Source organism: Akebia trifoliata, chromosome 10 (genome assembly GCF_017979445.1).
Source record: "Akebia trifoliata isolate Shusen 1 chromosome 10, ASM1797944v1, whole genome shotgun sequence".
NCBI lineage: Eukaryota > Viridiplantae > Streptophyta > Magnoliopsida > Ranunculales > Lardizabalaceae > Akebia > Akebia trifoliata.
In genome coordinates this window covers 4,446,686-4,573,614 of record NC_141384.1, presented here as the reverse complement: position 1 = coordinate 4,573,614, position 126,929 = coordinate 4,446,686, and the positions used below count along the sequence as shown (strand labels likewise).

At 34.1% G+C, this 126,929-nt stretch overlaps 6 protein-coding genes and 2 pseudogenes across 24 annotated transcripts; 4 read left to right on the top strand and 4 right to left on the bottom strand.

Moving 5' to 3' along the window:
• Nucleotides 1-17,293: 17,293 nt before the first annotated feature.
• Nucleotides 17,294-19,352, top strand: LOC147392868 (uncharacterized). The gene is made up of 2 exons (XM_086456377.1): nt 17,294-18,791; nt 19,091-19,352. The coding sequence occupies exons 1-2, from the start codon at nt 18,224-18,226 to the stop codon at nt 19,126-19,128; spliced, it is 606 nt and encodes a 201-aa protein (XP_086312503.1). The 5' UTR covers nt 17,294-18,223; the 3' UTR covers nt 19,129-19,352.
• A 2,831-nt stretch (nt 19,353-22,183) lies between these two features.
• LOC147392867 (glutamate receptor 2.7-like) lies at nt 22,184-32,528 on the bottom strand. Its single transcript, XM_086456376.1, has 5 exons — nt 32,197-32,528; nt 24,393-25,729; nt 23,988-24,300; nt 23,362-23,768; nt 22,184-22,919 (listed from the first exon to the last, which is right to left on the bottom strand). The coding sequence occupies exons 1-5, from the start codon at nt 32,444-32,446 to the stop codon at nt 22,332-22,334; spliced, it is 2,895 nt and encodes a 964-aa protein (XP_086312502.1). The 5' UTR covers nt 32,447-32,528; the 3' UTR covers nt 22,184-22,331.
• Nucleotides 32,529-44,976: 12,448 nt separating this feature from the next.
• Nucleotides 44,977-73,885, bottom strand: LOC147392863 (glutamate receptor 2.7-like; annotated as a pseudogene).
• On the top strand, nt 46,321-51,415 carry LOC147392866 (uncharacterized). Its single transcript, XM_086455541.1, has 3 exons — nt 46,321-46,761; nt 50,298-50,633; nt 50,726-51,415. Exons 2-3 carry the CDS (start codon nt 50,298-50,300, stop codon nt 51,410-51,412), a joined length of 1,023 nt encoding a protein of 340 aa, XP_086311667.1. The 5' UTR covers nt 46,321-46,761; the 3' UTR covers nt 51,413-51,415.
• Nucleotides 53,573-57,874, top strand: LOC147392865 (3-phosphoinositide-dependent protein kinase 2-like). 8 transcript variants are annotated; one of them, XM_086455545.1, is made up of 10 exons: nt 53,573-53,702; nt 53,866-53,918; nt 54,068-54,164; nt 54,237-54,341; nt 55,515-55,583; nt 56,106-56,226; nt 56,331-56,417; nt 56,620-56,811; nt 56,903-57,031; nt 57,560-57,874. In XM_086455545.1, exons 8-10 carry the CDS (start codon nt 56,722-56,724, stop codon nt 57,674-57,676), a joined length of 336 nt encoding a protein of 111 aa, XP_086311671.1. In that variant the 5' UTR covers nt 53,573-53,702; nt 53,866-53,918; nt 54,068-54,164; nt 54,237-54,341; nt 55,515-55,583; nt 56,106-56,226; nt 56,331-56,417; nt 56,620-56,721; the 3' UTR covers nt 57,677-57,874. The 8 variants fall into 8 exon arrangements, 7 of the variants coding, with proteins under 7 accessions (XP_086311671.1, XP_086311674.1, XP_086311668.1 ...); XM_086455548.1 differs by having other exon boundaries at nt 54,233-54,341; nt 56,903-57,025; XM_086455542.1 differs by having other exon boundaries at nt 54,233-54,341.
• On the top strand, nt 64,594-70,652 carry LOC147392864 (uncharacterized). Of its 11 annotated transcripts, none has more exons than XM_086457104.1 (9): nt 64,594-65,060; nt 66,564-66,695; nt 67,488-67,529; nt 67,611-67,769; nt 68,534-68,604; nt 68,935-69,033; nt 69,156-69,236; nt 69,388-69,515; nt 69,720-70,652. In XM_086457104.1, the coding sequence occupies exons 4-8, from the start codon at nt 67,653-67,655 to the stop codon at nt 69,509-69,511; spliced, it is 492 nt and encodes a 163-aa protein (XP_086313230.1). In that variant the 5' UTR covers nt 64,594-65,060; nt 66,564-66,695; nt 67,488-67,529; nt 67,611-67,652; the 3' UTR covers nt 69,512-69,515; nt 69,720-70,652. The 11 variants fall into 11 exon arrangements, 9 of the variants coding, with proteins under 9 accessions (XP_086313230.1, XP_086313231.1, XP_086313227.1 ...); XM_086457105.1 differs by having other exon boundaries at nt 67,466-67,529; XM_086457101.1 differs by having other exon boundaries at nt 67,330-67,529.
• A 15,593-nt stretch (nt 73,886-89,478) lies between the features above and the next one.
• On the bottom strand, nt 89,479-93,776 carry LOC147392862 (glutamate receptor 2.7-like; annotated as a pseudogene). The gene is made up of 6 exons (XR_015182250.1): nt 92,789-93,776; nt 92,387-92,699; nt 92,006-92,166; nt 91,619-91,632; nt 91,229-91,463; nt 89,479-89,859 (listed from the first exon to the last, which is right to left on the bottom strand). The product of XR_015182250.1 is annotated as a glutamate receptor 2.7-like (transcript).
• Nucleotides 93,777-113,750: 19,974 nt separating this feature from the next.
• On the bottom strand, nt 113,751-126,056 carry LOC147392861 (glutamate receptor 2.7-like). Its single transcript, XM_086455540.1, has 5 exons — nt 125,476-126,056; nt 115,744-117,080; nt 115,348-115,663; nt 114,789-115,195; nt 113,751-114,342 (listed from the first exon to the last, which is right to left on the bottom strand). Exons 1-5 carry the CDS (start codon nt 125,723-125,725, stop codon nt 113,827-113,829), a joined length of 2,826 nt encoding a protein of 941 aa, XP_086311666.1. The 5' UTR covers nt 125,726-126,056; the 3' UTR covers nt 113,751-113,826.
• Between the last annotated feature and the right edge of the window lie 873 nt (nt 126,057-126,929).

The following is a 126,929-nucleotide window of genomic DNA, read 5'->3' as shown; positions in this document are numbered from 1 at the left end:
TGCCAATAGAAATTCTTTTTTTTTTCTCTCACTTGGAGTACAATAAGTAAAATTTGGGTGCCAATAGCAATACTTAGATTTTTTTAATTTTTAAATATGTTTTAATAGTATTTTAAAATAATGAATAGTGATTTGAAGGAGGAACATTTGGTGTAGAAAAAAGACTTAGAGCCTTTATTTTGAAGTAGATGTTAATTTGAAGGTATTTTTAAAACTCCCGGTTGGAGTTGCTCTTAGAGCTATAATTGTCCACAATTGCCACTTGTCAATTAAAGTCCATCGTTCATTCTATAGTTTTACCCATACTAGTCAAAAATGAAATTTCTTGATTAGATCACATTGTGGCATGATTCAATACCACATTGTTGTAGAGGAAGAAATTCATAACTGAAAAAAATTACAAAAAAGTTTTTTATCACTGTTGAATTTTAATTTTAAATTTGGGTGCTAAGTAGTTGTTAATATTCGAAACCTTGAATCAAGCTTGAAAAAAATTATTTTGTGACTGAGATTTTTCATGAAATCAAGAAGGCTGCATTGCCAATATGATAATCCATGTGGCCTTATGAATATTTTTAAAATTTGTAATCTTAAAATTAAAATTTGCCAATAGATGGATATAGAGAGAGAGAGGGAGACAGAGAGATAAAGACAAAAAAGAAGGTTCTCGGAAAGAGGAGAAGAAAAATGTTGAGCCAACATAGTACAAGAAATAGCAATACTTACATTTTTTTTATTTTAATTTTTAAATATGTTTAAATAGTATTTGAATAGTATTTTTAATTTGTCGATAGATGGATATTGAGAAAGAGAGAGAGGGAGACAGAGAAAGAAGGTTCTCAAAATTGAAATTTGTCGATAGATGGATATTTTGAGAGAGAGAGGGAGACAGAGAGATAGAGACGGAGAGAAGGTTCTCGGAAAGAGGAAGAGAAGACAAATGTTGAGCCAGCATAGTACAAGAAGGTAGAGAAAGTCAAAAGTCAGTGAAATACCAAAATTAATGTGTTACTCAGACCGATTTTAAATGCGGAGTGGATCCTCTCTAGTCGAGTGATTCGATATATGGATAGAGAGAGAGAGATAGAGAAAGAAGGTTCTCGGAAGGAGGAGGAGAAGAAAAATGTTGAGCCAGCATAATACAAGAAATAGCAATACTTACATTTTTTATAAATTTTAAATATGTATGAATAGTATTTGAAATTAATGAATAGTGATTTGAAGGTGAAGTTGGTGGAGAAAAAAGGTTTGGAGCCTTTATTTTGAAGTAGATGTCAATTTGAAGGCATTTTTAAAACTCTAGGTTAGAATTGCTCTTAGAGGTATAATTGTCCACAATTGCCACTTGTCAATTAAAGTCCATAGTTTATTCTATAGTTTTACCCATACTAGTCAAAGAATGAAATTTCTTGATTAGATCACATTGTGACATGATCCAATACCACATTGTCGTAGAGGAAGAAATTCATAACTGAAAAAAATTACAAAAAAGTTTTTTATCAGCAATAAATTTTAATTTTAATTTTGAGTGCTAAGTAGCTGTTGATGATCAAAACCTTGAATCAAGCTTGAAAATTTGTGATCATGAGTTTTATCATGAAATCAAGAAGGCTGCATTGCCAATATGATAATCCATGTGGTCCCATGAATATTTTTAAAATTTGTAATCTTAAAATTGAAATTTGTCGATAGATGGATATTGAGAGAGACAGAGAGAGGGAGACAGAGAAAGAAGGTTCTCAAAATTGAAATTTGTCGATAGATTGATATTTTGAGAGAGAGAGGGAGACAGAGAGAAGGTTCTCGGAAGGAGGAAGAGAAGACAAATGTTGAGCCAGCATACTCCAAGAAGGTAGAGAAAGTCAAAAGTCAGTGAAATACCAAAATTAACGTGTTACTCAGACGGGTTTTAAATGGGGAGCGGATCTTCTCTAGTCGAGTGATTCGATATATGGATAGAGAGAGAGAGAGAGAGAGAGAGAGAGAGAGAGAAAGAAGGTTCTTGGAAGGAGGAGGAGAAGAAAAATGTTGAGCCAGCATAGTACAAGAAGGTAGAGAAAGTCAAAAGTCAATGAAATACCGAAATTAACGTGTTACTCATACCGATTTTAAATGGGGAGCGGATCCTCTCTCTAGTCGAGTGATTTTTCTTTGTAGTAATATACTTTACAATTGAGGGAGAGCCACGTCACCAATCCACAAATATCTCATTATTTGAAAATTAGAGGTTTTGGACCGTTCATTTTAAAAGCTTTTATTAGACTTCAAAATTTGTCTTTTTTCTCAATTTTATTTTTTTATTTATTTAATCTGATCTAAACCATGATCTATACAAAGCTGATGGATTAGATTTTGTTTTCAAGATATAAAATCTCTGCCACTTAAATGCATTAGGGTGTCAGTGGGTGGACGCCCAATTATCCGATGTATCCTAAACCCATTAGTCAATTTTGAGACCACCATTAGGGACCCATCATTTTAAGGCCTGATTCATTTCTGAGTGGTCATCTTACGGATCTCATAAGAAATGGGTCCGATGAGTACCATATTAGTACATTTAAGTCTTTACTATTATATGAGAGAAGGTAGGGTAAAAGTGATTCCACACCAAAATTTAGATTTCAAAAATTCCCTCACTTTAATATTTTATCCTAATATGCTTCAGATAATTTTAATTAAAAATCAAGAATATTGAAATTGCGCATCCTTACATTCATATCGATTAGTGATGTGTATTTTCACATGCCACCTTCTAGTTATTTATAATAAAATTAATAATTTAATTAAATAATAATCAAGAGGTATCTAAAATTTAACTAAAATTAAAATATAAAGAGAATGTAAAGACTTCATTTTTCATATTCTTATTCAATTTCAACGACAAGTGAATACTACACACCATAATTTTCTATTACTTTCTTTTCAAAAAAATTATTTACATGAAGAATTCATTATTGATCTTTAACTCTCAATTGAAAAATTACAAGTTAAACTTTATCAGATATTCATCTTTTTCTCTCCTTTTAATTGAAAAAAATATATATATCCATCTTAATTGTACCTAATAGACATTAGGTATTTGTAAAATAAGTCCTATTTCCAAGGATCTTATACCCGATATATATAAGAATTGGGACCGAGGTTCTAATTTATTTAGGAACCGGTTCTAAATATAGGTGGATTGGACTCATAATTGATCTGTTGACACCCTTAGATTTAATTTTAAAAGGGTAACTGAGTTTTATCCTCTCGTCAAAATGGGATGATTCGGGGTAATAGATAATATTATATTTTTATTTAATAATATAATAGATTGTGGGCCGTCAATTTTTATTGTAAATTTGTAAATCATTTTTTATGAGGTTAAAAGTTTTAGATTGGGCTGATTTTTGTGAGAGTGATCTCCTCACCATATAAATCATCCTCATAAAAAATCAGCCCAATCCGAAAATTTTAAGCTATTTAGGACAAATTTTGTCAACCAATATTGTCGGCCTAAGATTATCATCCAAATGCCCCACATATATATGTTATTCAATAAAAATAACGTTAGAGTTTTGAGAATCTTTAAGATGATGAATTTGTTAGAGAATAAGATGCACTGTATTAAAACGCATGAGATACATTGTATCATTGTTAGTGTATCTCACACAAATGGAAGGTTGTGATGAAGGATATTCTAGAATATATATTGATATTTAGAATATATCAATTAGGATATTCTAGAATATTTATATTAAGTAGTTTTCATATATCTTGCTTGATGTAATGTCTATAAATACCCTATTGAGGCTTTTGTAATATTCATTTAAGAATTCGCAATAAAATCTTTTCTTCTGCATGGTATCAGAGCTCAAGTTCCACTGAGCACATCGATCTTGGTGTGTCGTTCTTCGGCTATGGCGGTGGCGCCATCGCCAAATCTTAATCATTTTGTTTATGTTATTAGTATTTTTTTTTCAATAAAAATACCATCTTTTTCTATGTTTCGGACGCAGACATCTTTTATTTTCTTCTTTGCTATTATTCTAGGTTTTTTTTTTTTTTTTTTCCAATAAAAATCACAACTCCTTCTATATCTCTACAAATCTCCCAATTTCACACATTCATGTTACTTTATAGACAGACGATGACCACCAGCAAGCATAATTAGCACTTCGACGAGCAATGAACATATCCATTAATGAGATCAAACAATTATTCAACAAAACCAATTTCATATTCCTTTTTCAAAAAACCATACAATTGCGAGAGGATGTTAGAGAATAAGATGCACTGTATTAAAATGCATGAGATGCATTGTATCATTTTTAGTATATCTCACACAAATGGAAGATTGTGATGAAGGATATTCTAGAATATATCAATTAGGATATTCTATAATATTTTTATTAGGTAGTTTTCATATATCTTGGTTGATGTAATGTCTATAAATATCTTATTAGGGCTTTTGTAATATTCATCTAAGAATTATCAATAAAATTCATATTTTCTACAGAATTTATCCAATGAACATACACAAACACTGAAATTGATTAGACTTTCAAAGATCGAAATATGTTTTATGCTTTTAAACCTCTCTAGAAAATCTCTTTTTTCAGTGTTTCCTCTCATTAAATTTAATTGAAAGACATTTAACTCAAACAAATGAACAGCCATGATTCTTAAGTCCAAATCTTCCAATCAAATGAGTTTCCGAATTATTCCCCAGATTAGAAATTCCAGTAAATCCAATATTCACACTATCTTATTTACAAAAATAACATCAGAGTTTTAAAAATCTGATATGAAGACATTTAGTCAATAAACATACACAGAAACATAAGAATTTTGAGTGAGAGAGAGGCGTAGCGATGGAGCGATATTTGTGAGAGAAAGAAAGATAAGTAGACAGAGACACGAGAGAATGAAAAAGAAGTTGATGAGAAAGAAGGAAATTTCCTTTATTTGATAAAAGACTTATAAATAATTTTATAAATTTTACAGGTTTATTTCTAAATAATAAAGTGATTTAGACGTGTTTCTTAAGGCTTATTTGTGTGGTTGTTATTCATTCATCAGCTTAGCACCTAACCTTTAAAACGACAAGTTCCAATTGGGGCAAGAGGGTGATTATTTTAGTTAGACTTGAATAGCAACCATAGGATTAAACTGGAGTTAGTATGACTTGGACAACAACCATAGAATTAAACTGGACCTTATAAAAGGACTATTTGTTTTTTGGAAAAGAAGATCAGAAAAATGGTGATGTGTGAAAAAAAAAACAAAAATTTTTGAAAAAAGACCAAAGTCAAGCAAAAATACAAAAAAGAAAAGAGTCTAATGATGCCAATACAGTGTTTCAATAGAGTGAAAGTTGTCAATGGTAAAAACATGAATAAGCTGGAATTAATAGTTGGATAAATAGATTTCATCTTCCGATCCAATAACATAAGCATTGTTAATTGGGTCGAGATAATAAGTAAACAAATAAATTGATAAGGTGACTTATTTTGGTGGATTTGACTGATCTAATTCTTTACATTCTGATTTACATTCTTTTTTTTATTTATTTATCTTAAAATAGTTTTAATTCAATATCATTTAATATTTTGAACTATACTTGATTTTAAGTTAAAAATTGTTGGATCAACGTTATCTCTATATTTTCGTTCTCTTATTTTTATTGATAATCAACACCGAACAGTCAACACATAATTAGAGGATCAAAGCATCAACAACATGGATATCGAGGTTAGTAGACCTGAAAAATCTCCTATAGCGTGAATTGAGGGCTTCCCTTGCAGGAGTATTTAGTAAATTTAGGATGCTCTCAATATATATGGCATCCTACAATTGATTAATCTGGATTTCTATAAAACCTTGGTTTGACTTTTCTTTGTAATTTTTTTTCATCCAATGACATAAGACCATTGGAAATATAGAGAAAGCAAACATTTTCACATAAAATACCCATGTGAAAATTTCAAAATATATTTTTTTAATTTATTATAATGACCATTAAAGTTTTATAAGAATAATAGATTTTGTAAATGTGTTTTTGAACATGCCACTATGTCCAACCAGTTTTTTTTATAAAGAAAAATATGTAGAAGTATCATTTAGATAGTCCCTTGTAAGATCAGATATGAGGATTGATATTTATTCTATGGTGTAGCCTACCATTTAAGTCAATTTAGATTTCCTTTTAGAGTTACAAAAACAAATAAGGGAAGAGGAAATGTTATTTAGTACATTATCTAAAACAAAGTTTATCACATGGCAAATGTTACATGGATACACAGAAAGATGGATCAATTTGAGAATGTTATAAGATCTAAAATCAATAAAATCTCACCCCCTTTCATCAATTATCCTTGAGGAAGCTGATTTCTCTCTTTATTTACATTGCTAAGTTCAATGGAAGGCATTATCTCTTGGGTGCTTAATATTTCTGGGTTTGAATTCCCAAAATGTAGGGAGGGTGTTCCTTGGTCTTCCATGGGAGTGAAAGGTCCTCTGTTTGGTAGGAAAAGCTTGATGGACTCATTGGAGCGTTAATATTCTGTGAAGCTTGGTTGGAGGTGGAACAGTTGGTGTAGAAAAAAAGGCTTGGAGTCTTTATTTTGAAATAGATGTCAATTTGAAGGCATTTTTAAAACTCTTGGTTGGAGTTGCTCTTAGAATTATAATTGTCCACAATTACCACTTGTCAATTAAAGTCCATCCTTCATTCTATAGTTTTACCCATGCTAGTCAAAAAAACGAAATTTCTTGATTAAATCACATTGTGGAATGATCCAATACCACATTGTTGTAGAGGAAGAAATTCATAACTGAAAAAATATTCATTTGAATAGTATTTTAAAATAATGAATAGTGATTTGAAGGTGGAACAGTTGGTGTAGAAAAAAAAGGCTTGGAGTCTTTATTTTGAAATAGATGTCAATTTGAAGGCATTTTTAGAACTCTCGGTTGGAGTTACTCTTAGAGCTATAACTGTCCACAATTGCCACGTAAAGTCCATTATTCATTCTATAGTTTTACCCATACTAGTCAAAGAACGAAATTTCTTGATTAGATCACATTGTGGCATGATCCAATACCACATTTCTTGATTACAAAAAAGTTTTTTATCACCGTTAAATTTTAATTTTAAATTTGAGTGCTAAGTAGTTGTTAATGTTCAAAACCGTGAATCAAGCTTGAAAAAATTTATTTTGTGACCATGAGTTTTTTCATGAAATCAAGAAATCTGCATTGCCAATATGATAATCCATGTGACCCCACAAATATTTTTAAAATTTGTAATTTTAAAATTAAAATTTGTCGATAGATGGATATAGAGAGAGACAAAGACAGAGAGAAGGTTCTAGGAAAGAGGAGGAGAAGAAAAATGTTGAACCGGCATGGTACAAGAAGATAAAGAAAGTCAAAAGTCAGTGAAATACCGAAATTAACTTGTTACTCAGACCGGTTTTAAATGGGAAACGGATCCTCTCTAATCGAGTGATTTTTCTCTGTACTGATATGCTTTGCGATAGAGGGAGAGCCACATCACCAATTCACAAATATATCTCCATCGTTTAAAAATTAGAGGTTATGGACCGTTCATTTTAAAAGTCTTTATCAGACTTCAAAATTTGTCCTTTTTCTCAATTTTTCTTTTATTTAATCTGACCTAAACCATGATTTATACAAAGGTAATGAATTAGATTTTGTTTTCAAGATGTAAAATCTCTACCACTTAAAACTACAGAGAAATCCACTAAAAGGATCTGCTCCATTTCTTACGGAAATCATAAGGAATGGGTCCGATGAGTACCAGACTAGTACATTTAAGTCTTTACTATTATAATGAGAGAAGGAAGAGTAAAAGTGATTTGACACCCAAATTTGAATTCTAAAAATGCCCTCACTTTGATATTTAATCCTAACATACTAAGAGTCATTTTAATAAATAAAAAAAATCATGAACATTGAAATTCTGCATCCTTACATTCATATTGATGTAACTTCATTATTGGATGCTACACTAACTATTATTTGAGTCGTGATAGTATGACTCACCAGGTGGCATATTATGTAGACAAGTTCGAGAACCATAGATCTATAAGCTTTGGAATACATGATTGCACTTCCGCATAAAAAAGTGTATCCTGAGGCCTACAGATCTATGATTCCTGAACTTGTCCATGTCTTGGAGTGGATTGAGTATGCCACATGGCGAGTCATATTATCAAGACTCTTATTATTTTCTTGAGGTACAAAAGTGTGATTAAACTGTTTAATCTACTTAATTGAATAAAATCAAACTTTGAACGTTAAGTGGATACTAGTCAACAGCATTGGCTTTTAGTCAAGGGAGGGGTACGTAGTCCAAACAATGACTGAGGGCTGAGCTTAGTTGAGCTCTAACTTGGCCGTAACGAGTCCAGGCTGGACTTGAGTTGATTTTCAAATTCTATAAGATATAAATCCATGCACTTAATTAAAATCATTTGGAATCATTTGATAATATTGCTGTCACCAAAATAGAGTTATAATATCTACCATTGTTAAAAAATAAAAGGGGACAATTATATTATGACACCGTTATGTTTTGAATAAACAGCATAAGTAATCTTATTTATTATATGGTGTAATTTCAAGATCAAATCACTTAAAATGTTTATTTATGACATAATGGTGTGGTAATATCATTATTGTAAAAACAAATAGTTAGAGATGAAAGTAAATAATTTATTTATGATGTATTTTAGTTATTTTCGATTATAAAATCATACATTTATCTATACATTATATACACATATAACATATAATAACTGGCTGGATTTGGATATCATTAGGCCCTAACCTGACTGAGAGTTAATTGTCAAAAACATAAAATCCGAGGTCTACCCTATCTTTCAGGTGTACTCAAGGCCCTAACCCTTCTCTTCTGAGGTGGGTCGGATGGGGTTAGCAAGTCAAATGGCTCAGTTGACACCTCTAGCTAGGGGTGTAAAACTAAATTATCCTTTTTTTAAGATAGAAAAAACTAATTTTGATGATGATAATCATATTTTGTTTTTCTCATGGCATGTTATATATAAAAGCAAATTAATTATTAGTTACTGTAAAAAAAATTACCATTTTGAAAATAATTGTTATTTATCAAAATGATATATTCCCAAAAAACTAAAAATGAAGAACTACGGAGACTCATGGAGGAGAGATTATTAGATATTGTCTGGAGTGTTAACCACTTAGTCATCCCAGATTAAATGCAGAAGACCAATAAGAAGCGTGGGAGTCATATTTTTCAATAGTCCTTTCGTCTTATTAAGGAAGGCTGACATAGACTCTTTGGTCTCATTATATTAACTCGTTTTGGCCTCTTCAGAGTTATAATTGTCCACCATTGCCACGTGTCATTTGAGCTCCATCTTGGATTCCATAATTCGACCATGACTAGTCAAATAAAAATCACCCCAAAATTTATCATTTTGAAAAGAATTGTGATTTTCTGACTCCCCATCTAACATACTCCAGTTCTACTTTTCTAATTGGCGAGCAACTGTCATCATTCATAAGTCCAAAGAACTAGCAACCAAGCAAGAGAGTGAACAGACCTGATACTGATTGAAACGTTTATTTAATTGGAAGCCCTCTAGATAGTCCTAATTAATTTAAATTAATTTAGTGAATGTTGAGTTGTTATATCTAACTAACATGATTGGGGTCCGTATCACATGAATACTTATAATTACTACTCACAATATCTAAAAGACTCATTTATGAGTAGAGGGTACTGTATTGGAGATGCTCTAACTAGGGTGATAAAACGAAATTACGCTTTTTATGATTAGAAAATTAATTATGATGATAATCATATTTTATTTTCTCATGGCATGTTATAAAAGCAAATTAATTACTAGTTACTTTAAATAAATAAATAAAAGTTACCATTTTGAAAATAATCGTTATTTACCAAAATAGTATATTTTAAAAACTGTCCCCCCCTTTCAAAAAAATAAATAAAAAATAGTTTTTCTTTTCCAAAAAGAAATGCATGAGTCATATGGATTGAATTCTCGGGTTTGTTCGATTAAATTGGGATTTCTATAATATATATCTGCACTACTCCTCAACATCATCATTAATGGTTATTCAAGATTTATATCCTCATATCTCCCATAAAATCCAATGACAGTGCTCTCGGATAAGTTTTGTAGAATTTTTTTAATTTTTATTTTACTTCAATTATTACCATTTTTTTTCCTTTTGAGATTTTGGAATGTGAAGACAAAGAGCAATGTGGACTGGAAAAATAGCTTATTCTGTATCTATGTACATCATGATACAAAATAACATAATCTAATACTCTCGTAAATATAAGTTAATCCTATTAAACTTATAAAGAGTCCCTCTCTAATCAGTGGTACGACACCCAGGGGCGGATTTACAGTGGGGGCAGTGGGGGCAATTGCCCCCACAAGAATTTCTAAAATCCATAGGGAGGTATTAATAAATTTAAATTTTTTTTTAACATTCTACTGCTTTGCCCCCACAAAAGTTTTGAAAATTTTTTTATTTGTAATTTGCCCCCACAAAATTTTAACATTCTACTACTTTGCCCCCATAGAAAATCAGAAAATTTTTCTATTTGTAATTTGCCCCCACGAATACAAAATCCTGGCTCCGCCCCTGATGACACCTATCAAATAATCTTCGATGCTAAAGTCAAATTCACTACTAAAATTCAACTGAAATCAATTAGTCTCAAATAAACACATTCATCTTCATTTATATTTGTGAGCATTTCTTTTTTTGTAGGCATGTTTCCTCTATGTTTTTTTTATTTGTTTCTTAATTTGATTCAATATTAATGCCTCTTAGAAGATTCTCTATTGTATTTTGTCACGGGAGTATGCACATCCGTAGGAAGATCAATCATAGTCCCTTCGTGTAGAATTATACTCACATAATATAATGTTTTGGTATATCAATTTATGAGTAATACAATACAAAGTTGATTAAACGTCAAAGGTTAAATCCCCAGAAGTCCAAGAAACAGCGCGAGACATAGAGGAAGAGATCATAATATTTGAGTCGTGCTATGGTGACACAGGATTTACTATGATTTTTACAATTCTGACGTGGACATGCATACATAATCGTAGATGTTTTTTACTCGTGTCGTGAGGAAACACATCTATTGTTATGTGCACATCTCACGTTAGATTTGTGAGAATCGCAGTAAATACTTTGTCATTTCAGCATTTTTCCAAAATTTTTAGTGTTGATGACTCAACCATAGAGTAGGTGGTGGCCTTGCACACTTTTCAATATTTCTTTTCGTCTTAATAGAGAGGAAAAAAAATAGTTAGACTAGAGTTTGGTCTAACCCCAAAGGGTTGGTCAGATGGCCAAGGCAAATCCCAGGTCTTGAGTTCTAATCAACCCCTTAAGGGCCACTATCATGGACCCATCCCAAAAGTCACGTGGTGTGGGTAGTGAGCTGCTATTGACAACCCAACTTTTACTCATTCTCAATAATTGATTCTCTTTTTCTTAGATTTTTCTCAAAACGTGTGAAACTTATGTCCAAATTTTGATTTCGATACATTGTTTATTTTAATTCCCAAAACATGTTTTTCCCCTGAATTCGTCACTTTTATAGTCAATGAATTTGTTGATAAATTATTAGTGATATCGTTGGTAAGGCAAAATCACTGGTATTTTATCAATGAATTCGTAGAGTATAAAGTGACAAATTCACGAATTTGTAGATTATAAAAGTGACAAATTCATTGTAAAAGTATGTTTTATGAATTAAAATGAACAGCATACCCAAATCGGAATTTTGTCGTATACAGCACACGAAATAGAGGTTCACCCTTTTTTTTTTATGTTAATTGGGGTGTAATGAATAAAAGTTGGAGTGCCAATAACAACTATCTAAATTTATAAGGATAATTTAGACATACACCTCCACTTCTTGGTGAATATTTGAGATGCCCCCAGCTGCTTTCAAACTATGATGTAACCTTGACCTCAATCTTCATTGAGAGACTTGTAGAAAATGACTTAAATGCCCTCATCTTCATCCCTAGTGGGAATTACCCTTCATTTTTCTCCCCAAAGCCAGTCATCTATCACCTTTAGGTAAAAGTTATGTACCCTCTTCAACTTTAACATCTATCTCTTTTTTAACTCATGTACAAGATAAGTTTTTTTTAGGAAATAGAAATCCATGGATTTTTTTCAAGATGTTGAAGACAAAGTTGAATATAGATTTTAAAAATAAAAGGGCATGAGGATAATGGATTATTTGGAGAAAAATCAAGCATTTTGAAAATCGAATTTATGACAACTTGGCGCCTTTTTTAGTTTACTCACTTCAATTGACCTTGGAATGTTCCACTGAGTTTTGGAACTGAGTCACCTTGAAATCCAATCGAGATGAGTCGACTTGAGAAATTATTAAACTATGATAGAGGAAAGTTGCGGGTAAGCCATGTGTCATTTTTGCACCAAAATAAGATACTTTACAAGAATCTAATGACAAGAATTTTTTGAAAGCAAAAAAGTCAATCCGAGATTTCATAGATTCCCAAATTTAACATCATGTGTGTAGGAACCAAATAAAAAAAAACCCGCACTCCATGGGATTAGTTAAGTTGTGAAATCAAGACATTTGGATCCGGTTCAACCCGATCCAAATCCAATTATCTAAATGGTTCAAATATCCAATGGATTGACCCATCAAAAATTAATACCTCAACCGGTTTGACTACAAAAGGATTTAACCCCTTTGATCGTTAAATAAGATGGTTTGGCCTCCTTTAGGAGCCAACCCCTTCACTCATTGCATAAGGTGGTTCAGTCTCCTTTCGGGGTTAACCATTTCACTCGTTAATAGAAGATGGTTCAACCTCCTTTGAGCCAACCCTTTCACTCATTACCTCATAGGGTGGTACGACCTCCTCAAGGAGCCAACCTCTTAACCACTTTGTTATAACATGGTTCCACTTTCTCAAAGAGCCAAACCCATATTAATTCATCATAAGATACTCTGGTCTCCTCGATGAGTCAACCCCTTAATATAATGCCCACACAAGGATCAATCTCTTTAGGAGAGTCAATCTTTCTATCAAATATTACAACTTACAATTACTTAAGTACTATCAAAGGAAAAAAAAATTATAATTGAGAGTAATGTTGGCAGAACAAACCTTAGGTATATAACATGACTAAGTCAACTCGAGGAATTAAATAGCTACCGAGTTGAAGTTGTCATATTGTAAAAGTTACTCCTCTTGTCAGTTATGAAAGCCAAAAAAAGTGGAGCTTTAAGGCCATTAAGAGCCTAGGAGAGTGGGTCTTTAATTCCATAATAACATCATAGGTTATTAATGCTAGACAACATGTACATGCTCTGAATTAATGGGCCAATTATATATATAGGGGGCTTCTCCCACTCAAACCTCACAGCACTCTACAACTCTCTACTTCTAAACTTGTTCTTTTTGCTCTGTATTTTCTATCTAGAATTAACTTGATCATTGAAGGTCATTTGGCTAACACTACACCAGTGTCTTTTTAGTTGAAATCAATGGAGAAAACTATCAGAAAATAAAATTTAATCGAAGAAGACGACAAGAGAAAGTGAAAAAGTCAATGATCAGGGCCTAGAAAGTTGTTTCTTGGGCCCTATTTACAAAGAATTTAATGGTGAATAATATATAAAATCCTCGAAATAGACATAATGTGTTGATAGTCCATAATTATTATTTTTTTAATAAAATTATGATTTTTCGAACTAAGTATAGTTATTTATGCGTAATAGGTCAAAATCGTGAGATTCAAAATGACGAACTAAGATAATTAAATACATGCATTACAATTCAAGACCCAAAACAAAACAATGGACCGAAAACCAAAGTCAATGGGCTCATAAGTACCACAGTGTGGTGAACACCTTGGACAACGCGGTGATGTAGGTAAATTTTTTCTCGAGATTTGTGCAATGTTGATACGACATGATTTGTAACATAACAAACTAGGGTTCAAAGTCCTTGTAAAATACGAAAGTGTTCCAAATTCTAAAGGAATCCTAATCTAGTCTCCATAAATAAGAAACCAAACCATAACCAAATTTCATCTCATCTCCTCTAAGATCATCTTCTTTAGTTGTCTTCTAATTTTTAGTTTTTAGGTTTTTAGATTTACTTTTTTTTCAAGCGTTGTAAACAAAAAGAGAACTCTGTCAATTTCAAGCCAAGATAAATAAAGGATTATCACTTTTCTTCCCTATTCTCTTCTCTTTTTATTTTTATTATTCTTGCTATGATCTATGGCTAAACCTCTGTTAGAGAGGTCGATGAAACTCAAACAAGATCATCTTAGAAAATTATTTGTTTCAATCATGCTTCAATGTTTTATTGTAATACTAATTTCTTAAGTAGTGGTCATTGGATAGAATGCTATTCTTGTGATTTTGATAGTTTAATCTTAGATAAGTTCAAGTTAAACTATGTTTTGTTAGAGATTCCATATTTTACTTTTGATTTCGTCTTATTAAATATTATCATAAAATTTATGATTAATAGTTAGATTAATAGATTTTATCTTCGGACCTAATAATATTAGCTTTGATAATTGGAGCAAGATAATAGGTAAACAAATAAATTGATAAGATGACTTATTTTTGTGGATTTGACTGATCTAATTCTTTACATTGTGATTTCTATTCTTATTTATCGTAAAATAGTTTTAATTCAATTTCCTTTAGTACTTCGAACCGTGATTATTTTTAAGTCAAAAATTATTGGATCAACGTTGTCTTTGTAGATCGACCCTTGGTTGCCAAGGTTTTTATATATTTTTGTTTCTTATTTTTATTGATAATTTGCATCGAACAAATTGATATTATTGCCAAGGACAACGATTTGAACCAATTTTTAACAAATTTTAATTAGGGTTTCTAACGAATCCTAATTTTTTTTTAATTAATAATTTTATTCTGATTCTCACAAAATTTTACCATGGTGCCTTGGTCTCTTTAGGAGACATGGTGAAACCTCAAGATCCGCAACTTTGTGTTTTTCTGAAAAATTTCCACACTATTTCAAAATTGAATAAAATATTTTCTTTTTAATTTTATGACTTCGGATTTGGCTTATGTTGCCAAGGTGAAGGATTTGAGGAGGAACAATGCGACTAAAGCTTTAATTGGCCATCCAAACCCGATTCTCCAACTAGAACAACATTACTCTTTTGTTTTTTCTTTTCTTTTCTTTTCTTTTCTTTTCAATATCAAACTTGTAGTAGTTTTATTTATTTATTTTAGTTTTAAACTTTTGAACTTATCCAAGAAGACTCGGAGTGTTATAGCTTTAGGGAAGGACGATAGTGGGACATAACTATCTTGACCCTTTAGGTTCATATACTAAGATTGGTGTCGGTAGTTCAAGTCGACACAATTAATACATCTCCCATCTAGAACAAGAGGTAGAACTTGTCCCCCCCGCCCTCCTCCCCCCCCCCCCTCGAAACTCTTACTAGTGGGTTTTATATTGCCTTTATTTGATTATTCATGCACATCTTGATTTGCATTTAGTAAAGAGGGCACCCCTACGAGGATGGAACCAAAAGATAATAATCGGATTTCATCATCGATTTCTTTTCCTTTAGGTTAATTAAATCTACATAACAAGCCATATTTAATTTAAAATTGGATAGACTTGATTCTAGGTCTCATCGAGCTCAATAAGCAAATTTAGTCTTAGTTGCACCAATTGCACTTCTTGATTAAGGTTAATGTCAAAGTAAAATCCTACCCCAATGTACCATGTTGTATGAGGGGAATAGCTTACGCCTATACTAGACAAGAAGGTGATTTAAGAGTGTCATTGCTCAGTATTATGCGCCACCTCTCATCTGGCCATTGAATTGGTTGGTTTTGATTTCATATAATTAGAGAGAACCTAGTCCAGTGAATTTTGACTTCTTTGTCCTTTGGTTAGCTAGTTAGAAGAAAAATAAAACTAGAGTTATTATGACTTGGACAGCAATCAAAGGATCAGACTGGGACCTTAAAAAATAATTACATATTTTTTTTGGAAAGAAGACCAGAAAAATGGTAATGTGTGAAAAAGAAAAAGAAAAAAAAAGTAGAAAATTTTGAAAAAGACCAAAAGCAAAGAAAAAATGTTAAAATTGAAAAATATAAAAAGATAAGAGTCCAATGAGGTCAAACACAGTGTTTTAGTAGGGTGAAAGTCGTCAATCGTAAAAGTGTAAGTAAGTTGGAATTAATAGTTGGATCAACAGATTTTATCTTCTGATCCAATAACATTAACTTTGTTAATTAGATCGAAATAATAAGTAAACTAATAAATTGATAAGGTGACTTATTTTGGTGGATTTGACTGATCTAATTCTTTATATTGTGATTTCCATTATTGTTTATCTTAAAATAGTTTTAATTTATTTTCATTAAATATTTCAAACCGTAATTGTTTTCAAGTCAAAAATTGTTGGATCAATGTTGTCTTTGTGGATCGATCGTTGCTTGTCAAGGTTTTTATATATTTTGTTATCTTATTTTTTATTGATAAACTGCACTGAACAGTCAACACGGAATTCGATGATCAAAACATCAACAGCATGAATATCGAGGTTGGTAGACCCGAAAAATCTCCAACAACGTGTATTGAGGACTTCTCTAATAGGAGTATTTTGTAAATTTAGGATGCTCTCAATACAAATGACATCCTACAATTGGTCAATCCGGATTTTATAAAACCATAGTTTGACTTTTCTGTGTAAATTTTTTTTCATCCAATTACATAAGATCATCGGAAATATAGAGAAAGCAAACATTGTCATATAAAATATCCATGTGAAATTTCCAAAATATTCTTTTTAAATATATTATAATGACAATTAAAGTTTTATAAGAATAATAGATTTTGTAAATGTGTTTTTGAACATGCCAACATGTCCAACCAGTTTTTTTTTTATAAAGAAAAATATTTAGAAGTATCATTTAGATAGTCCATTGTAAGATCAGATATGAGGGTTAATATTTATTCTGTAGTGTATCCTACCATTTAAGGCAATTTAGATTTCCTTTTAGAGTTATAAAAAGAAGTAAGAGAAGAGGAAAGAAAAGAAGAAACTGATCTGTTCCTCTAGTTTTCAAATCCCCCCCACCTTGTTTAACAAAAAATAGTGAACTAAAATATCATCCTTTACATGGATACACAATATTAATTAATTAATAAACATCAAATATGTAAGATCCCTTAATGGGATCCCCTAAATATTGGAGTTTCTAATCATGTATACTAGTTTGTATAGTTACTATTCTTGTATAAGACAAATATGTAAACTATGAAATCTATATAAGAAAGAGGGATCTGTGAACCTGATTAAGGTTTCACATTCACCAAAAGAGTCTAATAGAGTTTAACCTTCAGAGAGCATTGACATGGTATCAGAGCTACTTGTGTAGCCTCCTTCAGATTGAGGGACATTTGATTGTGTGAATCATTCTCAGATTTGGTCATCGTTTTTGGCCGTGAAAGTACCCTGTTTGGGCGATTGTTGCAAGTGCAATATTTTCACCTTCGTGTGAACCTTCACTGCATCTACTAGCTGTGTTTTGGCTGGAGCATACTCTTTTACTGTGAGGTAAGTATTAACCTCTGTTTTTTTGTTACATCTTGGTAGGAGATAAGACAAACTCCTGTTGGAGAGTTGTTGTTGGTTTAGGTGTTGGGTTGAAGACAAACCATTGTTGGTGGTGGGCCATTTGTTTGTTTTTTTTGTGGCAGCATACAATCAAACTATGACAGAACCCATTAATGCCATTCAAATAAAATTGGATGGGAAAATTTTTTCCCTCTGGTCTTACCATATTCGTCATCTCTTTGCTGGAAAGGGATTATGGGGATATGTTGATGGATCTGAACAACCACCTCAAGACCCTAAGGAACTCAATACTTGGTATACAAATAACTCTAGGGTGGTGACATGGATACTGAATAGTGTTGAGGGCCACATTGCTGTTAATCTCACATCATTCCATAAGGCGTCTGAGATATGGAATTATCTCAAAAGATGTTATCAACAAACTAATCATGCTCGACAGTACCAGATTGAGTATGAAATATCTAAGATTGAGCAAGGCACCATGAGTATCCAGGAGTTGTATTCCAAACTCACAGGGTTATGAAATGAATTGCAACTTATGGATCCAAACATCCCAGCTGAGGCAGTTGAAACTCTACAAAATATTCGTCAAAAGAGCCGATTGATGCAATTCCTCTATAAATTGCGTCCGGAGTTTGAACCAACACGTGCAGCTATAATGAATCGACCAGAATTACCATCACTTGAAGTTACCTTGGCTGATCTATTGGCTGAAGAAACCCGACAAAACACTCTGACTTCAATAAAAGATGCCACTTCAATAATTCATACCGATACAGCTCTTTTGGCTACCTCGTATCGTGGGAAACAAAGGGATTTTTCTAAAATCCAATGTTACAATTGCAAGGAGTACGGACATTTTTTCAGCAAATGTCCCAAGAAATCCCCTTTTTGCACCAACTGTCAGATGTTTGGTCACACACTTGCGAATTGTCGACGTCGTTCAAAACAAATACAGCATAATGGGAACCATGCCTTTCTAACCGCAAATGGATCAAATATTGCACCTCCCGCCTCTTCAGCATCTACAAATGTACAAACTTCCCTTTGGACACCTGAGCAATTGCAACAAATTATTCAAGCCATGGCTGCTTCTGGTTTCTCAGGTACCTCCTCCTCTCAATGGTACATTGACTCTGGTGCTAGTAACCATATGACAGGTAATTCTACCTTTCTTGAAAATTGTGTTCCATACAAAGGGGAGGGAACTATCACAACTGCAGATGGGAATCATCTTTCGATTTCCCATGTTGGATCTTTAAAGTTCCACCCTTCTCCTCATCGTGAGTTCACCTTGAGTAATGTCTTTTATGTTCCCAAACTCTCTGCAAATTTGTTATCTGTTGCTCAATTAGTTGAAAATAATTGCATTGTGTTTTTCTCTCCCTTTGGTTGTGTCATCCAGGATCTAGCAACAGGGAAGCTGATTGGGAGGGGCCATAAGAAGGGACGTCTATTCACCCTTGAGTTTGCTCCACAAGTTGTCTCATCTAATTGTTTTTTTGTTCCATCGAGTCATGATATCTCTTTAGCTAATAAGAATTGGAAATTGTGGCATTGTCGTCTAGGCCACCCTAATTCCAAGAATTTAATGTTCTTATTCAATTCTGGTTTATTAGTTGACAAATTTGATGTTCCTATTTTGAATATTGACAAATCTTGTGTTAGTTGCAAAATGTGCAAATCTATCACTTTACCATTTTCATTTAGCACATCACGAGCAACCTCATGTTTTGATCTTGTACATTCTGATGTATGGGGACCCTCCCGGATCACTTCCCCAGGAGGATCCTTGTACTACATCATCTTTGTCGATGATTTCTCTAGATATACTTGGATTTATTTCATGAAGCACAAGTCTGAAGCATTCCAGTGTTATAAGATTTTTAGAGCATTTGTTTACAATCAATTCGGCAAAGAAATTAAAATCCTTCGATCGGACTCTGGAGGGGAATTTATATCAAATGACTTTGAAACATTTCTTCAAGATAAAGGCACTATTCATCAACGCACTTGTCCTCATACCCCCCAACAAAATGGCATAGCTGAAAGGAAGAATAGGCACATCACGGAGATTGCAACTACTATGATGGAAGAATCAAGTGTTCCTCGATTCTTATGGGCAGAAGCAAAGTTGACAGCTGTGTACTTGATTAACAGACTTCCCTCTTCTGTTCTTGGACGCAAGACTCCTTATCTATCTCTCTATGACAAAGACCCTAACTATTCCATAATGCGCACATTTGGGTGTCTAAGTTTCGTTCACTTACATGAAGGAGAACGTGATAAATTGAGTCCACGAGCGGCAAAGTGTGTGTTTCTTGGGTATGGTGACAATCAAAAAGGTTATCGGTGCTATGACCCTCTTGCTAAGAAAATTCGAGTATCTCGCAATGTTACATTTCTTGAACATTTGTTTTATTATACGTCTTCACATACACAAATTGGAATTCATGCTGCCATACCTAGCCCTAATTCTATCATGACCTCATTTACCGATTCTCCCACTCCATGTGTCAATCAATCTTCTAGTTCCCTTTTTGATAATGTGCAGGTCAATAATGATATGATGAATCTGCCTTGTGAGCCCCCTCCACCAGCTCCACCTGTTGAAGATCCTCCAGTAGTTATGCCATCATCCTCTACTGGTACTCAGGTGCGTCGTTCCACTCGCATTCCCATTCCTTCTAGTCGTCTCACTGATTATCATCGTGTCTTCTTCTCCTCTTTGGATACTATGGATGTTCCTTCTTGTTATACTCAGGCTGCAACACAAGCATGTTGGGTGGAGGCAATGAATGAGGAAATCAAAGCATTAGAAGCAAATGACACTTGGACACTAGTTCCTCTTCCCAAAGGAAAACAAGCAATAGGGAGCAAATGGGTCTACACCGTTAAACTAAAATCAGATGGTAGTTTGGATCGATACAAAGCTCGATTAGTTGCACAAGGATTCAAACAGGAATATGGAATTGATTATGAAGAAACGTTTGCTCCAGTTGGAAAAATGAAAACAGTCCGCACCTTGATATCTATGGCCTCCTCTAAAAATTGGGATATTAGTCAACTTGATGTAAAGAATGCGTTTCTCCACGGAGATCTCAAGGAAGAGGTGTATCTTTCCCAACCTCCTGGTTATAAGTCATCAAATCCTTCATTGGTATGTAAATTAGCTAAAGCCTTATATGGACTCAAACAAGCACCGAGGGCTTGGTTTGAGAAATTTCATAGTGTGTTGATTTCTGCTGGATATCAACAAAGTTCTTATGATCCTTCACTATTTTTTCTAAAGACTCCACATGGATTAGTAATCTTATTGGTTTATGTGGATGATATTTTGATCACTAGGAATGATCTTGATGGGATTAGCCAACTTAAGAGACTATTACATGCCTCTTTCCACATGAAGGATCTTGGGCGATTGACTTACTTTCTAGGACTTGAAGTATCCTCATCCCCACAAGGGTACCTCCTAAGTCAAAGAAAGTACACATCTGATTTAATTAAGATGGCAAAATTAACTGATAATAAGGTTTATGAAACTCCTCTTGAGCTTAATGTTAAGTATGGAAAAGATGACGGCGATCCCCTTCCTGATGTGACGATGTACCGTCAACTGGTTGGTAGTCTTGTTTATCTTACGATGACTAGACCAGACATTTCTCATGCAGTTCATATTGTTAGTCAATTTGTGGCAGCTCCACGCACTCTTCATATGACTGCTGTTCATCGAATTATTCGCTATCTTCGAGGTACACTTGATAAAGCCTTATTGTTTCCTTCTTCATCAGATCTACAATTGAGCGCATATTCTGACTCAGATTGGGCTGGTTGTCCCTCCACTCGTCGATCTACGACCAGATATTGTCTATTTTTAGGACAATCATTGATTCATTGGAAGTGTAAGAAACAGACTACTGTATCCAGATCTAGTACCGAAGCCGAATACAGAGCCATGGCAGATGCATGTAGCGAGATTACTTGGATTCGTGGGTTGTTGACTGATTTGGGTTTGCATTCTACTGATCCAACACCATTGTATGCAGATAATAAAAGTGCTATTCAACTAGCTTCCAATCCGGTATTCCATGAACGGACTAAACATATAGAAGTGGATTGCCATTTCATCCGTGAGAAGTATCTTTCTGGTGTTATCACTCTTCCACATGTTTCATCCACTTTACAATATGCAGATTTATTGACGAAATCATTGTCCTCGGCTCGGCATCATTTCCTTTCAGGCAAACTGATGTTGGTTGACCTCCCACATCAGTTTGAGAGGGGGTGTAAGATCCCTTAATGGGATCCCCTAAATATTGGAGTTTCTAATCATGTATACTAGTTTGTATAGTTACTATTCTTGTATAAGACAAATATGTAAACTATGAAATCTATATAAGAAAGAGGGATCTGTGAACCTGATTAAGGTTTCACATTCACCAAAAGAGTCTAATAGAGTTTAACCTTCAGAGAGCATTGACAAAATAGTCTTGATGAGTAATTAAAAGGCTTGAAGAAGTCATTTAGTACATTATCGAGGACAAAGTATATTACATAGCATATGTTGCATGGATACACAGAAAGATGGATCAATTTGACAATGTTATAAGATCTAAAATCAATTTAATCTCATCCCCTTTCATCAATTATCCTTGAGGAAGCTGATCTCTCTCTGTATTTACATTGCTAAGCTCAATGGAAGGCATTATCTCTTGGGTGCTTAATATTTCTGGGTTTGAATTCCCAAAATCTACAGAGGGTGTTCCTTCGTCTTCCCTGGGAGTGAAAGGTCCTTCTGTTTGGTAGGAAATGCTTGATGGACTCGTTGGAGCGTTAATATTCTGTGAAGCTTCAATATTAGAGCTATTCTGTAGTCTGGTATTCCTAAATGTATGAGAAGAGAGGTCTTTTTCATCGAATAGTCTCACCATGATACGAATTTTTTGCCAAATCGATGCATCTGGGTCTATGTGTCTCCATATATGCTTATGATTGTAATAGAAAACAACAATGTATACTAGTAAGGCTAAAATTGAAGAGACCCCAGCAATGACAAAGAGACCCAAGAAGCTATCAAGAGTGAGACTATTTGAAGGGTCCATGTTGTTCGGGTCAGGGCAACTCGCATCATTTCCAAACCACTTTTTTGCAAATTGGTCCATTGTATCTCCCTCTGTCACATTTAAAACTGCTCTTGAAACATAGGGTACTAGAGGGGAACCTCTTGGGAAGACCTACAAAAAGTATAGAAATTGAAAGAAACATAGCTAAGATTTCAATACATCCTTACTTAAATATGGGAATTGCTAATGTCTAATACAAGCATTTGGAGTTAGCAACCTCGCATACATTGTTTTTTCATAAAATTTCTTAAAAAGTTACAAAACCAAAATTAGTCTACTAATGATATAAAAAAAAGTCAATACTTGATTGTTGTTGTGTAATGACATTTCTGTAAATATCACAAAGTCTCGTAAAGTTATTTCTAAAATTTTTATTGCATAATAAAAAATAAAACCCTTATTTTAAAAAATACAAAAGATTAGTTGTTTGAGGATTTTCTTAAAAAAAAATTAAGGAATTGGAGGTTATTAACACCTAATACTTGTATTTGGAGCATTAGCAATTTAGTATTTCCCAGTGATGATGATTCCAAAGAGAGCAGGAAAGACTTACAAAGCCAAATCCATCAGTCTTGTACCTAGGTCCGACCATCATATACTTAGCACAGTATCTCGCAAGGAGGAGCTTTATGTAAGGGGCCTCATCAAAAAGGGCCGAAATGCCATCATTTAGACTCCCTTTTGATAAAGCTTGATCGAACTCGTCTGGAGAATTATAGGACTTAAGCTTGGATTCATCAAACCCCATCTGCTTCAAGAGCCCAAACACAAATGAACCCTGTTGATAACCAACAGATTCGCGTCTCTTTAAGAGCTCTCTGATATCAGTGATGGTTGGTTGGAGTTGTTGAACCGTCAACAACGATGTCAAGCTAGCTGTGTAACTTGATGCAAGTATGAGGACTACGAAAATCCATATGATCAGCACAAACCTAGCCAAGTTGCTCACCACCTTCTCCCCTGCACCATCACAAAGTTGTATTGAAATTATCACAAAATAGATATTGTTAAATCGTACCTCAACCACATCAGCCTAAGTCTTTTAACCAGTGCACACTATACTATGTCAAAGGAAACCTTCACGACTTTGGTTCTTTGAACCGAATGCCCCCAAAAGGTGTCCTTGCACTCTATTGAAACTAATAGTAAGTAAATTTAAAGAGATGTATGAGGAATTACTATGTGCAAAAACAAGTGTGGAGAAGGAGAACCAAAAGATCATGCCAAACTGATAAGCTGCTGGCCCCCTAAATGCTTCGTTGATCCGGTGTTCAAGGACCCAAATCACAAAACCAGTGAAGATAAAGAAGGAACCAATTGTTAACCATAGATTTCTGCTTAAAGGCTTCAAGAAAATCCACGCATTCTTCTTTCCATTGTCTTTAACAGGCACGAGCATTGATACCCCAGACTCTGTATATGGTAATGTAAAGTCTACATATTGGGATCGGTTGGCTCTAATGGTTGTATCTCCAACAACGGCATCATATTTCTATTTAACAAGAAAAAGAATTCCCATTTAAACAAAAAGACTAAAACTCGCTCAAAATATTAATCGAAATATACATATATATTCAAACTTACCTGAAGAAACACTTGATAAATCAAATCGTTGTAATTCCCAGCAGTTTTGCCATCAGCCTTTTGGAAGGGAATGAAATCGTAAGGGATGGTGTAAGGTAATTTCTCCATTACAGCATCGAACACGTCTATGCAATACCCGGTGGACGTCGTCATGTTAGTAGAAGGGTCCCGTGTCACGGTCACAAATTCACTAAAACCATCCTTCACTGGAACTCCAATCCTCAATCTTTTCCCATTTGTGGGAATTACCCAACCCTTCGGCACAATTGTAGACTCTCCTGGCCATATGATCACACTGAGATTGGCCTTAGAAGCCGAGTACAGATTTGTACTAGTCACATTCAATGACCGCGAAATTCCAGATGTTGGAGTCCAAAAGCCAATCTCTCTCCCCCCATCACCAATCACATTAAGTATCTGGAAAGCGAACGATTGTAGTTGCCCATTTACGAGCATGAAATCCCCGCTCAGACCTTTAAATGTAGTGTTTGAAATTGCTTGCAAAAGTTCAGGACCTGTCTGAGAGACTCCCATTGTTGCAAGATCACTCGAATTGTCGATAACGTTTGGTTTCAAGAAACGGAAGTTTGCACCGCCAACCTTCTCTGCTGCCATTGCTAATGCCCAAGCCGTATCATAAGCCCATAGCCCAAAAACACTTAATTCAGCTCTTTCAACATCTGGGTACTCTTGGACGAACTTCTTTTTCCATCTAACATTAAAATTTTCAAGCTCTTTCGATCTTGGAACATAAGGCCTTATACCCAATACACCTTGCATTGAATCAATAACAGAGGAATCCATGGAACTTAACTCAGTACTTAGTCCATCTGTGATGATCCAAGAGTACCCATTGCTCATCATTCCTACCTCTTTTGCCTTTAGGAAAAGACGTGAACCAAGAGACATTGCCATGTGTACAATGAAGACTCTAGTCTGCATTGTCATCAACTTGTAAAGCTCTTCAACGATTTGATCATCTGTGGCCGAAACAGGAATGACACTTCTGTAGGGAACTCGGGTATCAATATCTTTTAAGGCATCAGTTAGATAAGGTATAATTCCATTTCCATATTCCGTGTCTTCATAGATGGGTACGGCTTGCCTCCATCCAAAAGCTTGAACAATAGCAGCAATGGCTTGTACTTGAGTGGAATCATTTTGAGCTGTTCGGACGAAGTAAGGAGTTCGAGTAGAAGACAGAGATGGACTAGTTGCCGTGAAAGAAACAATGGGTACTTGAGTTTTGTTTCCAAGATCAATAATGAAGTCGGCCTGTGATGATGATACTGGTCCTATGATGGCTTGCACCTCCATATTTTTTAAGAGGTCTAGAGCTGTAATTTGAAGAGAATAAAACTTAAATTAAGGAATTTTTCAAAGTATATTTTTCTTGCAAAATTTAGGAAATCAGATCTCTAAACAAGCATGCAAGAAGTATTTCATAGCTTGAAACTAATTCATCACTAAATCAGATGTACCTGTTAGAAAAGGTGAATTTTTCCACTATAAATGTCGTAGAGTTCTTTTGGATAATTCAGAATAGCTACGTCGAAGGTGACGTTTCTAATGTCTTAAAGATAGTTGGAGCCTCTCACAAAAATCCCAGGAGTATAGAACTACTTTCCCTCAAATTCAACAAGCGAGACTCGATCTGAGTCCCCACAAGTTTTGAACATGGTTTTAAGGACAACTTTCGGGATTGGATTAGTACCCACTGAATCCAGTTTAACCTGGCTGGGGCTTGAAGTATTTAAATCCTTCCAAACTGAACCTAACTGATTTCAACATCAAATGAAAATAATGGCCATGTCTTTCAAATATAATATCTTTATGCTATAATGTGGATTAATGGATGCTACAATCACAAAATCTAATTTTATAAACACTCAAATCTTAGAATTTATATACATATACATATTGTGAGCGATAGTCCAACATTGCGTGGATATCATGACCATGGGCTATGTATGAACCTGGGGCAATCCTCACCATACAAGCCGGTTTTGTGATGAAGAGTTGGGCCCATGGGCTTTTACATGATATCAGAGTGGGTATCATAGGGATTTAGGAGACACTGAGAGGGAGTGTGACCGATAGTCCCACATCGCCTGGGTATCACGACCTTGGGCTAGATATAAATCTGGGGCAATCCTCACCTTACAAGCCGGTTTTGTGAGGAAGTGTTGGGCCATAGAGTTGAGTCTAGTTCATAACTAACAAGTCAACTCGAACGAATCAAATAAAATATATTGAGGACATCGACAGCATCAGCCTGACTCGATTGAGTAATTTACGTATAAAAGCTTTAGATAGATGACTGATCATTTGACCAAATCAATCTGTATCATCCAATAATTGAAATGAATAAGTAGTGATCTAATAATATAATAGATTGAAAACCATAGAAACCAACTAATCATATAAAAAATGGAAATCTACAAATGCAGACTTATTAACACTATTGTTTACTAATCAGTGATAAAAAGGTCATTTTCGATAGCGTTGAAGTTCTTCAATTGATGAGATACTAATGAAAAAATTGAAAGACTCTCATACTCAATCTCTTGTCAAAAATCTTGATTTTTCTTTAAAATCACTTGCCTTCAATCTCAAGATTTTATTTATTCCAATCTTTAAATCTCAAAAATGAGAATGAGTGTTCAACGAGATTTCTTTTGACAAGAGATTTTAGTCAATTTTGACAAATAAAAATGTTAACGAAGTTGGAGTTTGGACCATTTAAGCATGGTTTTAAATCCCGATAATTTTTTCTAATCTTGTCCCCGTATACCGAGTTGACTCATATAAGTCATTTTGTTTTGAACAAATCAAACGATTTATTCAATATAAAATAATTATTATTAGGTGGAGTAGATGCTCTCTCACAAAAAAAAATTAATACACATATTAACTCATTATAAATTAATAATTTTATATCAAAAATATAAAATACGATTGACTCCATGACTCCTCCGAATTTTTATCTTGACCGATAGTTTGAATATATTTTTCTAAAATTTCCAATATATTTTTAAAATATTGGACAAATCATCTTGAATTAATCTTGGATGGTCAATGTGTTAACTATTGACATAGACCATCTTGACCGGTTGCTTTCGAGGCCAAGGTGATTTGCTTGAGTCACCTCGATCAATTTCTACACACATAGACCATGGGTTGAAGACAATGGATTTTAGGTGCCAAGACCCTATAGGTGAGGACATTTCGATCATTTTATGTCGACCTCTCGTGGAAGACCACAGTCTAAAGGACGTCAAAATTATAGATCTTCTTTCAAAAAGGTTTATAAAATAAATAAATAAGGCTTTTGTAAACTAAAATATTATTCAACTTTTGATACAATGGGCTGAAATGGTTAGACAAAAAATATTTCTTAGAGATCAGCACACCTCTTAGGATCCATCTAATTTGGGCATCCCTAGGGAACATGAACATTCTCCCATCACTGCCGTTGATTGATGTTTCCTTTATAACTATTCCAATTAATTAAAATATACCACGTGGCACTTTTTTTATAATATATTGACCCATGAACCTAGGCATCAATGATGAGCCTTATTGGTGTGGTGATTTCTGACTTTCAGGACTTTTTTCATCACGTGCTTTATAAACAGGACCCACATTAAAGGATAACCAATTACACTGCTAAAATTACCAATTGTATCCTAAAATTTTATATAAATAGACTTGTTACATGACTAGAATCATATATGATCATATAAAGTGTACCTAAAAAAAAATGCCACTTGGAAAGGAGATTTTTGAGGGTAGTTTGGTCCTACATTTGTAAAAATGCAAAAAACAAAAAAAAAAAAAACAAAAAAAAAAAAAAAAGCCCCTCCAATTGGCATTTTGGGTTCCTCCATGTAAATACCATAAAGTAGTTACTTTTTTATCTAAATATTTATTTCCACAGTTTTTTTAATATAATTTTCACTATATATATCAACAAAAATATATATTGTGAGCTAGCTCAATCTTGACCAAGCAATGATTTCTTTGTTAAATAATCCCAAGAGACATTTGCTATTTTGTTGAATTTTAGAAATGAAGACACATCTGATATGCTGTAATTTTTTATCTCAGCATTCATTTAATTATTATTGTAATTCAGGGACTGTACATTTTCAAAGCCTTTGATCATACTTTAAAAAAAAATTTCAAATTTTCTTTTTTTAATTTGACCTACCCCATTATGCTTACATGGATGATGTAATAATTTTCTTTTAAACATGTGTCTCTCGACATCAGAAACTTCACGATTGGTCCTCTCATTCTTCTACCCTTTCTCGAGAGTCGATAATTATTTATAACTATTACCATGACACCAAAGAAGAATTCGACCCAAGGATTTTGAAAACCATGGAATTGCTACTCCAAGGTATCAAATAGACCCTCAGTAAAATGTATGTTTTATCTGGCCATCTCTCTTACCTTGCACTATATTTTTATTTTTATTGGTAAGCTGGGTTATCTAAGGGATCCCACCCATTTTATTAGAAAACACGACGACATAGTTTAAGTACAAGTTACATCATCCATCGAGATTGCTCTAAGCTCTTACCATACACTATTACATTCATACACTCTCACAATTTCTATAATGGAGAACTGCAAATGACGATTAAACATTATCATTGTTTTTTAATATTCAAGTTATTTATAAGGGAAAATTATGAAAGATAAAAAATAAAAAAAATAAAAAAGAAGCATGTGAAAATAAATATTTAACAAAAAGGTAACTATTTTGTCATCTTTACGGATAGGAATCAAAAACACTAATTCTAGTGGCGTTTTGATCCATTTAGTAAAATACCCCTCAAAAAATGCCACTTCAAGTTGCATTTTAGTTAGATTTGCTAAATTACCGCTATAAAAATGCCACTTGGAATGTATCTCAAAATTTTATATAACTAGAATCATATATGATCTTATTAATTGTATCTCGAAATTTAATAAAATCAAAAACTTAGATCCTGACCAAAATCAAGAACAAGATCAAGATCTTAGATCTTGAATCTTGATCAAGATGTATGGTGTATCTCAAACTTTAATTAAAGAAAAAAAGAAAAAAAAAAACAAATCTAAGGTGTATCTCGAACTTTAATAAAAACAAATCAAGACAAAAATGAGGAAGGAGGAAGAAGAGGTGGCGTGAGATTTGAAAGTGCAGAGAAAACGCTACTTGAAGTGGAATTTTTAGAGGGTACGTAGTTCGTTCCTACATTTTTGAAAAATGCAGAAATTCCTATCGGTAAATACGATAAAATTGTTTTTTTTTTCCTGCTAAATATTTATTTTCACAAGTTTTTTTTTACTATTATTTCCCACTATATATATAATTTTCTAAAAATTTAAATTTCTATATTGTGAGCCAACTCAATCTTGAGCAACGTGTTTTGTCTTACATGGGTTAGAGATTTGGAATGGGCTGAGTTTTGGTGAAGATGATCTCTATTGTGAGGAGATCATCCTCACCAAAACTCAGTCCAATCCAAAACTTCTAATCCCATCAAAAGTAGTTTACAAAAAATAACAGTCTATGATTCTTCTACTTGTAAACATGGAGTTAGAAGTTTCGGAATGGGCCGATTTTATGTGAGAATGATTTTTTTTATCATAAAGATCATCCTCACCAAAAATCAGCTCATTCCAAAACTTTTAACCCATATTGGAAAAAACTCCTAGGCCAAATAGTTGACCATTATACATGGCGCATATATGTAAATTATGAAGAAAAAAAATGCAAAAACATTTACTGGGCAGACCTAAGTGATGCATTTTTATTACAAAAACTCCCTTGGAGTTCTGACAACTCCCAAGGAACCTAACTTTATTAAGTATGTTACCCATGAAACATCACTTTATCAAGTTTGTTACACAGCAAAACTTGTCGTCAGGATCCACATCATAAAATCCAAATTTATGGTATTAATTTGTTACTTAGCACACTTTGGAGTGGATTCTAGCTACATCAATTTGTGGCATCCAAAAACATGATTTGATGGCACAGTGTTATGAAGGACAAAATTTTAAGAACTTTGAAAAAAAAATAGAAGAAAAAGTTAATTTTCAACATCAACAATCAAGCTCAAAAAGGTATATTTTTTATTATTTTATTTTTAATTTGAGTTTTTTCCATGAAATCTATAAGGCTATAGTTTTGGATTGCTAATTCAATAATCCATGTGAGCCCAATTACCCTTAAAAAGATTTGAAATCTTACTGCATTAGTCATGCTAGTTTGATTCATAAAATAAGGTTAGTTCACGTAACAAACTTGATAAAGTTAGGGAATTTTGTAATAAAATTGCAACAAATAGGTTTGCTTGGTAAATCTCTCATGTATATATATACAATAAAGTCCAATAGTGCCTATAACACGTGCATCCTATCTTGAGTTAAGGGGTAAAAGCAGAAAAAAAAAAAAATAATAATAATAATAAGTGCAAGTAGTGGTAATTTTCACACAACCCACGAACACGACATGAGATTAGTGGGTTTGAGTCAAACTCAATTGAAATTGGGAATTATTGTAAAAATTTTAAGATTAAAGGAGTAAAAACTGAAAAACAACAAAATGGGTTAAAAGGGTAAAAAAGAAATATAGTAAAGTTAAAGGAGGTGAAGTGTAAAAGAAATAAAGTTGATCCCCATAAAACTATAGGTAAATAAGAGGGTTAAGGACATAAAAGTGAAGGAAAAAAATAAAATTGAAAGGGTATTATTGCAAAATCTTGAGATTAAATGGATAAAAGATAAAAAATAATAAAATAGGTTAAAGATGCGTAGTGTAAACAAAGTGTTTTGTTCCTATATAGGTTAAAAGTTTCGAAATGAAGAGAGAGAAAGAGTAGAGCAAGGGGTTGGGTAAAGAGACAGGACGGACCACGGGTGAATTGAAGGTCAAAGATGGGTGGGTCAAAGGAAGAAGAAGAAGAAGGAGAGAGAGAGAGAGAATAGCTAACGATGATGTGGCAGTGACGATGGTTGTGGTGGTGGTATGAGAGGAGAAGAGTTAGGAGTTTGAGTTTGGGATGGAATATAAATATGTATTTCATTCTCTTACGGGGCTTGGTGGAAAAATGAAATGCATACTTTGCTAGAATTTTATCAGAGTGAAAACTTAATTTTTATAGACAAAAACAAATAAAGCACATGGAAATATGATTTTCTATGAAAAATGGATTTCCCACCTATTTTTCATGTGAATCAAACACAACCTTAGTTTAAAAACTCATAGCGTACGTCCTCTTAAAATTTGGTCAACTAGGCTCAACTCAATTGGGTATATAGCCCAAGACTTTGAGGAATTGAAGCCGACTTTCCAAGTCAACGTGTGCTATCAACGAGTCTATTCTAGTATAGTTTTTAGAGATTGAAACTTACAGAAATTCTCAAAACACGCATGAACATGAGATAGCGAGATCACAGGTATTTATTCTAATTTCAAATAAAAATTAAAATATGAGGCAGTGAGATCACAGGTATTTATTCTAAAAGTAATGATCTAGATGATAAAAATTAAAACATGCGGTAGCGGTACCGTGACTTAATACAAATCAGATAAATTGTAACTTTTAAAGTCAAATATCGTTTAAAAGTGACGATCTCATTGAAAACTAATTCTCAAAACATGCGGAGCATGGTTTTGGAATGAAAATGAACAGTGTTCAGAAATGGGAATTTTCCCATATTCAGTAAATGAAATGATAATTTAGCTTTTTTTTTTTAAAGTAAATGGTAATTTAGCCTTATGAAAACTATATGGTAATAATACCTGCAGAAGCAGCACCGATGATATCTTTGTTGGAGTCCCTGGTATGAAGAACCAATCTTGTCTTGTAGAAACTGTGAGAAGAATAGAAATCAGAGAGTGCCATGGACATGCAGCTCAACCCTACCTTTCCCATCAATCCTTCCATGTCAAGAACCACACCAACATTGAACTCCAATGAAGTTGTGTGTTGATGGTCAGCCATGACTAAGATGAAGAAGAGAGAAGAAAAAATTTGGGTTGCGTTCTTCATGTGGGCGGAGAAGAAAGAAACCCAGTGGTGTTTGTTAATATAGGAAGGTGAATGGAGAGGAAGAGAGAGAAAGAGATGGGTTAACTGTAGATGCACGAAATGGCTCTACACTTTCCTTCTCTTTAAGCTCGGGGGGACCTGCAAAACAGCCCACTCCGACGATCAAGTTAGCCAAATTGATCAGTGTAATGTGCTCAGAGAAGAAGAATTCGAACCTTTTTTACTTGTAGTTTTCTCCCTTATATAGGCGTTCAACCTGATCGTTTTCTATGCCCCCCCTTGAGGTGACTTGGGGTAGTTAGCCTACTCCCTGACATGTCAGCTGCAGGAGTTGTTGCAACTGCCCTATCGCTTCTGAGAAAGTCAGGTTTGGTCTGACATGACGTGGGTGGTTAGAACTGGCATTGCAGGCTTATCTGTCAGACCTGTCATACCGACCTACGAGCTGATGGCACAGTTCCGAGCTTCGAATACATGCATTCGTCGGGATAAATAGACCGAGCCACGACCTCAAATCATTAATCTTGGCCCCTGATCGAGCCACGTGTCCGTGCTCAAGAATTTCCCCCCACATTAACGGTTAAGGATGGTTTTATCTCCACGAATACGCCTCCTCCAATGCCCTTATATACATCTATAGAGAGAGAGAGAGAGAGAGAGAGCTCTTGGAGTGATTTTTTGCTCACACCCCCCAACACCCATTTGACATATGGTGTCAATGACGTAAGTAATAAGAGAAATTTTTTCTCTATCTCCAACCATCGTCAAAATACGAAATTTCTTGATTAGATGACCTTGTGGCATGATCCAATACCACATTGTTGTAATCTTAAAATTAAAATTTGTCGATAGAGAGACATAGAGACAGAGACAGAGACAGAGAGATATAAACAGAGAAAGAAGGTTCTCCGAAGGAGGAGGAGGAGGAAAAAAAAAAAACTGAGCGATCATCGTACAAGAAGGTAGAGAAAGTCAAAAGTCAGTGATTGTTACTTAATTGGAGTAGCGAATCCTCTCTAGTCGAATGATTTTTCTCTGCAGTGATTTACTTTAGGATTGAGGGATAGCCACGTCACCAATCCACAAATATCTCTATCGTTTAAAAATTAGAGGTTATGGACCGTTTATTTTAAAAACCTTTATCAGACTTCAAAATTTGTGATTTTTCTAATTTATTTTATTTTATTTAATCTGATCTAAACTATGATTTATACAAAGCTGATGAATTAGATTTTGTTGTTAAGATGTAAAATCTCTACCACTTAAATGCATTGCAGGGAACTACAAAGAATTTGCTCCATTATAAATAAGGGTGTCAAGTCAGTGGATGCCCAATCACCCGACATATAAACCCATTAGTGAATTTTGAACATGATTTTTAAACTCGTCCGAGACGGAGACGTATTGTCCAAGTTAACTCGATATCAGAGCTAAATGAGACCAACTCACAAAGTCATTTTTTGACCGAGTTTTACGTTTCACAGCTCAATTTTTTGAGTTATCTCACGAAACGTCTCAAACATATTGAAAAACTCGTCCGAGATGACTCGGTATCAGAACTGAACGAGACGAGACACGATACCGAATTTAAAAACCATGATTTTGAGACCACCATTAGGGACCCATCATTTTAAGGTCCGATTCGATTATCAATGGCCATCTTACGAAACTCATAAGAAATGGGTCCGATGAGTACCAGATTAGCACATTTAGATCTTTATTTTCATAAGGAGAGAAGGTTGAGTAAAAGTGATTTGAAACCAAAATTTGAATTTCAAAAATGCCCTCATTTTAATATTTAATCCTACCATACTAAGGGTTTTAATAATAAAAAACCATAAACATTGAAATTGTGCATCCTTACATTCACATTGATGCAAGGATGCATCGATTGCTATGAGTATTCTTCGTACTCATTCACTTGATTGCATGGAGTTGGGATCAGCTTTATTATTGGACGCTACACTAATTATTATTTGAGACATGATAATATGACTCGCCAAGTGACATACTCAATCAACTCAATAACTATCACTACGTGAAAATTGGTAAATTTGATAGAAAAAATTGACTAAGGCTCACGAATTTTAGAAATTGAATTTTGACAGTTTAGGACCATTGAAATTCTTGATGATCCAAGATTTGACAGCTTAGAGTGTCAAATTTCTCTCATCCTTCATTAATTTGAATCTTTCAGCCCGTTGAAAAAAAAAATTTGAAAATGAAAAATTCGATGCCAATTTGACCTCTTGGTTTGTCGAATTTTATGAAATTTGACAGTCCCAAACCGTCAAATTTGGGCTTTTATCACATTGTGTAGACAAGTTCAGGAACCGTAAATCTATAAGCTTTGGGATACACGATTGCACTTCCCCATAAAAAAGTGTATCCTGGGGCGTACAGATCTATGGTTTTCTAACTTGTCCATGTCATGGAGTGGATGGAGCATGCCACATGACGAGTCATATTATCAGGACTCTTATTATTTTCTTGAGGTACAGAAGTGTGATGAAACTTTTTAATCTACTTAATTGAATAAAATCAAACTTTGAACGTTAAATGGATACTAGTCAACAACATTGGCTTTTAGTCAAGGGAGGGGTACGTAGTCCAGACAATGACTAAGGGCCGAGCTTAGTTGAGCCCTAACTTGGCCGTAACGAGTCCAGGCTGGAATTGAGTTGATTTTCAAATTCTATAAGATATAAATCTATGCACTTAATTAAAATCATTTGGAACCATTTGATAATATTGCTGTCACCAAAATAGAGTTATAATATCTACAATTGTTAAAAAATAAAAAGGGACAGTTATATTATGACACCATTATGTTTTGAATAAACATCATAAGTAATCTTATTATATGGTGTAATTTCAAGATCAAATCACTTAAAATGTTTATTTATAACATAATGGTGTGATAATACCATTATTGTAAAAATAAAAATAAAAAAAGTTAGAGATGAAAGTAAATAATTTATTTATTATGTATTTTAGTTATTTTCGATTATAAAATCATACATTTAGCTATACATTATATACACATATAACATATAATAACTAGCTGGGTTTGAGCATCATTAGGCCCTAACCTGGCTGAGAGTTAATTGTTAAAAAAATAAAATTTGAGGTCGACCCTATCTATCATGTACGTGTGCTCAAGGCCCTAACCCTTCTCTTCTGAGGTGGGTCGGATGGGGTTAGCAAGTCAAATGGCTCAGTTAACACCTCTAGCTAGGGGTGTAAAACTAAGTTACCCTGTTTTAAGATAAAAAAAAACTAATTATGATGATGATAATGATGATAATCATATTTTATTTTCTCATGACATATTACAAAAGCAAATTAATTATTAGTTACTGTAAAAAAAGAATTACCATTTTGAAAATAATTGTTATTTATCAAAATGTTATATTCCCAAAAAACTAAAAATGAAGAACTACGGATAGTAAGAGGAGAGATTATTAGATATTGTCCGGAGTGTTAACCACTTAGTCATCCCAGGTTAAATGCAGAAGACCAATAAGAAGCGTGGGAGTCATATTTTTCAATAGTCCTTTCGTCTTATTAAGGAAGGCTGACATAGACTCCTTGTCTCATTATATTAACTCGTTTTGGCCTCTTTTGAGTTATAATTGTCCACCATTGCCACGTGTCATTTGAGTTCCATCTTTGATTCCATAATTCGACAATGACTAGTCAAATAAAAATCACCCCAAAGTTTATCATTTTGAAAGAATCGGGATTTTCTGACTCCCCCTCTAACATAATCCACCTCTACTTTCTTGATTGGTAAGCAACTGTCATCATTCACAAGTCCAAAGAACTAGCAACCAAGGAGGAGAGTGACCAGCCTGATACTGATTGAAACGTTTATTTAATTGGAAGCCCTTCAGGTAATTCTAATTAATTTGAATTAATTTAATGAATGTTGAGTTGTTATATCTAGCTAACATGATTGGAGTCCGTATCACATGCATACTCATAATTACTACTCACAATATCTAAAAGACTCATTTATGAGTAGAGGATATTGTGTTGGAGATGCTCTAACTAGGGTTATAAAATTAAATTACGCTCTTTATGATTAGAAAATTAATTAGGATGATAATCATATTTTATTTTCTCATGACATGTTATAAAAGCAATTAATTACTAGTTACTTTAAATAAATAAATAAAAAGTTACCATTTTGAAAATAATCATTATTTACCAAAATGATATATTTTAAAAACTGCCCCCCTCCCCGCTCCGGTCAAAAAAATAAATAAATAATAATTTTTCTTTTTCAAAAAGAAATGCATGAGTCATATGGGTTGAGCTTTCGGGTTTGTTCGGTCAAATTGGGGTTTCTATAATACATATCTGCACACTACTCCTCAACATCATCATTAATAGTTCTTCAAGATTTATATCCTCATATCTGCCATAAAATCCAATAATGGTGCTCTCAGATAAGTTTTGTAGAATTTTTTTAATTTTTATTTTATGTCAATTATTGCCATTTTTTTCCTTTTGAGATTTTGGAATGTGAAGACAAAGAGTAATGTGGACCGAAAGAATAGCGTATTCTGTATCTATATACATCATGATACAAAATAACATAATCTAATACTCTCATAAATATAAGTTAATCCTATTAAACTTATAAAGAATCCCTCTCTAATCAGTGGTATGGCACCTATCAAATAATCTTCGATGTTAAAGTCAAATTCACTACTAAAATTCAATTGGAATCAATTAGTCTCAAATAAACACATTCATCTTCGTTTATATTTGTGGGCTTTTCTTTTTTTGTAGGCATGTTTCCTCCATGTGTTTTTTTTTTTTTGTTTTCTTAATTTGATTCAATATTAAGGCCTCTTAGAAGATTCTCTATTGTATTATGTCACGGGAGTATGCACATCTCTAGGAAGATCAATCATGGTTCCTTTGTGTAGAATTATACTCACATAATATAATGTTTAGGTATATCAATGTATGAGCAATACAATACAAAGTTGATTAATCATGAAAGGTTAAATCCCCAGAAGTCCAAGAAGAAGCGCGTGAGTCATAGAGGAAGAGACCATAAATTTTTTAATCGTGCTGGGGTGACACGGGATTTACTGTGATTTTTACAATTCTGACGTGGACATGCATATATAATTGTAGATGATTTTTACTCGTGTCACGAGGAAACACATCTATGGTTATATGCACATCTCACATCAGATTTGTGAGAATCGCAGTAAATACTTTGTGTCATTCCAGCATTTTTCCAAAATTTTTAGAGTGTTGATGACTCAACCATAGAGTAGGTGCACTACTGTAGACACCCCATTTTTGCACTCGCCTGATTAATCAACTCGTCAACCCGATCGTAATGATTCCCAATGATGGATGTTATTTCCATTGTTTTATTTTGTTACCAGATGTGTTTCAGAAATTCGGATGAGGTATCTCGAACTGATAAAACTTTAGAAACCACGTTATGCTAGGAAAATACAATCCCAGAAACATAGAAATCATCATCTTTCAGACAAAAAGAAACTTCACGATAAAAATCACTAAAAATGACCAAATTATCAAAATACCCCTAACCTCAAAATAACCCTAGAGCTTACGTTACGCTTAGGAAAACTCTCTCAAACACATAAAACAACAAATCGAAACCAAATAAATCATTTCACCAATTTTAACAGAATTTGACAAAATTACGAAAATGCCCTCATAAAGTTCATGATCATTTCACACAAAAAATTTCATAAATGACACAAACTAATATTTCCATTGAATTCCTTACGAAAAATCGATTCTAAAACATCCTAGAACATTAAAAACCGACTTGAAACGTGAAAAGTCATCTCTGGGGGCAAAACGGTAATTTCACAATTTTCATAATTAAAAAATTTGAAATTAATAAATAAAACATTAAATAATTAAAGTGAAACATTGATGAAATTAAATTAAAATTTTGAACTAAAAAATCGATCAATCGAGCTTTCGAGTAAAATTGTTGAGGGTTCGTGGGATATTTCTTTAAGGACCCCTCCATTTGGGGGTCCAAAGAATTAAAGAAATAATGGAGGAGGGGTCTCCAAAAATTAAAAGTAAATCAAGCAAGACTGAAGTCAAGGTATTAAAGTCAATCAAGTAGACTAAAGTCAAAATTAAAGTCAATTAAGCAAGACTGAAGTCAAGATATTAAAAAGTCAATCAATTATGACTAAAGTCAAAACATTAAAAGTCAATCAAATAAGACCAAAAGTCATAATAGAATTATAATTAATTAATAACTCTATCTAATAGAGTTCTAACTTAAAAACAATTCTACCTAAAATAATTCTAATTAAAACACAATTCTACCTAAAACAATTTTAACTAAAACACAACTCTAATTAAAAGATCTCTAATTAAACACTAACTCTATCCAAATCAACCCCTAAAAAAATCTATAAATAGAGGTGCTCACACCCTATTTTCGTATCAAATCATAAACCCTAAGAGAAGTAGGTCTAGAAGCTCCCCTAACCCCCCATAAATCCTAGTTTTGGAGTCCCAACTCCTTACCTAACATCCCCCCTTCAATTTTAGTCTAGAAAACCTCTAAAATCCCTCCAAAAACACCCCTAAATCCACAACAAACTTGAAGAGTTCAGATTCAGAAACAAGGAGATACCTTGATCTAGGAGATCCAAAGTCAAATCCGGAGACAGAACGAAGCAAGAGAGTACAGTATAAGGAGCTCTTTTTGTCAGATCTGAGGGAGCAAAATCCTTGCTATCGGAAAGGTATGAAATTTTTTATTTTTATTTTTATCTAGGTTTTTAGCAATGTGATATATTTGGGAAGTTAGTAGAGACCGGCTTTGGCCGGGCGGGATTGGTGCCTAACACCTTCCAACCCCGTAACATGATCCCCGAATTCAGATTTTTTATGGTAGATTAGTTCTTTTTATCCATGTTAGAGTCAGTTTGGTTCCTAGACCACAATAACTAGGTGGCGACTCCCAAACCTCAAGGGTCAAAAGCGGATCCGCGCACCCCGCGGATCGAGGGCGCTTTCAACTACGTCATAATGCGCCAAAAACGACCCATCAAAAATTAATATCTTGACTGATTTAGCTACAAAAGGATTTGACCTCTTTAATCGTTATATAAGATAGTTTGGCCTCATTTAGGAGCCAACCCCTTCACTCATTGCATAAGGTGGTTAAGCCTCCTTTTGGAGTCAACCATTTCACTCGTTAATAAAAGATGGTTCAGTCTCCTTTGGGCCAACCCTTTCACTCGTTACCTCATAGAATGGTACGGCCTCCTCAAGGGGCTAACCTCTTAGCCACTTTGCTATAACATGGTTCCACTTTCTCAAAGAGCCAACCCCATATTAATTCATCATAAGATACTCCGGTCTCCTCAATGAATCAACCCCTTAATATAATGCCCACACAAGGATCAATCCCTTTAGGAGAGTCAATCTTTCTATCAAATATTGTAACTTACAATTACTTAAGTACTATCAAGAAAAAAAATTATAATTTGAGTAATGTTGGCATAACAAACCTTAAGTATATAACATGACTGAGTCAACTCGAGGAATTAAATAACTACCAAGTTGAAGTAGTCATAGTGTGAAAGTCACTCATCTTGTCAATTATGAAAACCAAAATGAGTGGAGTTTTAAGGCCATTAAGAGCCTAGGAGAGTGTGTATTTAATTCTATAATGACATTATGGGTTATTAATGCTAGACAACATGTACATGCCTTGAATTAATGGGCCAACTATATAAATAGGGGGCTTCTCCCACTCAAACCTCACAACACTCTACAACTCTCTATTTCAAAACTTTTTCTCTTTGCTCTATATTTTCTATCAAGAATTAACTTGATCATGGAAGGCCCTTTCACTAATACCACACTGGTGTATTTTTAGTTAAAACCAATGGAAAAGACTATTGGAAAATAAAGTTTAATCAAAGAAGACGATTGGAGAAAGTGAAAAAGTCAATGATCAGGGCCTAGGAAGTTGTTTCTAGGGCCCTATCTATAGATACTTTAATAGGGAATAATACATAAAATCCTTGAAATAGACATAACGTGTTGTTATTCCATAATTATTATTTTTTTAATAAAATTATGATTTTTCAGACTAATTATGGTTATTTATGTGTAATAGGTCAAAGTCGTGAGATTCAAAATGATGAACCAAGATAATTAAAGACATGCATTACAATTCAAGACCCAAGACAAAATCATGGATCAAAAACCAAAGTTAATGGGCTCATAAGTATCGCAGTGCAGTGAATACCTTGGGCGACGTGGTGTTGTAGGTAAACTTTTCTCGAGATTTGTGCAATGTTGATACAGCGTGATTTGTAACGTAGCAAGTTAGGATTCAGAGTTCTTGTAAAATACGAAAGTATTCTAAATTCAAAAGGTACCCTAATCTAGTCTCTATAAATAAGATACTAGACTATAGCCAAATCTCATCTCATCTCCTCTGAGATCATCTTCTCTAGTTATCTTCTAATTTTTAGTTTTTCAATTTTTAGATTTACTTGTTGTTCAAGCTTTGTAAACAAAAGGAGTACTCTGTCAATTTCAAGCCAAGATAAATAAAGGATCATCACTTTTCTTCCCTATTCTCTTCTCTTTTTATTTTTATTATTCTTGCTATGATCTGTGGCTAGACCTCCGTTAGAGAGGTCAATGAAGTCCAAGCAAGATCATCTTAGAGAATTATTTGTTTCAATCATGCTTCAATGTTTTATTGTAATACTAATTTCTTAAGTAATGGTCAGTGGATATAATGTTATTCTTATGATTTTAATAGTTTAATCTTAGATAAGTTCAAGTTAAATTATGTTCTGTTAGAGATTCGATATTTTACTTTTAATTTCATCTTATTAAATATTATCATAAAATTTAGGATTAATAGTTGGATTAACATATTTTATTTTCGGACCCAATAACATTAGCTTTGTTAATTAGAGTAAAATAATAAGTAAACAAATAAATTGATAAGACGACTTATTTTGGTGGATTTGACTGATCTAATTCTTTACATTGTGATTTCCATTCCTATTTATCGTAGAATAATTTTAATTCAATTTCCTTTAATACTTCAAACCGTGATTATTTTTAAGTCAAAAATTATTGGATTAACGTTGTCTTTGTGGATTGACCCTTGCTTGTCAAGGTTTTTATATATTTTTGTTGTCTTATTTTTATTGATAATCTGCATCGAACAAATTGATATTATTGCTAGGGACAACGATTTGATCCAATTTTTGACAAATTTAACTAAGGTTTTGGAAAAATCTGAATTTATTTAAATTTTTTTTTTTATTTTTATTCTGATTCTCACAAAATTTTACCACGATACCTAAGTTTCTTTGAGTGGCGCGGTGAAACCTCAAGATTCACAACTCATGTTTTTCTGAAAATTTTCCACACTATTTCAAAATTGAATAAAATATTTTATTTTTAATTTTCTGACTTCGGATTTGTCTTATGTTGCCAAGGTGAAGGATTTGATGAGGAACAACACGGCTGAAGCTTTAATTGGCCATCCATATCCGATTCTCCAACTAAAACAGCATTACTCTTTTTTTCTTTTTTTTTTATATCAGACTTGTAGTAGTTTATTTATTTATTTTAGTTTAAAACTTTTGAACTTATCCAAGAAGGCTTAGAGTGTTATAATTTTAAGGAAGGACGATAGTTGGATGTAAATGTCTCAACCCCTTGAGTTTATACACCGAGATTGGTGTCGGTGGCTCAAGTCGACTCAATTAATACATCCCCCGTCTAGAACAAGAGGTAAGACTTGTTCCCCCCACGAAATACCTATTAATGTGTTTTTGTATTGCCTTTGGTTGATTATTCCTAAACTCCTTAATTTGCACTTGGTAAAAAGGGCACCCCTACGAGGATAGCACCATAAAATAAGAATCGGATTTCATCACCGATCTCTTGCCCTTTAGTTAATTAAATCTACATAGCAAGCCATAATTAATTTAAAATTGGATAGACTTGACTCTAGGCCTAATCGCGTTCAATAAGCAAAGCTAGTCTAAGTTGCACCAATTGCCCTTCTTGATTAAGGTCAATGCCAAAGCAAAATCCTATCCCAATGTACCATGTTGTATGAGGGAAATATATTACGTCTATAAAAGACAAGAAGGTGATTTAAAGGTGCCCTAACTCATTATTAAGCACCACCTCTCATCTAGCCATTGAATTGGTTGGCTTTGACTTCAGATAATTAGGGAAAATCTAATATAGTGAACTTTGACTTCTTTGTCCTTTGGTTGGTTGGTTAAAAGAAAAATAGAACTGGAGTTATTATGACTTGGACAACAATTAGAGGATTAGACTGGGATATTGAAAAAGGACTACATGTTTTATTGAAAAAAAAGACAAAAAAAATGATAATGTGTGAAAAAGAAAAAAGAAAAAAAAAATGTATAAAATTTTGAAAAAGACCAAAGCAAAGTAAAAAAATGTTAAAACTAAAAATGTGCAAAAAGAAAAGAGTCCAATGAGGTCAAATACAATGTTTCAGTAGGGTGAAAGTCGTCAATCATAAAAATATAAGTAAGTTAGATAAACATATTTTATCTTTCGATTCAATAACATTAACTTTGTTAATTGGATCGAAATAACAAATAAACAAATAAATTGATAAAATGACTTGTTTTCATGGATTTGACTAATCTAATTCTTTATATTGTAATTTTCATTATTTTTTATCTTAAAATAGTTTTAATTCAGTTTTATTTAATATTTCGAACCGTAATTGTTTTTAAGTCAAAAATTATTGGATCAATGTTGTCTTTGTGGATCGATCGTTGTTTTGTCAAGGTTTTTATATATTTTTGTTCACTTATTTTTATTGATAAACTGCACTGAACAATCAACACGGAATTCGATGATCAAAACATCAACAACATGGATATCGAGGTTGGTAAACTTGAAAAATCTCCAACAACGTGTATTGAGGGCTTCCCTAACAGGAGTATTTTGTAAATTTAAGATGCTCTCAATACACATAACATCCTACAATTGGTCAATCCGGATTTTATAAAACCTTAGTTTGACTTTTCTATGTAAATTTTTTTTTCGTCCAATGACATAAGACCATTGGAAATATAGAGAAAGCAAACATTGTCATATAAAATATCCATGTGAAAATTTCAAAATATTCTTTTTAAATATATTATAACGACAATTAAAGTTATATAAGAATAATAGATTTTGTAAATGTGCTTTTGAACATGCCACCATGTCCAACCAGTTTTTTTTATAAAGAAAAATATTTAGAAGTTTCATTTAGGGGAAATGTTCAGCAACAAACATTTTGGCAAAACATTTTTGAAAATATGGGTTACAGGTTTTGGAATGGGCTGATTTTTGGTGAGGATGATCTCTACAGGGAATAGATCATCATCACCAAAAATCAGCCCATTCCAAAACTTCTAACCCATCAAAAATGGTTTACAAAAATGGACGGTTCATAATTTTTCAACCTGTTAACATGGGGCTAGAAGTTTTGGAATGGGCTGATTTTTGATGAGGATGATCTCCTCACCGTAGAGATCATCCTCACCAAAAATCAGCCCATTCCAAAACCTATAACCCATGTTTTGAAAAATGTTTTGCCAAAATGTTTGTCAAAATGTTTTTGCTGAAAGGGACCCTTCATTTAGATAGTCCCTTGTAAGATCAGATATGAGGGTTGATATTTATTCTATAGTGTATCCTACTATTCAAGTCAATTTAGATTTCCTGTTAGAGTTATAAAAGAAATAAGAGAAGTGGAGAAGAATAATTTATCAAACTGGTATAATTTTTTAAATAAATTATCAAAATACTAAACTGTAGCAATTAATTTCGAAAACGGTAATTTTACCATTTTTGGAATTAATATTTTTTACCAAAACGGTAAAAACAGTAAAATGTAAAAATTTTTACCGAAAATACCATTTTTTATTTTACATATGTATTTACCATTTTAACCTTAGAAATAAATTAAAATCCAACTAAATCTTTCTCCTCTTTTTCATCTTCCCAACACTAAATAGAAATATGAAAGAAAAGAGGATTTTTTCGTAATGTTAGTTAAAAAATAAAAAAGGGTATTTTCGGTAAAAAAAATTTACATTTGACTGTTTTTACCGTTTTGGTAAAAAATATTAATTCCAAAAACAGTAAAATTACCATTTTCGGAATTAATTGCTACAGTTTACCATTTTGGTAAATAGTTGAAATGTGGTGCATGTTTTGGTAAATTTGCCAAAGAAGAAACTGATCTGTTCCTCTAGTTCCCCCCCCCCCCCCCCCCCCCCCCCCCCCCCCCCCCCCCCTTGTTTAAGAAAATAGTGAACTAAAAAGACCATCCCTTACATGGATACACAATATTAATTAATTAATAAACATCAAACAGTCTTGATGAGTAATTAAAAGCCTTGAAGAAGTAATTTAGTACATTATCGAGAACAAAGTATATTATATAGCATATGTTACATGGATGCACAGAAAGATGGATCAATTTGACAATGTTATAAGATCTAAAATCAATTTAATCTTATCCCCTGTCATCAATTATCCTTGAGGAAGCTGATCTCTCTCTGTATTTACATTGCCAAGCTCAATGGAAGGCATTATCTCTTGGGTGCTTATTATTTCTGGGTTTGAATTCCCAAAATCTACAGAGGGTGTTCCTTGGTCTTCCGTGGGAATGAAAGGTCCTTCTGTTTGGTAGGGAATGCTTGATGGGGTCATTGGAGCGTTAATATTCTGTGAAGCTTCAATATTAGAGCTATTCTGAAGTCTGGTATTCGTAAATGCATGAGAAGAGAGGTCTTTTTCATTGAATTGTCTCGCCATGATGCGAATTTTTTGCCAAATCGATGTATCGAGGTCAATGTGTTTCCATATATGCTTATGGTTGTAATAGAAAACAACAATGTATACGAGTAAGACTAAAATTGAACAAACGCCAACGATGAGAAAGAGACCCCAGAAACTACTAAGAGAGAGACTATTTGAAGAGACTGTGTTGTTCGGATCTGGGCAACTTGTATCATTTTCAAACCACTCTTTCACAATTAGTTCCATTTCAACTCCCTCTATTACATTTAAAACTGCCCTCGAAACATCAGGTACTAGAGGAGAACCCTTTAGGAACACCTGCAAATTGCAAGGAACAAAACTAAGATTTAAAAAACCATCCATATTTCAATATATATGGGAAATGCAAACGATCAATTCAACCATTAGATGCCATTAACCTAATTTGATTATATGTTCTTCGTAAAAATACCTAAAAAGAAATTCTTTGTTTTCTATTTTTAAAAAGCATGGACTTCAGTTTCCTTGCAACGACACTTCGACGTATATCACAAAATGTCAATGCACAATGAAAATAAAACCAATGAATTTTTTTTACTAGCTAAAAGGAAAAAAGAAAACCTTTTTTAGGGATTTTCTCCAAAAAATAAAAATAAAATGGGAGGTTGCTAACACCCAATGCTTGTATTGGACAACATTAGCATCCCCCAACCCTTATATAAATTATAAACTGGTGGTGGTGATGATGAAGTAGATAGATGCAGGGAAAGACTTACAAAGCCCAATCCATCGGTCTTATGCGTAGATCCGACTATAGTATACTTAGCGCAATATTTTGCAACAAGGGGCTTAATATAAGGGATCTCATCAAAAACAGCAGCAATGCCACCATTTTGACTCCCCATTGATAAAGCTTGGTCGTACTCTTCGGTAGACTTATAGGACTTGAGTTTGGGTTCATCAAACCCCATTTGTTTCAAGAGCCCAGACACAAATGAACCTTCTTGATACCCGACAAGTTCAGGAGTCTCTCTAACGCTGTGTTTGGATTGAGGGAAGGGGAGGGAAGGGAAGAGAAAATATGCTGTTTTCTCTTCTTTTCTCCTGTTTGGATTGTTAAGTGAGGAGGGAAGAGAAGAAAAATGGAGGGAAGGGAAGGGAAAATTGGTAGAATTTTGTTCCCCCCAAAATCGGAGTGACGAGGAGGGAAGGGAAGGAAACAAAATTTCGATTCCAAATTTGTCCTCTAAATTCTCAAAATTTCCAAAAAAATTTGATATTGGCAGGCCAACTATTAGTAGTTACACCCCAAGTTATAAGATATGATGAAACCCTAGAGAATGGACGAAGAAGACGAAGAAGACGAAGAAGAAACCTAGAGAAAACGAAGAAGAAATCCTAGAGAAGGGACGAAGGCGGCGACCTCTACTTGGAGAAGAACTCGACTAGAGACGAGCTCGACTAGGAGACGAACTAAGGTATACTCTCTCTCTTTCTCATTCTCTGATTTTTTTCAAAAAACCAATATTATTAACAAATGTTATGGTTTTTTTCTCTCTCTCCCCATTTTGATGGTCTGGGTTTGCTGCATTTGCTCTTGAAAGTTTTGAAATTTAGTCATTTTATTTAGATTTGTGTGTTTCTGTATCAGTTGATGTGATCTAGGTTTTTCCCAAAATTGTGTTTGGTAATTTAGGTTGTGCTTAAAATGTGTTTGTTGATTTGGGTTAGAATTTCTTTTCTATAGATTTTAGAGGTTTATGAGTGTTTAGTGGTTGAGAATTTGAGTTGAGAGTTTACTGATTTGGTATCAAAGATTGTTGGTTTGGTATCAAAGATTTGAGTTTTGTTTAATAAAATAGATTGTTGGGTATCAAAGATTTGTGTTTTGTTTAATAAAATAGATTGCTGATTTGAGAATTTGTAATTTAGATATTTGGGTTTTACTTTATAAAATAGATTACTGATTTGGTATCGGAGCTTTGGGTTTTGCTTAATAAGTGTCTTCAATAATCTTGGAAACTTAGAAATACCACAAAAAAGGAAAATAAGTTTTTTTAGATGGATTTCTTATTTCTAATTGTCACCATTCTCGTATTTTTTATTTGGGTTTTTTGGGATTAATTGATTTCAATCTTGAATATTTCTGAACATGGTAGTTGGTTGATTATAATAAACGTTTATTGGGATTGAGATTATTGTTCAATTGGTTTATGTGCTCTGGATTCAATCCGGGCTTGCCAACTAAAAAATAAAAACAAGATGGATGTTTTTTTTTTCCTTTATAATTTCAAAACATATACTTATTTTCCATAATTTTTCTTTTTAGATCAGACCATTGATGGAGAAATCAGAAAAAAAAAAACATATAACTATCATGTGTGGTGGTTAAGTAAGAATCGATCCCCACAACCTCATAGTTGGTTTGAAATATATGTCAACCAACTGAATATAGGTCCAAGCCCTAATGATTGTTGAAGTCTGTCAGAGTTACTTAGTAATTCTTAAGTTACATAAGGATGGTGTTAAAAAGATAGGAGAGTTCTCTAAATATTTGGATACGAATAGATGAAGGGTACTAGTAATGGTGATTTTGAAAGATGAGATGTAAAAATAATAAATCTTAAAAAGATTGGAGAGTTCTCTAAATATTTGGATATAAGTACTATGAAAATTTAATACGTATACACACAAATTTTTGAAAGTTTATTAATAAGTACTGGAAAAGTTTTTTAAAATGTATACACATCAACATCTGAACTGTTGTACTTTTATTAGTTTTTTTAATTATAGGAGTTTTTTTTTCCTCTCGTTTTTATGTCAACAATTCTTTATTGTTTGTCAAAAAAAAAAAAAAATTGAAGTTTTTTTTTTTATTGTTTTGATTTCCAGTGAGTTGCAATTGCCAAATCTTCATCCATGTTCCTCTTTTGTACTATTGATTATGAATATTTTGTACTCATGGCATGGTTTAAAGTTTAGCACTATTTCAGATGTTATTGGTAAATATAAAATCTCTTCTCCTTTCAGTTTATCAGTTTTACCATAACAAACTAAATCCATCCAATAGTCTAATGCTTTGCATTATCGAATTTGACGACCTTTGGTGTAAGGGATCTCCTTTGTGAATTTGGTGTAAGGGATCTCCTTTGTGATGGTGTTGTTTTTTTATAGATATTTTTTTCTTTGGGTTCTCTTTGATTGTATATTATGTTTTAATTTTCATTAAAAGAGGGGCATAAATATATAGATTGTACCCGTTCACCTCACCTATATGGATTAAAAAATTCCTCGTGTTATAATGTAAACATATATGTGTACGGTTAATTACTACATAGTTGTTATAATTACTATTGTAATTGTTGTAGTTTGTAGATGGATAGAGATGAAGAATTGTATAAGTCGTTTCGTGAACATTATTTTCGTCGTCTTCGAATTTGGAAAAACATTGTTGTGGAATGGGATCGAAGGCGTCGTATGGCTACACACATTCTTTGTCTTGTGGCTGCCTATTTGGTTAAGCAGTCTGAGTATAGAAATTATGTGGATCGCTCTATAATGCCAAACAATTTAGAAAGAGAGTGTGTGAGACAAGAATTGATGAACGAACTTAGGACTAATGAAAAATGTCGTGATATTATACGAATGGGGCCTGAAGCTTTTGAAAATTTATGCAATCTACTTCAAACTTCGGGTCGACTTACTCACACTCGACGAGCTACAGTTGAAGAGCAAGTTGCCAAGTTTCTTCACATATTGTCACAAAATGTAAGGAACCGCACCATTTCATTTTTTTTCCGTCGTTCTGGTGAGACTATAAGTCGTCATTTTCATCGTGTTCTACGAGCCATAATATCATTAGCTGAATTCTATCTTAAGCAACCTGATGGATCAGAAGTTTCTCCAGAAATATTCAACAATAATAGATTCTACCCATACTTCAAGGTAAACATATTATGTTACTTCTTTTTATATAAAATTCATTTAAATAGTAAAATATTATTTTTGTAATAAAATTTGATATATTACATCAATATCAGGATTGCATAGGTGCACTTGATGGAACACATATCCGTGTGAAAGTTTCTAATACAGATGCACCAAGATATCATGGAAGGAAGGAATATCCAACACAAAATGTATTGGCAGCATGTACTTTTGATTTGAAATTCACATACGTTTTACCTGGATGGGAAGGGACAGCATCGGATTCAAGAATAATTAAAAATGCATTGACAAGAGAAGATAATTTAAAAATTCCTAACGGTAATCTATTTAACTATTAATATATATTTCTTTTATTTAATTAAAAATATCATTATAGTAATGACTTTCAATCTTAATAGGTAAATATTACCTTGTTGATGCTGGATATATGCTTAGGAGTGGACTTATGGCACCTTACAGAGGTGTGCGTTACCACTTGAAAGAATATTCTACACATGCGCCACAAAATCCTCGAGAGTTATTTAATCATCGACATGCATCCTTGCGCAATGCAATTGAAAGATGTTTTGGAGTGTTGAAGAAAAGATTTCCTATTATAAAAAGCACGACAGAGCCCACTTACTCAATTGACACACAATCAGAGATAATTTTAGCATGTTCTATTCTCCACAATTTCTTAATGGGCGTTGATCCTGATGAGCGTCTTATTGCTGAAGTAGATAGAGAGATCATGAATGAGCCTGAATCTCAAGAAGATGTTCATTTTCGAGAGAATGATGATGAAGACTCTAGACTAGGAGCAATTTTAAGGGATAACATAGCAGCTACCATGTGGAGTGATTATGTGCTGAATCATGTGTGACTTTTGATTTTTTTATTTACATGCAAAATTGTAGCTGGATGATTGTATTGTAAGACTATGTTCAATTATTGGTTTAAATTTTCACTGGGAACTTATTTGATATTAGATATACGTTTTAAATTATTATCTTGTTTGCATAATAACTTACTATGTTACAAATTATGGCTTAATTAAGATAATTCTTTATTTTTGTATATATTATAGATGAGTAGGTCTTACAAAACAGAAAAAGAACAAGCTTGGAAATGGAATGAGCAAATGGATACGGTTCTCATTGACGCATTTGTTCACCAGAACGACAATGGAAACAGAGTTAATGAGACTTTCACAACCTCTGCATATGACCAAATTGTGCTTGAATTGAATGAAAGACTTGGGTATGAATTTAATAAACAACTCGTGAAGAACCGCATGAAAACAATTAAAAAGAACTTCACTGAGTGTTACGATATTTTCAAGGGTGGCTTGAGTGGTTTTGCTTGGAATCAAGGGACAAAGATGATGGATGCTGAGCCTGAAGTTTGGAAGGCATTGATTGAGGTTAAATTTTTTTACTAATTTAAATTATGTCACTTTAATTTATTTATTAATATACAATAATGTTTTAATTTGTTTTTTCTTTATTGTTGTAGGCAAAACCCGAAGCAAAGAAGTGGATGAATACGCCTTTACCTCATTATGAAAAATTAACAAAACTCTTTGGAAAGGATAGAGCAACAGGACAAAGTGCTGAAACTGCATTCGAAAAAGTGAAACGGTGGAATAATGAGATGCAGACAGGTGGGGGGATGGAAGCTGGTGGACGTGGTAAAACACTTATTGATGATATTGATCATATGGTGATAAATGATGATATCCATTTGGAGGGCTTTGAAGCTTCGTATGATATGCATGAAGATACTCGACCAACAATTCCTTATGAATCAGTTTCTAACAAGTCTGCAATTTCCTCACAATCCAAGAAGAGAAAGGCATCATCTTCAATAGATAATTCTGGATTTGAGGATTCAATGAGAGAGATTGCATTTGCAATCAAAGAAGGAAATGAAATTCTTAAACAAGGACATGATATTCTTAAAGAAGGAAATGAGATTCTTCGAAGCGGAAATGAGATTCTTCAAAGGACTAGAGCACGCGTTTACTCGGAGGAGGATGTTTTTGATGAGTTGGTACGATTAGGAATTGATTCAGACTTACTTGATCGTGCCTACTCTTTCCTCATCGAAAAACCTGAAAGAATGAGGGCGTTTTTTGGTAACCCGGCTGATAGGCGTTTGCGATACTTGATGACAATGTTGAATAGTGCTGGAGATTCTTGATTCAGCACATTCAACAGGTGAGTTTTGTTTTGCAATGTTCCAAAAGATTCTTTTATATGAACTTAGTTTGGTTGGTTCTTACTTGAATCTTTACTTATTTTTATTGAATTTGCAGATGTGGATCTCAAAGGTTGAGTACGACAAATCAAATCCATCTATCGTCCACAAGAAGTGCTTTTGAGTTTGTTTTTTGTGCGTTTGTGGCAAGTCTTTTTGATTCCGTTTGTTTTTTGTGTCAAGTCTCATGTAAACTTGGTTGGATTGGGGGAGAAAGGAGGGGGTATGTATGGTTATATATATATATATATATTTGCTTCTACTTTAGTTTTTTTATAGGTAAATGCACTTGTTAGTTGAGTATCAGATGCAAATGGAATGTCATTTCCTTTGATGAACCTCAACCTTGGTGGATGGCAAGTGTGTGTATTTATTTTTATTATCTGCTTTCATTCATTGGATCATATTTATTATGTTAAAGAGTCTGTTTTCTAGTATATGTGCAGAATATTCTGAGTTTTTTAATCTTGTTTCCCAAATTAGTACTTAGTGTTCATTGGGTGAAACATGAATCTGTTTCTGTATGTTTTTTGGAGTTCTCAAGTATGTCTGCAGAAAGCTTAATGACTAGGGGCCGATTGTCATTGCTCCAAGGAGGTGTGTAATGCTCAACCTAGATTCCTAAATATTAGTTTCAACTGTACTGTTTGAAGTTTTGGTTTTAATTGATTGTCTACTTGAACGAGTTGCAGTGTGAATGTGATGAGTTTGCCAAGTTCCAAGCAATTTATGAGAAATTTTGCAAGGAGAAATCAACACAATTGCAGGTCTTTATAAAGGTATTCTGTAAAATTAGGTTATCTTTTGTTGAATATCATTTGAGCAAACAGCATGTCTACACGTTTACTACTAATGCAAATGAGATATGCTTTGTTATGCACTTTCCATTACTTCTATATGTGAGTTTTCAGAACAGCCATCTGTCCATGCTGAATTTGGTAATCCTCTTTTTCATATTATCATCTCCTATCCAAGGGTGGAGCTAGTATTTTTCCCATGTATTTGCTTTTATCTTTTATTTTTTTTCCTTTCTAAGGATGGTATAATCCAAATGGATACAAAAGTAGTCCAACAAGGATAGATTAGACGATGTGTGTATCCTTCTTGATAATTAGAGAGTTCTAAGTAACCCCCACATTTGTGAGTTAACAAGTCATTGGGTTTCGTTTGCTAAGGATATGATAAGTACACTGATGACTGATCTAAACATGTAACCCAATTGAATATGGCAAAGAGGTGTGGCCCCTGCTAGTATTAATAGTCTTTTTCAGCAACTTGACGACAATGGTGGAAATATGGTTTATTGTATGGTTATTGACTTAATCATTATCATTATATATAGGGTTGGGTTTAAGAGCCAAATGCTTTCCTAGTGTTGAATTCACAGAACTTCAGTGGAAACCGAATGCTTTCCTACTCCATAAACTACTCTGTTTGTTATTCTGTTCAACTCTAAACAGAACAGAGGTATTTATAATCCTCAATAAGGCCACTAGAATGGATGTAAACATGCCCAATATAAGACCACTACCAGTGAGCCACTAAAGGTTTGCTCGAGGCACTCGTTGGTATCCACTAGCCTTTCAAGTGTTTCATCCTATCTTTTGGTGGACTTATGAATTGAATTTTTTTCTGTTTTTTATTTCTGGCCATTGAATTTATTCATTTTTCATCTTGGTTGTGGAAAATCAATTTTTCTTACTTTTAGAGCCATTAATTTGAGCATTTTTCACCATTGGAGACAAAGGAAGGAGGAACCCATTATGGCCATATGGTTCTGCTCTGTCAAGTCACTCTAGTCTCCTTGGGCTTAAGTCCTGAAGAATCTACGTAGTTACTCTTAGATGGAATTAAGGGAGAGGAAGGTTGGGCCAAGACTGAAAGCAATAATCTAAGAGACTTGAGAAAGACTCAAGGCAACAACATCCAATTCGTCGTAGAAGATTTGGAACCAACTCATATGCTCATGAAGCTAATCTAAGAGGACTTGAGAAAGACTCAGGGAAACAACATCCAATTGTAGAAGATTTGGAACCAACTCATATGCTCATGAAGCTAATCTAAGAGGACTTGAGAAAGACTCAGGGAAACAACATATGTGTTCATGGATAAAAAGTTCATCACCAAAGAAAACAAAACATCATATGTGAAGTTGGAACGCGTTGTACTTGATCAGTTGGATCATCCGGCATTGTTAGGCTATTTTTCACATTTCAAGACACCTTTTCTCTGTGTAGGTATTCTGGTTTTAGTCATCATCATGTATTCTGTTATATTTGTGTATCATTGCCATAGTTTCACATAGAACCCAACATTTTTTTTTACTTTGTTATAGTTGCTAAGTTTACTCAATTGGGTTCATTATCTGACATGGTTCTGTTTATTATTCCCTGAAGACATGGCACTTGAATCTTGTGAAGGTGGAGAACTTTTCGACCAAATAACCAGGGTAAGTTGATTTCAAATTCTCCAAAGTATATGGAAGGCTATGCAAAGATGGTCTGTTATGTTTGTTCTTTTGCTTTTTGGATCCTACGGTCATGCGGTGGCAGCCAAGTCGGTCGTTTTATATTATTCAGCTTGTTTGCATGGGTGCAGAAAGGCCATTTGTTGGAGGATGAAGCTCTATGGAGCAGAAGTTGTTAACGCTCTTGAGTATATACATGGTGTTGGATTAATTCATCGGGATATTAAGGTACATCTAGGTATATGTGATTGTCTTTCAACGGCCTTCAGCTTTCTAACAATTTTTTTCAATGGCAGCCAGAGAACTTGTTACTTACAGCAGAAGGACATATTAAAATTGCTGATTTTGGTAGTGTCAAACCTATGAAGGACAGTCGAATCGCATTCCTTACATCTCTAGCATCAGGTAAGGTTATCATTCTATTATTAGGAAACCATTGACTTGGATGGTTGGGTGAAATCTTATTATTTATTTTGATGCACTATACAGATGACAAATCTTGCACCTTTGTGGGAACAGATGACAAATCTTGCACCTTTAAGAGCTCTAATTACTTCTTATTGTTTTTATGGTAGTTTGGTGTTTAGGCGTTACCCAACTAACTTTAATTAACAAAATGTATGTTGCAGTCTATGGTATCTTCATCCTAATAAGTTCTCTAACAAAATTCTAGGGATGCATCACTAGACTCAAACTGGTTACACCATTTTTTGGGATGGTAAGCTTTAGGCTAGGCAGGACCCCAACCAGCTTTAATTAATAAATATAATGTTAGTGTATGGTATGTACGTTTTGAAGCATCGGCATACTGAATTCTTTCAAGTTCATCATAAAAAGGAGGATGCATTACTACAAAGGAATTCCTTTGTAACTTCCATAAAATTAACCATAATCCTCCAACACCTCTTAAAGAGTAAAAGAGATAGTTCTCTCCAACCAATCCTCTGATTTAGGATCAAGATTGCAAATTCAATACTGTCAAGAGTAAGTATTGACTGTTTAATTGTGCTCACTTCAAAGATATTGGTTTTCAATTGAATCAATTTATTTAAGTTCATTTATGTTCTTTTGACTCTGCTCTACATGGATGCATCTTTCTAATAAGAAGCAGAATGTGGTTCCATTGAATGAATGTTGGACACCAGCTTTGACACTAACAATTGTGTGCAACCCATTTTAGCTCATTCTAGATGCAGTTACTACTTAGTATCTCTGTCTATACTTCATAGCTTGGATTCTTGGAATCGTATCAAAAGTTTGGATACCAGACCACCCTCATAATCTTATTGTGCTGTTTTTTTTATAGGTAAAGATGATAATTGTGCTTTTTGGTTAATTCTTATCTCTAGATAGTTTATGAGGAGGCTTGTCCTCTCAGGTATCTAGGTTCTTAATGGGCTTACCCATAATGATCTAGATCTTAGACATTTTATCCACCCAAAAAGTTCATATTTATAGTTACTCCCACTACTACACTGAATCGCTGACCTGATGTGTGAAATTAGATGTTGCAAATTATTTATCAGAATACCACTTTGGAATGTTTAAATCCATTTCTTATCATCAATGCCCATGCAGGTTCTTAACAAATGCATATCTTCGTGAGGAGGCTCCAAATAGCCATGTGGTTGATCAACGTGTTGAATGGCAAGTCGTGAAACTTTTACTTTGTTTCTACATCAGAAAATATAGTAGTTTCTACTTGGTTGAACCTAAGTTTCTAAGCAATGCTGATTTTTCCATTGTGCATAATACTTGGACTGAATTCATAATTTCTATTGCAGATATTTTGGAGGATTATGGTGCATTAAAATTCTTATTCTTATAAGTTAGAATTGAATAAAGAAACACATTTAGGAGATTTTGCGTATCATCGGTTTTATTTACTTTGTAGGGAAAGCGTGGTATCAAGAAACAACCTTTCAAACTCCCCGATTTTAGTGATGTAAAAATCAAAGTTTAAGGGTTGTTTATGACTGTTTTCACTTTTTCTTGTGACTTCTATTGTGGAGCATATGCATGTAAAGCAATAAGAGCTATGAATATGTTGTTGCTTTGATGACTGTCCTTCCACTATTTCTATTGTTTTATTGTTTCTTGAGATATCTCTAACTCAATTTGATAATAATAAGCTTTAAAATACTATTTGATCTATATATTCTTGTATAGGTGTCGCAGTTGGGTGTGGGTGGCAAGCGTTGGTGGCTTATATTAACTTAGCTTGTTACTATGTTTTTGGGCTCCCTTTTTTGGGTTCTTTCTGGGCTACAAATTGAACTGGGGAGTTGAGGTAAATCTCTCTTTCATTGCCACATTTGCTTTCGGATAATATAGCAATTGAAAGTTTTTGGAGCATATCAAGTTCTATACTAATGTGTAGTGCTATGGTTGTAGGGAATCTGGGCTGGCATGCTTTGGGGAACTTCTCTACAGACCTTGATTCTCTTGATAGTCATTTGGAAAACTAATTGGAACCAAGAGGTAACCAACATTTCATTCTCTTCTAATGCCTATATAAATCAACCTAACAATTAAAAGTAAACCTCTAGATACATATTTACAAATTGGATGGTTGTACAACGTGATCATCTACTTTAATTTCTTCAAGTTCTGACCTGAAAGATTTTAGTACTCAAACCATTGTATGGTAAGGTCTGAACCTTTCATTAATTATCACTCTCAGATTGAGCTTAGGAAAGAAAGGTCATTTCCTTCAACATAGGACCCTAGATTTCGATGATTGTTTGGATTATCTTTGGAACTTGATCAAGAGTAGAGGTGCAAGATGAAGGACTCGGTAATTGGTATGCGGACTTGGATTGGTGATAAAGCTGTGATTGAGGATTCAGTGGTCATGGGTGCTGATATTTACCAAGTAAGCCTACTATTTTATTTTTAATTTTTAATTTTTTTTCCTTTTGCATATTTGTCCTGTCTTTGTTCTCATGTTTGTGTTTCTTCAACAGACAGATGACATACAAATAAGCAATGGGATGGAGGGGAATGTCATCCTTGTCCCCATTGGTATTGGAGAAGGGTCTCGCATAAAGAAAGCCATAGTAGATAAGAATGCAAGGATTGGCAAAAATGTTAGGGTACCGAACGATACAAAATAATCTTTGAATTTCTTCGTATAAAAATTCAGCAACTTCATTTTATTCTATATTAAATGAAGTGATCTACTTGATCCAAAATATTTGTTTCAGTGAATATCTAAATAATAACAAAGAGTTGTGATGAATGCACAACCATATATTTTTCTTCGGGATACACAAGGAAAAAGATCTGTGGTTATATGCCCTTGCTACATCAGTTGCGTATGATTTACTGCGTGCATTCATCATTATTCAATAACAAATACCCGTTTATGTTTTCCTGTTTTTCTGTAAATATGTTATAATGTTATTCTCCCTAAAAACAAATACCCAAATGGTATCATTCTTTTTGTAAATCTCATTCTCTGTATTTGCATTTTTAGATCAACATATTTTCTTAACTTGGCTTCCTGACTTTTCATTTTATTTTTTATTTTTTATTTTTTATAATAATGTTTATTCTTAGCTTCTCTTGCGTGTCTAACTAATATCTTGGGTAGCTGATATGGGGTTTCTGTATTTTTGTAGATTATTAATAGAGACAATGTCCAAGAAGGAAACAGGGAAGATTGTGGGTACATTATTAGTGGGGGAATAACTATTGTTCTAAAAAGTGCAGTGATCCGAGATGACAGCATCCTATGATGAAGATAATTTCATTCCTTGCAATTCACGTTATCCTTTGTATTCGTTACTTAAAATAAGCGAATGTGTAACTATCAAAAAATTAATTTTTTTGGTAGGATTTTAATTCTATATTTTGGGAGCAAGCCAATGTCATCATCCATATGTCATTAGTGAATAATATTATGTCAATAAAGGAAAGTTTTAGATTTCTTTGTATATTGTTTTAATTTCATATTTAACATATCAGATGTTATTTTTGTGCAGATAACAAGCATGCTATGGTTAGTAGGTTAGCATTAGGAAATGGGCAACCCTCTTAAGAATTCCAAGAAGCTGAAATTTTGTTAAAAGAAAATGAAAAAAGAGATATAACAGTAAATATCCACCGCAAAATCCCTTAAAAGTGTCGTTCGACAATAAAAGCCATAATGATAAATATATCCGTTGCTGTAGTAATGAAGTTGACAATTTTGAAAAATTGTTGTATTCTATAATAAAAATGTTGAACTTGACACTGTAAAAATGATTCAGATTTATTTGTTTTTTTTATTGTTTTTTGACTTCAATAGTGTATATATATATATCATAGTTGTGAAAATTAAGAGTATATCATTCTCCATTTCTAAGTTACAATAGAGTACTGTAGGAAATTATTGCAATCATTATTTAAAAACGAAAGTATGTGAAGAAGGGTAGAAAAATCTAGTTTGGATATTTCAAAAACATTATAACAAAATATATCGTTGTAGAAGAGTTAAATGACCAGGATCATATGTTCCCTCACGAGTCATTCAAAAGTCTAACTAGAAATATCCATCTCTAATATAAGGGATTTCTACGTGTTTCCTTAGGACACTTGTTAACAAAATCCTTATATTAGAGAGTTTCTATTGTCACACCAACTTTTGCTTAGGATGTTTTTAGTAAAAGTGGGTGTGGCAATAGAAACTCTCATTTATAAGCATTCAAATGAAAGGTACCCCTCAAATTGATCTTGAACGTTTGGTCATTTATATTTTGTATCATTGTATAAGTAGAATTTTGTTTTTTAGATTATGAAGGGTATAATAGTCATTTGACAATAATAATTTCTCTTCTCTTCTCTTATGAATCCTAACCAAACAAGAGAAATTTGATTTTTTTCTCTTCTCTTCTCTTTTAATCCAAACAGGGTGAAGAGAAATTAGTCTTCTCTTCCCTTCCCTTCCCTTCCCTTAATGAGTTTCTCTTCCCTCCCCTTCCCTCAATCCAAACACAGCCTAAGTTGTTTGATATCAGTGATTGTCGGCTGAAGTTGTTGAACCGTCAACATCGATGTCAAGCTTGCTGTGTAACTGATTGTGAGTACAAGCACGACAAAAATCCATATGATCACCACAAACCTAGCCAAGTTGCTCACCACTCTCTCCCCTGCACTCGTGACAACCGTTACATTGAATTATCAAGAAAAATAAATATGGAGATATTGCTTTAGGTTTCTAGATATTGTTACAATAGAAATTCTTCAGAATCTCTATTGAAATTAATAATTTGTTAGTATAAAGAGATGGAAGAAAAATTATGATGAGCAAAAGCGAGTGTCGAGAAGGAGAACCAAAACATCATGCCAAACTGACGAGTTGCTGGTCCTCTAAATTCATCATTTACTTGGTGTTCAAGTACCCAAATCACAAAACCGGTGAATATAAAGAAGGCTAAAACTGTTAACCAAAGATTTTTACTAAAAGGCTTCAAGAAAATCCACGCATTATTCTTGTTCTCGTCATCTTTGACAGGCACGAGCATTGATACCCCAGTCTCGGTATATGGTAATGTAAAATCTACATACTGGGATCGGTTGGCTAGTATGGTTGTATCTCCAACGACGGCATCAAAATTCTGTTTAGCAATTAAAAGTATTCCTGTTTAAGCTGAAAGACTAAAAACAAGAAAACTAATTGAAAAATATTCGAACTGACCTTAAGATACACTTGATAGACCAGATCATTGTATGTCCCAGCAGTTGTACCATCAGATTTCTGGAAGGGAATGAACTCGTAAGAGACGGCATACGGTAATCTGCGCATGACAGCATTGAACACATCTATGCAGTATCCAGTGACATTCGTTGAGTTAGTAGTTTTGTCCCATTTCACCATTAAAAATTCATGAAAACCCTGCTTTACTGGGACTCCAATCCTCAATTTTGTCCCATTTGTGGGAATTACCCAACCCTTAGGCATAACTGTAGAATCACCAGGCCATATGATTGCTCCGAGATTGGCTTTAGAAGTTGTGTACATACTTGTACTGTTTGTGTTTATGCTCCGCAAAATTCCTGATGTTGGAGTCCAAAACCCGATCTCTCTCCCCCCATTACCAATCACATTAAGTATCTGAAAGGCAAACGTTTGTATTTCCCCATTGACAAGAACAAATTCCCCACTCAAGCCTTTAAATCTAGTCTTCGAAATCACTTGCAAAAGTTTGGGGCCTATCAGAGAAAGTCCTATTGTTGCAAGTTCACTTTAGTTGTTGATAACTTTTGGCTTCCACAAGTGAGAGTTTGCACAGCCCAAACTGTATCATAAGCCCATAACCCAAAAATGCTTAGTTTGGCTCTTGCGACATGTGGGTTCTCTTGGAGGAATTTCTTCTTCCATCGAACTCGAAAACTTTTGAGCTCTTTCGATCTTGGAACATAAGGCCTTACACCCAATGCTCCTTCCATTGAATCGATGGCAGAGGAATCCATGGAACTTAAAAGATTAGTTAGTCCATCTGTGATAATCCATGAGTACCCATTGCTTATCATTCCTGCCTCTTTTGCCTTAAGGAAAAGACGTGAACCAAGAGACATCTTCATGTGTACAATGAAGACTCTAGTCTCCATTGTTCTCAACTTGTAAAGCTCTTTAAAGATTTGATCATCTGTGGCTGAAAGAGGAATGGCACTCCAGTAAGGAACTTTGGAATCTATATTTTGGAAAGCATCGGTTAGATAAGGTACGATTCTGTTTCCATAATCCGTGTCTTCATAGATGGGCACGACTTCCCTCCATCCAAAAGCTTGAACAATGGCAGCAATGGCTTTTACTTGAGCGGAATCATTTGGTGCTGTTCTAATGAAGTAAGGAGTTCGAGTGGAAAAATGAGAAGGACTTGTTGCAGAGAAAGAAATAATGGGCACTTGAGTTTTGTTTCCAAGCTCAACAATGAAATTGGCCTGTGATGATGATAATGGTCCTATGATGGCTTGCACTTCCACATTTTTTAAAAGGTCTAGAGCTGCATTTGATGAGAATAAAAGTTATTAATGAAGGAAATCAAATATTTGAAACAAGCAATCAACAAGTATTTCACAGCTTATAACTAATTCACTAAATCTGATGTTCTTGTTAGAGAATTAATTTGAATTTTTCCACTAAATCTGTTTCTGTTAGACTAAACCGTACAATCTGAAGTATAAATCAAACAAGAACACAAGAATCTCACACGACACAAGATATACGTGGTTTGGTCAAAGCATCGACCTACGTCCACGGGCGAAAAACGGTGATTTAACTATATTAATCAAAGAAGAACTAGGTTACAATTTCTCTCTGTCTCTTGTGTATATCTCACAACCCTTTTGGGTTTCATTTCTTACCCTTTATATACTTAAGGTTAAAAAGAGGTTAAACGGGTCATGCGGGTCGTTAACGGATAATAAAAAGATCCTGTTTGAATTCACGACAATCCCATATACAAGAATAGAAGACATAACCCAACAATTTCCCATTTCTTGCCCAAAATCTGATGTGATGTTTGAGACCTCCACTCCTTTTGTGAAGAAAAATCAAGGGGTTTTGGAAAGAAATTAAACTAGTCGAAGAGGTTTAAAAAAGAGTATTTAGGCATACCCCTCTAATTTGGTGAATATTTGAGATACCTCTCTATTTTCAAACAGGTAACATGGCCCTTACTTTGGTCATTTGTTGTAGATTAATGCTAAATATCCCCATCTTCAATCTTTAACCAAAAATGCCTTGATTTTTCTCTCCATTCGTCATTTTCAAGCTCTTTAACCTTTATGCTAAACTATTGAAACTAATCTTCAATTCCTTTTTTTCGACCTTGTCGCAGTCCTTATAAAAAATCCTTGAATTTTTATCTAAAATTTCATCGGTTTCTACTTCTCCAAAATATCCTATCATGCCTTGAGATTTGTATACAGAAGTAGATAGAGTATTAAGAAAGGTTGAAGATAAAAGATCTGAGGGTCAAAGGTGACTAATTTTGAGGGAAAAAACCAACTAAGTTCATTTTCTATTAGTCTATAATAGAAGATTACATTAAGGTGCATATCATCAGTTCCGGAGAAATATTATGAAACGAAATTAAGATGCTGGACTTGTTTTCAAAATATTTAAATTATCCTTTTCCTAAGCAACTATGGAAAATTACTTAGTGCACCCTGTGGGAGGTACTTTTTTCTAAAGACCCCCTAAATTTCCACGTTCATTTGATATCCCCCTTCAATTGGTATAATTGATGATACAAAAATAAGTGTGATGATGAACAATTTAAATCATTGAAATTGACCTTTGTTCCAATTTTCAAGATCAACTTTTACAATTGTCAGGATAAAAAGTTCAAAAATTGTCGGTCTCGGCATTTGAACTTGAATCATCGAGATCAAGATTCAAAATTTTCAAGATCAACCTTGTTACAATAGTTGTTGAGCACATTCAACATGAATCATAAAGATAAGATGTAGACCAACAATTTGAGTCGTGAATAAAAAAACTCTAAGCTGGCTAACATATTCAAACTCCCCTTTCCGTACGAACATTTCCGGGTGTTACTTGTGGACAAAAACTCTAAGGGTATGTTTGATTGCACATGGAAAATAGGGTGGAAAATCAATTTCCATGGAAAATGACATTTTTCAAGTGTTTGATTGCACATGGAAATGGAAATTCATTTTCCACCCCATTCAAAAAGTCCACTAAATCATGGATTTCACTTTCCCACCCATATGGGTGGGAAAATGAAATCCACCCATATTTTTCATCATCAATTCTACCCTACCACCACCACTACCACCACCACCACCACCACATTTACACTAACATTGCCGTCGTTGTCATCGCCGTCGCCGGCGCCGTCTCCGACTACCTTCTCTCTCTCTCTTTCTTTTTCTCCATCCCTCATCTCCTCCGCCACCACTATCACCACGTTCTCCCCCCATCTTCCTCACTTACCTCCGTCGTCGCTATCGTCGTCGTCGCTACCGTCGCTGTCGCCGTTGTCGTTGCCATCACCGTCACCACCGTCACCGTCGCCGCATCCTCCCCCCTCCCTCTTCTTCGTCATCTTCTTCTTCCTTTCCCTCTCCTCTCCTCTCATCTTCTTCCTCATTCTCCTCTTCTTCTTTTTTCTCATATTTTTTTCATGATTTTATCAAAGTAAAATCAAACAATGGAATTTGATTTTCCAACCCTACCTATTTTCCACAACTAATTTTTCATGGATTTCAAAGTCCATGGAAAGTAACTTTTCATTCAATCAAACATACCCTAAGCTAACTAACTAACATAGTCAAATTCCTTCAAGTACTTTATAGAGTTCTCCTAAGTATTGCATGGAAACTTGACAGAATATTTAGTAAACTTTGTCTTTCTTGATAGTCATGAGTTCTTGGCAAATTCACCATTTTTTTTACTTATTATTGAATTTATTACTTTTTATTACTATTGAACTCAACGTTTTTTTATTTAATGTCAAATTCACAATTATAAACCCATCAGAAGTAATTTACAAAGGTGAAGAATTATGGACCGTCAATTTTTATTATAAATTTGTAAATCATTTTTTATGGGGTTAAAATTTTCAGATTAGGCTGATTTTTGTGAGGGTGATCTCCTCACCATATAAATCATCCTCACAAAAAATCAGCCCAATCTAAAATTTGTAAGTTATTTAAGACAAATTTTGTCAATCAACATTGTCGGCCTAAGATTATCATCCAAACGTGTGTGTATATATATATATATATATATATGAGTCAGGTTCAAGGGACATATGTAAAAACAATGTAACATTAATAAAATTTCTAAATATGGGTTAGAAATTTTGGATTGAATTGATTTTTTGTGGGGATGATCTCTATGATGGGAAGATCATCCAAAAAAAAAAAAATCAGACCAATCTGAAATTTCTAACCCCATTAAAAGTAATTTAGAATGTGGACTGTAGATTTTTTACCATTTTTTGTCAATAATTTGTAAATCACTTTTGATGGATTTAGAAGTTTCTGATTGAGCTGATTTTTTGTGAGGATGATCTTCTTATCATAGTGGCCATCCTTGCAAAAAATCAGCTCAATCCAACACCTCTAACCCATATTTTGAAAAACCATTGTTTTTTCATATGTTTTTACATATGGCCCTTGAACCGCCCCCTATATATATATATATATATATATATATATATATAGGTTCCCGTTCCCCACCCTAAGCTTTACCCTATACTTTAACAAACGCATTTTGTCCTACATGGGTTAGAAGTTTTAGAATCAGCTGATTTTTGGTGAGGATGATCTCTATGGTGAGGAGATCATCCTCACCAAAAATCAGCTCATTCCAAAACTTCTAACCCCATAAAAAATGGTTTATAAAAAATGGATGGTCCACGATTGTTCAACTTGTAAACATGGGGCTAAAAATTTCGAAATGGGCTGATTTTTGGTGAGGATGATCTTCTAATCATAAAGATCATCCTCACCAAAAATCAGCCCATTCCAAAACTTCCACTACCTCAAAAAAGGTAAAATTCGCTATTTTTACAGCATTAAACTTGGCAGCCCAAGTCTCACGTTTAATTGGGCCGGCTCAATACACTTAAGAAAAAAATTCGATAGCCCAAGCCTAACGAATCACCAAAATTTTTATTAAAAAAAAAAACAAAACCACCAAACCAGTCGACCTTCTTCACCATTTTCATTTAGCCTTCTCAGCCATCTCAGCGAAGATGAAACCAGCAGATCGAAATCTCTCATCGAAGAAGCTTTTTGTTTATGTCGCCTTTGGGAAGAAATGAAATCTCTCATTCAATCAAAGAAGTTTTCTTCTCAGCCATTTTTACCGATTTTTGAGTTTGAAGAAATTTCTTCCATTTCAATCGAAATCAAAAATCCCTCTTGATTTGATTCGATCACTTTCACAATCAGGATTTGCCATTTCAATCACGATCTCTCGATCTCCCATTTCAACACCGAACGATCTCTCAATCGCACATTTCGGATCGATAACTCATTCGACAATGGATTTGTAATCTCTCAGAGCTCAAATCGAAGAAGAAATAAGAGTTTAAGTCAAAAACCCTAAGAACTGATGCTCACTTATCAGTGCCACCGATCAAATCACTCCAAATCTCATTTGTAAGTCTATTTCTCTCAAAAACCCTAAAAAAAACTCCTAAAAAATCATTCTAGAATGTTAAATTGAACTTTAATGATCATGCTATTCATTTGTTCCTCTGTTCATGTTTGTTCCTCTGTTCATGTGTTGTTTCTTACTATGCTTGCTTGAAAGGTTCATGCATGAATCATGAAAATTCATAGAATTTGGCTAAGTAATGTCTCTTTTTGCTGAAAACAAATCCATTATAGAACCTACAGGTTTTTTAGATAATTAAGCTTTGACATTGAACTCAATTAGATTTGTGATGAAGTATGAATTTTTAAACTTAGTATGTTACTGTTAATTTAATTTGTCTGAGTCTACATAAGAAGGAACAATGAAGTATGAACATTACCAGAATTTGAATAAAAACATAAAGGGCTGAATTTGATAAGGAAATCTTTTCTATGTTCTGATGGTCTACATCACGATATAGATTGCGCTATCGAGGGTAGTAACCAATGGTTAATATGGTAGAAGCTCATGGCCCTTAAATTCAACCAAAACAATTAGAAGCATGCTTATCAAAGCTTGTTTAAATTGTAATAGTAAGCCTTTCTGAAGTTGAATTATTTATTTTTTATTAATAAAGTTATATGGGGTTTGTTAAGATCATGGTTCAAACTCATCATTTGTGGAGATGAGTTTTGCGTCTATGCTTCAGATATTTAAAACAATTTTGGTGTCAATTGAAGTTCAATGACTTGTTATGCTTCATATTGGCCACTAAGCAAATCCTAGACCATCTGTTTGGTCTTTACCAAATAAATACATTTTCCCTCATTGGTATTCTTTCTTCTTTTATTTATTTATTTATCTTAGACCATCTGTTCCAGCCATAAGCTCTTTGTACACAAAACACACAACACGCTCTAAGTCTGAGTTTCGGGAACCATAGATTTGTAAGTCTCAAGATACATGGCTGCACTTCACCATAAAAAAATAACCATCTATTGCTACATGATATGATTTATTTCTCACTTTTTATTAGCTTTGACATTCTTTTTGCGCTCTATGGTTTCCTTGCCTTTGATGTAGAATGTGCATGACTTAGTATTTTTTAACTTGTTTTGATGCAATCTCAAATTTACCTTGTACAAAACATCTGTGACTTCTAATTGGGCAAGATGTACGACCTTGGTTCCTATTCCAAGGTTTATCCTCTCTCTCTCATTAAGATTGTAGTGATCTCATGATGATCAAAATGCTGCATTTTTTTTAGTTTCTTAATTTTTGATAATTATGTGAACAATCCAATTGGAGCCGAAAACTATAATAAAATCGGTTTGGTGATACTGCTTTCCCTAGCTCCTTGTATTTGTCATTTTGTTGATGCTTTCTAATGCAATTTGGTTTGCATTTATCATGCCAACTTGTTTTTTATAGTTATGTATGCTGTAGCTTTCCCCTGCAAAAAAAATTTGGGTTGATTTTGATTAAGTCCCTAACTTGTTTTTTATTTTTGGGTGCTTACATTTCAGGATGTATCCTCAATAATAATGTCATTTTCTCATCATGGTCCACGGGCTGTTTGCATTTTTTCGGCAAATGGTGCTATATCCAATGTAACACTTCGTCAAGCAGCAACGTCTGGTGGAACAGTAACTTATGAGGTTTGTGTGGCTATTAATTACCTCCTACCCCTTCATTCTAAGGCTTTTCTTTCTTGTGGAGTATATTCTCTTTGTATTTATATTTTAAGGTATCGTTGGCTAGCCGCAAAGGTACTCTACCAGCAGCATTACTGTAAAAGAAATTGTTAAATTCTTTCCATAATTGAGTGTTGTATGTTAATTTGTATCATAATTTGTAAAACTGCTTGAATGCCTTATAAATTCCAAATATATATTTTTACTACTTTAGTGACTTGCAAATTACTAGTACAATTTTTCTTTTTAAGAAAAAAAAAAACTTTCTCACAGATCTAGTGGAAGGTTTCTTCTTGTTATTCCTTGTGTAGGCATCAATGCTCTAATTATAAAAAAAAAAGAAGAGATAAAACTACATTTAGAAATTCTTATAGATACTTCACATACAACACTCAATTATGGAAACAGAAATTGAGATGCAGAACTTAACAACATCATCCAAAAGTCAGAACAATTTAACCCATATAAGCATTTTAGTTAGCTCACCTCATTGACATTCTAGAAGACTAGAACAAACATTTGTCAAAGATTATTGGTTATTTGATTAGCATTACGGCCTCCATATGACTTTGACATCATGTCAATACTTGCTTTTAAGGCAATCTATGGGAGGGCACCTTCCTCTTGAGGTGTATTGATCGTCTTTGAGAGCAAAATCTCGCCTTGCAAACTCCAAACTCATTCTGAAATATTTGTTCATGTGGTAAAAATAATCTATTCCTTTGATCTCCAAGGCATGTGACCTTTTACCTGCAGTCGCAGGACACTTTGGTTGAAAGTTACGTCTCTCATATAAAGGTACTTTTCCCATGGTTCTCTCCCCATGAAATTCTAAGGCCTACTTACATAAGAGCTTTCAAACTATTCTTCCTGGTGCAGAAATGGCAATCCAAACAGGCACTTTAAGTTCAACATACTTACATGTTCGAGAAGGTTGTGATGGTGATTTGGATGATAAAATCCTCTGTTCCTTATGCCACTTATTTGCGTAAGAGAAGTTGTCCGTGGCGGTTACTATGGTTGTCCAATCAAACAAAGGTAGTTCTTGCTCTTCCTTCCCACTTTTGTTATTAACTGCTAGTTAGGAATATTGTTGGAAAAATGAATTAGTATAAAGAAACAATGGGTAATGTCCCTGGGGCTACACTATAATAATTGCAGAGTTTCCCATCTTTATATATCATCATCATTACAACTACTCAATGCAAATCATCTCTGTCCTGTCCATGAAATGGCAAAAAAATTATAGAATAATAACTTGGGCGTTTCGGTTCCAAGAATGTTGGTGCTACCTATCAGATATCTGTGGCAATCATCTTGAAGGATTTTCCTTTTGCATTAGTGTATGTTTTCTTGTTTCTCATATCAAAAGTAAACAGAGGAATCTGAAATGACATATTTTAGGCCCCAATAGATATATTTAGTTATTTGAATCATGTTTCGGTAAAAGCTAATGATCAGGATGATGGTAAGGAGATTTTTTTAGTCATTCATCGAAAATACAATGGGACTCCTCTTTAATAAGATCCAACAAAGTTCTCCTTTGTAGCTGGTACATATCCAACCTTATGCAGATCATGCCCACAACTTCTTTGTTAATTTTAGCTTTAACATGTGCATATTTTATTGAAATAATTTGATAGATGGTGTGGTTCACCTAATTTAGTATATTTTTTCAGCAAATAAGTCTCACTTGGTTTGGGAGTCTAGACGACACTTCACCTTACATCGAAGGACATGATCTGTTCTTGAATGACATGTTTTAATGCAGGGCCGGATGTTGACATTCATATCAAAACCAGGCTAACACCTTAATTTCTTCTTTGGGAAGTGCAAGTGATAATGTCAAACCACCATCAAAGCAGAGAACAAGGTCAGTTTGGATCAGCCCATGACATGAAAAGTAACTTCTTACAAGCATACTTAATGTAATATAATAGCACCGGAGACAATCAGACAATCATATATTTTATATTAGAAGATTTTTGTAAGTGTTGAGAATGATTTTACCTTCTTTCTTTCTCTTTATTTTCCAAATAATGCACCCGATCACCAAACCCAAGAGAAGCATATATTATTATTATGTTCTCCTCGAGCTACTACTAGTCACTGGAGGCAAATCAAATTGGCATATGTAGGATTGAGGCCTGAATGTGTTTTGTGGTTGGTTGAAATTAGAGGTGTTACTTTTTGATGAACACAGGCAAAGCTCGGATTTTATAAAAGAATACATTTTCCCTGGTGGGTGCCTTTCATCATTGAGTAGACTAACGTCCTCTATGGCTGCTACATCTAGACTTTGGTAAAAATTTAAAGGATCATCACTATTATTACATTTATATCATCTTCTTTTTTATTTTTATTTTTATTTTATTTTATTTTATTTTGGAAATTCAACATTATGTGAAAGTATCGTTAATGCAGTGTGGAGCATCTGGAACATATAGGAATACATTACTACCAAACACTGAGGTATTGGAGGAATAATTTCATGGCAAAACAAAGGTACAACGAATACAAATAGTTTAATTTGAGGTCGTGAGGTCTACACAAAAAGAAATTTCCATATTCTTTTTAGATTCAATATTGCATGTCATCTCATAAAAATCTCTGTTTATCCTTAGATTCTGATATTGTGTTACTTCTTGGATTCCAGTAAAATACTTGCATTGGGATTCGATGAGAAGTTCATCAAGACATGGGAACATTATTTTGTCTATTGTGCAGCTGGTTTTAAAACACGTACTCTCGGACAATGCAAACCAGCCCTGAATTTATGAAGTGGTAAGAATTTATGCAAATTCTTTTCATTTGAAACATTAATAGTTAGAATGGGTCTTGCATGGCTTCTGATTTGAGCCGATTTCATTTTCTGCTTATGGGAGAATCACTTTGATAATCCGAATCAAACTAACATCATCGAATTTTAGAATCAAATTATGGGTAAGAATTCTCCATTGATGATCAATGTTTGTTTATGTTTCATAGATGAACCTCTTGGACAATGCGGTGAAGATGTTACCTTACTGTGATGGCATAATGACACAGCTCCTCAAGGACTTCTCAAGCTATCGGTTAAGAAACAAAGAGATACATGGCTAGATATGGTTGGTTGCCAATTACAATAGGTGAGTTGAGGAATGGTTTTCTTTGTCCCTCTACCACAAAACAATAATGATGAACTGCTATTTGGCCCAACTACAAACCTTCATGGTCCATCATTGGTGGTTATTCCACTCATAATCATGCTTCTCTCTATCCCCCTATATGAGCATTTGGCATCTGTGTTTGCCAAGAAGCCCTCGGGGAAGAGTAACTGTTCCAACCTCTCCGACGTATAGGCTTGGGACTTGCTCTGGCATCTGGATCAATGGCCATTGCTGTAGTAGTGGAAGTTAAGAGGCGTGGGGCTGCAAAGAATCACATTACGCTATCTATCTTTGGGTTGGGGTGGCAATACTTTCTACTTGGTGTGTCAGACATGCTTAAACTTGGGGGAATGCTGGACTTTTTCTACTCCGAGGCTCTTGATAGAATGAGGAGCATGTGTACCTCATTGTCGTGGTGTTCAACTTCCACGGGGTACTTCCTTAGCTCTGTACTGGTCTCGATCACTAATGCAACGAGTCGACGGTTTGGGCATGAGTGGTTGGGTGGACACGATTTAAATCACAACCGATTGGACTTGTTTTACACACATCTCTGTGTTCTTAGTTTTCTCAATTTGCTTAACTATACGTATTGGGCTAAGCGATGCTAGACATGGGAAAATCGACTTTGAGAATTGCACTTTGGTTATGTTTGTACTATGTGTTACATTTTCTCAGTTGTGTAGACAAGAAGCTTATGTTAAACCTTGTGAATGTCTGACCCAATTACTTCAAATAAGCTAAAATATAACTAAGCCAGGTTTAGTGATTATTTAGCTTTCATTGGCACAGCTCTACTTTCAATAGAAGTACTTCTGTGGAATCACTTTTATAAACCCAATCAAGTAGGAGTAAGCCCAATCCAAATGAACCTGACAAATTTGATGCACATCCAGATTGGGCGAGTTCTAGTTGAGGACCTAAATTTTTTTTTAAAAAAGAATACCCTATATTGACGGTCGGCAACCGTAGCCTTTAAAAAATATTTTTTTAATAAAATACCCTATAGCGACGGCCAATAGCCGCTGTCGCTATAAGTCCATATACCGTAGTCCCCTCTGTTGCTATATGTATTTGTGACGGGGTTTTCCTATATAGCGACGGTCGGTGACCGTCGCTATATCCTTAAATTCTATGATTTTCAACCGCCAATTATTTTTTCGACAAACCAAAATTCGACAGATGAATTCGACGGTCGTGACTGTCGAATTATCCCATAATTCGACGGTTTTGGACTGTCGAATTTTGAAAATTTTCACATAGTCTTCTAACCCATGTAGGACAAAACACATTTCTTAAAGTGTAGGGTAAAGCTTAGGGTGTTGAACATTTCCCATATATATATATATGGGTCAGGTTCAAAGGACAACCATTTCAACACACATATAGACAACGTGTTTTGTCTTATATGGACAAAAAATGTTTGGAATGGACTGATTTTTTGTGAGGATGATCTCTGTGATGAGGGGATCATCCTGGCAAAAAATCATCTCATTCCAAAACTTGTAACCCCATCAAAATTGATTTACAAAAATTGGACGGTCTATAATTTTTCAACAAAAATTAGACGGTCTAGAAGTTTCATAATGAGCTGATTTTTGCAAGGATGATCTCCTCGTCACAGAGATCATCCTCACAAAAAATCAGTCCATTCCAAACATTTTTGCCCATATAAGACAAAAACACGTTGTCTATATGTGTGTTGAAATGGTTGTCCTTTGAACCTGACCCTATATATATATACAAAAAAATAATAATAATAACGTCAGAATTTTGAGAAGATGATGAATTTATCTAGTGAACATACACAAACACTGAATTTGGTTAGACTTTCAAAGATCGAAATATGTTTTATGGTTTTAAACCTCTCTAGAAAATCCCCCTTTTCAGTGTTTCCCCTCATTAAATTTAATTGAAAGGCATCTAACTCAAACAAATGAACAGCCATGATTCTTAAGTCCAAATCTCCCAATCAAATGAGTTTCCGAATTATTCCCCGGGTTAGAAATTCCAGTAAATCCAATAAACATACACATAAACATAGGAATTTTGAGAGAGAGAGAGGCGTGGCGATGGAGAGAGATTTGTGAGAGAGAAAGATAAGTAGACAGAGACACGAGAGAATGAAAAAGACGTTGATGAGAAAGAAGGAAATTTCCTTTATTTGATAAAAGACTAGTAAATAATTTTATAAATTTTACAGGTTTATTTCTAAATAATAGAGTGATTTAAACATGTATCTTAAGGGTCAGTTGTGTGGCTGTTATTGATTCATCAGCTTAGCACCTTACCTTTAAAACGATAAATTTCGGTTGGGGCAAGAGGGTGACTATTTTAGTTAGACCAGTCTAACTTGAAAAATAAATGATGATGATTTAAATACCATCATTTCTTAACAAAACCAAATGAAAAATACATCCTTTTATCCTTAGAATTGTGATAATCGGACTACCCACGTGGCACAATCAATCGACTCCCTCTAATGTGACGTGTTAGAATAATAGATCTATATTTCTTGGGATACACAACTACACTTTTTATGGGATGTGCAGTTGTGTTTCCCAAGGAGTATAGATCGACGATTATCATCCATGTCACGTCAAGAGAGTCGATTGAGTATATCACATGGAGTAGTCAAATTATCACAGCCCCTATCTTTACTATTAGAATGAGAGAAGGTGAAGTCAAAGAGTTTCGACACCAAAATTTGAGTGGTCATAAATGCCTACTTTTATATTTAAATTTAATATAATCAAAGCCATTTTAGTGAAGAAAAAAAAAAGTGAAAATTGCAACCCGCATTTGTTTAATTTTCAAAATTACAAAAATATCTTTTTAGCAATCTATTCTTCAGAAACTCTTTAATCAATATTTTAAAGTACAAATAAACCATTTTTATATATGTGCATTTGCACATGCCACCTTCTAATAGTTTTTAAATAGAGTTGTCCTCTACTGACTGTCAAGGACATTGTATTAGACACTAAATTGACGTGGGGGTGTGCACAATGCCGTGCATAGATGCTTTTTGCTCCTATATACTGAGGAAAAGCATCTATGGCTCCATGCACAACTCCACATCAGCTCAGTGTCTAATGTAGTGTCCTGCACATTTTTCTTTAAAATAAAAGAGAAGGAAGAAAACAACAATAAAAAATCATTGTTTTAAAACTAATCCAAGTCAACTTGAAAATCAGGATTCAATTCGACTTGATCAGGTAGGCCCAAGACTAAACAGGATAACTCTTTGATTTGATTAAAAAAAATTAATTAGTTGAGCAATGTGACTCATATAAGACTAGTCGAATTTTTAAATGGCTTTAAAAATTAGATATCTACAAGGCAGACTTAGCTGTTGCTTTTTTTTTTTTTTTTTTTTTTTTTTTTTTTTTATCATCATCTTAGATTTGACCTTGAAATTTAGAGGTTATGGTGTTGGATTCTCAAGTGCGCCATGTTGACCCAATCATATTTTGAGGAGATAATAGAGGTTGAGAAGAGAGAATGAAATAAATATTTGATTTAAAAAATAAAAGGTATTATAAATATTTAATTTTTAAAAATGACCTAGGCTTGACTACTATAAAGTATGACTCCCTTGAAGTTAAATAAGAAAGGTTTTGTAATAAAAATGGAACCTATAAGTCTAGCCGGTTAATCTCACTTAAAATTAAAAGGAAGAAAAAACAAATAGTTAAATACCTGCAGATGCAGCGCCAACGACATCTTTCTTTGAGTCCCTATTGTGGAGAACCAATCTTGTTTTGTAGAAACTGTGAATAGTGTAGAAATCAGAAAGTGCCATGGACATGCAACTTAACCCTACCTTTTCCACTGATCCTTCCATATCAAGGACCACTCCAACATTAAACTCCAACCAAGCTGTGTGTTGATGAGCCATGACCGACAAACTACTGAAGAAGATCTTCAAAGAGAATAAGAAGAAAAAGAAGAAGAAGAGAGAAGAAAGAATTTGGCTCGAGTTCCTCATGTGGGCTGGGAAGAAAGAAATCTAGTTATGTTTGGTGAGAAGAGAAAAGGGACCACAAGAAGGATGGTTTTCTCATAATGCCTACAATGCTCTTATATATACATCTATGTAGAGAGAGAGAGAGAGAGAGAGAGAGAGAGAGAGAGAGAGAGAGAGAGATGACTAATATTCGATCTGGTGAAATATTGCATGCAACGTGATGGACGGGTTTTAAAGGGTAATGCTGGGGTGACATGGATTCTCCCACCCTTTCGCTAAATGGGCCAGTTGATTCGGGTTGGGCCTGGCATTAGTTTGGAGATTTTTTAGAATAAAAGCAGAAAAAATCTAATTATAAAATAAAATAATTGATAATATAAAAGAATTTTTTTTATTTAACTTTCAAGTTAACTTAAACACCAACACATGAGTAAATCAAATAAACTAAGTAATAAATAAGAATTTGAATATATATGTCATTTTTGTAGGGTGAGGAATTGCATTCCAATAAATTGAGTACATCCCAACTAGATTGAAATTCGCCAACTTATCAATCATTTGTATTTAGATCTCACCAACTTATGAAGAAAAAAATTTATAATTCATTGCGCATTGCCACATCAATGCAGAGTTGAGTATAATGTCAAAACAAGTTTCTGTAGAATAATTCTTTTTTTTTTTTTAATCGATTTCAAACATTTTTCATTATTATGGGCTGGAAGTTTCGGAATGGGATGATTTTTATGAGGATGATCTCTATGGTGAGAAGATCATTTTACTAAAAATCAGTCCATTCAGAAACTTTTTTACCATATATGTACACATGAGTACATCAAATAAATTGGGTAATAAATGACAATAATTGTTATTTACCAAAAATGTATTTTACAATTTTCAAAAATGTACTTGCATCGATCATATTTTAAATAATAGTGATCATGATAGTGTGATATGGACCTTAATTTTAAACTTCTCCAACTATAAACGCGTGAGTCAATGACTCAGTCATTAGACATTAAATGCAGAAGACTAAGAAGACGCACGGGAGTCATAGAGAAGAAGGTGGTCATGCATGCATATTTTTCAATATTTCCTTTTATCTTATTAAGGACTGGAATATATAATTTGGCTCTTCGTCTTATTATATTAATTCGTTTCAACTCCATTCGTGCTTTAAAACTCCAAATATGGAGGTTCGAACAATCGAACCAAATTCCAACTGTGCTCTAATTTGAAGAAAGTGCATTTAAATCACTATTCATTATTTCATATTTTGCAAGATTTAAATGCCACTTTTTATAAATACCAATAGCCTCACTCTTTTCATGTAATATTATTTAAATGTCTCTTTTGTCCTTTACACGTTTTAAATTCTTTTCATGTAATATTTTAAAAAACAAACCAAATAATTAATCGATTAAACTCAATGGATATTTTTCAAAAATTATGTTTGATTGTGAATCACCAATTTTGCGACTTTTTCTTGCATATGAAAATAAATTAAGGTAATACACATATATATATTAAACATAAGATTATCCAACCAAATTGAATAATGGTCCGACCGCGGTCCAAACAATTTGAATAATGCTTGATTATTATTATATTTTTTTTGGGTTTAGGATTTTAAATGAGCCTAATCATAATTATAAACAACTATAAAATTTGTTTGAACAAGTATTATAATGTTGATATTATAATTTAAGACAAACCTTTGTAATGTTTGGAGGACATGTTAATTTTTAATTAGAGTGTGATAAATAATTTATGAAATTGGGGTGCAATAAGTTAAAGTTTGGGTGCCAATAACAATTCCTTTTTTCTCTTACTTGGAGTACAATAAGTAAAATCTGGAGTGCCAATAGCAATACTTACATTTTTTTTTTAATTTTTAAATATGATAATCCATGTGGCCCCACGAATATTTTTAAAATTTGTAATCTTAAAATTAAAATTTGTCGAGAGAGAGAGAGAAGGTTCTCGGAAGGAGGAGGAGAAGAAAAATGTTAGTACAAGAAATAGCAATACTTACATTTTTTTTTTAATTTTTAAAAATGTTTGAATAATATTTTAAAATAATGAATAGTGATTTAAAAGTGAAACAGTTGGTGTAGAAAAAAGGCTTGGAGCCTTTATTTTGAAGTAAATGTCAATTTGAAGGCATTTTTAAAACTCTTGGTTGGAGTTGCTCTTAGAGCTATAATTATCCACAATTGCCACTTGTCAATTAAAGTTCATTGTTCATTCTAAAGTTTTACCCATACTAGTCAAAGAACGAAATTTCTTGATTAGATCACATTGTAGCATGATCCAATACCACATTGTTGTAGAGGAAGAAATTCGTAATCGAAAATAATTATAAAATGATTTTTTATCACCATTGAATTTTAATTTTAAATTTGGGTGTTAAATAATTGTTAATGTTCAAAACCTTGAATCGATCTTGAAAAAAATTATTTTATGAGCATGACTTTTTTCGTGAAATCAAGAAGGCTGCATTGCCAATATGATTTCTCATGTGGCCCCTTGACTATTGTTAGAATTTGTAATCTTAAAATTAAAATTTGTCAATAGATGGAGAGAGAGAGAGAGAGAGAGAGAGAGAAAAGGTTCTCAGGAAGGAGGAAGAGGAGAAGAAAAATGTTGAGCCAATAGTACAAGAAATAGCAATACTTACATTTTTTTTTATATAAACATATTTGAATAGTATTTCAAAATAATGAATAGTGATTTAAAGGTGAAACAGTTGGTGTAGAAAAAACGCTTGGAGACTTTATTTTGAAGTAGATATCACTTTGAAGGCATTTTTAAAACTCTTGGTTGGAGTTGCTCTTAGAGCTATAATTATCCACAATTGCCACTTGTCAATTAAAGTTCATTGTTCATTCTATAGTCTTACCCATACTAGTCAAAGAACAAAATTTCTTGATTAGATCACATTGTAGCATGATCCAATCCCACATTGTTGTAGAGGAAGAAATTCATAATCGAAAATAATTATAAAACGATTTTTATCAGCGTTGAATTTTAATTTTAAATTTGAGTGTTAAGTAATTGTTAATGTTCAAAACCTTGAATCAATCTTGAAAAAAATTATTTTATGAGCATGACTTTTTTTGTGAAATCAAGAAGGCTGCATTGCCAATATGATTTCCCATGTGGCCTCACAGATATTGTTAAAATTTGTAATCTTAAAATTAAAATTTGTCAATAGATGGAGAGAGAGAGAGAGAGAGAGAAGGTTCTCACGAAGGAGGAAGAGAAGAAAAATGTTGAGTCAGCATAGTACAAGAAATAGCAATACTTATATTCTCTTTTTTAATTTTTAAATATGTTTGAATAGTATTTTAAAATAATGAATAGTGATTTGAAGGTGAAACAGTGTAGAAAAAAAGGCTTGGAGCCATTATTTTGAAATAGATGTCAATTTGAAGGCATTTTTGAACTCTTAGAGTTATAGTTGTCCACAATTGCCACTTGTCAATTAAAGTTCATTGTTCATTCTATAGTTTTACCCATACTAGTCAAAGAACGAAATTTCTTGATTAGATCACATTGTAGCATGATCCAATACTACATTGTTGTAGAGGAAGAATTTCATAATCGAAAATAATTACAAAAAATTTTTTTATCACCGTTGAATTTTAATTTTAAATTTGATTACTAAGTAGTTGTTAATGTTCAAAACCTTGAATCAAGCTTGAAAAAATTTATTTTGTGAGCATGAGTTTTTTCATGAAATCAAGAAGGCTGCATTGCCAATATGATAATTCATGTGACACCACAAATATTTTTAAAATTTGTAATTTTGAAATTAAAATTTGTAATTTTGAAATTAAAATTTGAGGATAGATGGATATAGAAAGAGACGAGAGATAGGGGCAAAGAAAGAAGGTTCTCGGAAAGAGGAGGAGAAGAAAATATCTCTATCATTTAATAGTCGAGTGATTTTTCTCTATACTGATATACTTTGCGATAGAGGGAGAACCACATCACCAATTCACAAATATCTCCATCGTTTAAAAATTAGAGGTTATGGACCGTTCATTTGAAAAGCCTTTATCAGACTTCAAAATTTGTCCTTTTTCTCAAATTTTCTTTTATTTAATCTGATCTAAATCATGATTTATACAAAGGTGATGAATTAGATTTTGTTTTCAAAATGTAAAATCTCTACCACTTAAATGCATTGGAGGGAACTACGGAGAAAACCCACTAAGAGGATCCGCTCCATTTGAGACCACCATAAGGAACCCATTATTTTAATACCTGATTCAATTCTGAGTGGCCAATCTTATGGATCTCATAAGAAATGGGTCCGATGAGTACCAGACTAGAGCATTTTAAGTCTTTACTATTATAATAGAGAGAAGGAAGACTAAAAGTGATTTACCACCAAAATTTGAATTCTAAAACTGCCCCCACTTTGAAATTGTGCATCCTTACATTCATATTGATGTTACTTCATTATTAGACGCTACACTAATTATTATTTGAGTTGTGATAATATGACTCATCAGGTCAAATACTCAATCAACTCCACGACTAGCACTACGTGAAAATTGAAAAATTCGACCGAAAAAATTGATGGGTCAAGACTCACAAATTTTAGAAATTGAATTTAGACGATCTAAGACCGTTGAAATTCTTAATGTTCCCAGATTTGATGGTTTATAATTGTCAAATTTCTCCAATCCTCATTAATTTGATAGTTTTGGCTCGTTGAAAAAATAATTTTGACAATGAAAAATTCGACACCAATTTGACCTCTTCGTTTGTCGAATTTTATGAAATTTGACAACCCAAGACCGTCAAATTTGAACATTTTTCACATTGTGTAGACAAGTTCAAGAACCGTAAATCTATAAGATTTGAGATACACAATTGCATTTCCGCATAAAAAAGTGTATCCTGAGGCATATAGATCTATGATTCCCTAACTTGTCCATGTCATGGAGTGGATCGAGTATGCCACGTGGCGAGTCGTATTATCAGGACTCTTATTATTTTCTTGAGGTACAAAAGTATGATTAAACTGTTTAATCTACTTAATTGAATAAAATCAAACTTTGAACGTTAAGTGGATACTAGTCAACAGCATTGGCTTTTAGTCAAGGGAAGGGCACGTAGTCCAGACAATGACTGAGGGCCGAGCTTAGTTGAGCCCTAACTTGGCCGTAACGAGTCCAGGCTGGACTTGAGTTGATTTTCAAATTCTATAAAATATAAATCCATGCACTTAATTAAAATCATTTGGAACCATTTGATAATATTGCTGTCACCAAAATAGAGTTATAATATCTACTGTTGTTAAAATATAAAAGGGGACAATTATATTATGACACCATTATGTTTTGAATAAACATCATAAGTAATCTTATTATATGATGTAATTTCAAGATAAAATCACTTAAAATGTTTATTTATAGCATGATGGTGTGGTAATATCATTATTGTAAAAAAAAAAAATAGTTAGAGATGAAAGTAAATAATTTATTTATTATGTATTTTAGTTATTTTCAATTATAAAATCATACATTTATCTATACATTATATACACATATAACATATAATAACTGGCTGAGTTTGGGCATCATTAGGCCCTTACTTGGGTGTAAAACTAAGTTACCCTTTTTTTAAATAAAAAAAACTAATTTTGATGATGATAATCATATTTTGTTTTCTCATGGCATGTTATAAAGCAAATTAATTATTAGTTACTGTTAAAGAAATTACCATTTTGAAAATAATTGTTATTTATCAAAATGATATATTCCCAAAAAACTAAAAATGAAGAACTACGGATGGTCATAGAGGAGAGATTATTAGATATTGTCTGGAGCATGGTTTTTAAACTCGGTATTTGGTCTCGTCTCGTTCACCTCAGATACCGAGTTGACTCGGACGATACGTCTCGTCTCGTCGAGTCGTCTCGTTCAACATTGAAACAATGGTTTTTAACCATTTAAAAAATCTAAAAAAATCTGAAAAATTCAGGAAAAATTCAAAATTGATTCCTATTAAAAAATGAACCTCACAAAAAATATATAATTAAAAAAAACTTCATAATATACCTATCAATCAAATTCTAGGTAATTAAATAAGGGTCCCGTTCAATGACTAACTTTTTGGCAAAACATTTTTCAAAACATGACTTAGAAGTTTTGGAATGGGCTAATTTTTGGTGAGGATGATCTCTACGGTGAGGAGATCATCATCACCCAAAATCAGCCCATTCCAAAACTTCTAACCCCATAAAAAATAATTTACAAAAAATGAACGGTCCACGATTTTTCAACTTGTAAACATGGGTTAGAAGTTTTGGAATGGGCTGATTTTTTGTGAGGATGATCTCCTCACTGTAGAGATCATCTTCACCAAAAATCAGCCCATTCCAAAACTTCTAACTCATGTTTTGAAAAATGTTTTGCCAAAAAGTTAGTCATTGAACGCTACCCATTAAATAAAACACATGTTTCCTAAAGATTAGTATAAATTTCTAATGAAATTTTCATCAAAAAACTTCTAAAGAAAAAATAAAACAAATTATCAAAAATACATTTAAGTATTTATCACAACAAATTACAAATTCATTTGTAATTTTTTTTTTTCGCAAAACTCGGTTGACTCGGTTAACTCGGACGAGATTTTGAAAATCTCGTCCGATACAACTCGTTTTTCTCGCGAGTTAGTGTAAAATTTATAATGTCTCGGATATCTCGTTTGTCTCGGACGAGTTTTGCGAAAATATCGTCCGAAACGACTCGCATATCTCACGATACGCGGTTGTCTCATGACTCATTGTGAGTTTGTATCGTTAGGCTGCGATACCGAGTTAACTCGGGCGATACGTCTCGGTCTCGGACGAGTTTAAAAACCATGGTCTGGAGTGTTAACCACTTAGTCATCCGAGATTAAATGCAGAAGACCAATAAGAAGCGTGGGAGTCATATTTTTCAATAGTCCTTTCGTGTTATTAAGGAAGGCTGACATAGATTCTTTGGTCTCATTATATTAATTCGTTTTGGCCTCTTTAGAGTTATAATTGTCCACCATTGGCACGTGTCATTTGAGCTCCATCTTCGATTCCATAACTCGAGTATGACTAGTCAAATAAAAATCACCCCAAAATTTATCATTTTGAAAAGAATTGTGATTTCTGACTCCCCCTCTAACATAAGTCCTGTCACCAAAATTTATCATAAGTCCAAAGAACTAGCAACCAAGCAAGAGATTGAAACGTTTACTTAATTGGAAGCCCTGTAGATAGTCTTAATTAATTTAAATTAATTTAGTGAATGTTGAGTTGTTATATCTAACTAACATGATTGGGGTCCGTATCACATGGATACTTATAATTACTACTCACAATATCTAAAAGACTCATTTATGAGTAGAGGGTACTGTGTTGAAGATGCTCTAACTAGGGTGATAAAACTAAATTACGCTTTTTATGATTAGAAAATTAATTATGATGATAATCATATTTTATTTTCTCATGCAATGTTATAAAAGCAAATTAATTACTAGTTATTTTAAATAAATAAATAAAAGTTACCATTTTGAAAATAATTGTTATTTACCAAAATGGTATATTTGAAAACCCCCCCACCCCCTCCGATCAAAAAAATAAATAAAAAATAATTTTTCTTTTCAAACAAGAAATGCATGAGTCATATGGATTGAGTTCTCGGGTTTGTTCGATCAAATTGTGGTTTCTATAATATATATCTGCACTACTCCTCAACATCATCATTAATTGTTCTTCAAGATTTATATCCTCATATCTCCCATAAAATCCAATGACAGTGCTCTTGGATAAGTTTTGTAGAATTTTTTTAATTTTTATTTTATTTCAGTTATTGCCATTTTTTTTTTGCTTTTGAGATTTTAGAATGTGAAGACAGAGCAATGTGGACTTGGAAGAATAGCTTATTCTGTATCTATGTACATCATGATACGAAATAACATAATCTAATACTCTCATAAATATAAGTTAATCCTATTAAACTTATAAAGAGTCCCTCTCTAATCAGTGGTATGACACCTAAAATTGAACTGGAATCAATTAGTCTCAAATAAACACATTCATCTTCATTTATATTTGTGAGCCTTTCTTTTTTGTAGGCATGTTTCCTCCATGTTTTTTTTATCTATTTCTTCATTTGATTCAATATTAATGCCTCTTAAAAGATTCTCTATTGTATTATGTCACGGGAGTATGCACATCTCTAGGAAGATCAATCATGGTCCCTTCATGTAGAATTATACTCACATAATATAATGTTTTGGTATATCAATGTATGAGTAATACAATACATAGTTGATTAATTGTCAAAGGTTATATCCCCAGAAGTCCAAGAAGCATGCATAGAGGAAGAGATCATAATTTTTTTAATCGTGCTGGGGTGACACGGGATTTACTGTGATTTTTACCATTCTGACGTGGACATGCATACATAATTGTAGATGATTTTTACTCGTGTCGCAAGGAAACACATTTATGGTTATGTGCACATCTCACATCAGATTTATGAGAATCGCAGTAAATACTTTGTGTCATTTCAGCATTTTTCTAAAATTTTTAGAGTGTTGATGACTCAACCATAGAGTAGGTGGTGGCCTTGCATACTTTTCATTATTTCTTTTCGTCTTAATAGAGTTAGGAGGAAAAAAATAGTTGGACTGGAGTTTGGTCTTATAACAGTCACACTCAAGGTAACCCCAAAGGGTTGGTGAGATGGCCAAGGCAAATCCGAGGTCTTGAGTTATGATCAACCCCTAAGGGCCACTATCTTGGACCTATCCCAAAAGTCACTTGGTGTGCGTAAGTCACTCTCATGTGACTAAGGCACAGATCCGCACATCTTTTTTTTTATGTATTCCGATGAAAAAATCTAAGATTATATGCCTTTGCCAGGTCAACCGTGTACCCAGTCACGTCCCAAAACCCGTTCAGATCACCGTTTAGTCCACGTTACTAAAGCTCGTGGGTCCACTCATTCGGTCAAATAAAAATATTAAATGTAGTGAGCTGCCATTGGCAACCCAACTTTTACTTATTCTCAATAATTGACTCTCTTTTTTCTTAACTTTTCTCAAAATGTGTGAAACTTATGTCCAAATTCTGATTTCGATACACTGTTCATTTTAATTCTCAAAACATGTTTTCCACTTAATTCGTCACTTTTATAATCAACGAATCTGTTGATAAATTATTAGTGAGATCGTTGGTAAGGCAAAATCACTGGTTCAAAAATTAATTGGGTGCAATAACAGCCTTGGATACCTCACTTTCCAAAAACAAAACAAATAAATAAATAAAAATAATGATGAATGCATGCGGTTATGGTATGTGGTTAGGTACGCGGCTGTCGTGACTAAGGCATAAAACCGCACATCTTTTTTCTATGTATCCCGATGAAAAAGATCTAAGATTCTATGCCTTTGCCAGGTCAACCGGGTACCCAACCATGTCCCAAAACTTCATATCATCGTTTAGTCCACATTACTAAAGCTCATGGGTCCACTCATTCGGTCAAATAAAAATATTAAATGTAGTGAGCTGCTATTGGCAACCCAACTTTTACTTATTCTCAATAATTGACGCCTTTTTTTTAGACTTTTCCCAAAACGTGAGAACCTTATGTCCAAATTCTGATTTCGATACACTGTTCATTTTAATTCCCAAAACATGTTTTTCAACTAAATTCGTCACTTTTATAATCAACGAATTTGTTGATAAATTATTAGTGAGATCGTTGGTAAGGCAAAATCACTAGTATTTTATCAATGAATTCGTAGACTATACAGTGACAAATTCACGAATTTGTAGATTATAAAAGTGACAAATTCATTGTAAAAGCATGTTTTGTTAATTAAAATGAATAGTGTACCCAAATCGGAATTTCGTCATATAAAGCACACGAAATGGGGATTCACCCTTTTTTTTATGTTAAGTGGGGTGTAATGAATAAAAGTTGGGGTGCCAATAGCAGCTATCTAAATTTATAAGGATAATTTAGACATACACGTCCAGTTCTTGGTGAATATTTGAGATGCCCCCACCTGCTTTCAAACTATGATGTAACCCTTGACCTCAATCTTCATTGAGAGACTTGTAGAAAATGACTTAAATGCCCTTTCTTCATCCCTAGCAGGATTTACCCTTCATTTTTCTCCCCAAAGCCAGTCATCTATCACCTTCAGTGTACCCTCTTCAACTTTAACATCTATCTCTTTTTAAAACTCATGTACAAGATAAGCTTTTTTTAGGAAATAGAAATCACTGGATTTTTTTATAGAAAAATCAAGGATTTTTTTCAAGATGTTGAAGACAAAGTTGAATATAGATTTTAAAAATAAAAGGGCATGAAGATAATGGATTATTTGGAGAAAAATCAAGCATTTTGGAAATCAAATTTATGACAAGTTGGCGCCTTTTTTAGTTGACTCACCTCAATTGACCTTGAAATGTTCCACTGAGTTTTGGAACTGAGTCACCTCGAAATCCAATAGAGATGAGTTGACTTGAGAAATTATTAAACTATAATGGAGGAAAGTTGTGGGTAAGCCATGTGTCATTTTGCTCACCAAAATAAGATACTTTACAAGAATCTAATGACAAGAATTTTTTGCAAGCAAAAAAGCTAATCCGAGATTTCATAGAATCCTAAATTGAACACCATGTGTGTAGGAACCAAAAAAAAACCCACACTCCTTGGGATTAGTTAAGTTGTCAAATCAAGACATTTGGATCCGATTCGACCCGATCCAAATCCAATTATCTAAATGGTTCAAATATCCAATGGATCCAATCCATCAAAAATTAATACCTCAATCGGTTCGGCTACAAAAGGATCTAACCCCTTTGATCGTTATATAAGATGGTTTGGCCTCCTTTAGGAGCCAACCCCTTCACTCATTGCATAAGGTGGTTTAGCCTCCTTTCAGGGACAACCATTTCACTCGTTAATAGAAGATGGTTCAACCTCCTTTGGGCCAACCCTCTCACTTGTTACCTCATAGGGTGGTACAACCTCCTCAAGGAGCCAACCTCTTAACCAATTTGCTATAATATGGTTCCATTTTCTCAAAGAACCAACCCCATATTAATTCATCATAAGATACTTCGGTCTCCTCGATGAGTCAACCCCTTAATATAATGCCCACACAAGGAGCAATCCCTTTAGGAGAGTTAATCTTTCTATCAAATATTATACTTACAATTACTTAAGTACTATCAAGGGAAAAATTATAATTGACAGTAATGTTGGCAGAACAAACCTAGGTACATGACTGAGTCAACTCGAGGAATTGAATAGCTACCGAGTTGAAGTAGTCATAGTGTAAAAGTCACTCCTCTTGTCAGTTATGAAGACCAAAAAGAGTGGAGCTTTAAGGCCATTAAGAGCCTAGGAGAGTGGGTCTTTAATTCCATAATGACATCATAGGTTATTAATGCTAGACAACATGTACATGCTCTGAATTAATGGGCCAACTATATAAATAGGAGGCTTCTCCCACTCAAACCTCACAACACTCTACAACTCTCTACTTCTAAACTTCTTCTCTTTGCTCTGTATTTTCTATCAAGAATTAACTTGATCATTGATGGCCCTTTGGCTAACACCACACTAGTGTCTTTTAGTTAAAATCAATGGAGAAAACTATCGGAAAATAAAATTTAATCGAAGAAGACGACTAGAGAAAGTGAAAAAGTCAATGATCAGGGCCTAGAAAGTTGTTTCTTGGGCCTGATATACAGAGACTTTAATGGGGAATAATACATCAAATCCTCGAAATAGACATATTGTATTAATAGTCCATAATTATTATTTTTGTAATAAAATTATGATTTTTCGAACTAATTATGGTTATTGATGTGTAATAGGTCAAAGTCGTGAGATTCAAAATGATAAACCAAGATAATTAAAGACATGCATTACAATTCAAGACCCAAGACAAAACCATGGATCGAATACCAAAGTCAATGGGCCCATAAGTACCACGGTGCGGTGAACACCTTGGACGACTCGATGATGTAGGTAAACTTTTTCTCAAGATTTGTGCAATGTTGATACGACGAGATTTATAACGTAGCAAGTTAGGGTTTAGAGTCTTTGTAAAATATGAAAGTGTTCCAAATTCTAAAGGAACCCTAATCTAGTTTCTATAAATAAGAGACTAAACCATAACCAAATCTCATCTCATCTCCTCTAAGATCATTTTCTCTAGTTATTTTCTAATTCTTAGTTTTTAGGTTTTCAGATTTACTTTTTATTCCAGCTTTGTAAACAAAAAGAGTACTCTGTCAATTTCAAGCCAAGATAAATAAAGGATCATCACTTTTCTTCCCCATTCTTTTTTCTTTTTATTTTTATTATTATTGCTATGATCTGTGGCTAGACCTCCATTAGAGAGGTCGATGAAGCCCAAACAAGATCATCTTAGAGAATTATTTGTTTCAATCATGCTTTAATATTTTATTGTAATACTAATTTATTAAGTTGTGGTCATTGGATAGAATGTTATTCTTATGATTTTGATAGTTTAATCTTAGATAAGTTCAAGTTAAACTATGCTTTGTTAGAAATTCGATATTTTATTTTTTATTTCGTCTTATTAAATATTATCATAAAATTTAGGATTAATAGTTAGATTAACAGATTTTATCTTCGGACTCAATTATATTAGCTTTGATAATTGGAGCAAGATAATAAGTAAACAAATAAATTGATAAGATGACTAATTTTGGTGGATTTGACTAATCTAATTCTTTACATTGTGATTTTCATTCCTATTTATCGTAAAATAGTTTTAATTCAATTTGCTTTAATACTTCGAACCGTGATTATTTTTAAGTCAAAAATTATTGGATCAACATTGTCTTTGTGGATCGACTCTTGCTTGTTAAGGTTTTTATATATTTTTGTTTTCTTATTTTTATTGATAATCTGCTTCGAAAAAATTGATATCATTGCCAGGAACAACAATTTGAACCAATTTTTGACAAATTTAATTAGGGTTTATGACGAATTCGAATTTTATTTTTAAAAAATTAATATTTTTATTCTGATTCTCTTAAAATTTTACCACGGTGCCTTGGTCTCTTTGGGCGGCGTGATGAAACTTCAAGATTCGCAACTCGTGTTTTTTTGAAAATTTTTCACACTTTCAAAATTGAATAAAATATTTTCTTTTTAATTTTCTGACTTCGGATTTGTCTTATGTTGCCAAGGTGAAGGATTTGACGAGGAACAACGTGGCTAAAGCTTTAATTGGTCGTCCAAATCCGATTCTCCAACTAAAACAGCATTACTCTTTTTTTTCTTTTCTTTTCTTTTCAATATCAGACTTGTAGTAGTTTTATTTATTTATTTTAGTTTTAACCTTTTGAACTTATCCAAGAAGGTTCGGAGTGTAATAGCTTTAGGGAAGGACGATAGTCGGACGTAACTATCTCGACCATTCGGCTTCGTACATCGAGATTAGTATCGGTGACTCAAGTCGACTTAATTAATACATCCCCCATCTAAAATCTAAAACTAGAGGTAGGGCTCCGCCCCCCCGAAACTCCTGCTAATGGGTTTTTATATTGCCTTTGTTTGATTATTCTTGCACACCTTAATTTGTACTTAATAAAGAGGGCACCCCTACGAGGATGGAACCAAAAGATAATAATCGGATTTCATCACTGATCTCTTTTCCTTTAGGTTAATTAAATCTACATAGTAAGCCATAATTAATATAAAATTGGATAGACTTGACTCTAGGTCTCATCGAGCTCAATAAGCGAAGTTAATCTTTGCACTTCTTGATTAAGGTTAATACCAAAGTAAAATCCTACCCCGATGTACTATGAGGGGTATAAATTATGTCTATACTAGATAAGAAGGTGATTTAAGAGTGCTCTTATTCAGTATTATGCGCCACCTCTCATCTGGCCATTGAATCAGTTGGTTTTGATTTCAGATAATTAGGGAAAACCTAATTTAGTGAATTTTGACTTTTTTGTCCTTTAGTTAGTTGGTAAGAAGAAAAACAAAACTAGAGTTATTATGACTTGGACAGCAATCAAAGGATTAAACTGGGGCCCTGAAAAAGGATTACATGTTTTTTTGGAAAGAAGACCAAAAAAATGGTAATGTGTGAAAAGGAAAAAAGAAAAAAAAAGTAGAAAATATTGAAACAGACCAAAAGCAAAGCAAAAATGTTAAAACGAAAATGTACAAAAAGAAAAGAGTTCAATGAGGTCAAATACAGTGTTTCAGTAGGGTGAAAGTCGTCAATCGTTAAAATGTAAGTAAGTTGGAATTAATAGTTGGATAAACATATTTTATCTTCTAATCCAATGGCATTAACTTTGTTATTTGGATCGAAATAATAAGTAAACAAATAAATTGATAAGGTGACTTGTTTTAGTGGATTTGACTGATCTAATTCTTTATATTGTGATTTTTCATTCTTGTTTATTTTAAAATAGTTTTTATTCAATTTCATTTAATATTTCGAATTGTAATTGTTTTTAAGTTAAAAATTGTTGGATCAACGTTGTCTTTGTGAATCGACCATTGCTTGTCAAGGTTTTTATATATTTTTGTTCTTTTATTTTTATTGATAAACTGCACTGACCAGTCAACACGGAATTCAAGGATCAAAGCATCAACAACATAGATATCGAAGTTGGTAGACCCAAAAAATCTCCAATAACGAGTATTGAGGGCTTCCCTAAAAGGAGTATTTTGTAAATTTAGGATGCTCTCAATACACAAGACATCCTACAATTGGTCAATCCGAAATTTACAAAACCTTGGTTTGACTTTTCTGTGTAAATTTTTTTTCATCCAATGACATAAGACCATTGGAAATATAGAGGAAGCAAACATTGTCATATAAAATATCCATGTGAAATTTCCAAAATATTCTTTTTAAATATATTATAATGACAATTAAAGTTTTATAAGAATAATAGATTTTGTAAATGTATTTTTGAACATGCCACCATGTCCAACCAGTTTTTTTATAAAGAAAAATATGTAGAAGTATCATTTAGATAGTCCATTGTAAGATCAGATATGGGGGTTGATATTTATTCTGTAGTGTATCCTACTATTTAAGTCAATTTAGATTTCCTTTTATTGTTATAAAAAGAAGTAAGAGAAGAGGAAAGAAAAGAAGAAACTGATCTGTTCCTCTAGTTTTCAAATCCCCCCCACCTTGTTTGAGAAAATAGTGAACTAAAATATCATCCTTTACATGGATCCACAATATTAATTAATAAACATCAAATAGTCTTGATGAGTAATTAAAAGCCTTGAAGAAGTCATTTGGTACTTTATCGAGAACAAAGTATATTACATAGCATAAGTTACATGGATGCACAGAAAGATGGATTAATTTGACAATGTTATAAGATCTAAAATCAATTTAATCTCATCCCCTTTCATCAATTATCCTTGAGGAAGCTGATCTCTCTCTGTATTTACATTGCAAAGCTCAATGGAAGGCATTATCTCTTGGGTGCTTAATATTTCTGGGTTTGAATTCCCAAAATCTACAGAGGGTGTTCCTTAGTCTTCCGTGGGAGTGAAAGGTCCTTCTGTTTGGTAGGAAATGCTTGATGGACTCATTGGAGCGTTATTATTCTGTGAAGCTTCAATATTAGAGCTATTCTGAAGTCTGGTATTCCTAAATGTCTCGCCATGATACGAATTTTTTGCCAAATCGATGTATTAGGGTCAATGTGTTTCCATATATGTTTATGGTTGTAATAGAAAAAAACAATGTATACGAGTAAGGCTAAAATTGAAGAGAACCCAGCAATGACAAAGAGACCCAAGAAGCTATCAAGAGTGAGACTATTTTAAGAGACCATGTTGTTCGGGTCAGGGCAACTCGTATCATGTCCAAACCACTTTTTCGTAATTTGGTCCATTGTATATTCCTCTGTCACATTTAAAACTGCTCTCGAAACATCGGGTACTAGAGGGGAACCTCTCGGGAAGACCTAAAAAAAAGTATAGAAATTGAAAGAAACATAACTAAGATTTAGGCAGATTTATCAAAATATGCACAACTTTTCGATTATTTACCAAAACAGTATACTGTAGCAATTAATTTCGAAAACGGTAAATTTACCGTTTTCGGAATTAATTTTTGTTTACCAAATTGGTAAAAACAGTAAAAAAAAAAAATTAATTTTCGAAAATACCCTTTTTTGAATTTTAACTGAAATTACGATTCAACCCTCTTGTCCTCTTTCATTATTCTGCTTTGGTGCCATGTGGCAAATCCTTGCGGGCCCACTTACTTGAATCCACTGGCCCAAGGGAGACAGGGAGTAGGATTGCAACTCAACTCCAGGAATATAGGATCTTCACATAAATGGTGAAACAGTACTCATAGATGGCTAACCTTCAAGAGCATCAGCTACTGAGTTAAAGTTGTTAACTAGTACCTTGTGAAGCTGTTCCCCAGACCATATAGGATAAATAAGAATGTTCACTAGAACAGCTACAAACCCTCCCATGGCAGTTCTCACCGGGTTCCCCCCTCGATAACCAGAGACTATAATCAAACAAAAAGTGAACAGTATAACCTTGAAACCGTACTCATATGGGATAAACGACGGCCACAACTTCATGAATGACGTTCAGGTTCCTACGTATTTTTGCAATTTTTTTGGATTTTAAAGGTGAAGAAGATGAAGTTCAGCTTTTTCTCAAAATCTTTTTTGGATTTTATGTTGTTGTGAGGGTTATAAGTGTAAATCCACACTTAAAACAAAAAAAGGGCATTTTCGATACACAATTTAATGTTTTTACTGTTTTTACCGTTTTGGTAAATATTTTCCAAAAATTTTATTTTCGAAAACGGTAAATTTACCGTTTTCGGAATTAATTTCGAAAACTCTACCGTTTTGGTAAAGTATTCTAAGATTTAAATACATCCTTACTTAAATATGGGAAATGCTATCATCTAATACAAGCATTTGGTGTTAGCAACCTTGCATACCTTATTTTTTCATAAAAATTCTTAAAAAGTAAAAAAACCCAAAATTAGTCTTCTAATGATTTTAAAAAAAAAAAAAGCCAATACTTGATTGTCGTTGTGCAATGACATTTCTATAAATATCAAAAAGTCTCGTAAAATTGTTTATAAAAATTCCATGGCACAATAAACAATAAACCCTTATTTTTGTTTTTTTTGTTTTTATTTTTTTTTAAGAAAAAAATAAAAAGATTAGTTGTTTGAGGATTTTCTTGAAAAAAAATCAAGGAATTGGAGGTTGTTAACACCTAATGCTTGAATTTGGAACATTAGTAATTTAGTATTTACCGGTGATGATGATTCCAAAGAGAGCGGGAAAGACTTACAAAGCCAAATCCATCAGTCTTGTACGTAGGTCTGACCATCGTATACTTAGCACAGTATCTCGCAAGGAGGAGCTTTATGTAAGAGACCTCATCAAAAGCAGCAGAAATGCCATCATTTTGACTCCCTTTTGATAAAGCTTGATCAAACTCATCTGGAGAATTATAGGACTTAAGCTTGGATTCATCAAACCCCATCTGCTTCAAGAGCCCAAACACAAATGAACCCTGTTGATAACTGTAGATGCTATTTTTCGCTCTACACTTTTCTTTTCTTTCTTTGCTCAGGCGGACCTGCGAATTAGCCCACTCCGACGATCAAGTTAGAGAATGTGGTAAAATTAGTAAAACATAATCTATTTTTAGAGAGAAAAAGAAGATAACCCCCTTTACCCCTGGCCTTCTCCCTCTTATATAGGCGTTTATGATGATCGTGTTCTGTGCCATTCTTTGATGTGACTCAGGGTAGTTTGCTTACTCTCTGGCATGTTAGGTACAGGGGCAGTTGCAACTGCTCTGTTATCAGAGCTGTCAATCAATGTCTTATCTATCAGATCCATCTTGCTGATCTATACTAACAATTGATATCCACAGAATACTCCATCCGAGCTACCTGATGAGTTGGTGGTGTACGTTCGAGCTGAGCGTCCGTGCATCCGAGGAGTTCTGTCAACGGTGCCCATCAAACAGTCCATCCGAGCTTCGAGTCCCTACTTCCGAGAATCGTTCGAGCCACGTGTCCCCATTCAAGAATTTCCCCCCACAATAACCAACAGATACGCGTGTCTTTAAAAGCTCTTTGATATCAATGATGGTTGGTTGGAGTTGTTGAACCGTCAACAACGATGTCAAGCTAGCTGTGTAACTTGATGTGAGTATGAGGACTACAAAAATCCATATGATCAGCACAAACCTAGCCAAGTTGCTCACCACGTTATCCCCTGCCCAATTACAACTGTTGTATTGAAATTATCACAAAATAGATATTGCTACATTGTACCTCAACCCCCTTAGCCTAAATCTTTTAACCAATGCACACTATATTATGTCAAAGGAAACTTTCACAACTTTGGTTCTTTTGAACCGAATGCCCCAAAAGGTGTCCTTGCACTCTGTTGAAACTAATAGTAAGTAAATGTAAAGAGATGTACAAGGAATTACTATGTGCAAAAACAAGCGTAGAGAAGGAGAACCAAAAGATCATGCCAAACTGATAAGCTGCTGGCCTCCTAAATTCTTCGTTGATCCGGTGTTCAAGGACCCAAATCACAAAACCAGTGAAGATAAAAAAGGAACCAATTGTTAACCATAGATTTCTGCTTAAAGGCTTCAAGAATATCCATGCATTCTTCTTTCCATTGTCTTTAACAGGCATGAGCATTGATACCCCCGACTCTGTATATGGTAATGTAAAGTCTACATATTGGGATCGGTTGGCTCTAATGGTGGTATCTCCAACAACGGCATCAAATTTCTATTTAACAAGAAAAAGTATTCCCATTTAAATAGAAAGATTAAAACTCACTCAAAATATTAATCGAAAATATATATATTCAAACTTACCTGAAGAAACACTTGTTAAATCAAATCATTGTAATTCCCAGCAGTTGAGCCATCAGCCTTTTGGAAGGGAATGAAATCGTAAGGGATGGCGTAAGGTAATGTGTCCATTACAGCATTGAACACGTCTATGCAATACCCGGTGGCCGTTGTCGAGTTAGTAGTAGGGTCCCCTGTCACCGTCACAAATTCACTAAAACCATCCTTCACTGGAACTCCAATCCTCAATATTTTCCCATTTGTTGGAATTACCCAACCCTTCGGCACAATTATAGACTCTCCTGGACATATGATCACACTGAGATTGGCCTTAGAAGTCGGGTACAGATTTGTACTAGTCACATTCAATGACCGTGAAATTCCAGATGTTGGAGTCCAAAGCCAATCTCTCTCCCCCCATCACCAATCACATTAAGTATCTGGAAAGCGAACGATTGTAGTTGCCCATTTACGAGCACGAAGTCCCCACTCAGACCTTTAAATGTAGTCTTGGAAATTGCTTGCAAAAGTTCAAGACCTATCTGAGAGACTCCCATTGTTGCAAGATCACTCGAATTGTCGATAATGTTTGGTTTCAAGAAACGGAAGTTTGCACCGCCAACCTTCTCTGCTGCCATTGCTAATGCCCAAGCCGTATCATAAGCCCAAAAACACTTAATTCAGCTCTTTCGACATCTGGGTTTTCTTGGACAAACTTCTTTTTCCATCTAACATTAAAATTTTCAAGCTCTTTCGATCTTGGAACATAAGGCCTTACACCCAATACACTTTGCATTGAATCGATAACAGAGGAATCCATGGAACTTAACTCATTACTTAGTCCATCTGTGATGATCCAAGAGTACCCATTGTTCATCATTCCTACCTCTTTTGCCTTTAGGAAAAGACGTGAACCAAGAGACATTGCCATGTGTACAATGAAGACTCTAGTCTGCATTGTCATCAACTTGTAAAGCTCTTCAACGATTTGATCATCTGTGGCCGAAACGGGAATGACACTTCCGTATGGAACTCGGGTATCGATATCTTGTAAGGAGTTCGAATAGAAGAAAGAGATGGACTAGTTGCCGTGAAAGAAACAATAGGCACTTGAGTTTTGTTTCCAAGATCAATAATGAAGTCGGCCAGTGATGATGATACTGGTCCTATGATGGCTTGCACCTCCATATTTTTTAAGAGGTCTAGAGCTGTAATTTGAGGAGAATAAAAATGAAATTAAGGAATTTTTCAATTTATTTTTCTTGCAAAGTTAAGGAAATCAGATCACTATACAAGCAACCAAGATGTATTTCATATCTTGAAACTAATTCATGACTAAATCAGATGTACATGTTAAAAAATGTGAATTTTTCCACTATGAACGTTGTAGAGTTCTTTTGGATATTCAGAATAACTAAGTCGAACGTGACGTTTTCTAATGTCTTTAAGATAGTTGGAGCCTCCCACAAAGATCCACGGGAGTATAGAACTACTGTCCCTCGAATTCAACAAGCAAGACTCAATCTGAGTCTCAACAAGGATGCACACAAGTTTTGAACATGGTTTTAAGGACAACTTTCGGGATTGGATTAGCACCCACTGAGTCCGTTTAAGCTGGCCGATCCGATGGAGCTTGAAGGATTTAAATCCTTCCAAATTGATCCTAACCGATTTCAACATCAATTGAAAAATAATGGTTATGTCGTTCAAAAATATTATCTTTATGCTATAATGTGGATTAATAGATGCTACAATCACAAAATCTATTTTTAAATCAATAATAAACACTTAAATCTTAAAAATTATATACATATATATTGTGGGCAATGTTGGAATTTAGAGGGTTGAATTGGAAAACCCTTTACTATTCATTTAATTGCAACCATATGGTAAATCAATCTATTAACCATAGGGTATTTAAATCCCATGTTTACTTTATGCTTTATACTTTATGTTTTATGTTTTATGCTTTTTACTTTATTACTTTATGTTTAGTTGATAGTTTTGATTTTGCCTTGAGTAATTTTAGTCCCACATCGACTAGGAGAAGAATTGATTTACAATTCTTAAATAGTTGTGCTTCTACTAGCTTTAAAGTGGATAGAAGTAGTGGGCGGGTTCACGCGAGCACACAGGGGCCCAAGAGGAAAACCCAAGATTACATTTGGCTCATATCATCACTCAAGAACCAGTTTCTTTAGATGATGATGAAGATGACCAAATCAAAATAACCGAATATCGAAAATGGGAACATTCCAATTTCATGTACCGGAATTATATCCTAAATGGATTAAGTACTGTTCTTTATAAGGTGTATTGCTCTATTGAGTCTGCCAAGACATTGTGGGAAATTCTTGAAAAGAAATATACTTTAGAAGATGTCGGCACAAAGAAATTTGTTGTTGGGCATTTTCTAGATTTTAAGATGGTAGACTCTAAGTCAGTTGTATCATAATCCGAAGAGTTTCAAATCCGTATTTATGAGATTCATGCTGAAGGCATGAGTATAAGTGAAGGATTCCAAGTTTGATCGATAATTGAAAAATTACCACCATCTTGGAAAGACTTCAAAAATAATTTGAAGCATAAAAGAAAGGAAATGGGACTCGAGGATTTAGTGATAAGACTTAGAATTGAGGAAGATAACCGTAAGAATGAGAAGAATAGTGAAACAAATTCTATGATTTCTAAAGCGAATGTAGTGGAAGAAGAACCTTCCAAATTCACTGGAAAGTTCAAACCTGGATTTCAGAAAAAATATGTAAAGAAAAACTTGCATGGTCCAAAAGCCAATATCTAGAAGATCAAGGGAAATTGTTATTTTTGCAATAAACCTGGACACCGGACTAAGGACTGTCACAAAAGGAAAAATCAGCAACACCATCAAAAACATGAACAAGCCAATGTGACTGAAACTCAGAACCTATCAACGGTTGTTTCAGAAGTAAATCTGGTAGGCAATAGTAATGATTGGTGGCTGGATACAGGAGCCACCAAGCACATATGCTCTGAGAGAAACATATTTTCCTCTTACAACAACGTTGGAGATGAAAATTTATTCATGGGAAATGCTTCCACATCCGCTGTGATCGGAAAAGGAAAAGTAAATGTGAATTTCACATCTGACAAAGTTCTAACTCCGAATGACGTGTTTCATGTTCCAGACATTCGAAGAAATCTGGTTTCAGGTTCTCTTTTAAGTAAGGGAGACTTCAAAATGGTGTTTGACTCTGATAAATGTATAATTACAAAGAATGAAATGTTTGTAGGCAAGGGCTATCTATGTGATAGATTATTTAAACTCAATGTAATTTCTGATTTTATTAATAATATTAATTCTTTTGTTTATGTTTCTAAGTATTCTAATATTTGGCATGCTAGATTAGGTCATGTTAATAATAAATCAGTTATCAAATTAATGAATAGTGGTAAGATTCCTAAAATGCATATTGATATATCTAAAAAATGTGAAATTTGTGTTGAATCAAAATTTGTTAAAAAATCTTTTAAAAATATTGAAAGATGTACAAAACCTTTAGAATTAATACATTCTGATTTATGTGATTTCAAATACATTCAATCTAGAGGCGGTAAAAAATATTTCATAACTTTTATTGACGATTGCACTAGATTTTGTATGATATATCTTTTAAATAGTAAAGATGAAGCATTAGAAATGTTTAAAATTTATAAAACTGAAGTTGAAAATCACTTGAAAATAAAATAAAAATTTTAAGATCTGACCGAGGAGGAGAATATGAATCTAATCCTCTAACTATATTTTGTCAAGAAAATGGAATAATACACCAAACCACTGCTCCTTATTCTTCCCAACAGAATGGTGTAGCAGAGAGGAAAAATAAAACTTTAAAAGACATGGTAAACTCTTTACTTGTCAGTTCAGGTGTACCTTTAAATTTATGGGCAGAAATCCTTTTAACATCTTATTATATTTTAAATAAAATTCTATTAAAGAATTCTGAAAAATCACCTTATGAACTTTGGAAAGGTAGAACACCTATTTTTAAATACATGAAAGTGTGGGGGTGTTTAGCCAAAGTGGCTGTACCTTTGCCTAAAAGAACAAAATTAGGTCCAAAAATTATAGATTGTATTTTTATTGGATATGTCATCAATAGTAGTGTATATAGATTTCTTGTTTATAAATCTGATATAAATGATATTAATCCTAACACTATAATTGAATCCAGGGATGTTGAATTTTTTGAGGATGTATATCCTTGTAAGGATAAAATTGAAAAACCATTAAAAAGATCTCACATTGAATTATCTAATAATGAACCTAGAGAATAAGAATCTGATATAGAACCTAGGAGAAGTAAGAGAAATAGAAAAGTAACATCCTTTGGACCTGATTTTATTAGTTTTCTCTTAGAAGGAGATCCTCAGACATTTAAAGATGCAATTTCAATACCTGAGGCTCCATTTTGAAAAGAAACTATAAATAGTGAAATGGATTCAATTATGAGTAATAACACCTGGGAATTAGTTAATCTACCTCCTGGTAATAAAACAATTAGTTGTAAATGGATTTTTAAAAGAAAATTAAAATCAGATAGAACTATAGATAAATATAAAGTCAGATTAGTGGCTAAAGGGTACAAGCAAAAAAGAAGGCATTGATTTTTTTGACACTTATTCTCCTGTTACTAGGATCACTTCTATTAGAATTCTTATTGCTATAGCTTCCATTTATAAATTAGAAATTCATCAAATGGATGTAAAAACTACTTTTTTAAATGGAGAACTTGATGAAGAAATATGTATGGATCAATGGAAGGATTTGTAATTAAAAGACATGAAAATAAAGTTTGTAGATTAATTAAATCCTTATATGATTTAAAACGAGCTCCAAAATAGTGGCATGAAAAATTTGATAATATAATGATATCTAATGGATTTAGAATCAATGAAGCTGATAAGTGCGTTTATTATAAAACTATCTTTGATTCTTATGTGATTATTTGCCTATATGTAGATGACATGCTAATTTTTGGATCTAATATAAATGTTGTAAATCAAACTAAGAAATTATTGTCTAGAAATTTTGACATGAAAGACTTAGGTCCTGCTGATGTAATTCTTGGAATAAAAATTTTTAGAAATAATAATGGATTTGGTTTATCACAATCTCATTATATTGAAAATGTTCTAAAATATTTTAATCAGTTTGATTATATTCCTGCAAAAACACCTTTTGATTCAAATTGTTAGTTGATGAAAAATATTGGTAAAGGTGTTTCTCAATTAGAATATTCTCAAGTTATTTGTTGTTTAATGTATATTATGAACTGTACTAGGCCTAATATTGCATATTCAGTAAATAGATTAAGCAGATACACTAACAACCCATGACATGATCACTAGGAAGCTTTGGTGAGGATTATGAGATACTTAAAGTATACCATGAGTTACAGACTGCATTATAATAGGTATCTTGCCGTATTAGAATGATACAGTGATGCCAATTGGATATCAGACTCGAAAGAGTCAAAATCCACTAGTGGCTATATCTTTACACTTGGAGGTGCAACAATCTCATGAAAATCCACAAAGCAAACGTGCATAGCTTATTTCACCATGAAATATGAGTTTATTGCCATGGACAAGACTGGTGAAGAAGCTGAGTGGCTAAGGAATTTTCTTGTTAACATTCCTATTTGGCCTAAACTAGTATCTGCAATATCTATTCATTATGACAACCATGCCATTGCAAGAGCAAAAAATAATGTATATAATGGCAAGTCAAGGCATATTAAACGGAGACACAACTCTGTAAAACAACTACTCTCTAATGAAATTATTTCCATTGACTTTGTAAAGTCTAAGGAAAATTTGGCGGATCCTCTAACAAAAGGATTATCTAGAGAGTTAGTTGCATTGACTTCGAGGGGAATGGGCCTAAAGCCTATTGATTAAAAATTATTTCAATGGAAACCCAACCTAATTGATTGGAGATCCCAAAAATTAGGTTTAATGGGAAAACCAGTTGAATATAATTTAAAAAGAAAACACTAATGGAACAGAGTGTTCCAAGTCCATTCTTATGAAGTGTTTAGTATTGCCTGTAAAGAAGAAGGTTGAATTATAATTCTTAATGTTGCCTATACTTGTAAAAATGGAGTATATCAGGGTAGTTCTCATAGGCACACCTAAATGAGTGTAGAATTGGGTCGATTCTATGAGAGTTAAGGTTAAGCTCTCTAAAGCACTCATGATACCAAGATATGTTTAGGGCCAAAATAAACACCATCGATAGAACTTGAGAGTTGATTGAGTAACTTGTGTGTATAGTCTATTGTTTAGGTTTACGCTAAAGATTGACAGTTCAAGGCTTAAAGTCCACTGATCGACTTGTAAATCCGATAGACTTATACTAGGTAAGGTTCAAGTCCAAAAGACACCTATACTGAAACATGGTTGTTCAAAGTGCTCTCTCTTTATATATTTTATATATTTTTATTTTGAGTTTTCTGCATTCATGTGGGGGATTGTTAGAATTTAGAGGGTTGAATTGGAAAATCCTTTAATATTCATTTAATTGCAATCATATGGTAAATCAATCTATTAACCATAGGGTATTTAAATCCCATGTTTGTTGTATGCTTTATAATTTATGCTTTATGCTTTTTACTTTATTGTTTTATGTTTAGTTGATAGTTTTATTTTTGCCTTGAGTAATTTTAGTCCCACATCGACTAGGAGAAGAATTGATTTGCAATTTTTAAATAGTTGTGCTTCTAATAGCTTTAAATTTGATAGAAGTAGTGGGCGGGTTCACGCGTGCACACGAGGGCCCAAGAGGAAAATCCAAGATTTCAATTGGAATTTGGATCACCGGTCCGAAAACCTTAATGTGTGTGCGCACGTACGACGTGCGTGCAAAGGTCAGTTTAAACACACTTGATTTTCTCTGCTATTTTATATTTTTTCGAATTATTAGTAATTTATTATTCATTGTGAGAGCACACAACATCGTCGAGTTCGAAGTTACGTTCCAATTTAGAGTACCTTTTTGGATACGTGGGTTGTTGAATCCTGCAGAACAAATGCCTACAGACTGTGGTACCGTAGTAGGGGCGAATTTCATTTTAGGACAGTGCTTTGTGCACACCTCAACCATTTCTTTTTAGGTAATATTTTTCTATTACATTCGATTTCAAAATTAAGATTTATTCTAACTTCTCTCTTTGCCATAAGAAATCAGTATTCAGAAACAACAGGCAATAGTCCCACATCGCATGAGTATCATGACCTTGGGCTATATATAAATCTAGGGCAATCCTCACCTCACAAGCCGGTATTGTGAGGATGAGTTAGGCCCATGGGCTTTTACTTGATATCAGAGCGGGTACCACAAGGGTGTAGGAGACACTGAGGGGGAGTGTGACCAATAGTCCCACATTGCTTGGGTATCACAACCTTGGGCTATATATACACCTGGGGCAATCCTCACCTTGCAAGCCGGTTTTGTGAGGAAGAGTTGAGTCAAATTGACAACTAACAAGTCAACTCGAATGAGTCAAATAAAATATATTAAGGACATCGACAGTGTCAGCCTGATTCGAATGAGTAATTTCCACATAGAAGCTTCAGATAGATGACTGATCATTTGACTTCTTTGTTTTTTGTTTTTTGTTTTTTATTTATTTTTTGGGTAAGAAACATTGCTTCCATATCCATCTGTATCATCTAATAATTCAAATAAATAAGTAGTAGAGATCTAATAATATAATAGATTGGAAACCATAGAAACCAACTAAACAGATAAAAAATGGAAATCTACAAATGCAGACTTATTAACACCATTGTTTACTAATCAGTGACAAAAAGGTCACTTTCGATAGTGTTGAAGTTCTTCAATTGATGAGGTACAAATGAAACAATTTGAAGATTCACATATTCAACCTATTGTCAAAAGTCTTGATCTTTTTTAAAAATTACTCGCTTTCAATTTTAAGATTTTATGTATTCCCACCTTCAAATCTCACAAACAAGAACGGGTTTTCAACAAGATTTCTTTTGGCAACAGATTTTAGTCAATTTTGACAAAACAAAAGTGTTAACGATGTTGGAGTTTGGACCATTTAAGCATGGTTTTAAATCCTGGTATTTTTGTCTAATCTTGTCCCTGTATACTGAGTTGACTTGTATAAGTCATTTTTTTTTTAACAAGTCAAACCATTTGATCAATTTAAAATTTAAAATAATTATTATTAGGTGGAGTAGATTCTCTCTTACAAAAAAATTTAATATACATATTAATTCATTAAAAATTAATAATTTATATCAAAAATATAAAATAGGATTGACTCGACCGAATTTTTATCTTGATCGATAGTTTGAGTATGTTTTCCTACAATTTCCAATATAGTTTTAAAATACTGGACAAGTCATCTTGAATTTATCTTGGATGGTCAATGTGTTAACTATTCACATAGACCATCTTGACCGGCTGCCTTCGAGACAAAGATGATTTGCTTAAGTCACCTTGATCAATTTCTAACTACACACATCGACCATGGCTTTTGTAACCTCAAATATGAATCAACTTTTGACATATGGCTGAGATTGTTAAACAAAACAGATTTCTTAGAGATCAGCATTTTGTCTTAGGATCCATCTAATTTGGGCATCCCTAGGGAACATGAACATTCTCCCATCACTGCCGTTGATTGATGTTTCCTTTAAAAATATTCTAATTAATTAAAATATACCACGTGGCACTTTTTATAATATATTGACGCATGAACCTTGGCATCAACGATGAGCCTTATTGGTGATTTCTGACTTTGCGGATTTATTTCATCACGTGCTTTATAAAATAAAATTCCAATTTAATTAAAGGATAAATCCCATTAGAGGAAATAGACCCAAAAAGGTCCTGGAGATAACCACTTCTCTCCTCTGGATCTTGTACTCCTGGGAGTTGATTAGCTACCGAACTCCATGTTTTCATTCCATCGTGACTCATTCTTTGATTTTTTTTTTTTTTTTTTGTTCATTTTTAAGAATACATCTTTGATAATCTATAAGAGAGACTCAATTCCGAAGCCAACTATCCCGAAGCCATTAATGGCATATTTGAACGTTCTTACGTAAACTATATCCCTATTAAATTTTTGTTGGGTCAGGTTCTCCATACATGAACTCCCGGGCAGGGGACTCTGCTATTAGAGAAGTCAAGTCTTCTGATTCATTCTCATAAATTATTGTAACTGTTTTAGTTTATTTTGTTTTTGAATTTGTATTTTAAGTTACAATTGTACACTTATTTGTAGGGATATGTTACAACTGTACACTTATCTTTAGGGATCAGTTACAATTTTTTTGTATTTATATCTGCTAATTGAATGAGAAGCCCGTGTGGCATATTTCCTCTCCTCTGTTTCCTTCATTGATTATATGATATCAGAGCATTTAATTGCTGCTACTACTATCTTCTCCAGCCACCAGTACCATGACAACAACCAATAATTCCAACTCTCTGCCTGTCATTCAAAACACATCTGTCATCTCCATCAATATCTCAGCCCAAGCCCCACTCAAACTCACCACAACCAATTACATCTCTTGGAAACTCCAATTCCACACTCTCTTTGTTGGCTATGACCTCTTAGGATATATAGATGGATCCAAACCTTGTCCACCCTCCACTATTGCTCAGAACAACACCACCGAATCAAATCCTGATCACAGTGTCTGAATTAGACAAGACCAACTGATCCTTAATGCTTTAGTTGGATCTCTTTCTCCCACAATTATCCCATTCATTGCTAGAGCCAAAACATCAAAGGAAGCTTGGTTGATCCTGGCAAACACATATGCCAAGCCATCTCGAGGATGCATCAAGCAAGTAAAGAATCAAATAAAAAATCTAACCAAGGGGTCTCAAACTGTTACAGAATTTCTTCAATCGGTGAAGTGTCGGGCTGATGAACTTGCTATCCTAGGAGCACCAATGGATGAAGATGACCTCACAGACAAAATTCTTGATGGTCTTGGGGATGACTATAAAGAACTTATACGTGCAATTCAAGCACGCGATACCATGATCATGTTTGATGAACTCCACGAAAAGCTTCTAAATTTTGAAGCATCTCTTCAAGGTACAAAATATAAACCCTCTCATTTTCCAGCCTCAGCAAATCCTGCAAATCGTAACACTACAAGTTGGCGTCCTTCTTTCAACTCTGGTAACACCAACAATAATTGGCGTCCATCAACACATTCTGGTAACAATAATACAGGTTGACGTCCCTCACCCAATACCAACAATCGCTTCCCCGCGTTTCCCAACACTGGACAAAACTCATCTCGCAACCAACAACATCCTTCTCGACCTTATCTTGGTTATTGTCAGATATGTGGAATACAGGGGCACACTGCCAAAAGATATCCCTCTTTTCGCCTAGTGCCAATTCAACCCAATACAACTCCAACTGCACCAGTGAACAACACTACAACACAAGGCCAACCTCGGGCTCATTTTGCAGCCAACACTACACCGACCACTCCGCAATGGCTACTAGACAGTGGTGCTTCTCATCATGTCACTGCCGACCTAAGTAATCTATCTCTCCACACACCTTACAATGGTTCTGATGACATTATGATTGGCGATGGATCGGGTCTTCCTATAACTCACATTGGTTCTTCATCTTTTACCACTCATAACACATCATTTAAATTAGATAATGTTTTGTGCGTCCTTAGCATGAAAAAGAATCTAATTTCCATTTCTCTATTTTGTACATCTAACAATGTCTCTATTGAATTCTTACCATCCTCTTTTCATGTGAAGGAACTTCGCACGGGGGCAATCCTTTTGAAAGGTCACACGAAGGATGGGGTGTATGAATGGCCGATTTCCTCCTCCACAACATCTCCATTAGTAGCTTCTTCTAGTGTCAAAACTTCTTCAACAGAGTGGCATCATAGATTAGGCCATCCTGCATTTCCCATTTTAAAACACATTGTTTCACATTATCAGTTAGATTTGTCTTCATCTCTGATCTCTGATTTTTTGTGTAATGCTTGTCACTGCAATAAAAGCCATAAATTACCTTTCTCCACATCTACTGTTGTCTCCTCTCAACCACTTGAAATTATTTTCTCTGATGTGTGGACTTCACCTGTTATCTCCCATGACAATTTTAAATATTATGTAATTTTTGTTGATCACTTCACTAAATATATTTGGTTTTATCCCCTTCAACAGAAATCTGAAGTTAAAGACGTGTTTATCAGATTTAAGGCCATTGTGGAAACACGCTTTCAAAATAAAATTCATACACTTTATTCTGATAATGGTGGTGAATACTTAACTCTTAGACCTTTTCTTGCTACCCATGGGATTACTCACTTTACTACTCCACCACACACTCCTGTACACAATGGGTACTCTGAAAGACGTCATCGTCACATTGTTGATAAGGTCCCAATTATTCGATTTTGGGACCTTAATTGCATTAAGATTACCATTGCATAAATGTTAGTTCCTTTAAATAATTGCAAAATTATTTTATTTATCCAAATTAATAGAGCTAATGATATATTAGTGTTAATTGTAACGCACGTGGAAGCTAACAAATCGCGAAACAATTACGGTTACAATACACGAGCCGAAAGGAAGCATCCAGAAAAACCTCAAAGGATTTGGGCGCCACGTCACCGCGCCACGGCTAGGTATGACCGCGCCGCGGTCATCTCGAGGAATTTTTCCTCGAGATTTTCACAGAAGCTTCCAATTGCTTCGGTGGTTGTAACTGAATGGGTAGTTCGAAGCGAATCATCCGAAAAGTTGACCCGATTACCCGAATACGAATGTTATAAATTGGAGGGTTGATTTTAGAGAAGGGGCTCTCTCCTTGCTCTCTTCTTCTCCAATTTTTGATTGTTCCTCTCTTTAATTTTCTGTAATTTTCTATTGAGAGATCTCTTGAGTTTAGTGAGAACATCAAGAGTGCTCAATTCTTTTTCTTTGTAAATTGTTGGGAGAGCTATAAAAGAAGAATTCGGATCGATCATCATCTTCATCTTCTTCACCTATTCTCTCTTTTCTCTTTTATTATTTTTCTGCAATTACAATGCTTGCAATGATTGGCTAAATTCTCATTAGAGAAGTGAAGGAAGCCATAGCAAATTAATCCCTCTAGTGTAGATTTAAATTCTTGCTTGCTTACATATTTTAATTCTGAAAATTCTATTCTGATTAAGGTAATCCAACTTATAATTCTGATCCAACTTAGATAGCCATTACTTAGATAAGTTCAAGAATGGCTATGCTATGTGAATAATCAGAATATAAATTGGGCAATCTCCATCATATTAGGATTTTCATGAATAGCTTCTAATTTCTTTCAAAAAATTTAATTGATCCATCTTCCGATCCATGAGCAATGACTTGCTCCATGGATTGAGTTAATTTCAGAATTTATCTACACTATGGATTACTTGCAAAGGTTTACTTGACCTCTCTAATCCCTCTCTCTTAGAATTTCAATCTTTATTTTCTGTTTAGATTTCAATTTAGTTTCTACTACAACTTTGTTTTGTTTTTAAAACTAATCTGTTTTTGTTTTTAAATTCTGTTTTGGCATTTTTATCCGAATGAATCCTTGAATCCTCATTGTCCCTGTAGAACGAATTCGACTTACCCAAAGTCCATTTCTTAATCTTAATCTCTGCATCTCTATTGCAAGCTTTACAACCGATCAAAATGGCGCCGCTGCCGGGGACAGCGAATTGATTCATTTTCCAATTCGGAAAGTATCCGAAACAGTTTCCGAAACAGAACCGAATATGTTTTGCTTGAAACAGAAGCCAAACGAACAAAAAAAAAATTGAAAAAAATTTCATTACAATCCTCAGGATATCAGAAACCATTTCCAATTTGAAAAATCGATTTTCATCAAAATTTTACCGCGCCGCGGTTGTCTCTTGGTGCGCCGCGGTGACGTGGCAACATTTTCTGCTGATTTTTGTTGGACAAATTTCTGACATCATGGACATTGTAATGGTCATATTTTTTTTTTCTTAGTATTCTGATTTGAATAATTTTGTTCTGTTCAGGTGAAGGACTCGACGGAAGTCAACGGAAATTGACGAAAGGCGACTCGTGGAATTTTTTATCCACTAAATTGGTTCTATCACCAAGAAGATCAGCACATTCAAATTTTCTCTGCATTTTTATTTTTCTTAGAAAACAATTTGTATTAGGTACTTGAATTTGTATTAAATTTTAATTGTATCCGAGAGGGCTCGGATTGTAATAGAATTAAGGACGGACGATAGTGGGACGAAACTATCTCAGCCCCTCGGGTTCGTACACCAAGTTTGGTGTTGGTGGCCCAAGTCGACTCAATTAGATCATCCCCCGTCTAGAACGGGAGGTAAATTTTGAAACACTCACGCATCACTCGCTAGTGAGTTTCTGTATTGCTTTTGAGTGACTAATTTGTACACATTGGATTGCACCTAGTAACAAGGGCACCCTTACGAGGATGGCACCATAAGATAAGAATCGGAGTTCATTACCGATATCTTGCCCTTCTAGGAAAATCAAATTCACAACCAATTAATTAATTAAAATTGATTAGACTGGACTCTAGGTTCCATCGAGCTCATTAAGCAAAGCTAATCAAAAGTTGCACCAATTGCACTTCTTGATCGTGAACAGTGCCTAGCGCAATCTTGCCCTGTAGTTCTACGTGAATTCAGGGGATAGACTACGTCTATTCAAGACGAGAGGTGATCTAAGAGTGCCCTTGCTCAGCATTGTGCGCCACCTCTCCTCTGGAGATTAAACTGGCTGTTCCGATTTCAGAGATTTGGGTTGGAGGCTTTGATTAATCCTTTGAACCAGTTAGGAACTGTCTAGTAATAGGCACCCAGTTCTCACGTGTGAATTTCTCCCTCCTATTGTGTGCAATTTGATAGTGTATGTTAGGTAGGAGATCGCAGAAAAATCCAATTGTATTTGATCCGGAGATCACAAGGTCTTATCCTCTACCTAAGGTTAGAAGAGAAAGCAACACCGTTCTCACTCCACCAATCCCAGAAATGGATCCACATCCACTTCCACCTCATCACATCCATGAGGATCAACGAACGCTCAATGAGTTGTTCGCACCTATTACTGCCAACCCTCCATCATGTATAATTTTACCTGCTGCTAACGTGGGACAATTTGAAATTCGGGCAGCCACCATCAATATGCTGCCCAAATTCCATGGTTTCAAAGCGAACAACCGTACAATCACCTCAATAAATTCTTGACCTTATGCCAGACATTCAAAAATGGTCACCTCGACGATGAGAAAGTCAAGCTTAGGTTATTTACACTCTCTCTTGAAAACCATGCTGCGGCTTGGTTAAACTCTTTGTCCTCCAACTCTATCACTACATGGGATGAGTTGTCGAGAAAGTTCATGGCCAAATTCTTCCCTATGGCGAAGACGGAACAATTCAAAAATGCCATTCGGAACTTCAAGGGAAGACCGGATGAAGAATTCTCCCAGACTTGGGAAAGGTTCAATGACCTTCTTGTTAAGTGTCCGCATCATGGGATAGATAAAGCCCAATTAGTTAATTTCTTTTACCGAGGTCTCCCAACAGTCCAGCGTATTCTTCTCGAGTCTATGCATCAGGGTAAATTCATGAATCAAATTCCTAATCAAGCTTATGAATTCTTAGTCGAATTGGCTGAGAATGCTCGAAATTGGAGCACAAACATAGGAGATTTCGATAGAGGAGATTTAGGAGCCAAGAAGCCAGGCATGTATGAGGTTAAGTCTGACCCTGAACTCAAGAATGTCATGAATAGCCTTGTGAGTAGCTTACAAAGTCTCAATAAGAAGTTCGACGCTTTCAGTGTCAAATCCAATTTCCAAGAAGCCACTCCAATTTTGCAAGTCGTCACAGAGACATTTTCATCATGTCAGCTGTGTGAGAATTTCAATCATTCTACGGAGAATTGTCCCACCTTGACTCTCTCGCAGTCAGAGCAAGCCAATGCTGTTGGAAATTACAGCACATATAGGAACCCACCCCACACATACCACATGACTCTCCTATCCAACCAACCATCTCTATGCCTTCACCTAAAATCCAATCAACCACCTCTATACCTTTACCCGGCAACCAACCAAACACATTTATCCCTGTCAATAACACAACTTCTCAACCACCACCCATACATTCAATGACCACTAGAGTCAAAAACAACATTCAAAAACCAATCCAAAAACTTAATCTCTCCACACAACTCTCTCACCCTTCTAATGGAAAACCAACAACTGTGACCCAAGCCCTCAAAGATCCAAAATGGCGTCGAGCCATGTCTGAAGAATATGATGCTCTTGTTCGAAATGGGACATGGGAGCTTGTACCATCAGATTCTAGTCACAATATAGTTGGATGTAAGTGGATATTTCGAACTAAATGTCACTCAGATGGTTCCATTGACAAGCACAAAGCATACTTGGTTGCGAAAGGCTTTCATCAACGGCCAGGAATTGACTATAACGATACATTTAGTCCTGTGGTGAAGCCTACTACAATCCGTCTAGTACTTAGCCTTGCTGTGAGTCGTGGTTGGTCTCTACGACAATTGGATGTAAATAATGCATTTTTGCAAGGTCATCTCTCTGAAGATGTTTATATGTCCCAACCTCCAGGTTTTGTTGATTTAGATAATCCAACTCATGTTTGCAAGCTTCGGAAAGCAATTTATGGGCTTAAACAAGCTCCACGAGCATGGTACCATGAGCTTCACAAATTTCTTATTGCTTCGGGTTTTCACAATTCTCATGCCGATACATCTCTGTTTGTTCTAAACACTGGTGGTACCCTTCTCTATCTTCTAGTTTATGTGGATGACATTATTCTTACCGGTAATGATGATACTATGGTTCAGAAGTTTATGCATTTGCTTTCTCACCAATTTTCTCTAAAAGATCTGGGACAATTATCATATTTTCTTGGAGTGGATGTTATACCAAATGATCACGGTATCCTGCTTTCTCAACAACGTTATATTGTTGATCTTCTTACTCGCAGAAAAATGATGGATGCTAAACCAGTACATACTCCATTACCTACCAGTCCTCCCATTACATTGCACTCAGGTTCTCCTCTCAAGGATCCCACAGAGTATAGAACAATTGTTGGCAGCTTACAATACTTACTGATCACACGGCCAGACATTGCCTTTGCTGTTAACAAGCTTTCTCAATACATGCATCAGCCGACTACAGAACATTGGATTCTTGTGAAACGTCTCCTGCGTTATCTGTGTGGTTCCTCTCGTGATGGCATTCAGCTTTACCATGATTCACTACTCTCATTACATGCCTTTTCCGATTCTGACTGGGCTGGAAACAAGGATGATTTCACATCTATTAGTACCTATGTTGTTTACATTGGTCGTAATCCTATCTCATGGAGTTCAAAGAAGAAAAGAACAGTTGCTAGATCCTATACGGAAGCTGAATATTGGTCAGTAGCTGCCACAGCTGTAAAGCTTAACTGGGTTAGTTCTCTCTTGACAGAACTTGGAGTTGTTCATCCTCAATCTCCTGTGATTTATTGTCACAATATCGGGGTAACCAACTTGTGCTCAAACCCAATCTTTCACTTCAGGATGAAGCATGTTGCCATTGATTTTCACTTTATTCGTGAGCAAGTTCAAAATGGCGCTTTACGTGTTTCTCATGTTTCAAGTAATGATCAGCTTGCTGATGCCCTTACAAAATCGCTTCCCAAGTGAAAGCGCCCTCGATCCGCGGGTGCGCGGATCCGCTTTTGACCCTTGAGGTTTGGGAGTCGCCACCTAGTTGTTAAAGGTCTAGGAACCAAACTGACTCTAAAAAAGGCAAACTAATCTACGAAAGAGAAAAAGAGTCCGGGGATCACGTTACGGGGTTGGAAGGTGTTAGGCACCAACCCCGCCCGACCAAAGCCGGTCTCTACTAACTTCCCAAATAAATCACATTGCTAAAAACCTAGATAAAAATAAAAATAAAAAATTTTATACCTTTCCAATAGCAAGGATTTTGTTCCCTCAGATCTGACAAAAATAGCTCCTTGTACCGTACTCCCTTGCTTCGTTTGTCTCCGGATTTGATTTCAGATCTCCGAGGTAAGGTATCTCCTTATTTTTGGATCTGAACTCTTTAAGTTTGTTGCAGATTTTGGGATATTTTTGGAAGGCTTTTAGGCGTTTTTTATGCTAAAGTCGAAGGAGGGATGTTAGATAAGGAGTTGGGACTCCAAAAATAGGGTTTATGGGAGGCTAGGGGGGCTTCTAGACCTACTTCTCTTAGGGTTTATGATTTGATACGAAAATAGGGTGTGAACACCTCTATTTATAGATTTTTTTAGGGGTTGATTTGGATAGAGTTAGTATTTAATTAGAGTTATTTTAATTAGAGTTGTGTTTTAGTTAGACTTGTTTTAGGTAGAATTGTGTTTTAATTAGAATTGTTTTAGGTAGAATTGTTTTTAAGTTATTATTAGATTGAGTTATTATTTAATTATAACTCTATTATGACTTTTGGTCTTATTTGATTGACTTTTAATGTTTTGACTTTAGTCTTAATTGATTGACTTTTAATATCTTGACTTCATTCTTGCTTAATTGACTTTAGTCTCACTTGATTGACTTTAATACCTTGACTTCAGTCTTGCTTGATTTACTTTTAATTTTTGGAGAACCCCCCTCTAAAATATCTTTAATTCTTTGGACCCCCAAATGGAGGGGTCCTTAAAGAAATATCTCACGAACCCTCAACAATTTTACTTGAAAACACGATTGATCGATTTCTCTGGTTCAAAATTTTAAATTAATTTCATTAATGTTTCACTTTAATTATTTAATATTTTATTTATTAATTTTGAATTTTTTAATTATGAAAATTGTGAAATTACCGTTTTTCCCCCGGAGAGGACTTTTCACGTTTTAAGTCGGTTTTTAATGTTCTAGGATGTTTTAGAATCGATTTTTCGTAAGGAATTCAATGGAAATATTAGTTTGTTTCATTTATGAAATTTTTTGTGTGAAATGATCATGAACTTTATGAGGGGCATTTTCGTAATTTTGTCAAATTCTGTTAAAATTGGTGAAATGATTTATTTGATTCCAATTTGTTATTTTATGTGTTCGAGAGAGTTTTCCTAAGCGTAACGTAGGCTCTAGGGTTGTTTTGAGGTTAGGGGTATTTTGGTAATTTGGTCAATTTTTAGTGATTTTTATTATGAAGCTTCTTTTTGGTCTACAAGATGATGATTTCTATGTTTCTGGGGTCGTATTTTCCTAGCGTAGCGTGGTTTCTAAGGTTTTGTCAATTCGAGATACCTCATCCGGATTTCTGAAACATATCTGGTAACAAAATAAAGCAATGGAAATAACATCCATCATCGGGAATCATTGCGATCGGGTTGACGAGTTGATTAATCAGGCGAGTGCAAAAATGGGGTGTCTACACCAAGTCTCGGTTTCTTTCACTTAAATCCAAGATTGGTCTCCTCACCGAACCCCAATCTTGAGGGGGCATACTAGAGAAGTCAAGTCTTCTGACTCATTCTCATAAATTGTTGTAACTGGTTTAGTTTATTTTATTTTTGAATTTGTATTTTAAGTTACAACTGTACACTTATCTGTAGGGATCTGTTACAGCTGTACACTTATCTTTAGGGATCAGTTACAATTTTTTGTATTTATATCTGCTAATTGAATGAGAAGCCCGTGTGGCATATTTCCTCTCTTCTGTTTCCTTCATTGATTATATCTGCTTCCTGCCTTTCTTACGACCCTTAGATCGCTGTGACCCCCCAAGTTGTGTATTTGATGAACAAAACCAACTAGGACACATGACAAAAAAGAGTCGCAATCCAGAATAGTGTTTCGTTCCTATAGTAACATACAGTGTCTACGTGGCACATTTAGGTTGGAATTTAAACACATAGGGATACATGCCATATAGAAAACGGCTTGTTTAGGAGCCCAGTGTGTTTTAAACACCAGCCAAAACTTGCCACGTAAATACCGTTTTGGATCCTGATTCAACGAAAAAAAAAAAAAGGGCACAAACACCTTATCTTTTTTATGGTAGTTAGATATTGGCTATCTGGTGATACATCAGCAACATAATTCAACAGGTTTTTTAAGGCAGTTAGATATTATCTTTTTGACATTTTATTTTTTCCTAGAATAACAAAAAATATTCAAAATACCCTCATTTCAACTTGTAACCAAAAAAACATTGTGTTTTTTCTTCATAAAGTCATTGATCTTCAACCTCGTTAGAAAATTAATTTTAACTATCTAAAATCTTATCTTAATCCGTCTTTTGAGCATTGCCTTAATTCTTATTATATAACTTAGAATTTTCTATAAAAAGTAACATCACTTTCTAGTTCAAAATAATCTCACAATTTCATATCCAAACCCTCACAATCCTCATAGAATCCACCATTAAAACATCAAAATAATACAAAATGAATCACTAAAAGATTGAAGATAGATTTAATCATAAGATGCACTAGTAAACCAACAAATCATCATCGATTTACAGTCGATCATACCTTAAAGAGTGAGAACACCTTAGCAGAACTCAGCTTTCAATCTAAGAGAAATCCAAACCCAAAGAGTTGAAATCCGATTTCTCCTAAGAGAGATCGAAACCCTTGAGAATTGAAATCCTATTGCATCTGAGAGAAAATCTAAAAGAGATTGACAGAACATAAACCTTAGGTCTAGGAATCTGTGGAGAGAGAGAGTGCACGAACCCTAGGTCTGGTAAGCTGTGGAGAGAGAGAATGTGTGTGTGTGCGCACGTGCAAACCCTAGAGTGGGAGAGAACGAGAGACAGAGAGTGTCATTCTTCTCTTTTAGACCGGGGAAGAAAGGATTTTTTAGAGTGGCTATTGGCATCCCAACTTTTACTGAATATTGTCCGTAATTCTATATAAACGACAGCTAAAAACTGTCACAATTAACGACAGTTTTTAGCAGTCGTTTTTAGTGCAATTATGATGTCATGAAAAATGCAATATGACGTAGTAAACTTTTACTAATGCCAACCCAATCCATTTGTAAATCACCAAAGAATTAGCACACATCCTGGGTGTTGCTAGTAAAAGCTGATGTGGCAATAGAAGCTCTCTAATCACCGAGATAAGGAAGATTCTAGCCTCAAACACAATTTGAAGCAAAACATCAAATTTACGGCTGAGATGGGATGATATTCCTAGGGATTCACAAGACAAACAGATCCTACCCCAAGAAAAATCTTTGTTTTCCTCAGATCTCAGTCGACCATCAAACGTGATGTAAGGATTCGAGGTTAGAAAAGTCCACGAGGATAAAACCTAGCCTTTGCAGAGAAGATATTATGCACAGATACTCCAGAAAACGTTACTCATAAGACCTATAGTTTCTGCCTTAGAGCACCATCAAATTGAACAACTAGCAAGAAACCATTTCTAATTAAAGAGCTAGGATTAAACCCATGTGTTGTGAACCCCAATTCTCATAAATCAAAATGAAATAATCTCTCTCTCTCTCTCTCTCTCTATATATATATATATATATATATGGGAAATGTTCAGCACCCTAAGTTTTACCACACACTTTAACAAATGTTTTTTGTCCTACATGGGTTAGAAGTTTTGGAATTGGCTGATTTTTGGTGAGAATGATCTCTATGATTAGAAGATCATCCTCCCCAAAAATCAGCCCATTCCGAAATGTTTAGCCCTATGTTTACACGTTGAAAAATCGTGGACCGTCAATTTTTTGTAAATCAGTTTTGATGGGGTTAGAAGTTTTGGAATGAGCTGAATTTTGGTGAGGATGATCTCCTCACCATAGAGATCATCCTCACCAAAAATCAGCCCATTCCGAAACTTCTAACCCATGTAGGACAAAACGCGTTTGTTAAAGTGTGTGGTAAAACTTAGGGTGCCGAACGGGACCCTATATATTTATATATATATAGATTACTAAACTCAACGGAAGGCATCATCTCTTTAAGTGGTTAACATTTATGGGTTTGATCATAAGTTGCCAATAGGTCTTCGAAGGGAGTGGATGTTCCTTCTGTATGGTAGGGAAAGCTTGATGGACTCGCTGGAGCATTAATATTCGGTGAAGCTTCACCACTTGCAACCTCGATATTAGGTCCATTCCGAAGATCCGTTTTTCTGAAAGCATGTGAAGAGAGGTCTTTTTGATCGAATTGTCTTGCCATAACACAAATTTTTTGCCAAATTGATTTTTCAGGATCAATCTCTCTCCATATATGCTTATGGTTGTAATAGAAAATAACCGAGTATATAAATAAGGCTAAAATTGAACAGACGCCAATGATGAGAAAGAGACCCCGGAATCTGCTAAGAGAGAGACTATTTGAAGAGACTGTGTTGTTCGGGTCTGGGCAACTTGTATCTTGTCCAAACCACTTTTTCACAATTTGTTCCATTTCATCTCCCTCTGTTACATTTAAAACTGCCCTCGATACATCAGGTACTAGAGGAGAACCCCTTGGGAACACCTGCAAAAAGTATAGAAATTTCAAGGAACAAACCTAAGATTTAAAAAACCATCCATATTTCAATATATATGGGAAATGCAAAACGATCAATTCAACTGTTAGATGCTATTAACCTAATTTGATTACACGTTCTTCATAAAAATACCTAAAAAGAAATTCTTTGTTTTCTATTTTAAAAAGCATGGACTTCGGTTTCATTGCAACGACACTACGACATATATCACAAAATGTCAATGCACAATGAAAATAACACCGATGAATTTTTTTACCAGCTAAAAGGAAAAAAGAAAACCTTTTTTAGGGATTTCTCCAAAAAATAAAAATAAAAATGGGACGTTGCTAACACCAAATGCTTGTATTGGCCAACATTAGCATCCCCCAACCTTATATAAATTATATACTGGTGGTGGTGGTGGTGAAGTAGATGGATGCAGGGAAAGACTTACAAAGCCGAGTCCACCAGTCTTATATGTAGATCCGACTATAGAATACTTAGCGCAATATTTTGCAACTAGGAGCTTAATATAAGGGATCTCATCAAAAACAGCAGCAATGCCACCATTTTGACTCCCCATTGATAAAGCTTGCTCGAACTCTTCGGTAGACTTATAGGACTTGAGCTTGGGTTCATCAAACCCCATTTGTTTCAAGAGCCCAAACACAAATGAACCTTCTTGATACCCGACAAGTTCACGAGTCTTTATAAGTTGTTTGATATCAGTGATTGTCGGCTGAAGTTGTTGAACCGTCAACATTGATGTCAAGCTTGCTGTGTAACTGGATGTGAGTACAAGCACAACAAAAATCCATATGATCACCACAAACCTAGCCAAGTTGCTCACCACTTTCTCCCCTGCACTCATGAGAACAGTTACATTGAATTATCAAGAAAAATAAATATGGAGATATTGCTTTAGGTTTCTAGATATTGTTACAATAGAGATTCTGAAGAATCTCTATAGAAATTAATAATTTGTTAATATAAAGAGAGGGAAGAAAAATTACTATGAGCGAAAACGAGTGTCGAGAAGGAGAACCAAAACATCATGCCAAACTGACGAGTTGCTGGTCCTCTAAATTCATCATTTACTCGGTGCTCAAGTACCCAAATCACAAAACCGGTGAATATAAAGAAGGCAAAAACTGTTAACCAAAGATTTTTAGTTAAAGGCTTCAAGAAAATCCACGCATTATTCTTGTTCTCGTCATCTTTGACAGGCACGAGCATTGATACCCCCGTCTCAGAATATGGTAATGTAAAATCTACATACTGGGATCGGTTGGCTAGTATGGTTGTATCTCCAACGATGGCATCAAAATTCTGTTTAGCAATCAAAAGTATTCCTGTTTAAGCTGAAAGACTAAAAACAAGAAAACTAATTGAAAAATATTCAAACTGACCTTAAGATAAACTTGATAGACCAGATCATCGTATGTCCCAGCAGTTGTACCATCAGGTTTCTGGAAGGGAATGAACTCATAAGAGACGGCATATGGTAATCTGTCCATGACAGCATTGAACACATCTATGCAGTATCCAGTGACCGTCCTTGAGTTAGTATTATTGTCCCAGTTCATCTTTAAAAATTCATGAAAACCCTGCTTTATTGGGACTCCAATACTCAATTTTTTCCCATTTGTGGGAATTACCCAACCCTTAGGCGTAACTGTAGAATCACCAGGCCATATGATTGCTCCGAGATTGGCTTTAGAAGTTGTGTACATACTTGTACTATTCGTGTTTATGCTCCGCAAAATTCCTGATGTTGGAGTCCAAAACCCGATCTCTCTCCCCCCATTACCAATCACATTAAGTATCTGATAGGCGAATGTTTGTATTTCCCCATTGACAAGAACAAATTCCCCACTCAAGCCTTTAAATCTAGTCTTTGAAATCACTTGCAAAAGTTTGGGGCCTATCTGAGAAAGTCCTAGTGTTGCAAGTTCACTCGAGTTGCTGATAACTTTTGGCTTCAACAAGTGAGAGTTTGCACACCCAACTTTCTCTGCTGCCATTGCTAATGCCCAAACCGTATCATAAGCCCATAACCCAAAAATGCTTAGTTTGGCTCTTGCGTCATTTGGGTTCTCTTGGAGGAATTTCTTCTCCCATCGAACTCTAAAACTTTTGAGCTCTTTCGATCTCGGAACATAAGGCCTTACACCCAATGCTCCTTGCATTGAATCGATGACAGAGTAATCCATGGAACTTAAAAGATTAGTTAGTCCATCTGTGATAATCCATGAGTACCCATTGCTTATCATTCCTGCCTCTTTCGCCTTAAGGAAAAGACGTGAACCAAGAGACATCTTCATGTGTACAATGAAGACTCTAGTCTCCATTGTCATCAACTTGTAAAGCTCTTCAAGGATTTGATCATCTGTGGCTGAAGGAGGAATGGCACTCCTGTAAGGAACTTTGGAATCTATATTTTGGAAAGCATCGGTTAGATAAGGTACGATTCCATTTCCATAATCCGTGTCTTCATAGATGGGTACGACTTCCCTCCACCCAAAAGCTTGAACAATGGCAGCAATGGCTTTTACTTGAGCGGAATCATTTGGTGCTGTTCTAATGAAGTAAGGAGTTCGAGTGGAAGAATGAGAAGGACTTGTTGCAGAGAAAGAAATAATGGGCACTTGAGTTTTGTTTCCAAGCTCAACAATGAAATTGGCCTGTGATGATGATAATGGTCCTATGATGGCTTGCACTTCCACATTTTTTAAAAGGTCTAGAGCTGTATTTGATGAGAATAAAAGTTATTAATGAAGGAAATCAAATGTTCGAAACAAGCAATCAACAAGTAATTCACAGCTTATAACTAATTCACTAAATCTGATGTTCTTGTTAGAGAATTAATTTGAAAATTTCCACTAAATCTGTTTCCAATTCTTGCCCAAAATCTGTGGGTCAAAGTCGACTATTTTTTAGGGAAAAAAAAACAACTAAGTTCATTTTCTGTTAGTCTATAACAGAAGATTACATTAAGGTGCATATCATCAGTTTCGGAGAAATATTATGAAACGAAATTAAGATGCTGAACTTGTTTTCAAAATATTTAAATTGTCCTTTTCCTAAGTAATTATGGAAAATTACTTAGTGCACCCTGTGAGAGGTACTTTTTTCTAAAGACCCCCTAAATTTCCACGTTCACTTGATGGTCCATTTATCCCCCTTCAAATGGTGAGATTGATGATACAAAATAATTGTGATGACGAACAATTTAAATCATTGAAATTGACCTTTGTTCCAAATTTCAAGATCAACTTTTACAATGGTCAAGATAAAAAGTTTGAAAATTGTCGCTCTCAGCATTTGAACTTGAATCATTGAATTAAAAAAAAAACTCCCCTTTCTGTACGAACATTTCAAACTCTAAGCTGACTAACATATTCAAACTCCCCTTTCTGTACGAACATTTCCAGGTGCTCCTTGTGGACGAAAACTCTAAGCTAAGTAACATAGTCAAATTCCTTCAAGTACTTTATAGAGTTCTCCTAAGTATTGCACGGAGACTTGACCGAACATTTAGTAAACTTTGTCTTTCTTAATGGTCAATGGTTACTGGCAAACTCATTACTTTTTTATTTATTGTTGAGTTTATTACTTTTTATAACCACTTTCATTAGAAGTAGTTTACAAAGGTGAAGAATTGTGGACGGTCAATTTTTATTGTAAATTTATAAATCATTTTTTATGGGGTTGAAGGTTTCAGATTGGACTGATTTTTGTGAGAGTGATCTCTTCAACATATAAATCATCATCACAAAAAGTCAACCCAATCCTAAACTTTTAAGTTATTTAAGACAAATTTTATCAACCAACATTGTCGGCTTAAGATTATCATCCGAATGCCCCTTATACATATATATTATTCACAAAAAATAACGTCAGAATTTTAAGAATCTTTAAGATGATGAATTTATCCAATGAACAACACAAACACTGAATTTGGTTAGACTTTCAAAGATCGAAATATGTTTTATGCTTTTAAACCGCTCTAGAAATTTCCCTTTTTCAGTGTTTCCCCTCATTAAATTTTATTGAAAGACATCTAACTCAAACAAATGAACAGCCATGATTCTTAAGTCTAAATCTCCCAATCAAATGAGTTTCCGAATTATTCCCCAGATTAGAAATTCCAGTAAATCCAATTTTCACACTATCTTATTCACAAAAATAACATCAGAGTTTTAAGAATCTGATATGAAGACATTTAGCCAATAAACATACACAGAAACATAGGAATTTTGAGAGAGAGAGAGAGAGAGAGAGACAGTGATGGAGAGATGTTTGTGATAGAAAGATAAGTAGACAGAGACACGAGAGAATCATGTTGATGAGAAAGAGATAACCATTTACATTGCTCAAATTACAAATTGTATCTCCAAATTTTATATAAATAGAACTGTTACATGACTAGAATCATATATAATCATATAAAGTATACCTAAAAAAATGCCACTTGAAAAGGAGCTTTTTTAAGGTAGCTTGATCCTACATTTGTAAAAAATGCAGAAAAAAAAAAAAAAAAAGGCCACTTCAATTGACATTTTGGGTTCCTCCATGTAATAAATACTAGGGGTGCAACTCGGTTCGGGTTGGTTCGGTTTCGAGTAAAATTAGAACCGAACCGACCAAGGTCGGTTCTATTATATTGAAACCAGAACCGAACCGATATGATGTAAAACCGAACCGAACCGAACTGACCTTCATTCGGTTTGGTTCGGTTCGGTTCCATGGGTTGCCAAAAACGTCATCAATAATTAAGAAAAAAAAAAAACAATTTAAAATAAATCTTCTACTGCCATTCTACCGGCCATCTTACAGTCGATGCAAACAAGAGAGAGAGAGAGACAGAGATGAGCCGTCGGCTGTCGGAGTTCAGGCAGCCCACAACCACAGTCACAGTCGCAGCCGCACGCCCGTACAGTCCCACACAACTGCAAGAGAGAGAGAGAGAGGGATGATCGCCGATCGTCGGCCGCCTGATTTGAGGCTGCAATCGCAGGTGAGCTGCAGCACGCCGCACAGTCCCACACAACTGCACGTGAGAGAAAGAGAGGGAATGAGGGAGGGAGGACAGCCGAACTCCGACCGTCAGATTTTAGCCCACAGCCGCAGGTTGGCTGCAAGGGATGAGAGCGACAGTGAGAGTAGAGGGAAAGAACGAGTGGTGTTTAGGGTTTTTACGAAAAAAAAAATTCTTATATGGATTCGGTTTCGGTTTGGTTCGGTTATATATAAAATCTGAACCGAGAACCGAACCGAATCCATCGGTTCCATTTTTTCAACCCGAAACCGAACCATTATCAATTTAAACCGAACCAATCCAATCCAAATCTCACGGTTTGGTTCGGTTCTCGGTTTGAACCGAATTAACTTGCACCCCTAATAAATACCATAAAAAAGTTACTTTTTTATCTAAATATTATTTCCACAGTTTTTTTTTATATAATTTTCCCGCTATATATCAACAAAAATATATATTGTGAGCTGGCTCAATCTTTACCAAGCAACGATTTCGTTGTATAATAATCGCAAGCGACATTTGCTATTTTGTTGAATTATGTATTGTAATTTTTGATCTTGGCATTCATTTAATTATTATTTATAAGTTTACTAAATAGAAAAATGTGATACTTTTCATCTTGGAATATATTTTACTATTATTATCTATGTTTTTCATGTAGCTTGCACTAATATTGTAATTCAGGGACTGTCAATTTTCAAAGTCTTTCATCATACTTTAAACAAAAAAATTCAACTTTTTCTTTTTTTTAAATATGACCTACCACAATAGAAACTTCACTCCAGGGAACCATAGGAAAATGTATTGCAGAGATCCCACGATAGGTCCTCTCATTCTTCTACCCTTTCTCGGGAGTTGATGACTCTTCATAACTGTTACCATGACACCAAAAAAGAATTCGACCCAATGCTTTATTTCTGTTCTTTTTTATCCTGATTCGACATTAGAAGTATATGGATCCACTCCCTTTCCTAGGTTTATTTAAACCGTAAACTCCATTTTTCCATGACGCCTTTTTTTCCAATTTAATATTTTTAAGGATTTTGTATACCATTGAATTGGTACACCAAGGAATCAAATAGACCCTTAGTAAAATGTATGTTTTATCTTGCCATCTCTCTTACCTTACATTATTTTATATTTTTTATTGGTAAGCTTGGTTATCTAAGGGATCCCACCCATTTTATTAGAAAGCACTACGATATAGTGTAAGTACACTATGTCATCCATCGAGATTGCTCTAAGCTCTAACCTACACTATTACATTCACACACTCCCACAATATCTATAATGGAGAATTGCAAATGACGATTAAACATTATCATTATTTTTTAATAATCAAGTTATTTATAACGGGAAATTATGAAAGATAAAAAACATAAAAAATAAAAAATAAAAAAGAAGCATGTGAAAATAAATATTTAACAAAAAGTAATTATTTTATCATATTTACAGATAGGAACCTAAAACACTAATTTTAGTGGCGCTTTGATCCACTTAGTAAAATACCCCTCAAAAAATGCCTCTTCAAGTTGCATTTTAGTTAGATTTACTAAATTACCTCTATAAAAATGCCACTTGAAATGTATCTCAAAATTTTATATGACTAGAATCATATATGATCTTATAAATTGTATCTCAAAATTTAATAAAATCAAAAACTTAGATCCTGACCAAAATCTAGAACAAGATCAAGATCTTAGATCTTGAATCTTGATCAAGATGTATGGTGTATCTCAAACTTTAACTAAACAAAGAAAGAAAAAAAAAAAAAAAACAAATCGAAGGTGTATCTCGAACTTTAATACAAACAAATCATGACGAAATGAGGAAGGAGGAAGAAGAGGTGGCGCGAGATTTGCAAGTGCAGAGAATACGCCACTTGAAGTGGAATTTTTAGAGGGTAGTTCGGTCCTACATTTTTGAAAAATGCAGAAATTCCTATCGGTAAATACGATAAAATTGTTTTTTTTTTTTTTTTGCTAAATATTTATTTTCACAAGTTTTTTTACTATTATTTCCCCCTATATATACAATTTTCTAAAAATTTAAATTTCTATATTGTGAGCTAACTCAATCTTGAGCCACGTGTTTTGTCCTACATGGGTTAGACGTTTCGGAATGGGCTGAATTTTGGTGAAGATGATCTCTATTGTGAGGAGATCATCCTCACCAAAAATCAGCCAAATCCAAAATTTCTAATACCATCAAAAGTGGTTACAAAAAATGAACAATCTATGATTCTTCAACTTGTAAACATGGAGTTAGAAGTTTTAGAATGGGCCGATTTTTGGTGAAAACGATCTCTTTATCATAAAGATCATCCTCACCAAAAATCAGCTCATTCCAAAACTTCTAACCCATATGGGAAAAAACTCCTTGGCCAAATAGTTGGCCAAACCTAACTATTGTATATATGTAAATTATGAAGAAAAAAAAAATGTAGATACATTTACTGGGCAAACCTAACTATTGTATTTTTATTACAAAAACTTCCTTGGAGTTCTAACAACTCCCAAGGAGCCTAACTTTGTTAAGTTTGTTACCCATCAAACCTCACTTTATCAAGTTTGTTACCCAGCAAAACTTGTAGTAGGGATCCACATCTTAAAATCTAAATTTATGGTAATAATTTGTTACTTAGCAAACTATGGAGTGGATTTTAAGTGCATCAATTTGTGGCATTCAAAAACATGATCTGATGGCACAGTGTTATAATTATAAAGGAAAAAAATTTAAGAACTTTGAAAAAAAAAAAGTAAATTTTCACCATTGAATTTTAGTTTTAAATTTGGGAGTTCGACAACCAACCATTTTCAACATCAACGATCAAATTCAAAAAGGTATTTTTTTAATATTTTATTTTTAATTTGAGTTTTTTCCATGAAATTTTTAAGGTTGTAGTTTTGGATTGCTAATTTAATAATCCATGTGGGCCCAATTATCCTTAAAAAGATTTGAAATCTTATTACGTTAATCATGATAGCTTGATTCATAAAGTAAGGTTTCCTCATGTAACAAACTTGATAAAGTAAGGGAGTTTTTGTAATAAAATTGCAACAAATAGGTTTGCCCGATAAATCTCTCATATATATATATATATATACTAAAGTCCAAAAGTGCCTACGGCACGTGCATCCTATCTTGAGTTAAGGGGTAAAAGCAAAAAAAAAAAAAAAAAAAGTGCAAGTAGTAGCAATTTTAACACAACCCGCGAACACAACATGCAATTGGAATTGAGGAATTATTGTAATTTTTTAAGATTATAGGGGTAAAAGATGATAAACAACAAAATAAGTTAAAAGGGTAAAAAAGAAAATATAGTAAAGTTGTAGGAAGTGAAGTGTAAAAGAAATAAAATTGATCCCATAAAACTATAGGTTGATAGGAGAGTTAAGGGCATAAAAGTGATGGAAAAAAAATACAATTGAAAGAGTATTATTGCAAAATCTTGAGGTTAAATAAATAAAATATGAAAAATTATAAAATAAATTAAAGATGCATATTGTAGACAAAGTGTTTTCTCCTATATAGACTAAAAGTTTCGGAATGGAGAGAAAGAAAGAGCATGAAGAAGAATAAGGGAGAGAAAGAGAGAGTAGAGCAAGGATTGGGTAAAGAGAGAGGACAGACCACGGGTGAATTGAAGGTCAAAGATGGGTGGGACAAAGGAAGAAGAAGAAGAGAGAGTAGCTAACGATGATGGGGCGGTGACGATGACGACGATGGTTGTACTGGTGGTATGAGAGAAGAAGAGTCAAGAGTTTGAGTTTGGGATGGAATATAAATATTTATTTCATTCTCTTATGGGGATTGATGCAAAAATGAAATGCACACTTTGCTAGATTTTTATGAGTAAAAATTTAATTTTTATGGACAAATACAAATAAAACACATGGAAATATGATTTTCTATGAAAAATAGATTTCCCACCCATTTTTCATCTTAATCAAACACGCCCTTAGTTTAAAAACTAATAGCGTACGTCAACTTTAAATTTGGTCAACTAGACCCAACTCAACTGGGTATAGCCCAAGACTTATAGTGCATTTGAAACAGTCGTGTGAAGGCAAAAATCAGCCGAACCCGTTTCATTTTTTTGAACTAGAGTGTTTGGAATGGTTCACAACTCTTTTAGTTGTCGATTGATTCAGAAAAATCAGTCGAATCCCTCGACTATCAACACTTCAACGAGTCTCCGCACGGTTCCGCAAAAATAGAGTAGATGTTTATCTTCTTACTTGCCTCAACCTTCTAAAGATACCAATCAAACGGTCATAGTTGAAGTAGGAGGAAAGGCCAACAAGAGCAATAAATGAAAAAGAGATGGAGAGAGGTCTTACAAGGCAGCCTTGATTGTTAGCTTGATTTTACAAGCTGTTCATGCCCTTCCCTCGTCTCTTATCTTCTTCTTCTTCTTCTTCTACTTGAAGTGTGAAGAAATAGAGGGACACATAAAAACAATGGGAATCACTCGTTTTATGTGGATGGGATTAAAAATGACATTATTAGAGTGGGCCCCATATGATTCTAACTTATCTGTAACCATGTCTGCCAAAGTTGAGAGTTACCCTGCCTACTGCACCTTTCTATTATCCACTATTTATTATCTTTATTATCATTATTATTGTTAGTGCAATAATTTTATGACACACAAACCCCCTAAGTGAGGCAAATGAACTCAATTATGTAATGAGGTGTGTGTTAGAGGGGGCATCATATTGGCATGATCCTTATTGTTATCATTATTAAAATTTAGATTTTTTTATTTTTTATTTTTTATTTTAGTAAAATCTCATGTGAAATGAAAAATATTAATCACCCCTTAAAATGCAAGATGAGATCAACCCCTAGACTTCATTGACCCAATCTAGGAGGAGGGAGAGAAGTTGTAATGATTTTATGACACACAACCCCCCTAACTAAGGTAAATGAACTCGATTATATAATAAGGCATGTGTCAAAGGACATCATATTATCATGATCTTATTGTTATTATTATTAAAATTTAGATTTTTTTTTGTATTTTAGTAAAATCTCATGTGAAATGAAAAATATTAGCCACCCCTTAAAATGTAAGATGAGATCGACCCCTAGACTTCATTGACCCAATCTGAGGAGGATGGAGAGTAGTTGTAGGTGTGCCCTCAGAAAAAAGATAATAAAATTTGTCTTTATTTTATTTTATTACTTTGAGCCACTATTAGAGTTTCATAGTGTGTCAATATAACTTCCCTTTCTTAAGATCTTTAAGGTATTTTGCCCTTACAAAAATGAAATTGAATTTTTATTTTTATTTTTTAATATTAAATTTTATATTTATATTTATTATTAACATATTATTACTTATATCAGATAAATAATCTCTTTTTTTAATATTATTTTTAGTTTCATCCAGTAATTTCTAGACAGCATATTACCAAACAATTCAACATCTTAAGAACACAATTAGACAGCATGTTACCAAACAATATACTCCATTCAGCAAGTTACTTCAGCAACAGTAACAACGACTTTCTCTCGGCTTCAGCAACTTAATTTAGCATCAGCAACTTTACATACAACTTTTTCAAACATAGCAGAGGAATTGAAGTCGACTTTCCAAGTTAACGTGTGCTATCAATGAGTCTATTCTAGTAGAGTTTTTAGAAGTTGAAACTTAGAGAAATTCCAAAACATGCATGAACATGAGATAGCGAGATCACAGGTACTTATTCTAATTTCAAATAAAAATTAAAACATGATGCAGTGAGATCACAGGTATTTGTTCTAAAAGTAATGATCTCGATGATAAAAATTCAAACATGAGGTAGCAGTACCGTGACTTAATATAAATAAGATAAATTGTAACTTTTAAAGTCAAATATCGTTTAACTGCAGGATCACGGGTATTTTATTGTTTTAAAAGTGACGATCTCATTGAAAAATAATTCTCAAAACATGCGGAGCATGGTTTCGGATTTAAAATGAACAGTGTACTGAAATGGGAATTTTCCCATATTCAGTAAATGAAATGGTAAATTAGCCTCTTTTTTTTATTTTTTTTTTTTTGGAAAGTAAATGGTAATTTAGCCTTATTAAAACTATATGGTAATAATACCTGCAGATGCAGCACCGATGATATCTTCGTTGGAGCCCCTGGTGTGAAGAACCAATCTTGTCTTGTAGAAACTGTGAGAAGAATAGAAGTCAGAGAGTGCCATGGACATGCAGCTCAACCCTACCTTTCCCATCAATCCTTCCATGTCAAGAACCACACCAACATTGAACTCCAATGAAGTTGTGTGTTGATGATCAGCCATGACTAAGATGAAGAAGAGATAAGAAATAATTTGGGTTGCGTTCTTCATGTGGATGGAGAGGAAGAGAGACGGAAAGAGATGGGTTAACGGTTAAGGATGGTTTTATCTCCTCGAATACGCCTCCAATGCCCTTTTATACATCTACAGATAGAGAGAGGAGAGAGCTCTTGGAGTGATTTTTTGCTCACACCCCCCAACAGCCATCGTCAAAATATGAAATTTCTTGATTAGATCACCTCGTACAAGAAAGAAAGTTCTCCGAAGGAGGAGGAGAAAAAAGTATGGCTGAGTCAGCATCGTAGAAGAAAGTAGAGAAAGTCAAAAGTCAGTGATTGGAGTACAATTGTGTTGATGCACTGTTACGTTACCGCTCAATCCTATTGGAGGATTTTGTGAGATACTTTAATGAGATATCTTTTGAATTTTTTTCTTTAACTGTTCCAACTATTGGCATATTACAATTACCTCCAACACAACTCCAAACACGGTGAGCATTAATGGAACGTGTTTATGAAGTCGTCGTCAAACCATTCCAAGTGTTGTGAGATTTGACTGTTGACCGTCAATAGAGTGGGACCCACCTAATCATGTTTCACACACACTGTGTACAATCTTGAGAAAGGAGATCGTCCAATAGGATTGAGTGGTCATATTTGATCACGGAACGATGCGTCAACAAAATCGCACTCAAGTGGATCCTCTCTAGTTGAGTGATTTTTCTCTGTAGTGATGTACGTTAGGAATGAGGGATAGCCACGTCACCAATCCACAAATATCTCCATCGTTTAAAAATTAGAGGTTATGGACCGTTCATTTTAAAAACCTTTATCAGACTTCAAAATTTGTCCTTTTTCTCTATTTTTTATTTTTTTTATTTTAACCTGATCTAAACCACGATTTATACAAAGCTGACGAATTAGATTTTGTTTTCAAGATGTAAAATCTCTACCACTTAAATGCATCCAGGGAACTACGGAGAAAAGCCATTAAGAGGGTCGGCTCCATTTTAAATGAGGGTGCGAGTCGGTGGATACCCAACTACCCGATGTATCCTAAACCCATTAGTCAATTTTGAGAGGGACCCATCATTTGAAGGCCTGATTCAATTCTGAGTGGCCATCTTACGGATCTCATAAGAAATGGGTCCCATGAGTATCAGACTAGTAAATTTAAGTCTTTACTATCAGTAAAAATGATTTGGCACCACAATTTGGATTTCAAAAATGCCCCCCACTTTGATATTTAATCCTAA

Coding starts and splice junctions, on each gene's coding strand:
- LOC147392861 (XM_086455540.1), bottom strand. CDS start 125,725: ATGAAGAACGCAACCCAAATTATTTCTTATCTCTTCTTCATCTTAGTC. Junction 115,196..115,347: donor GACACTCGTTTTCGCTCATA/GTAATTTTTCTT, acceptor TCATGAGTGCAG/GGGAGAAAGTGGTGAGCAAC. Junction 114,343..114,788: donor AGACTGGTGGACTCGGCTTT/GTAAGTCTTTCC, acceptor TACTTTTTGCAG/GTGTTCCCAAGGGGTTCTCC.
- LOC147392867 (XM_086456376.1), bottom strand. CDS start 32,446: ATGAAGAACGCAACCCAAATTTTTTCTTCTCTCTTCTTCATCTTAGTC. Junction 25,730..32,196: donor CATCGGTGCTGCTTCTGCAG/GTATTATTACCA, acceptor TTCAAATTACAG/CTCTAGACCTCTTAAAAAAT. Junction 24,301..24,392: donor TTTATCAAGTGTTTCTTCAG/GTAAGTTTGAAT, acceptor CTTGTTAAATAG/AAATATGATGCCGTTGTTGG.
- LOC147392868 (XM_086456377.1), top strand. CDS start 18,224: ATGGATCCAAACATCCCAGCTGAGGCAGTTGAAACTCTACAAAATATT. Junction 18,792..19,090: donor GGCTGCTTCTGGTTTCTCAG/GTACCTCCTCCT, acceptor TGTGTCATCCAG/GATCTAGCAACAGGGAAGCT.
- LOC147392865 (XM_086455545.1), top strand. CDS start 56,722: ATGAAGGACTCGGTAATTGGTATGCGGACTTGGATTGGTGATAAAGCT. Junction 56,812..56,902: donor TGGGTGCTGATATTTACCAA/GTAAGCCTACTA, acceptor TTTCTTCAACAG/ACAGATGACATACAAATAAG. Junction 57,032..57,559: donor GGATTGGCAAAAATGTTAGG/GTACCGAACGAT, acceptor GTATTTTTGTAG/ATTATTAATAGAGACAATGT.
- LOC147392864 (XM_086457106.1), top strand. CDS start 67,653: ATGTTCGAGAAGGTTGTGATGGTGATTTGGATGATAAAATCCTCTGTT. Junction 67,770..68,533: donor GGTTGTCCAATCAAACAAAG/GTAGTTCTTGCT, acceptor TATCAAAACCAG/GCTAACACCTTAATTTCTTC. Junction 69,034..69,155: donor GCTGCTACATCTAGACTTTG/GTAAAAATTTAA, acceptor TCGTTAATGCAG/TGTGGAGCATCTGGAACATA.
- LOC147392866 (XM_086455541.1), top strand. CDS start 50,298: ATGAGTAGGTCTTACAAAACAGAAAAAGAACAAGCTTGGAAATGGAAT. Junction 50,634..50,725: donor TTTGGAAGGCATTGATTGAG/GTTAAATTTTTT, acceptor TTATTGTTGTAG/GCAAAACCCGAAGCAAAGAA.